The 143434-nt window shown below is 47.8% G+C and overlaps 3 protein-coding genes across 4 annotated transcripts in view; 1 reads left to right on the top strand and 2 right to left on the bottom strand.

Annotated features, from left to right (window-relative positions):
• Slc36a2 (solute carrier family 36 member 2) overlaps nucleotides 1-13689 on the bottom strand; it is a 22863-nt gene extending 9174 nt beyond the window's left edge. For both annotated transcript variants that reach the window (XM_052196936.1, XM_052196937.1), the window contains exons 1-5: nucleotides 13417-13689; nucleotides 10125-10215; nucleotides 9399-9487; nucleotides 8046-8141; nucleotides 2000-2084 (exon numbers count right to left, since the gene is read on the bottom strand). In XM_052196936.1, the coding sequence (XP_052052896.1) occupies nucleotides 2000-2084; nucleotides 8046-8141; nucleotides 9399-9487; nucleotides 10125-10215; nucleotides 13417-13574 (519 nt within the window). In that variant the 5' untranslated portion in view covers nucleotides 13575-13689. The remainder of the gene's footprint in view (nucleotides 1-1999; nucleotides 2085-8045; nucleotides 8142-9398; nucleotides 9488-10124; nucleotides 10216-13416) is intronic.
• A 14950-nt stretch (nucleotides 13690-28639) lies between these two features.
• Nucleotides 28640-61671, top strand: Slc36a1 (solute carrier family 36 member 1). Its single transcript, XM_052195647.1, has 11 exons — nucleotides 28640-28782; nucleotides 37922-38066; nucleotides 42993-43083; nucleotides 43565-43653; nucleotides 44415-44510; nucleotides 46127-46211; nucleotides 47977-48195; nucleotides 49587-49685; nucleotides 50726-50892; nucleotides 53055-53224; nucleotides 57837-61671. The coding sequence occupies exons 2-11, from the start codon at nucleotides 37927-37929 to the stop codon at nucleotides 58106-58108; spliced, it is 1428 nt and encodes a 475-aa protein (XP_052051607.1). The 5' UTR covers nucleotides 28640-28782; nucleotides 37922-37926; the 3' UTR covers nucleotides 58109-61671.
• A 6768-nt stretch (nucleotides 61672-68439) lies between these two features.
• On the bottom strand, nucleotides 68440-130691 carry Fat2 (FAT atypical cadherin 2). Its single transcript, XM_052195732.1, has 23 exons — nucleotides 127433-130691; nucleotides 122161-122475; nucleotides 117101-117159; nucleotides 115046-115357; nucleotides 111991-112201; nucleotides 109665-109804; nucleotides 108102-108383; nucleotides 106364-106574; nucleotides 101558-105616; nucleotides 99492-99688; nucleotides 96577-96730; nucleotides 93604-93837; nucleotides 90352-90735; nucleotides 89511-89725; nucleotides 88428-88565; nucleotides 87828-87971; nucleotides 86138-86335; nucleotides 82937-83747; nucleotides 79685-79830; nucleotides 75892-76333; nucleotides 75501-75654; nucleotides 71244-71701; nucleotides 68440-70258 (listed from the first exon to the last, which is right to left on the bottom strand). Exons 1-23 carry the CDS (start codon nucleotides 130689-130691, stop codon nucleotides 69726-69728), a joined length of 13056 nt encoding a protein of 4351 aa, XP_052051692.1. The 3' UTR covers nucleotides 68440-69725.
• Nucleotides 130692-143434: the final 12743 nt, after the last annotated feature.

Raw genomic sequence — 143434 nt, 5'->3', positions numbered from 1 at the left:
GGATTTTTCTCTGCTTATGTGTGTGTTGCCACGATGGACCTCTGGGGCATGGGCACGCAGAGCTTGAATTTTGCTTTTTTTTTTTTTTTTTTTTTGAGGTAAGGTTTTTTTTTTTTTTGAGGCCAGGTTGGTCTCAGACTTGCTATGTGGCTGAGGATGGCCTTGAATTTATGATCCTCCTGCCTCTACTTTCCCAGTTTGTATAGTGCCAGAAGTTGAACCCAGAGTTTTAGGAATTCCAGTCTACAACTGAGCTGCCTCCCTGCTCTCACACCTTTGCTTTTCTGTTTGTTTGGTTTTAATGATCCCTCCCTGGATAACCAGCCAGGCACTCAGAGACCTGCATAAAAGGTCTCTGTGCTGTGGTCAGGGCTCTTTCTCACTGTGGCCACCACTGTCTTGTATAATTAGTAAAATTGTTGCTCTCTTAGTCCAATCCCGCATGTTCATGCCTGGAAGCTTTTTAACGTGGTCCATTTCCCCGGTTTGGTGACTGCGCTCTGTAAGCTAACTGAGCATGGCCAGCCCACAGGCAACCTTCTATGCCCCTGGGGGCTTCACAATGGTGCCTCTGGACCACGGTGTGCGTTCCTAACGTGTGTGCTGCCTCCCGGACATCTCACAGAGCTTTGCCCACTGTGCTGTAGAACCATCCCAAGCAGTTCATAACCCCCTCAAGACAGCTTGCCTTGATAGACAGCTGATGAAAATGCAGATCATGGGCAACAGACCATAAATAAAGGTTTGCAGAAAACAGCTTGCTTCCTGAAGAGTCTCAGACAGGTGCTCTGAGACTTCCACTTCCACTCTTTGTCTCAGTACACTTACTCAGGAAATAAAGGGATTACACAGAGATGTGTCCTTGCAACTAGTAACAGTGGGAAACAGTAAGAAACAACGAACTTGGCTTGGGGGCACACTGTAACCCCAGCACTTGGGGTTAAAAGCATGGAGATCTGAAGTTCAAGATTGTCTCTGCTACATAGTTTGAGGACAGTTTGGGCTACTTGAGACCCTGCCTAAAACAACAAAACAAACCCAAAATGGTAAAATAAAGATAATGCAAATAATAATATTAATAATAATGATAATAATAATAATAATAATAATAATATCCTTGGCTAGGGATGTGGTTTAGCCAGTAGAGAGCTTGCTTGGCATGTATGAAATTCTGGGTTTGCTTCTATCATTGCATAAAACAGGCATGGTTGGCACATATCTGAAATACCAACATGTGGTGGGAGCAGAGGGGTCAGGAATTCAAGGTCATCTTTAGCTATATAATAAGTTTGAGGCCAGCCAGAGATACAAGAGACTCCATCTGAAGAAGAGAAGGAGGAGGAGGAGGAGAAGGAGGAAGAAAAGAAGAAGAAGAAGAAGAAGAAGAAGAAGAAGAAGAAGAAGAAGAAGAAGAAGAAGAGGAAGAGGAAGAGGAAGAGGAAGAGGAAGAGGAAGAGGAAGAGGAAGAGGAAGAGGAAGAGGAAGAGGAGGAGGAGGAGGAGGAGGAGGAAGAAGAGGAGGAGGAAGAGGGAGAAAAAGCAGAGGAGGAAAAGGAAGAAGAGGAAAAAAGAGGAAAAGGAAGAGGAAGAGGAAGAAGAGAAAGGAGAAGAAGAGGAGGAGGAAGAGGAAGAGGAGGAAGAAGAAGAAGCAGTGGTGAAAATATTTGGAAAATATTTGGCAATAGAATACAGACTATACGCTATGGTCACTCTTAGTGCTGGACTGCTTCAAACTGAATCAATTACAATAGTCAGCCCTCCATTGCTATAATAAAACACCTGAGAGACTAGGATGGCATGCATGCGTGTACACACACACACACACACACACACACACACACAGAGGCTCAGAATTCTGTAGATCCATGGAGGGTGGGGGAGGCCGAGCATGGAAGCACGACTTTCCCTTCCCTGATGACTTTTTTGAGAACTCAGATGAAGTAAGGTGGTAAGCAAACAACGGGTAGAGAAGCTTCCTTCTGTGTACATCATCTGCGTACCTGTTTTAAATTGTCCGCCAGAAACACAATGTACACACAGCAGAAACCCAGCTGGGTGACGATGAGGAAGAAGCTCACGACATACCTGGAGGAAGGAGAAGGGGACAGAAGCTTGCTATAAAGAAGCTGACTTTTCTGATCCATTTCTAGTCATTCTGCCCGCTGTCTCCAAGGGATGGTGGCCCTGCACCAACACCTCCATCCTTCTACTACAACCAAGAGGACGGAGGAGGGTGGTAACAGCAGCTGTTTGGGAACAGCCATCACACACTCACCGCCAACATGTTCCCAGGCATGGAGGCCTGTGCCCCACCTAGCTCAATGGCATTCTTTAACCCCGCCTCTCACTGTGACTGACAGCAAGCACGGATCAATTAGTTGCTGCCTGGAACTCAGAAAACATTTTTCCTAGTGCTTGTCAGACACTTCACTGGGTACTGAAGATACATAGATAACACAGAGCCTCTTGCTATGGTAGGTTATAAGAGAGTGGTTTGTAAGATGGGCTGTCACAGGGGTGAAGAAATGCTGCAACTTCATGCTTGCTCAAAAGCATGGGGACCTGCATTCAGACCCCTAGTACACATGTAAAAAACCAGGCATGGTGGCACGCACTTGTCCTCTCAGAGCTGGGAAAATAGAGACAGAAATATCCCTGGAACTTGTAGCCAAATCAGTGAGTTTTAGGTTCAGCAAGAGTGTTATAATGAAACTTATTGTTTTATATGAGTATGCACTCAATACATTTTCACAGCAAAGGTTGGTTGGTGAGAAAAGCCTTAATAATTTATCCTTAACCTGCCCTCACTCACTTAATATGGTGATCTGTAATCCTAAAGGGGAGAGGATAACAGAGAGAGAGAGAGAGAGAGAGAGAGAGAGAGAGAGAGAGAGAGAGAGAGAGAGAGAATATTAATGAATTGTAGAAACAGAAAGAAAGGAACACTCCTAGACAGACCACTGTGGGCTGGAGAGATGGCTCAGTAGTCAAAGTGCAGTCCAGCTCCCTAGAATCCACACAACTGTCAGGTGTGTAGGCTGTTCTTCCAGGACTCCCAGCCTTGGAAGATGGAGACGGCTAATGAAATTAGCCTTGTTAGGAAGCTCTAGATTCCACTGAGAGACCTTGCCTCACTGAATAAGGTGGAAGGGGGAGGGAGAATGGTTCCAGACATCAACCTCAGGCCTTTGCACAACCACACACACACTCAGATGCGGAAGGAGGCACACCACACATACATATGAAAGTGGGAAAACAATGCAGGAGAAAGGTACCTTTGGAAAAGGAGAAATGAGAGGGGGAGGAGAAGGAGGAAGAAAGAAGAGGAGTCAGAGGCAGAGAGATAAGAGGAGGAAGAAAAGGAAAGATAGGAGAGAGAGGTGGTGGAGGTGGGGAATGGGGAGGCAGTGGTGTAGAGGGAACCGGTTGGTTTCAACGCCTTCCTAGTGCAGGGTTCACCGATGGAGCGAGACTTAGCCAGAGGGAGTGATAGCAGATAATCTCTGTAATGAGTGAGAGGGAAGTCCCCTGCATGAAGCTGTGGCCACAGGGCAGGAGGATGACAGCAAGTCCAAAGTGCTGGGGATCTGGACGCACAGACCCTGACCATGGACCACTGGGGAGGGGCTAGATAATCTTACGTGATGGCCCTGGTTTTGACTTGGACCACAGGACTGCGGTGAAGGGGACAGGACACTTTTATATGATACCCGAAGCTGTCCTTCTGTACAGGACATGACTGTCTCAGCAGCTGGATGCTGAGTTGTGCCAATGTACAAAGCCTTGATGAGGCAGATCAAGTGTGAAGGGGAGAGGGCAGAAGTCCCAACTGGCAGATCCAGAGGAAACTCCAGTTCCTTACACTCCAAAAGAGAGGCTCTATGTCTAGAAATGTGCTCAAGATGGACTATAGAATGCCTGGTGGTTAGAATTCCTGGTGGCCAGCATTCAGGGATTCATGAAACTGATGCCCATCTGCCCAAAGGGGTAATTATCCTTACCTTTGGCAGAAGGGACAGATGGCTCCCCACTGGCTCATATCAGTCATTGCATATCAAAGTGCATGCCAGTTTCTGGCCTCTCTCAGTATCACAAGCACCTGATAAGTTTTCAGAATCCAGGCTCACACCCTAGCCTTTCTCACCTCCTCCCCTACCCTAAATTCCCCAGTCACCACCCAGCTACGCATCCTGTTTATGACCCGATGCTCTCACCATTCTCAGATCTGGCTATTCTCACTGTGCTTGTTCTATCCTCTGTTTGGTCTCACTGTGCTTGTTCTCTGTCTCTGGCTGTTCTCGCTGTGCTCCCTCTACTCCCCATCCCTGGCTGTTCTTGCTGTGCTCTCTCTATTCCCCATCTCTGGCTGTTCTCACTGTGCTCTCTCTATTCTATCGCTGGCTGTTCTCGCTGTACTCCATCTATTCCCCATCTCTGGCTGTTCTCGCTGTGTTCTCTCTATCCCCCATCCCTGACTGTTCTTGCTGTGCTCCCTCTACTCCCCATCCCTGGCTGTTCTTGCTGTGCTCTCTCTATTCCCCATCTCTGGCTGTTCTCACTGTGCTCTCTCTATTCTATCGCTGGCTGTTCTCGCTGTGCTCCGTCTATTCCCCATCTCTGGCTGTTCTCGCTGTGCTCTCTCTATTTCCCATCCCTGGCTGTTCTTGCTGTGCTCCCTCTACTCCCCATCCCTGGCTGTTCTTGCTGTGCTCTCTCTATTCCCCATCTCTGGCTGTTCTCGCTGTGCTCTCTCTATTCCCCATCCCTGGCTGTTCTTGCTGTGCTCCCTCTACTCCCCATCCCTGGCTGTTCTTGCTGTGCTCTCTCTATTCCCCATCCCTGGCTGTTCTCACTGTACTCTCTCTATTCTGTCGCTGGCTGTTCTCGCTGTGCTCTCTCTATTCTATCGCTGGCTGTTCTCGCTGTGCTCTCTCTATTCTATCGCTGGCTCTTCTTCCTTCTCTCGCAGATAGCTCTGGGCCATGTCCAGCCTGCTGGCCATACAGTCTACTGCTTTCTCTCTCTCATATTTACAATAAAAAACCTTGCTCTCAAGCACACCCCGGAGCAGCCATGTTGGCAGTTTCTTTACTGCATCCCTCTCACATACATCCAGTGTCAAAACCCTTGCAAACACTAATCCTGCAGACCACTTCTTGATAGACACAGAGACCGGCAGTGGATCTGACAGAGAATAGGGAGGGAAGCTGGAGGCAGGCCAACAGCCAAGAGAAAAAGAAGAAATAATTGTCCCTGCAGCTGCTGAGATGCAATTAGGGTAGGATAGGGAAGGCTCAACAAGAAGGGTCTTCTAGGACTGTGGTGGACGACAGGGAAAGACAACAGAGACAGGGGTGAATGCAATGCCAGGAAGTAATTAGAGTGACTCTCCTCCCCCCTCTTTCCTTCTCCCCCTTCCCTCTCTTCCTCCTTCTGCTACTCCTCTCTTTTTTGACTTCTGTGTATTTACTGGCATATGCATGTTCACTGTATATGTGCTTGCATGTTCACTGTATATGTGTGCATGTTCACTGTATATGTGCATGCATGTTCATTGTATATGTGCATGTTTACTGCATATGTGTGCATGTTCACTGTATATGTGTGTGAATGCTCACTGTATATGTGTGTGCATGCTCACTGTATGTGTGTGCATGTTCACTGCATTGTGTGCATGTTCACTGTATATGTGTGTGAATGCTCACTGTATACATGTGCATGCTCACTGTGTGTGTGTGCATGTTCACTGCATTGTGTGCATGTTCACTGTATGTGTGTGCATGTTCACTGTATACATGTGCATGTTCACTGTATATGTGTGTGCATGTTCACTGTATATAGGTGCATGTTCACTGTTTGTGCATATTCACTGTATGTGTGTGCATATTTACTGTAAATATATATTTCATGTTCACTGTATGTGTGCATATTTACTGCATATGTGTGTGCATGTTCACTGTATGTGTGTGCATGTTTACTGCATCTGTGTGCATGTTCATAGTGTGTGTGCATGTTTACTGCATATGTACATGCATATATGCATGTTTATTGTGTGTGTATGCATGTTCACTGTGTATGTATGCATGTTCACTATGTGTATATATGTGTTCACTCCATGTATGTTGTCCAAAATAGAAGGAGGCAGAGGTCTGAGTGAATCTTATTCTTCTTTCCTGGTTTTGTTTGTTTGTTTGTTGTTTTTATTGTCCATTTGTGGGTGTGAGTGTTCACATGTGTGCATGTTTTGCACAAGTTCACACATGTGTATGCATGCATATGGAGGCCTGAGGTTGATGTAAGAATCATTCTCCATTGATCGTCCATCTAATTCATTGAGGCAGGGTCTCTCACTCAAACCCAGAGCCTCCCATATGGCTAGCCTAGCTAGCCAGCTTCCTCTTGGGACTCCCATGCCTCTACTTTCTGAGTTGGATTTAGAGATGGACCACCACACTCATCTAATATTTATGTGGGCTCTGGAGATCTGGATTCTGGTTCTCATGCTTGCATAACAAATGCTTTGATCAATTATGAGCCATCTCCCCAGCCCCAACACGTTCCTTTTCTTTCAGCTAATCCCTTACCAGGACAATTTTCTTCATTCCCCTGACAACAGCTCGGTCTTGGTCTCCATCACCATTGGAATGGACATTGTCTACACTAAAGCCTCCTTATCTGTCCAAGTCTGCCCTCTGCTCCTTATAATCTCTTTCCCTCACAGATGCTAAGCAAACCTTTCAAGAACACAAAAGTGCTTATTTCCATGATTAAAAGATCTCTTGGCCTTCTGCTGGTCTTCAGAAAGGGGCTGGAGAGACGATTCAGTGGTTAAAAGTGTGCACTGCTTTTGCAGAGGATCTGAGTTCGGTTCCCAGCCCCTACATCACAACCACCTGTTAACTCTGTCTTCCCGGGATCCAGTGCTTCTGGTATTTGGAGGCACTTGTACTAACATACACACAACTCACCCCAAGCACACATAACTAAAAGTAAGAAAAATAAATATTTTTAAAAAGAAAATAACAAAATCTTAGAGAGGGTCCAAAATATACAATGTGGGCCAGTGAGATGGCTCAGCAAATAATAGTGCTTGTTGCCAAATCTAATGACCTGAATTCCATCCTTGGGACCCATGTGGTAGGAGGAGAGAACAGAGTGTTCTGAGCCCCTCCCAAACAAATAAGTACATATTAAACAATTAAAAAATAAACCGCGCAATGCGACTGAGCACCTAGTTCCTTCCTCACTCTTGCCACCCTGGCTCTGCCTTCGTGCTGTTTGGTCTTTTTTTGGTTTTGTTTTGTTTTGTTTTTTGGATTTGGTTTTTTCGAGACAGGGTTTCTCTGTATAGCCCTGGCTGTCCTGGAACTCACTCTGTAGACCAGGCTGGCCTCGAACTCAGAAATCTGCCTGCCTCTGCCTCCCAGAGTGCTGGGATTACAGGCGTGTGCCACCACCGCCTGGCTCTGTTTGGTCTTTGTGTAGCATGAACCTGTCACATGTCCCCAGCATGGTTTTCACTGATCCTTCAGCTCTGCCCTGTTCCTGAGGGTCCTTCAGGCCTTGCCTTCGACACCGCTAAGTAACTCCTCACCCTTCACAGTTACTTTCTGCAGAATTTATCTCAGTAGGCCCAGCATGGCCACTGAGGCCTGACACGTCCCCCTACCCTTGGCCCCTGACACTCCTCTCTCCAGTTGGTAGTAGCCAGAACCTCTTTCATGTGTATCCCAAAGGGTATTGCATAATCAAGCCGAGCTTTAGGCTGTCTTTCCCAGTGGACCATGGGTAACGCAAGAGCGTTACCCAGGTCTCTTTCCCTGTGGTGTTTGCAGGGTAAGTGTGGTTTCCTAAGAGTGTATGGTAAATGAACATTTGTCACCAGAGATATGTGAGAACTGGATACGTGATACTGGCAGTGACCTGCCTCCCGGGGGCGGGCATGGGGGGGGGGCAGTGAACAGTCTGACCTCTGAGCCACCTTGTCGGGAAGAAGACCTTCCTCACTCACCCTAAGCTGCTATGAACAAAGCAAGAGCAAAGTACCTCCCCCAGTGGGCGTGGTTTTGCAGCCAGGCATTGGGACTGGAAGCCAGTCCGTGCATCACTGTGTCCCCATAGTCCATGAAAGGCTTGTTGAGTCTGTTGGACAAAACACATACGGTATTTTAAGAGACTGATGAACCGAAGATTATGTTTTTAAAGAGCCAAGGAGCCAAGCTGGGGAGATGTCGTGTAAACCTGAGGATCTGAGTTCAAATCTCAGAACCCAAATAAAAAGCCAGACACAGTAGCTGGCTACTTTGACGCACTATTATATTGAGATGGAAGGCAGAAATAGGAGGCTTCCTGCATCCCTGGCATCTTGTTGTATCCCTGGTATACACAGTGAACAAGAGACTTCAAACAAGGTAGACAGCCAGGACAGACAGCTGAGGCTGCCCCCTGACCTCCACGGTATGTTGTGACATGTTGTATCTACATACGTGTACACATGCACACACTTCCTGTCGTGCTCCGCACCCCTCAGGGACTGACCTAACTGGGGTAATGAGGGAATGAAGAAAGGAAAAAGACACATGCTCAGAAAAACTTGGATCCAGCGAGGCCGTGATCGCTCTGACTCAGGGGCATCAACTGCAACAGCCTGGTCCCCATACACCTGACTTGAGGAGGATCCAGGAGGCAGGTCTACCTAATGGGATAGGATGTCTCTGCAGGGAGCAGCCTCAGGCTGCAGCCATCCCAGGGGAGGAAGCTGTGGCTGATAGTTGCTGCACGCACTGTCCTCATTCACCCTAGGGACAGAGAAAACTCCGCCATCTTTCTGAGCCTCACTTTACATAGGGATTTTGTGCTCATGGCAAAAAACAAAACAAAACGACCCACATCGCTCAGGGCCTCCTCCACTCCTAACACGCCCACTTTGGGAACCCCACAACTCATGGTCAAGAGATCCAGACCAAGGCCACACAGATAGAGGGTGGGAAAAGCATGGGGCCAGCACAGCCAGGGTCTAACTGAGGCTGTAATTCCACAGGGCTTTGTTCTCACCTGTGGTTCGAGCAGTTCCCACACAGCATGAGTAATAGCACACGCCTGGTGTGGGCGTAGCAGTGCCTGGACCCATGGCTCTCACTCAACTGGGGCTAACTCTTAGAGGCAGGGCAGGGCTGGGCAAGAGTTATTTACACTGACTCTATAGGCAGGCTGACCAGACAAGCTCGAAGGCCTGATTGAGATCATTGAAGCAGTCGTGTGTCCAGCCCTCCCCTGAGGTCTCCCCAGGCCTGAAGCTCTTTTGCTTGGCAATCATGGGGACCCTGTGGAAGGAAGCTCCTCTAATGTGTAGGATGTTTGGGGGCTGATCTCGAGACCCACACAGGGGACATTCCTCACCTGTGACAGAAGCGTTGGGCACATCTGACTAGGATGTGCATACAGTGGCAGGCGATGAGGCCCATCACCAGCAAACTGAGTGGGCCCATCTGCAGGCAGGACAGACAGGAGTAAGTGGGGGAGAAGACAACAGATACTGTTGAGGACTCACAGACACCTCTCTCTCTCTCTCTCTCTCTCTCTCTCTCTCTCTCTCTCTCTCTGGGAGCAGGAGACAAATCTCCAGCTTGTCAGGCCATTGGACTTGGTGGCCAGTGCTGTTATCTTGTGAGCATTTGCTAACCCTGAAAGAACTTTCTAGAAAACGGAGTTGAAAGAGACTTGCCTATTCTTTCCAAAAGTTATCTCAAGTAATATCCAAAAAGTGCACACAGCAGTCATGGTGATGTTAGTGATGGTGGTAGGAGACTCAGAGTCCTGACCACATGTCCCATTGGTGGTCTCTGAGGTGTCCCCAAGGACACCTAGGCTCTGTAAAGGTGGACTGAGTAACTGGTTCTCTTACAACCCTTACTTTCTACAAAAGGAGGGAGTTGAGACCTGAGAGTGATAAAAAGTGTTGACTCCAGGGTCGGCGGCCGAGCCGAGGCAGAACTCAGACCCATGTTTGGATTCTATGTCTGGGTCAGTTAACCCCGCCCCCTGCCAAGCACTGTCTGCTACAGAGTATTTTAAACCATTATGTCTCCTGCCCCATCCCAAAGCTCTTCATAATGCCCCTCTTACCAAGATGCCTGCATTCTTCACAGCCAGGGGAAGTCCCAGGATCCCTGTGCCCATGTTGCCTTTGACCAGATGAACCAATGTCTGGAACCCTCTACAGGAAAGGAAGGTGGTGTGAAGACATGGAAGTGGAGGAACCTAGCAGCCATTCTCTCATAGCATGCCAGCATGTCAATTAAACCGGGCAGGTAAACTCATGGCCATCTTGATTTTCCTGTAACCTTGCTTTGGCACATGTGGGTCTCCTGGAAGGTGACCACCATCCCAAGATATCCAGAATTGTTCCAGTGTTAGCAGCTTGTGCCCTTTCTATGCCACGAAGCACTAATTGCATGAGACCCTGTGCTGAGTCATTTATATATAACATCTCATTTAATCATCTTGGCAGGACAATAAAGTAGGCAATGATGTGGGGTTTGGTGGACAGATGGGAAATGGAAGCACAAAAGTACTGAGATAATTTGTCCATGAGTGAACTGGGGAGTCGGGGCTGGAAGCCAAGCTGCTTCATAGCTCCGTCCTACTGCAGAACCCTGGGAAGCAGACTCAGGACAAGGGGCAAGAGGGGCAGCCCCAAGTCATCACAGAGGAAACTGAGGCCCAGAGACCAGTTTGTCTCTCCATGAGTTGTGGCAGAGACAAGACTGCACTCCCAGAACACGGGGAAAGGCAGACTGGAGACAAGCCCCGGTGACTTGTCAGCAAAAGGTCAGGTGACGTCGGTCATCTGGGCACTGGTCTCCAGAGAGATTTTTCTTTCTTTTCTTCTTAGCCCAGGACATTAAGTCTGGGGAATGACATGACCCTTATCCCAATAAAACCCAAATTAAAGCAAAGGACTCCCACTCTTTCTGTTACTGTTTACTACCAGCATTCAGGGTCACACCCGGGACCATGCTAGGTAAGAGCTCTGCCACTGAGTGGTACGCTTAACACTCAACGATTTCTTCTCTCTCTTTCTTCTCCATCCTCCCCCACTTTTCTCTTATTGTTCTCAGGGTCTCCTATAGCACAGGCTAGTCTCAAACTCACTATGTAGCCAAGGATTACCTTGAACTTCTGATTGTCCCACCTTCACACCCCAGTGTTGGGACTACAGGTGTGTCACCATGCCCAGTTAATACAGTGCTGGGATCAAATCCAGGGCCTTGTGCCATCTAGACAGGCATTACCAACTGAGCTATATTCCCAGCCTCAGTTTACTGATTTTTTTTGTTTTTGTTTTTGTTTTTTTTTTAAAGACAGATGCTAAGTTGATCCAGAGAACAAGGTCATTAGGGGAGAACAATTCCAAGTTGGGACTTTTTTCTTTCAATGAATCTCAAATCTCCCAGCTTTCTTCTAGATGTTTCAGTATCCCAACCTTGTGAAACACAGCACTAAGCTTTTATCTAAACCCTCAGAAGCCTTAGAAATTCCCCAAAAATCCTTACAGTCAAGAGATCATCTGAAAGCAGGGACAGGAATCTGGCAGGAGCCTGGATTTTAGAATCAGACAAACCCAGGATTACAACCCAAGGGAGCTACTTATCCTGCTCTGTCATTTTGGGGGCGGGGGGGGGGGGCACATGTTTGGCTCTGTAGCGCCTCTGCAAAGTTTGAGAAAAATAATATTTTGAAAGAGCTCGCTCAACTCCCGGTCTCTACATTAACCCCCAAGTCCTCTAGCATCGGAGGACCTGCCCATGGATAGGTGGGAGTTAAAGAACAATTAGAGTTGGGTGGGGGTGGAGAGTCCTGCGTGCCTGGCTCTCTCCCTGTGGGTGTCAACATTGCTGACAGAGAACTGCACCCCCAGCCCCCAGCAATGGGCTTGTTTTGCAACTGGGAAGGGGTCAACGGGTCACTTAGGAAATTTCTAACTAAAGGACTTAGGAAATCAGAATTAGCCTGTAGCCGTTCAGCCAGCTTGCAATGTGTCAAACCACCATGCAAAAATTTGGACCAGGAGCCAGGAGGCCTGGGTCCTTTGGTGACCCAGAGCCACCATCACAGGTATTTTTTAAGCAGTTAAGAGTACACAAGTGCTCAGTTCGGGGCTTCACGTTCACAAAGAAGGTGCAGCCATCTTGGGAGGAGCAAGCCATCATTTCTCGACTCTGTCACTTTCTCCAGCTGGTGAGTAGGAACTGAACCCAGACGGCCAGACTCCATTTGCTGCTGCCTGCTTTCCCAGCCTGGGTGCCCTGTCTCCAAGCCCCACGAGGTCCTCTCTGGCTCCTGCTTGATTTTTTAAGTAGTTAAAATTGCCACCTCAACCATCCAGGACACAGGACACAGCTGGTTCTCTCAAAGTTGAAGAATACTCTGCTCTGCTGTGGGTGGTCCAGGGGCCTCTGCAGCTCATTCTAGTGACCTCAGGACCAGACCCAGGGACAAAGGAGCCATTCTGCCAGCAGCCATTGAGCCCATCCCTGCAGAGTCTTATATGTAGTGTAGAAGAGACCGTGCCCATTCCTTCAGCACTTTCCTCTCTGCCACACATCCCCACCTCTGTCTTTTTCTGTCTCTGTCTCTGCCTCTGTCTGTCTCTGTCTCTGTCTGTCTCTATACTGGGCCATATCTGTTCCTCCCTGCTTTACAAATGAGGAAACTTCCTTCAGAGGAGAGAAGGACAGGGCTTCCACCTGAACCCAGACCTTCTGGTCCTCTGTTAAGGACACTCCCTACTACCCTGAAGATGTCAAACTTGCTCCTTAAAGCACAAGCCTGAGCTGGCTGGACTGCTATATTGGTGAAGTCAAATAAGAAGGAGGAGGAGGAGGAGAAGGAGGAAGATGTTGGAGCTCTGTAGCTTGTCATGTTCTGAAAACCTTTGTGAATGTCCCCTTCTCCAGAATCCATCTTCCAGGAAATGGAAGACTCTAGAATCTTGCACATGTTGTTCTTTGAGTAGTGCCATTGCAGTCCCAAGACTTGCTACAGGGAGAGGCTTACTTGTTGGCTGCTGAGGCCACTGTGGTTTACATTCTGATCCCAGCTTCCCTCCAAGTTCTGCCTCTCTCCTAGACACTGACAGCCCCAAACTGACTTTAACAAAAGTCCCATAATCTAGCCCCTTTCCTGCCAATACATCTTAGCATGTGGCTTAATGCTGTTGGGTCTCAGTTTCCCTCTTAGGGCTTTTCAGATTCTAATCGCACCCTTAGCTAGAATGTCCTATTTGATACAAATCCTGACTGCACTTTTTCCTCTTTGGTGTTCCTGGCTGTACAGTGGGTTGAGGGTCAGACCCCTGAGATCCAGACTGGAAGCTGATGGAGGCAAACAAGGGATGGAAGGGAACTGCACTCACGTTATGCCCTTGGTCTTCTTTGATGACTCTGAAGAGCTCCCATTCACTGGACTGGGGTCCTGGCTCTGCACCTTCTTGGCACTCTCAGAAAACGACACAAGGTCCAGCTTGACCGTGGTGGCTACCTGCGGACTCCCAGCACTCTTGGTCACAGACATGATGGCTTCAGAAAGGGCAAGCTCAAGGTAGGGAGGGGGCAATCAAGGAGGTGTGTGTGCAGGTGCAAGTTGGGCCCAGTAGATCTAGCCGGAGAGCTTGCTCTGGCCGGGCTGGAATGAGACCACGCCCACTGCATGAATGCCCCGCCTCCTCTTGCTTAAAGAAACCCAGGGGGAGGAGGAGAGGAAGGAGGAGGGATTTGGGGAGAGCCATAAGCTTTATTGGTATTACCCAATCACAGTAAAGAAGACAACACCCACAATGAAGTTAACTTGTGTGTGTGTGTGTGTGTGTGTGTGTGTGTGTGTGTGTGATAGGATCTCCTGTAGCCCAAAGTGACCTGTAATTCATTAGGCGGCTAAGGATCACGTGGAATTTTTGAGCCACCTGCCTCTACCTCCTGAGTGTTGGATGTATACCACCGCATCTTTTTATACAGAGCTGGGGACAGGACCCAGGCCTTCAGGAACACCAGGCAAGCAGTCCACATCTGAGCCATATTTCCAATCTATTCTGATAATTATAATGACGAGAGCTGAACTATTTGTCACACACTCTGCTAAGGGGTACCCATTTCTGCCTCTGAAAAAAATGCCTTCCTGTCTCCATCTCAGTGCAGGCTTCCCAGGTTCCTCCCGCCAGCCTGTAGTCTGCTCTAAGAAGATGTAGAAGCGGCGGTGTTGAGTGGGGCTCTTTCTAAGGTCCCACATGCAATTCTGAACTCGTGGCATGTCTGTGTGTTTGTATGTATGCAGGACAGCTGATATGTGGCACCCCCCCCCCAGGGGTCGAGACCCACAGCTTGAGAACTGCTGAAGAGGCTTTTTTGCTTTCTGAAGGTTCCGTGCAGGGAGAAGGAAAGGAACAGATTCTGTGATTCCCAGCAGCATTTTCCTGGGCAGGCCAAGGCTCAGGGGCGATGAGGACAGGGGGTGTGATTTGCTTAAGGTTCCTGTGGATTCCAGATTAGAGCTCTGGAGCAGTGGGAGGCTGGTTTCAGGAGCTCCTTGGGATTCTGCTCTGTCATTATCTCTACTCAGTGCAGAGAAGCAGCCAACCGCTCCTCTTCTACAAATTATAGCATTTTTCTCAAGTTGTCCCAATCTTCCCACCGTTGTCTCCTCGGGAAGCAACATTTACTGAGGCTGTACCATGTGCCAACAGTGTAACTTAAAACACCTCCATGGTAACAGGGGCACCGAAGACAGACTCTGAAAGACCTGCTCCTTACCAGGGCTCTTTCTAGGGTCCCTCGTGCAGTTCTGAACTTGTGGTGTGTCAGTGTGTCGGTATGTCGTATGCATGCATGTGGTTTGCTAAATGTCCTTTCTTCCCTTGTCTGGCACCATCACACAGTGCTATTCCTGGTCTGTGGAGCAGCGGGCTGCTTTTTGGAACCTGCAATTGGGATTCCACAGTTTGGTCCTAATTTTAGATTTCATCTTGCCGATAGAGCTTCGCTCCCTTCAGACAATAAGATGTGTACACACAGATTATAAATCAGAGGATGGGGATGAAATCAATTTTGCTTTCCTCTCCAAACTGATTAAGAATCTGGGGTTAATCTTCAGACCTTTTGAATAGGAGTGGCTGGAATCCTGGTGTTTGACCAGGGGCCTTCATGTATATCATAGCCAAAAGAAACCTCATTGGGTGAGACAAAGGTATATACTCCTAATGTGTGGTACTACTGGTCAGACAAGAGGGTGAGGATTTAGGAGGAGCCAAGCATCTGGAAAGCTGGATTACAGCATGGCACCACCACAAAGCCGTTGGAACCCTGGAAGGGACACAGTTACACTCTGAGCCTCATCACCTCATATATGAAGTAGATACCAGAGTGCATGTGACTTCTAAGGGCATGAGGACCAGAGCCGCATGGGTGGGTTCTCTGCAAAGCTGAGAGCTGGGTAGAAGATCAGAGGAGTGAATGTAACTCAGTTACACTTTAGAAAGGTGCGTGTGTGTGTGTGTGTGTGTGTGTGCATGTACGCACGTGCGTGTGCATGCCTGCGCTACTACTTAAGTGTGGAGGTTGGAGGATAATTTGTAGGAATTGGTTCTCTCTTTCCACAGGTGGATTCTGGGCTTCTGCTCTTGTCTTCTGGCTTGCTGGCAGTGCCTTTACCCTCTGAAGTATCTTACTGACCCCAAGTACAATTCATCACCCCATCCATATTTCCTCAGAAACTTCCTCTGGCCTGTGACCCCTTGCACCAGAATAACAATCTCATGTACTGACTTCATCCTATACCCCAAGCACTAAACCAAGGGTGTTACTCGAGGTGGGCGTATGTATCATCAGCTCCTGTGACAGCAAACTGAGTCTCACGGGAGTTATTTTGCGCTTAAAGTGGCCAAGTTCGGACTCCACTTGGAGCTGTGGTACAAATGTAGAGCTTGAGATGAGTCTCTGAAGCAGCTGCTTTATCGTCTATGTGTGCCTGGTGCCTTAGAGAAACTCATCAACGCATACAACAAAACCCTTCCTGCAAGCACATTCTTGGGCCGCATAGGTAGAGGTTCGCTTGTTCGTTTACTTATTTTTCCCATGTGTGTGTGTGTGTGTGTGTGTGAGATGTGAACATGTGTATATGTGTTTACATGTGTGTATTCACATGGAAGTCTAAGATTGATGCTGGGAATCAGTTTTGACCACTTTTCCAACTTATTCATTGAGGCAGGGTCTCTCAATCAAACCTAGAGCTGGCCGATATGGCTACTTTCCACAGTCAGCTTCCTCTGGGGATCTCCCCCATCTCTGCTTTTTTTCCCCAGATCCCATCTCCAGCCCTCATGCTTGAGTGACAAAGGCTTAACCATTGAGCTACATCCTTAGCCAGCAATAAGATATGAAATCACTCACAGCTGGAGAGAACGTGGGCTCATTTTGTTGAGTTGTACTGTGTTAGGGAAACTGAGGCTCAGAGACAGGAGGGGGACATAGTGGCTGGAGTGGTCCTATGGTGTGTCCGCAGTGACCGGGGTAGAGACACAGTCTACATGGGTGATCGCTTACTGTGTCTTTTCAGAGATCACCTCACCTCCGATGAGAAGGGCTCCAAGGCTAGCCAAACACAGCAGAGTTAGGTTTTGTCTGAGAAAAGAGAGAAAGTGGCTCAGAAAAAAAAATAGAGTTCCTGGGATCGTGGGTGTCATGGGTGTGGGCTCTCCAGGGAGAGTCACAATGAGGTCATTTTAAAAATCACTTTTTAATCATTTATTTTTGTTTTATGTGCTTTGGTGTTTTGCCTGCATGTATGTCTGTGTGAACATGCTGGATCCCCTGGAACTGAAACACACAGTTGTGAGCTGGGAATCAAATCCATGTCCTCTAGAAGAGCAGCCAGCGCTCTCAACCAATGATCCACATCTCCTGGCCCTAGGATGTCTTTTTATAATGGGGTTTTGGCAGCTTTGACAGGTGACAAAGGACACCCTCTCCTCCTCTCTTTTAAACATCAAAAGCTCTCTGTCTCTCTGTCTCTGTCTCTGTCTCCTTCTCTGTCTATCTCTCTCTTTCTTTCTAATTGAAAATAGATTCTTTTTCCACACACTATGTCCCGGACCACAGTCCCCCCTCCTCCCATTCCTTCCAGCTCCTCACCTCCCCTCTCCCCTGATTCTGCTCGCCCCTCCATTTCCTCCAAAAAAAAAGAGCGGCTTCCAAGAGACAACAACCAAACAAGGCAAAACAAACTACAGCAAGACAAGGCAAAAACTATCTTATTGAGGCTGAACAAGAACCCAATAAGAGGAAAAGAATCCCAGAAGCAGGCAAAAGAGTCAGTGACGCATCAGCTCCCACAAAAGGAGTTAGGAGTCCTGCAAAACACCAAGCTAACAGTCACAGGACCTGGGGCAGACCTTGGCCATTCCTATGTTTGCCGCTTCAGTCTCTGGGAGCCCGCGTGAGCCCTGCTTAGACGGTTTGGTGAGCAGTGGTCTCCTGGTGTCTACCATCTCCTCTGACTCCTGTAATCCTTCCTCCCCCTCCACTAGGGGGTTCCCTGAGCACTGAGGGGAGGGTCCTGACAGAGACCTCCGATTTAGACTCTCTCCACATAATGTCTGCCTATGGGTCTCTGCACCCACTCTCATCTGGAAGCATTCTCTTTTGTAGACAATGCCATAAGGTGAATTTATGGGGGATAACGTTTAAGTTTAGAGAATGGCTAGACACTCGGGGTTCTACATTATTTGTGCTCCACGTGAGTTTGGTTTATTAATTGTCTCAGACGAAATGTCTTCCTAAGGCACACACAGTCTCTTTGGTTAGTTAGGACATAACCAATGACATCCGAAGCTTCCTGCCTTTCTCAGCAAAAACGTCCCACAGGGATGAAGGGCTCTTCTATTTCCCATGATTTCTGACCCATGGCCACATGGTCTTCCTGTCTTTTTTTTCCCTGCTTCACCAGGGCTGGAACTCTGTAGAAGAGGGCTGCCTTCTTGCTTGCTGCAGGGATGGGAGGATCTACTCATTCATCAGCCGGTACAGACCGACTCCCTCCCAGCTTGGAGTTGGGGAAGGAGTCATGTGGACTTCTTTTCTCACTTTCTTCAGTTTAGCTTTTGATATTTCTTACACTGGAAACCAGGCAGCTGATATCACCTGGCTTCCTTAGGTCTGGTGGTGGCAGTTTGGGGTAGGAATAGGGTTCTGTGTGGAGAGATGGCTGGAGGAGGGGTTTGCACTGTGGCCATCTTTCTCTGCTTCTCTTCCGTGGGTGTGTATTCTCTGCTGGGTAGACGCCGATGGTATTGTGTTGTTAGTTCAGGGTTCCAGAATAACCTCTTCCCTGTGGTCTCAAACCCAGGTCTAAGGCTCATCCCAAGGAAAAGTCAGTGTTGGGGTCAAACATGGGCTTTATTCAGTAACCAAAGAAAAGAGAAGCTCGGGAGTTAGCCTCTAAGCCAGCAGGTTGAAGAGCTATAGATGGGGTAAGAGGAAGCATGGGCTAGGCTAGTAAAGGAGAGGGCGTGTATGCTCCTTCTGGGAAGAGGTGGAGGCCTTCTGAGAAGTAGGCATTACTTCTTGCTCCTTTGCTGGTGGCCCACAAGTGGTTTGAGCCTAGAATGGAGAGAGTTAAGATGTTAGACAGGCCTAGGTAGAGATAACCCTGCATTATATACTTCAAGACAAAATATCTCTCAAATGCCCAACATGTCTACATGAAGGGCCAAAGAGGCTCTGATGTGAAGCTTAAGGCCCGTGAGACAGCTATTAGATGATATATGTGCTTTGTCTTGTTCTGTTTCCTCCTTGGGCTTCTACACACCAGAATGCCATTATTTGGGGGGGGGGGCGGGGAAGGCCTTTGAAACTCTGAAGAGCAAGCTAGATAATTGTTGTACCATAAACTACATGGCAGGGTTAGCTACATGGCTCAGGCGATAAAGGCACTCTAACAAGCCCAAAGACTTGTGCTTTTCAAGATGGCTCTGCAGACAAAGAGGCTGTCCATGCCAGCCTGACAACCTGAGTGTAATCTCCAGAGACCATGTGAAGGTGGACAGAAGACAAGCAATCCCATAAATCTGTCCTCTGACATCCACATGTGCTCTGCAGCACCGCACCCCCCACATGCACACATTCATATGCATATGCTCACACACATGCACGCACTAATTCATATGCATATGCACATGCACACACACACCTTTCCCCACAAGCATGCAACACACATATGAAAATTCGAAAAGAAAAAAATCATACCATGAACAATCACCAGCTCAATACAAATACACTGCACGTCGATTACACAATACATCTATACACTTGAGAAGCAGACCTTGTAGAAAGCTGGGCTGAAATCTCACGTTCACTTTGACACTCTTGACTTTTGAAGCCACATAGAGTTTTCTGTTACACAACCAAGAAGCTTTAAAGGGCAGATCAAGAACACAGGGAGGCCCAACAAACACTGTGAGAAAAGGAGAGAGGCTGGAAGGACTTCTGTGCTCAGTCCCCCTCCCTGGCCCCCCTGGGGTGGGGAGCCATCAGTACTTGCAGGCAATGACATATGTTTTGATCACCTCTGCTTGCTTCAACTCCATCCTCCTCCTCTCCAGGCCCCTCTTCTTTCCCATTCTTTCCGTCTTGAAACAGGGTCTTAGGAAGCCCAGGCCTCCTTGAACTGCCTTGCAGGGGAGGATGTTTCTGGTCCTCCTATCTTTACCTCCTCGGTGGGGGATTTTTAGATGCTGTGGCTATAACCCTGGCCTTGTACACCGGGCAAGCTCTCTACTGACTGAGCTGTGTCCCAGCCCTCTTTTTCTTTCTCAGGGTTGTGTCTGGCACACAGTAGGTTCCCTTTTACTGCTGAGTTTCTCTGCTCAACAGTGCAGACCAGTAAGGGAGGGGAAAAGGGGTGCTGTTTGGGATGTAGGGCAGACAGAGTGTGCCCATGGGTGCAGGGCTACTCCAGTGTCCAGGCATGCAGCTCACCCAGAAGGCCTAGGAGGAAGACAGGTAGCAAGTATAGTATCCCCGATACAGATGAGAACCGCGAAGCCAGAGAGGTGTGACAGCATGCCCGAGAGAGGAGGGGAATACCCGGGAAGTGGCTGTGCTTAATGCTGGTCCCTCTGACTCAGGATGCTACTCGGCTGACAGTGATGACATCTTCAGCGAAGGTACCTACACTACCCTCCGGAAGCTCACGGGACTGGAGGTTGGAACCATCAGCCCCACCAACCAGGGCCAGGCCTGTCTCCTGCTGAGAAGTCTCTGAGACAGGGAGAGCAGAGGTGGTAGAACACACACACACACACACACACACACACACTGTCACACACACAATCAGGCACACATACACAAACACACAGGCACCCTCACACACACAAACATATACACATATGTGCATACACAAACAAATAAATGTAAAAAATAATGATAAAGAGAAAAGACAGGTGTAGTCCTGCAAGTCTCCTTCAGGGGCTGCACTTTGTGCTTGGCCCAGCAGGGGGAGCACCACCAGGGTTAAGGAGAAAGGTGACTTGTAAGCATAGGGTGGAGAGGAGACACCTTATCCCCTGGACAGCATCTCCCTATCAAAGCATGGCGCTGACCTGGCTCCAAGACTGCAGAAAGCCCCAGAGCCCTTACTTGTGGTGTTGGCTGTCTAGAAAACGCACCATGCCCCTCTTTCTTCTGGGTGGCTGCAGTCTGGGCACGTGTTCCTGAGAAGTGACACGGGTCACAACTCTGCTGCCAATGGAGGACTGATAGGAAGCTGTTTAAAAAGAACACTGCAGAGTACTCGCCACACATAGATGCTAGGCCCTGCGTTCACAGCCTGGCCCGGCCTTAGATGGACACGTGAGGCCTAGCCAGGGCCAGAGAGTGGGACTGTAAGTCTTGGTTTGGGAACTGAACGGCCTCGTTGTCTTAAGACAGTGCACTGCTCAAAGTTATTTATGTGTGGGTGGGGTGGCCTCCTAGCTGGGGACCACATTCTGTGCTGGATTCCACATTCCCTCTATCAGTTCTCAATAGTTTCTGTGTGTATATATTTTAATGTACATTTATATTACATTTATATTACATATTTCCAAATGTAAAAATATATTAGCATATTTTCATAATATTTGCTATTTCTAGTACTTTTTGAGTCATGTAAGAATACCTCTGACTTATTTTAATATTTATTTATTATTTTAAAATTTTATTTGTGTGTGTGTGTGTGTGTGTGTGTGTGTGTTATACACGAGGGTAGGTGCCTGTGGAGGCCAGAAGAGGGTGTCAGATTCCTCTGGATCTGGAGTTACAGGCATCTGTGGACATCTGACTGGGTGCCGGGAATGGAACTCAGGTCCTCTGGAAGATCAGACTCTCAACCTTGGGGCCAGCTCTCCAGTCTCCTGTTTGTTATTTTTAATCTATTTATTCTTTGACAATTTCACCTATGTATACAATATAATCATAATCATATCCATCCCTAACTCCTTTCCTACACCCCACGACACCTCCCAACATAATACCTTAACTTCATGTTCTCTCCCTTTTTCCATTTTTTTTTTTTGTAATTAGTGCTGTCTCTTAGAATACTTACTGACCTTGTTGGCTTGGCCTCAGGCAGGGAAGCACAGATGCAGTGCGTTCATGGGTACCAATGGCCTGCCATGTTCAGAAGAAGCTTTCACAGCACACTCCACACCCCACTAATCCAGTTCTTATAGCTTCCACTGATGACTTTTCAATTAGCATTCTCATGGCAACGTCCACATAAGCCAGTTGAAGATATTCCAAAGTCTATAGAAACTGAATTTGAACATCACAGTGCTGGGTTTGTTACACAGGGCCTTTCCATTCTCTTGAGGCACAGATGGATAAAATGAGGACCACCAAGAAAAGATTTTCTGAGCATCCCATAGCTTTCTCTTACTTTATAATTTTAATTATCAATGCCCATTAGTCATGCAAGTTATTGGGATTTTTCTGTCTACAGACAGACACAGACACACACACACAGACACACACACACATAGACACACACAGACACACACACACACACAGACACAGACACACAGACACACACAGACACAGACACACACACAGACATAGACACAGACACAGACACACAGACACACAGAGACACAGACACACACACAGACATAGACACAGACACAGACACACAGACATACACACAGACACAGACACACACACACACAGAGACACACACACACAGACACACACACACACAGCATTGTGGATCCTGTCCATCTGTTTTTCTACATTCAACCCCTCTTTCCCTCCTCCCCTCCCTGCCAACAATCTTCCTAGTCTCTAGAAGTCTGTATTTGTTCCCTTTTGCTGTTGTGATAAAACACCACGGCATGTCCAAATGCAAGAGGCGGAGGGAGAGGAAAGTCTCACAGATGTGTCATGCTGTCCCCTCCTGATTACACAGTCAGTGAGGAAAGAGCGGAAGCTGTGTTAGAGCTACAGAAACTGCTCTCTGTGATAAATCAGCACCTGTCATTCTGGCCTGACACCTGGCTTTGCAAAGACGTAAAATAAACTTGCTCCGTGGCTCTGTCTCTGTCTCTAGCTGTTATGGAGTCGATGTCTTTGTTTCTCCTCCCCGTCATTCTGGAAACACTCAGGCTCAATGTCATGTTTTAGACTTCTGTCACCTTAGGCTGTCCCATGCCACCAAGAACTTTGCACTGGTGAGATGGTTTCTAGTGCTCCTTGTACTCTTACTGGAAAAGCATACGAAGGGCAGTCAGAATCAGAGTTGAGATACAGCCCCCCACCCCCACCCCACACTTTGTCCCTTCATGTAGCAGTTATGAGCATGGACAGCTCCAGGCTAAGGTAGGAGACATGTGTCCTCACCTGACCACATGATATATTGTGATCAGAGAACCCTGAGGTTGAAGCAAGAGCTCACAGAAAGACCCTGGGTTCTGATACTTATCAGGAAGCATGACTATGCATGCCAGACTGAAGGTCTGGCTTCCTATGGGTGAATTGAATGTGCTTCCGCAGGCTGTCTGGAAGCCATGTTGTAGCATGATAGTGAGTGGTTTGGTGGTTGACCTCTGGCCCACCCCACCATCTCCAGAATGAGTGCATTCTTGAAGCGGGGGAAGAAAGGCCCAGAGAAAGGAAGCCTGGGCGAGACAAGCTTCCTTCTACTCATTTCATGAGACAGGAGTTGGAGCTCAGGGAGAAGGGCACCTCTAGCAAGTGGCAGAGTGATGCCCAGCCTTTCCCTGTGGCCCCTATGTAAGCGTGTTGATGAGGCATGGGAAGAATTGCCCTCAGCTAAGTGGCCAGGACCCTTTGTCACCATTGTGAGGTAATGCCAGGTGTGCCAACACCACAGCTGGGAATTTAGGGCTTGCTCTACATTTCATAATTTGCCTGGACCCGACCCCTGGGATAGTCCTCTTCAGCAGTGTCTTTTTCTGCTAGTTGGCCCTGAAGACTAAGAATCAGGAAGCTGTGGGCTGAGAAAGAGGTGAGGGAAGTGGAGGGACAAAGGGAGGGACAAAGACTAAACAGTTTCACCTATGGCATTGTCGAGAGTACCTAATGTGTTCTTGGAGATGTCCCCCAGTGCAACCTTACTTTAAAGATACAGTTTGTTATTTCTCTCTCTGTGTGTGTTTGTATGTGTGTATTCACACACGGCCCTTGGAAGCCAGAGGAGCAAGCTGGGTCCCCTAGAGCTGAGGCAGAGATGATTGTGAGCCACCTCACATGGGTGCTGGGAACTGGTCTTAGTCTCTCTACAAAAATGTCAAATCTTATAATCATCAATTATGAGAACATTGCTTTGGATAAATACATAGTAAAAAAATGGCAGAAGCACACATAAGGTCATTTAAGAAATTATTGGAAATTTGTACTACCTCAAGTTAAGACCTTTAATTTTTAAAAAATGACACTTAAGTCAGAAACTAAATCGCAATTTGAAAAGAATTATACGTAGGTATATATGTGTGCCTGCGTGCCTATATGTACACCACATACGTGTGCAGGAGCTACAGAGGACAGAAAATAGTGTGGGGTACCCTAGAGCTGGAATTACTGATGGCTCTGAGCTGCTGTGTGGGTGCTGGGAACTGAGCCTAGGGAGCTTCAAGAGCAGCAAGAACATTTAGTTTCAGAGAGATACCTCCAATTCCAAAACCCCAATTTTAAGAATTAAACTTCCTAATAAAATCCAACCCAAAGATGGATTGATTTGACACACACTGAGGAATGATTCCAGGAAAGCATTTAAAATCATTTATTAATCATAACAGCTTTATGCTTCTATAAGAGTAGAAACTAAATATACACTAGAGACATTGCAGTTTATAGCATACAATGCAAGAGTTTGGAATCTAGTCAAGGTGTTTCAGGCTGTGTTTGCTGGCGCCATGCACAAGACCGTGTGCATAGTAGGTGTGCTATGTGCTCAGAGCCAATTCATTCAATGCAGCTATGGAGAGGACTTGAAGAAACGCCCAGGTTCCATATAAATTTGATTTTGAAGTAACTATTTTTGCCACTGCACATCCAGAAACCTTTGACCAGGACTAAATTTTCTCAACCCTGCACAGTTACTTGACGTCATCTGGAGCCACGGTCCACAGTTTGGGTAGCTGTGTTTTACCCCATACATCCTTGACTACCTAGAACAATTCCATTACAGTCCTGATGATCACACAGCGGCCTCTTTTATTCTCAAGTGTCTTAGCAGGCAGAGAATGATAACACTTTGAATACTCTTGATATAAAAGAAGAAGGCTTATGTTGGCTAGCCATAATTGTCTCAGGAGCTCCAGCTGCCTTAGGATCTGCCTGGTTGTGCCAACCTCAGTTTGGGACCACGGACAGGAGTGTGCCTTACCTGGGTCCATGAGCTGTGACCGCCCTGTGGCTTGATCTTGCCCACAGGTCAGTGCATGTTGTAAACTGATATATCCCTAGGTATCTTGGCATTACATCTCCACCTCCAGGCCTGCTGAGTTCCTGCGGGCTTCTCCATTTCTTCTTCATGTGAGCAGGGTGTTGCTGGTGAGACAGTCCCATTTAACCCCAGAATGCATGGAATTTCTAATCGTTTGCAAACACTGCCCCTGGGACCTCAAATGCTGTGTCTATACCTTTAGTAGCTTTAATAGTTTCTTTTTGGTCCTGGAGATGGAACCTAGGGGCATCTTGTGGCATTCACATGTATTGCATCACATGGCATGATTACACACACACACACACACACACACACACACACACACCTGGGACAGGCTCAGTCTCTAAGCTGCAGGCCCAGCTCTAGCTGTATATACTTCTTCACACTGTATCTTTAAATACTTTGCCACAAAAATATTATTTGCAATATTTTTTTAAAAAAAATTGTATCGCTTCTCGGCCTTTTGGCTACGATCAAGTGTAAAAAAAAATTGTTCTTGTCTCCTTTCACATCATCAAAAACCATAAGAAAAGAGTCAAAGCAGGCTGGGGAGATGGCTCTGTTGAGAAAGTGCTTGTTGCACAAGTGTGAAGACTCAAGTTTGATTCCTAGAACCTATGTAAAAATAAAAACCCAGATGTAGTAGCACAGGTTTGTAATCCCAGGGCTGGGGAGGTGGAGGCAATCAGCTCTCGGGGCTCACTAGACGTCCAGAGTCTACTTTTCTTGGCAAGTTCCAGGCCACTAAGAGTCCCTTAAAAAACTAGGTGAGCTGGCAGAATGGCTGAGCCTGTAATGGGGGCAGACACCTCCTGGTGGTGCCGCTGAATGGCCCCATCCCTTTCCTGACTTTTGCTCCCTTGAGCATCATTCTTGATTCCAAGACCATTTTTCATTTCCTCAGTATTGTTGGTCACTTGCTTTGCAGAACATTCCCTCCTCTGTCCCCAGCTCATGGTGTCCTCACAGACCCTGCAGGCCTTCTTCATAACAATTTTTCTTGTTTTGACTGTTGTTCTAAGATGAAAATACTCCATTCACTCCACTTAATGAGTTCTGGAATCACATTGCTGTGGCTTCCAAATATTTTAAACTCTAACCATGCCGAACACTTTGCTCTAGCAAAGGCCTATGATTGTGAACAGTAACATTGTTCTTGGGATACTGACAAAAGGGCGTCGCCTGGCTTTCTGTGTCCCAGCCACAGTGGTTACTGTCTTGCAATAGCAGCAGAGCATTCACTGCATCCAGGGCCTGGAAGCTTGCTCTGGGGAAGGGGGTGCTGGAGGGGCCACCACTAGTGTCTGGAAGATCACCGCGACTGAATCAGTTAATGTACGAGGAAACTTTGCATGGGCTCAGGCACATGCAAGACCTTCAGCAGAGGACATGAGGCTGAGTGTACTGGAGATGGACCTGAGAACAATGCATCTGCAAAGGAGACCAGTTACTGAGCATCTGGTGGCTTAGGACCCATTATGTTCAAGGACAGGGGTGTGGGTGTAGCTTAGGGGAAAGCGGAAGTGACCCCCTTCTGTTAGGTGCAGAAGGAGTTATCCAAAACCTCTCTATAGCATGACTCCTTTAGATGCCAGCTCTTATGTGACTTGCAAAGGGCCAGGAAAGGGGGATAATTGCGCAGGGCTTCCAACTGAACTTTCTTTAGTGGGGAACTTAAAGGGAGCTCAGAAGACCACCCAGCGGGAAGTGATGGAGAAAGACCTGGGGTAGGGGTGGAAAGGTGGAGAGGTGGGGAGGTGGGGAGATGGGGAGGTAGGGAGGTGGGGAGGTGGGGAGGTGGGGAGGTGGGGAGATGGGGAGGTGGGGAGGTGGGGAGGTGGGGAGGTGGGGAGGTGGAGACATGGGGAGGTGGGAAGGTGGGGAGGTGGGGAGTTGGGGAGGTGGGGAGGTGGAGACATGGGGAGGTGGGAAGGTGGGGAGGTGGGGAGGTGGGGAGTTGGGGAGGTGGGGAGATGGGGAGGTGAGGAGGTGGGGAGGTGGGGACATGGGGAGGTGGGGAGGTGGGGAGGTGGGGAAATGGGGACATGGGGAGGTGGGGAGGATGCTACTCTCTGTCACACTGCAGGACTTGCTCAACTAAAACGCAGCACACCAAGCCAGTCCTCTGTAGTAGGCTCTCAGCAGGAGGAGAATCCAAATCTCCCTAGGTCTTGCTGGATGCCACTCATGGATGGAGATCTTGACCCATCAAGTGTAGAGAGGGACTCTAAAAGTTGTGCTGCTTTATCATTTCCTGTTCATGTGTGTATATGTATGTGTATGCATCTGTCTATGTGTGGTGTATGGAGTATATGTATGTGTATGTGGTATATGGAGTATCTGTATGTATGTGTGTGTTGTATATGAAGTATATGTTTGTATGTGCATGTGTGTGTGTGTGTGGTGTATGAAGTATATGTTTGTGTGTGTGTATGTGGTGTACGGAACATATGTGCATGTATGTATGTGTGTGTAGTGTATAGAGTATAAGTTTGTATGTGTGGTGTGTGTATGGTATGTAGAACATATGTGTATGTATGTGTGTGATATATGAAGTATATGTGTGTATGGCATATATGTATGTGTGTGATGTATGGAGTATATGTATGTGTGTGTGGTATATGGAGTATATTGTATGGTGTATGGAGCATATGTATGTGTGTGTGATATATGTGATATATGGAGTATATGTATGTGTGTGCTATATGGAGCATGTGTGTGTACGTATGGGTGTGGCTAATGTAGTTTATGTGTGTGTGGTGTATGGAGTATATGTATGTGTGTGGGATATGGAGCATGTGTGTATATGTGGTGTATGGAGTACATTTATATGTATGTGTGTGGTGTATGGAGCATGTGTGTGTGTATGTGTGTGTGGTGTATGGAGCATGTGTGTGTGTGTGTGTGTGTGTGTGTGTGTGTGTGGCATATGGAGTTTATGTGTGTGTGGAGTTGGGCATTGGGGAGTCAGATGGTAGCATTGTCTCCTTGAGTTGCTCCCCATCTTATTTTTCCACAGGGTCTCTCACTGAACCCGGGCTCACTGTTTTGGCTATATCAGCTAGCCTGCTGAAGAGACCCGGGATCCTTCTGCTCTGTCCCCAAGCTCTGGTGTTCTGGCACACATTGTCACACTTGGCTTTTTTATGTACTGCGAATCTTAACTCAGGCCCTTATTATATCCAATAAATTATTTTCCCAGTAGCCTCCTTTAAATTTTTTGAAGCAAGATATCTTTAAGTCACCCAGGCTATCCTTGAATTCACTCTGTAGCCCAAACAGGCCTTGAACTATTTTTCTTCCCAGCACTGGGATTGCAATCTTGTACCATCAGGACTGGTTGCATGATTTCTTTTTCGAAAGATGCATATTTGTGATTATAAACCAGTATGTGCACGTTAATATATGCTGCAAAAATAAAATTTGCCAAGGGTAAAAGTTAGGGATATTTTGCGTGCCGACTTCTTTGGGGACTGCCTCAAAATGTGGTTCGCCTGCCTTAGCTGGTGGTGGAATCAGCAGCACGGGGTATCAACCGCCCTTTCTGCAGCGGCGGCTGGAGGCCGCCAGGTGACGCTGCAGAACAAGGGTCCGGGAGGAGGAGCGCCGAGTGGAGTGGCACGTGACCTGGGCTAGGGAGCCAGCATCACGTGACGGCGCCCGGAAGCGGCTGTCCAGGCGGCTAAAAAACCATGGCTAGGGGTCGGCGCTGAGGCTGCGCAAGGTGGGCTGAACTAGAGCAGGAGCGGGAGCCGGAGCTGGAGCCGAAGCCCGGGCCGGGCAGGGCCGACCGGTGAGTAGTGCATGCTCTGCGCTGCAGTCCGGAGTCACCTCCTGCTGTAGCGCCTCCCGCCAAACAGATGCTGCTGCTCAGGGATAGGTCACCCGTGGGGTGGGGAGCTCCTAAGCAGCTTTGACAGGTGTTCAGTCATGGTTCCTAGGTGGAGACGGCAGTCACCGAAGGCTAGCTCGGACCAACCCTTCGTTTGCAGATGTAACTGTACGAGCCATGCCCTTGCCTTGGGTCACAGGGAACCACACCGCAACTCCTGTCCTCTGATAGTAGGGGAAACTGAGGTCCAGGGCAGTGTGTGGGCTTCCGAGGTTTCCCCGCAGCAGGATGTCAGCTCCTGCAGCTGTTTGCTTTCTGCCACGTTGCCATCTGCGGGGAAACTCGCCCTGCGAAAAGCCACTGTCCCTTCTGCCGTGGTTGCCCGTCCTTGTTTAGCTCCGCTGTTTCTGGGCTCTCCACGCCGGACTTGAGCTCTGGGTGTGGTTCTGTTCACTGATGGCTTTTTCTTTTCTTTTCTTTTCTTTTTTCCTTTCCTTTCCTTTTCCTTTTCCTTTTCCTTTTTTCCTTTCCTTTTCTTTTCTTTCTTTTCTTTTTTTCTTTTTTTCGTTTTTTGCAAACTCATCACTCAGTAGGCTTCGTTTCTAACCATTCTGCAGTTTTGTGGAAGTCACAGGGAAACATGAAATAGGACCTGGGATGGACTGGAGGGGGCAGGGGGCTCCAGGCCACGATAAACCCTGATGTTAACTTGAAGACCGTTTGCTTTGTTTTGTTTTCTGAAATTTGACAGATTTAGGTAGTGGCTGCTTATGTGGGTGGAATTGGGGGTTGGGGGCTTGTTGAAACAGCATAGCAACATAGTGACCTGGAAGGAATTTGAGAGTGTTTTAGTTTTTGCCTCTTGCTGAATGCCTTAGGTGACTCTGAATCCTCCCTCACCTGGGTTTACGTTTTTCAGTGTGTGGTGGTAGGGTTGATTGGATCCTTGAGGTCCTTTTGTTCTGATATTCATATTGTTTGTTTGATTTTATTGGGAGAGATTCCCCCCTCCTTGTATTCTGTAGGCACTAGCCTACAACAAGAGTAGATCTTGTTCTAAAATAATTTTACCTGTACCCGTTCCTAATTGTCTTGAACCCACCCCCCTTTCCCCCCATTTATGACTAAACTAAACATTGGCAACTTTAAAAATAATTTTAATTGTCTTTCGCATGACCGTGATATCTTTTGCCTCAATTTTGCATCCTGATTTATAGCAACTAACAGGTACATTTAGTGCATAGAGTTTTTGTTGGGATGGAACCCAGGGGTTCCAAACACTCTCTAATTACACTGCATCTATGGCCAGGCTCTCTAAAGCTGAGGTTAAAGGAGGCTCTGTTCTCAGCACTTGGCTTTGACCTGAGGCTGTGTCTGCTCTGGTGTGATGTGTGCTGCTGCTGCAGCCTCTTTATTTTTATGTCTCTGTTTTCTCCTTAAACCCTGTGGCTGTTTGTACAGCCTCATGCCTGTGTAGCTGTCTTTGTCTAGCCAAGAGCCTATAAAGGAGAGAGGGATTTGTATATTTTGTTATTTAGGAGGCTACAGTTAAGATCAGCGCGGTCAGGAAGTGGTTTTGAGCGTGAAAACTTTCAAGGAACCAGTTCTCTTTTGCTTCGGACACAGCGAGGAGCTCCTTCCCACAGGGAGTAGTCGTTGGGCATCTAATTGATTACCTTGGGGAACGATGCAGGTGAAATTGCTGTGCTGGGCAGAGAGCTGACCTAAATACGGTCCGTTGTGTTTTCCTTCTTTGTCTCTGTCTCTCCCTCTTCATCTCTCTTGCCCCCTCTACCCCCCGTATCTCCCCCTCTCTGTCTCTCCCTGTCCTCTTGTCTCCCTCCGTAAGTCAGAGCACAGCCTCAGGCACTGTCTACCTTTGCTGACAGTCTTCCTGCCCTTCAGCTTGCTGATTGGTTCGGTTGGTGGCTATGAGCCCCATGGATTCCCTTCTCTACCTCACTAGTCCCAGGATTCGGAGGACATTGTTGTCCTAGCCTTTTCACTTGCATTCTGGGAATTGATCTCAGGTCCTTATGTTTGCAAGACAAGATCTTACTGACAGCTGCCTTACCAGCACCCTCTTGTCTTCCTTTTTGCCCCGACTCCCACCTCTTAAAGGTTTCAGCTCTTACATTTCTCAGCTTCTTGTTGCTTCTTACCCCCCCCCACCCCTACCCTCTCCCCTCCAACCCCCCCAACTCCCCCACCCCGCACCTGACTGGAAGCTAGACCTTGTGCTGGGCTGGTGAATGGTTTTGTTTCTGTTTCCACTGGCCAGGCAGCTGCTGCTAACCTGAAGTGACTTTTCTTTTTCCTAAGTCACATTTAGTCTGTTGACCTGAACTCAAGCCTTGGGGTTCTAAGGCCTCTCTCCTTTGGTCAGATGCAAAAAGGGGACCTCTGCTTCACAGATTGGCACGTAAGTAAGGTATACAATATGAAAACCACAAGATGCTGAATCTGGGGCTACTCCCAACCTATTGCTCTTGGAAACCTGGACACTCAGTCAAGACTCAATGAGCTGCTTTTGTGTGTCCGTGTGTCTCCGTCTGGATTGCTTGACCTGCTTTCTGACACCACCCAGGACCACCTGCTCACGGGTGACGGCACCCAATCAAGAAAATGCCCTACAGACTGACCTGTAGGGAAGTCTGATGTAGGAGGCATTTTCTCAATTGAGATTCCCTTCTCCCAGGTGACTGATGGCTGTTCTTGATTGTCAACTTGGCTACATCTGAAATTAATCAAAACCCAAGTGGCTGGGTACACCTATGAGGGTTTTTTTCTTAATTAAATCAATTGAGGTGGGAAGACCCACTTTTAATCCAGGTTTTTTGAGGTGGGAAGACTCACCTTTAATCTGGGCCACACCTTCCGGTGGCAGGCTATTTAAAGGAAACGGAAGAAGGAGGTTCTAGTGGGTTTTTTTTTTTTTTTTTTGGCTTGCCCTCACAGTTGCCAACAAGTCCATTCTTTCACTGGCATTAGAGCTAGTCTTCAGGATTGTGGCATACACCAAAGACCATCCAAAATATCCGCCCTTGTGGATGATATATATATATATATATAATTAGTTTTTGTTCCTCTAAAGACTCCTGACCCTGGCTTGAAGTGTCAAGTTGACAGAAATCTGGACAGTCTTATACAATGTTGACTGGAAAAAACACTGTAAAGTTTCTGTAGAGACTCTTTCTCTGGTCCAGGCTGTCTCCATGGTAATAATCAATGAGGAGCCACTGTGTGCCAGGCAACACATCTGACCTTTATCTTATTTCCCTAACAGTATTACAGCTTGATGCACTGGGGATACTCTCAAATGAAGGAGTCCAGACAAAACAGAGTGACTTAGCTGGGGTTGCCTTCCTGATGCTAGCCATGCAGAATACCTCCAGCTGACCTAGCTGCGGGTCTAGTTTTGGGCTAGGCCATTTTAGGGCATGTACCATCTATCTGGGGGTAGAAGGACATTGGTCCGAGACACTGATTTGCTGCTTGCTTGGAATCTCGGGAGATCTTTCTGCATCTGTGGCCTGGGTGGGACCACCATCTCTGTGCCTTGGTTTGCCTGTGGCTGAGATGCTGGACTAGGCTCTTCTGAAGTCATGCCTGGCCCTAGCACTTAGTGTATGTAAAAACTGAGCATGCTTGCCTGTTCCTTAGTCACTGCAATGCTGACCGCAGCTGTCCTGTGGCTGCCCCAGCATGGGACTCCTTGGGCATGAGGCTGAATTGCGGAATATTACTCTGGTGGCTTTGGTGGAGTGTTTGCTGCCTGGTGCTGTTTCTAACTGTTCTTGTAGATATAAGCCGTTTTCACTTCCCTCCCTATAGACCATGTTAGGCAACCCGGTCTGTGCTGTCTTTAGAATCCGCTGTTTGCTCTGGGTTCCAAAGTCCAACTCATGACTGCAAACTAATGGACTGTACTTTCAGTTTACAAATAATCCCCACGGTGGGCTGGAGAGATGGCTCAGAGGTTCATCGAATTTGCCCTTGAACTCTTGAGAGCTTCTGGCTTTGGTTTCCTAGGATTACAGGCCTGTACCCCTAGGCTGGGCCAGGGTCCCCAGTACCCACATGGGAAGGACACAGCTGCTTGTAAGCCAGCTTCAGGGGCTCTGCCTTTTCTGACACAAAATGCACACACATGCACATAAGTATAATACATCTTAAAAACTGTTTAAAATAATTACCACCAGTGCCTGACTGGTGTGTGTGTGTGTGTGTGTGTGTCAGAGAGAGAGAGAGAGAGAGAGAGAGAGAGAGAGAGGCCTGAAGTGTAGACATCAAATAAGATGATATATTTTGAAGCACTTGATGTAAATTGCTGTGATCAGGGTCACTGAGGAAGCTCAGTAAAACTAAAACTGCAGAGTGTTGGAGTGCACACCTGTAACCCAGTACTTGAGAGGTTGAGACAGGATAGTAGAGTCTGAGGCCAATCTGGGTTGCAGAAAGAAAGACAAAATACAGATTCCTTGCAGTGACTGACTGGAGCCAATAGATAAGCACGCACATTCAGTCTCATTTCTAAGTTTAACGAAATAGCATTAAGATATAGCAAAAAAAAAAAAAAATCTTTGTTTCTTTGCATTTTTTACACTGGATCTTAGCCAAAAGCTAAGACCTTTGTTTTTGTTTCTCTTAATATTTAACTGAATATCTTTCAAGGTAGTATGAGTGTAACAGACAATACAAAATTACAAATTCATGAGGCATCGTATCTTTTTTATTTTGGTGGGTATAGGGTTCAGTTCCCATCACTGAGTTTGTATTGTCCTCACAATCCTGCCTTAGTCTCCCCCTGGGAGCCCCTGCTGAGTGGAAATTTTGCCTTGTGTTGATGGACCACACACACGGTCTATAAACCATGGCTATACTGGAGAACCTGAAAGACGAGCTTGCTTCAACTTTCTCGTATTACACAACCCCACAACCCTCATTTCAACATTAACAGGCCCCCATTAAAATCTCCTGAGGGGGAAGGGGTTGGCAGTAGTTGCAGTAGTTAGTGTGGATGCTTAGCTTCCTCAAGGGAGCTCAGTGGGAGGCTGGCACAGCAGGAGAACAGGAGGAAGAGGAAGTCCTGTGTAGAAGGAGGCTGTTGCCTAGCCTTGCCAGAGGTGGAACCTCTGTCCCCTCCCCATTCTTCTCCCGTTTGCCATCTCTGAAACTGGGTCTCCTACAGCTCAGGCCTTGGATGACCTCGAACTAATGATCCTCCTCATGACCCCATCTTCCGAGTGCTAAGTTACAGGCCCACACTCCCGTGCCTGGTTTATGAGGTACTGGAGATAGAGCCAGGGCCTCATGCATGCTAGGGAAGCCATCCACCAGCTGAGCCCCATCCCCATCCCTGAGAAACATGTCTTCTCCCAGGCTGGCCTTGTCTGTTTGGACAACTGTGCAAACATAGTAGTAAGCTCTTCCTGTAATAAGCAAAATATTTCCTTTTTTCCCACCTGCCTGTCTCAGCGTGTTGGATCTTTGAAGTCCCATATAACAAGTCTAATCTGTGTGGTAGTCTTTAAAGACAGATTCTGTGGTCTGGCCTAGAGGAGAGATCCACTTGCCTTTGCCTCCAAAGTGCTGGGATTAAAGATGTGCACCACCACATCTGCCTTAATTAGGTTTTTGAGACAGGGTCTCACTCTATATTGCCCAGACTTGCTTTGAATTCGTAATCCTATAGCCTCAGTGTCCTGACTGCTGGGATTACAGGTGTGTGCCAGTGTTCCTAGTCATCGTGGTTTTGTGGTGGGTGGGCAGAGGTTGGAGGATTCTCCATCATCTGCCTTCAGTAACATTACAGTTCACATCCAAGGTTCCAGATGCATCCCGTGTGTTGGAAGAGACTAAAAATAACCTGATGCACACGTCAGTTATTACATCCTTTGATTGGAACATCAGAGCTCCAGGAGCTCCAGTCCACACTTCCCACTCTGCTTTTTACATTCTTGAACTAAGATCATAGGAGAGAAAACTGGTCAGTGACCAAGCAAACTGGTGGCAGAGGCCAACCTCACAGCCAGGCACCTTGGTACACATATCGATATGTAAGCTGTTTCAACAGTAGAGTTGTTCAGCTCTCTCCCTCCGTGTGCTTGGCAGATTTTCTTTTCCTGGTCCACTTTGTGAGTTTACTCTCCCTAGGTGTGGTTGAATCTCTGCATCCAACCCCGAGACTCTCACTGCGGGCTGTGGGGTAGGGAGGCTGGTACTGTGTGTATTGAATGTGCTTTATCTACACCACAAGTCATGTTGAGGCTCATGTTGGATCATGAATCGTGTTGAGAAATGGTGGGGTCTTTTAAGAGTCCCGTGGGACTCCACTTTCATGGAGGGATTAATGTAGTTGCCCGGCAAGTGTGTTAGTAATTGTGGGAACAGACCATTAGGAAGTGAGTGTGGCTCCTCCCCTAGGTCTCTTCTCACCTTGTGACCTCTCTGTCCCCTTTCACTCTTGTGACCTCACTTGCCCACTGTTTACCTGTTCTTCTGCCATACCTAAAGCAGTGTGAGACCCTTGAGGGAAGCCTTGCAGATATTGAACCCTCATTCCTTAATATTTTTTTTTTAGTCTATGATAGTTTATTACAGCAACAGGAAGTGGACTAAGACAGGCCCTGTACTGACTTTGCACTGTGCATTTTCCCTTGGGAGGCTGCACGGATTCCTTTCCTATGCACGCACACTTGGTAGGAGATTGTGTGACCTTCCCTGGATTGCTCTTGGGCTAGAGGCAGTGTCGGTTTTCAAGCATCCGCAGAGGGGAGCCCTGGGCAGAGCCATCCCCTGGCACCTGATGTTGAGGTAGTAATTGGAAAGCTGGTCTCTCCCCCTGAGGTAGCGTCTGAGAGTCAGGCTGGTGTCTGCGTGCTGGGGAGAGCCTGATGGAGGAGGACAGGTTTTATTGATCATTTTTATTGCTAATGTGCTTTCCCACCCTTATTTGACTGCAGATTCTTGAAGGATAGGAAGGTGACTCTTTTCCATTTGGTTCCCACAGCACCTGGCACTGACATTTCCAGATCAACAGGCTTCCGGGAGGGAGAGATACTTCCTTGCTACTCACTGTTTAGCAGGACAGGTCCTCCATCTTTTGGGGGGAGATCCTTCGTCCATGCAGTGAGGGGCTTGAGGAGACCTGTGAAGCGGTCTTAGCAATAGGCTAGGATTCTGGGGGCTTCCACAACTTTCACCTGAAAGAAGCTCCGCCCTTTTCTCTTCCCCAGCACCATGCAGAGAGGACACACCCTCACCATCCCTCAGCAGTACACAGCAGTAACCCACTAAGGAGGGTTAGTTCTTTGACCATCTTTTAAACTTGAGCAAATCTATAAAAATTTAAGAGAAAGCATAGGGCTGAGAAGGTGTGCCACTGTCCGTCCTCTCTGTCATGAAGGTCACAGCCAACACTCCTGCGCTAAGATGGGCTAATAAGGGTGCAAGTGTTTATTTAGTCAACGTTTTATGTGACACACGGGAGCTTTCAGAGGAGCATTTGGAAGGACCCAGGGGAACAGTCCATCTGGGAGGTCACATTTCCATTTCTATAACTCCAGTTTGCTGAAGTGCGGGCAGCTGTATGGAAAGGCCCATCAGTGTGTGGTGATAGAAGCTGACTGAGCTACACCCCACAGTCCAGCCACTCAGATGCTTTCTGACAGTGTGGAACTGTCTTTTCTTCTAGGTCAGGACTAAGAAGGCAAAAAGGACAGAATGGCCATTTCGGGTTTTTGTGGCAGATTAGGGAAGAAATCTGTTTTCCGAGACTCACTTCAGGGACAAAGGTTGGGAGGGAGGCATGGGACAGGAGAGAGTCAACAGATTTTGCTGCTGGGGCAGTTTCTGCGGTCTTCAGCCGTCCTTTAGTACAAAGTGCTTGACATGCCAAAGCTGTACTTTGTGCTATCTATTCTGTACTTTGAGATATCATTTTCTGAGCCCCAATGCAACATCATGGAGAGGAGCTGCTGAGACAAATCGAGGATATCTCATGGTTTCTCCTCCTCCTCCTCTTCCTTTTTCTCCGAGCTGTGTGGTCAGCCACCATTTTCCAGCAGTGAGGTTGGCGGCAAGAGCCCAGGGGGTGAAGGCGAGCTTTCCTGAAAACTCTGCCCTAGTTTCATCTCTTTTGTTGTGATGACAGAAAGGCCCTGATGCAATCAAGCTTACAGGAGAAAGGCTTTAGCTCCGCTAACAATTTTAGGTTATAATCCATTTGTTGCAAGGAAGTCAAGGTGGCAGAAACTTGAAATAGTTGATCACATCCACAGTCAAGATCAGAAAGAAATGAGTGTGAGCATGCTCACTTGAGTGTTTGTGCTCTGCCTGATAATTTTCTAGGGAATGGTGTTGCCCACAGTGGGCAGTGCCTTCCCACATCAGTTGTCTTAAGACAGTTCTCTAGACATGCCCACAGGCAAGCCTGATCTAGGCAATCCTCCATTGAGATTTTTTTCCAGGTGATTGAAGGTTGGGCTGAGCTCATGGTGGGAAAGAAGGTGGTTTGGTTTGGTTTGGTTTATGGTTTGGGACCCTGTGAAGTTGAAGCAGAGTTGGGTGACCCAGAGGGGATTTCATGAGTATAACTGTGTCCTTCTGCTGAAGGCAGAGGATAAAAAAGACACTTCAAGGATCATGGGTTCATGCCTCCTGATAGCTCACTGATAGGTGTGTGATTTAACTACTGTTTGAGGTCCAAGAGATAAGCTGAGAGGAGGGCGAGGGTGAACTCAACCAGAAGACTAGGGAAGGCTTCCTGGAAGTGCACACTTGCATTACCCTGCCCTGCCCAGCATTACTTCACATATGTGTTGCTCTGGTGCCCTGGGATGAATTTAGAAATTTATGAGCAGGGCACCCTGTGGGAAGGCGGGGAGGCAGAGGGCAGGCAGGCCCAGCCTGCTTGTGGACTTCGTGCCTCTTGCATCCTCCTGGACTGGTACTGGGCACTCTAGTCCGACTCACTCCATAGTACATCTGTCACCGGGAGCAGCTGTGACAATGTCTGCCTCTGTTTCTGAGCCCGCTCCAGACCTGGAGCTGAAGGCCCCACCTACCGGAGATCTTAGCACTGCCTCTGTCCCCGCAGCTACCATGTCCACACAGAGGCTTCGGAATGAAGACTATCATGACTACAGTTCCACAGACGTGAGCCCCGAGGAGAGCCCATCTGAAGGCCTTGGGAGCTTCTCCTCCGGCTCCTACCAGCGCTTAGGAGAGAACAGTAGCATGACGTGAGTACTTGTGACCTTTCGCCATGGAGTGGGCTTTCCTGTCCCCAAGTGTCCCTTGGAGCAACTGGTGTCCCCACCTTCCCATTCTACACACTCCCTGCTTGACAAAGGAAAGGTTATTCCCAGCAGTACTAGCAAGGGATGCTGCCCCTCCCTAGTCATTGCTTATTTCTTGTTAATTCCAGAAAGCTGGTGGTCAGGAAGAGCTTGGACTTAAAAGCTTCATGAGGGATAATGTCTTGGGCTAGAACGAAGTGCCAGATGTCTCCAAATCCCATTAGTGCCTCCTTGGCAGAGCCTCCTGGGACTCCCATCCCAGCACTTGGTTGAAGAAATGGTAGAGGGGAGTGGCAGCTTTATTTAAGAACCCTCGAGTTGGTAGAAGAGAGATCCACTTTCCTTAAGGGGGTTGCAGTCTTGTACCTGTCAGCTGAAACCCCGGTCTTGTCTGGGCCACATTCAACCCTCTGGTTCGCAGTTTCTCCGGAGTAAGGACCAGTTGAGAAGCCTACTGGGAAACTGGGCTGGCTGTGTGAGGTTCATTCATTGGGCTGAAAACTTCAGAGGGAGAGGTTCTGTTCTGAGTTTTCCCAGCATACCCCTGGCTTTGTCAAGGTCTCAGGTCCCCGTCTTTGGAGGTCCTATCATTTACCCCAATCTCAGCTGTCACCCTTCTAGTGTCCCTTGTGGGCTGGGAGTGACTTACTGAGGACTGCTCTGTGTCTTAGTGCCTCATGCCTCCACTCTCCAGGACTGCTGAAAGGGACTGTGGAAGCTCAAGGGGATTTGTGGGCATGCACCCCCTGCATTTTCTCCCAGGAGGGATGTTTTCCCCTGTGAACTGAGATGGGCATAGAAAATGGCGTGTGCACGTAACTGGCCTCTTGCTACCATTAGCATAAAGATTAGCTTATGCCCCATACAGCCTATTGTTATAGATCCCAGACGTACTTGCAAATTCAGCTGTCAGCAGCCAGGACACCCTTCCTGTCTTCCCTCTGACTTCGTCTGTCCCATCAGTGTGGAGGAGGAGGTCTCTTGAGGGCTTGTGAAAGACTTCTTCCAATCATAAGCTTGTTTGCACAGTGCTTTATTGTACACAGTCTAAATTTTCACTTTTGTAGAGGCTTCTCTGAAAGCCAAGACCAGCTAGCCAGTCAAGAGCAGAATGGCTGCTCTTGGTCAGCCATCCAAGGACATGCGCCTGGGCTGTCCTCAAGGCCACCTTTATCACTTCCCCTGGCTTCTTGGAAGTCAAGCCAAGCAGATGATCCCCTTTTTGGCGTGTATTAGGACATTTCCCAAGATAATAGGGCTAAGTATTCATTTAGGTCTTAGAGCATTTGTCACTCGGGCCCTGGGACAGGATCCACCCAGGCATTTATTCCAGAAACATGCTGGGTGGACCAAGGTTGACTGGGGACCCTCGTTAATCTTTTAGGTAGTGTGAGAGACATGATTTGAAGCCTTTATACTTCTTTTTATCTACCTTATTAAGGAGCAAAATACCTGGGAAGAACTGTTTAACCACACCCGACTCTTCTAGAAGTTAAAGGCTCAGTTAAGAGCCCAAAATAGTGAGTGCAAATAGGAACTATAGACATTTCTGTGACAGAGTAATAGTGATTTTTCAGCTAATGGTTGGTGCTGTGGAGTCATTGACAGCATTGACGGCATCCTCCATTAACACTGGAAGGCAGTTTACACATAGTAGAGCAGTTTATACTGCAGGGCATATTATCTTTCTTGTTGAGTTGTCCTGTTGAGTAGTTAGGAACAGCTCTCCCTCCCATCTCAGCAGCACTTCCAAAGGTCGGCAGGCTGGGATGTCAGTTACCCGCTGGTGTTGTTGCCTTGGGGCAGCTGAATGCGGTCTGCAGAGCTTCTGGAGGTTCTAAGAGCAGGCCCCTTTCTCAAAGTGCCGAGATGCTACTTGCCTTTTCTTCATGTGTGCATGAGGATGCAGGGCAGAGTGCACTGCATCTGCAGCTTCCTCCCTTCACACTCCACTCCCCCACCCCCACCCCTGCATTGTCCTAGACACTGTGAGCAGAAGGAAAAGGCCAGGATCTTTTGAGTTGCTTTGACAAGGGCAGGGGCTGCAGCTTGGGCAGGAGAGTGCTTGCTTAGCATGCACTATGCCCAGGTGTCGTTCCCAGAAACACATAAACTCAATCAGGTGGCGCACAGGAGGTGGAGGTAGGAGGACCAGAAGTCTCAAGGTCATCCTGAACTGTATCGGGAGTTCAAGAACAGCCCGGGGTACATAAGACGCCGCCTCCAATGACCAAAATGTCCTTGATAAGAGAGAGAGATTATTAATTCTTATTAAGCTGCAGCCTTTAGCAATGGGGCTCTTAGTAGTCTACATAAAAAATACCAGATACCAGTTGTCAACTGAACTAATTATGGTTTTTGTTCTTCCCACCCCCCCCCCTAGAAATGTTTTGTTTTACTAGAGAGACCAGCTAACTAGTTTTTCTAGACCCAAGTATTTAGCATTTCCTTTGATAATGAAATGAACCCATTAACTAAAGAAAAAGCAAAACCAAACAAAAAAACCCCACCAGCAATGTTTCTGTGGCTCCCACTAACTGAGAGCTATCAAGCAAAATAAGAAAAATACAAACAAGCAGAGCATGCAAATCACCCTTGTATCCAGCCAGCATCTTGTGCTCATTCCCTATGAGGTCTAGGGGAACCTTCCAAAGCCAGGTTTTGAGCTTATATAAGGAGCTAGGCGAGTGCAGGCCTCAGGATCCAGGAAACTCCGCATATGTTAGGGAATCGCATATGTTAGGGAATCGTGCATGATGGAAAGGTCCCTGCAGACAGCAGCAGCAACAGCAGGATAACGAACCAGACCATGGGACGTTCAGCCTCCACACTGCAGCTGATGAAGAACCCATGCATCTCATCTTGGAGCAATGTCAGAAGAACTGTCATAGTTGAAGAGGCGTTAAAATGTCCCTTCCTTTTCCGGCTGCACGTCTAGGGAGAGCACAGTCTCTCCTAGACTTTCTCCAAAGCAAAACGACATATAGAGATTGAACAGATGCACAGCTAGCTGTCTTCTGTCGGGTGAAAAGTTTAGGGTATATTTTAAACAGCCGTGGGGGACGTGACACCGGAACTCTGGCTCAGTGGTTAAGAGCATTTGCTGCTCTTGCAGAAGGCCTGAGTTCTGGTCTCAGCACCCACAGTGGGCTGTTCACAGCTACCTGTAACTCCAGCTTTTCTGGTATTTGAGGGCACCCTCACTCATGCACATGCGCATTTTTTTTTAAACAAGGGGCCAGAGGACCCAGGTTTGATACTCGGCATCCACATGACAGCTCAACCGTCCATAACTCCAGTCAGTCCCAGGGAATCTGACGCTCTTCTGACCTCCGAGAGCACTCCACAGTTCCTTCCCAGTACAGAGGAGCTGACAGGTCCTCGAATGGAAGGGATGGCCATGCAGAGTGACAGCAGTCAGGGCCAGAAAGCCTGGCACAGAGGTGTTCTGGGGACACTTCAGATAAGCGGGAGGGTGCGGCACAGATTTACCTTTGCACTTAAGTGGATTAAACATTTGACAAGATAGAGATTTAACAGGCCCGTTATCTCCGGGCCACTGGCTACCTATAATTTCTTTGGACTGTGTGGCCTCAGAGTAGCACAAGCAAGCACATCGTTCCTGGGAGTCAAAGGCCTTTTCCTGATGGTAGGTACCAGGACGGCAGGTAGATAGCAGGATGGCAGGTAGATCGATCGGATCTCCGTCCTGGTGGACCTGAGGGAAGGGCCTTTGTGGGCAGCAAGTGCTGCTGGCTTTTGACTTCTGCCAAATGCAGATTTGCATGCAAGTGCTTGCCACTCCCGAGGGATCTCTGTGCCCAGGGCCAAACCCTGAGTGATCAAAGGCTGACCGTCAAGCCTCTTCCTACTCTGTCATGGGCGAGCAGAATGCAAGACAGGCCACAGCTGGCACCCTCCTGTGTGATGGGATGAGTCTGCCTTCCCTAGAGAAGTGGAGGGACTCGTGACTCACCCCTGCTGTCACAACAACCCATGTGCCACTAAGGCACAGCGTTCTTCATGCGCTTATTTCTCAGCAGGACCTGTGGCTTCTCCTCACCTGTGGTGCTTACCTGCCTCCACTTCACTGCTGACCTCAGGTCTCTGCCTTCCATTCACCTGCCCCAGCTCTCCCTGGATCTGTCCCTCCGCCCCTCAGTCTTTTGTTTTCCTTGAGATAGTACATATCTTTAGAAGCGGGCATCCATAGCAGACTCACCCATACCCACTCTATATAGCTGCATATGGTGTTTGTTGAGTGAAAAAATAAATGAAGGAGGACCCAGGAGAGGGTTTAGGTAAGTCACAGCCCAGAGGGGCAGGCTATACAAAGTCAGAGGGACACCCACCCATAAGGCACAGGGGTAACCCAGGGACCCACTGAAGAGGCCTTCTCTAGCCTGGGTCCACAGTAGCAGTTGGCTTCTGTTTTTTCAAAGTCTAATAGGAACTTTTTGTTGTTGTTTTGAGATGGGGGTTGTAGGGTCTCTAGTTTCGGTTGTCCTTGAGCTCACTCTGTAGACTTTGAATTCACAGAGATCCTCCTGCCTCTGCCTCCCAAGTGCTGGGATTAAAGGTGAGCATCACCATGCCTGGCCCAGTAGGAATGTTGAGTCTCTTGTATTGTGTGACTGTTAGAGGGCTATCTAGCGAGTCTGTCTGAAAACAAACAAAACCCCTACTAAGTAAATGAGTGAATAAGTAAATAAAAGTGCTCCTTGAACAGGTTGGTCCCTCATCTGTGAAATGAAACTGCACGAAGTTGGGAGATGAGATAAGATAACGTGCCTAGGCTCTTTGTGTCGGCCGTGCGTGCGGCATGGGCCGGCATTGTGGTTAACGAGTCTCACTTGCCTTCATACTCAGATGGTTCCAGACCTTGATCCACCTGCTAAAGGGCAACATTGGCACCGGACTGCTGGGGCTGCCTCTGGCGGTGAAGAATGCAGGCCTCTTGGTAAGGGTTTCAGATGTTCATTCTTCGAAAGCTGTGCATCAGACTTTCTGTGTGCCAGGCACATCGTAGGCCCTGAGCCTAGGTCAGTGATGTCGGCTGACAGTCCTGCCCTCCCTTTGACTCACCCACACAACCTGCTTGCCCAATGTCACCGTGGTTTCAGAGACATTGACCGCCCAAGTGCTGACCTCCCTGATCGCCCTCAAGATTACTTCCCTTCCTGATTCATCCCAGAGCCTGCCAGGAACTTCTGCCCTGTGGATCCAAGACAATCCCAGAAGAAGCTTATTTTAGGTCATTGTTCTCTACAAGATGAACTGTCTGGACCAGGGCTGAGGTCCCATGCAGATCCAGTCTCCTGGATCCCTGCTCTCTCCCACTGGCCAGAGCTCAGTTCCTAGTAGTGTCTTAATAACATTTATCATCTGTACATCCAGTCTCCTAATTCTGCCTTCTTCTCTCCCTTTTGTCTGCAACCCAGTTGGGTCCTCTCAGCCTGCTGGTGATTGGCATTGTGGCCGTACACTGCATGGGTATCCTGGTGAAGTGTGCTCATCACTTATGTCGTAGGTGAGAGCCCCAAACAAGCCACCTCATGAGGGGTGGAGCTTGCCAGGGTGGGCCCTTCCTTCATCAGTCCGAAAGTGGGTTGGACAGCTTGTCTGGGCTTGTCCCCAGCTGGGCATGGCGGCTGCCATGACAGTGTTGCCTCCCCTCGTTATCACTGATATTTTGACCTTCTGGGGGGGTTCCTTGCTCTCTGTTAAGCTTACAGCTATCCAGGGGGCAGAGCCACATTCTATGCTTGTGGACTTTGATGGCGATTCCATGCTGTAAGACTCCTGGCCTGGGGGTTGGAAGAAGGCTCATTTGGTAAAATGCTTAGTGGGCAGGCTTCAGAGCTGAGTTCAGATTCCCCCGGTAACCATGGTAACAAAAGAAGCTGGTGCAGAGGCGAGCTCCTGCAGGCCCTGCCCCGGAGAGGCAGAGGCAGGAAGTCCCTGAGGCTTCCTCAACATTCCTTCTAGCACAGTAGGCAAGCTGTGGCTCAGGAAGAGGTCCTATCCCAAAAAGTAAAGTCGTAGAGAGCGATTGGGGAAGACACCCAGCGTCCACTCTGGCCTCCATGTATGTGAACCTGTACACCTATGGGCGTGTATACATGTGCATACACGTACATATGTGCACCCCACTTATGGTCCTCGTGGGGTTCAGAGGTCCCCTAGGGTGACAGGTAGAGAACTGGTCCATGTCTTAGTAGCTCCATTTGTCTTTTTACTGTCGTGGTCTAACCCAGACATTCTGCTTCTCCTGTTATCTCCCCCTCCCAGACTGAACAAACCCTTTTTGGACTATGGGGACACGGTGATGTACGGACTAGAATGCAGCTCCAGCTCCTGGGTCCGGAGCCACTCCCACTGGGGAAGGTAACTGACTTCCTTGTTTCTCTTGGCCACAGCTCCCATCCGGGGGACCAGAGACAGGGAGGCGTGAGATGCAGGGTGGTGTGAGGAGCCGAGGGTGTTGTTGGGGTTAGCTTGACAAAACGAGCCCAACCACCTTTGGCCTCAGCTTCCCCATCTTTAATATATTGGGCCTGACCTGAGGACCCCTGAGGGCCGTCCCAGCCCTCAGAGCCTGCGGCTGCTCTGATGCGTTCAGCATACATGTTTCATGTATGCTCTCGTAAGTGGCCCAAAATGACTCCAACTTAGAAAAGGCCTTCCCCTGATGTAACTTACTTTGTCCCCACCATGCAGGGGCTTGTGGCCTTTTTAGAGTGACAGATGCATGGGAAGAGAAGCCAGGAACAAGACGAGAGACCCGCAGTGGAGTTAAGAGGTTAAGAGGCCGAAGGGTGGAGTCTCAATGCCTGGGCATGGAGGCCGGGGCAGTGTGCAGAGCAGGTGGGGAGCTTTGGGAATTTCGCCTGACTTTTCAGGTGACTGGAGGGAGACAGTCCACCTTTTGTTCCTGTCTAGATGGGGGGAATTCCTACTGTTAAGGGCCTGAATCCTTAGTTCTGTCGTTTTGATGAAGAGGGTGTTTGCTGTCATTTGTAGCTCCAGCCAATAACGTGGTGGTATGTCCCTTTTTTCTCCTTCCCTCTTCTCTGCCTCCCTCCCTCCCTCCTCCCCTCCCTTCCTCCTCCCCTCTCTCCTCCCCTCCCTCCTTTTTCTTTCCTCTTGGCAAAACTACCTGTCGAGGAGCAGCCACGGTGCAGAGTGCCCACCACAGTTTGGCTGTTCAGTCTGTTCTTCCTGCTCTGTTCCTTCCTCCCCCTTTCCTCTGTTCTCCCCCCCCCCTTTCTCATTTTCATAGGAAGAGCATTGTTTGCACGTGGTACGAGAACACAGTTTGAAAAACAATATTAAATTCTAGCTGTAGTGCAGTGGCATGGAGTATCCTTCTGCTTCTTCTGGAACTTTCTGTACACATATGAACAATACCCATGCTCTTAAATCAATCTCTCTCTCTCTCTCTCTCTCTCTCTCTCTCTCTCTCTCTCTCTCTCTCTCTTTCGGCAAGTAGCTCTCCCTATGTGTGCTATTTAGAAACTTGGTTTCTCTCCTTTGATACCATGGAGATCTTCCTCCAGAAGTGGTTCCAGCTCTAACCCATCCTTTCTAACCAGTGTGCCATGTTCCATTTAAGACAGGTCTGGAGCCCCATTGCTCTCACGGGGCTTCAGATCGTCACCAGCTGTTGTCACGGTGCTTCCGCCAGTTGATCTGCAACTAGGTTCTTTCATGCCAAGGCTCTCTGTGGCTTTAGCAAAGAATTGAGTTTGGTGGGTGGGCAGTAGAAGGCAGGGCCAGGTTATGCCCTGAGCTCATGCAGAGAGGCCAGAACCAGGGACGGGACGTGGAGGGCACGGGTATTCCTGTGTACCGGTGGCACTGGCACTGGCACACCTTGCCCTCTTGCCACAGCTTGTTCTTGTCACCCCGAGAAGGGACAGCGAGGACAGCTGCATAGACGATCATCCCCGGGGAAGCCCCCAGACCTGACGGGCTTTGCCCCTGTCTCACCCTCTCTGCAGGCGCATCGTGGACCTCTTCCTCATCATCACTCAGCTGGGGTTCTGCTGCGTCTACTTTGTGTTTCTGGCGGACAACTTTAAACAGGTAGAGTTCTTCTGAAACAGGGGGAAGGCTGAGAGTGGAATGGAGAGTTTTGCCCAAGGCTCCTTCCAAGCCAGCTTTGGGTCGAACCTTGGTGTTTGATTCTCATCTCAGCACCTGTGGTGTCAAAAGATCTTGCCTTGCCTGTGTAACCACTAGCTAGTCTGAGGTCCTTTTTGTAGTAAAAATATTAAAAATCCTAGCCTGGGGCTTCTTCCCCACGGTAGACCATTTATGTTCCCAAATGAAAGACACGGACTTTACATTTTTATATGCCTTAGGCAGCACAATAGCTGGGCAGCTGCCACCCCCCACGCTGTTAGAATCTACCTTTGATAAGCCATTATCATCTACTGTTTACCATGCGCCGTCTGGACTGCTCTTAACCCAACTGGCAGCTCTCCTCCGTCTGCTCACGCTTCCTCTATTCCTTGGCTGCGTCTTTTTACCTTCTCCCTCCTCAGGTACACACACACACACACACACACACACACACACACACACACAAGCCTGTAAAACCTCAACCCCACCCGTGTCTCACCTGCCCAGCTATTGGCTGTCGGCATCTTTATTCACCAATCACAATTAATCTGGGGGCCAGGTCACAGGGGCAGACTCCAGGTCTTGGGACCCCACACCTAGCTTTATAGTAGACAGTAAAAGACAAAACTTCAACTCCTCTTGCTTTACCTGGCTGAAGTCACCCCTATACAAGGAGAAGAAGCTCTTCCTTCCTGGGCAGCTTGCCGGGGGAAGCTGCAGCAGGAGGAGCTGTCTAGCGTTACTCCTGTGGAATCCTTTGTTCCGTAATGGGACCTTTACCTATAGAAGTGCATGGCTCGGTGGAGGCCTCAGAGTCACCTGTCATTTTCTGCGGCTACTGGGCAGCCTTGAGTGTCAGGCTGCCTCAGCCCTTCACAGAAGCCAGAGGTATATCTCCTAGACATGGAATGTCTGAAATCCTTGTCTTGTCCCAAAAGGCTATGGAGTTAGGGCCAGAGCCTATGCCCTAGATCCCTAATAAACCAGGTGCAGCCACCTGTCCTTGGTTTGTAAGGATTGATAATGAAGAGCAGAAAAACTTATTCAGTATACCTCACTGGGGGGAAGGAAGGATGCATGGACCCACCGCGTGCATCTTCAGGGGCCTGACAGGAGGTGAAGATTTAAATAGAAGGAGAGAGATAGGTGGTCACAGTGTGGTCCTGCCCATCACTGTCTCCACTCCAGTCTCTCCTGCAAGGTGGTTTGACAGGTTGGCTTGTTGGCACTGTATATAGTCCAATCCCCTTTCCAGGAGACTAGTTCTGGTGCCAGGGCTGTCTCCTTTCTCAGCATGGTCTTCCTAGAAGGAATCCCAAGTGTCTAGGGCGCCAGAGTCCAGATAGCTGGAAGGAGGGACTCCAGTGTTTCTTTAGAGTGCCCCCCCCCCTTCATTGGAGGCATCCCAGTTGTAGCTGGGTCAGGGCCTGCAGGCTTTTCTCTGCTTCCTGAACATAAGAAGGAATGCTTAACATAAGGGTGGGAAGAACTTATCATTAAATTCCCCCTATCTTCTGTCTCCCACATCTTTCTGTCTTATGAAATATCATCAAACCCAACTCAGACAGTTTGCAATATGAAGACGCCAAGGAAGGTTCCTCAGCCTTCCAGAGGTGCCCACAGATAATGCCAGTTTCAGACACCTGATCCTTTCTCAGGACCTCTCCAGCAAGATAAACCACTGGCTCCGTCACTCAGGGCTTCTCCTCCTTCCTTCTGGCTCCAGGTGATAGAGGCGGCCAACGGGACCACCACCAACTGCAACAACAATGTGACCGTGATCCCGACATACACCATGGACTCTCGACTCTACATGCTCGCCTTCCTGCCCTTCCTGGTGGTGCTGTCTTTCATCAGGAACCTGCGTGTCCTGTCCATCTTCTCCCTGCTGGCCAACCTTAGCATGTTTGTCAGCCTGATCATGATATACCAGTTTATCGTCCAGGTACAAGCCCAGGCCCTGCTCCACCCTGTGGAATAGGAGAAATCAAATGGAAGGATCATAGCACTGCCTACATGTGGCATATTTAGATTAGATGTTGCAATCGATGAAGACATTAGATGTCTTCTTCTTTTTTTAAGAGTAAAATTTTAAAAAATTAATCATGCATATATGTGTGGGTATGTGTGTATGAGAACAGGAATCATGGAGACCACAAGAGGGTGTCTGATCCCCCTGCAGTCACGTAACAGTAGTGAGGTACTCAATGTAGGTGCTAGGAATTTGGTCTTCTGCAAGAGCATTATGTGTTCCTGTGTTGCATTAGATAGTCCTGAGGAGATAGGAACAATGTTTACTCCAGCCATAGACCAAAGGGAATTATTCCACCTAGGTCTTTCGGTTTATGTATTTTATAACATTTTTTCTTGAGCTTTTAATTCACTGGTCTTGTAGAGTTGAGCTGGGTTGATAATTTGCAAGCTTCTTTGTACAGGGAACTCTGTCTGCTTTGTTGGTTGAGTTGTAGGCCAGCATGGTCAGCGTCACTTTCTTGATGGATGGGACCATGGCTAAGCTGCTCACGTGTCTCAGTCACATGGCAGCCACATCTGTGAGCTGTGAAATTCCCCACTCACAGCTCCATCCGACTGATTGACAAACCTGGTAGCTGTCAGTCACTAACCCACGGGTAGCATCATCCATGACTCAGGCATAGTTACTACGTGAACTTGTGCTCAGCCCTCACTTTAGAGCAGAGACGCCTATTTGTCTACAGCCCACATACTAACATGCTGCTTCTTTTCTTTAAGAGTAAAAATTTTAAAAATTAATCATGCATATATGTGTATATGAGGCCAGGAGCCATGGAGACCACAAGAGGGTGTCTGATCCCCCTGCAGTCCTGTAACAGTAGTGAGGTACTCAATGTAGGTGCTGGGGATTTGGTCTTCTGCAAGAGCAGTATGTGTTCCTAACAACTGAGCCACCCCACCCCACCCAAGCTTTGACTTTCATGTTTAAAATATATTCATTCTGCTACCTTTCCCCAGCGTTTCTCGGCATTCTTCTCATGCGCCTCTTGATATCTTTAAAGTGCTCAGTTTCTTTCATCTCTTGAGTTTCTTTTATATTAAATGTCTGGGGCTGATATCACCAAGGGAAAGAGCGTGAAGCTTTATGCAGGCATCAGCCTGTGAGAGGTTTATGGTGTATGGGCAGATCTTTATCCAAAGCAAGTAGGGACTTCCCAACCTGAGGAGAGAAAAAGACCGACTGTCTCCATCTTATCTGTCAGCGTCTCCCTTTTTTTTGAAAGCTTGGCTTTAGGAGAAGGTATGCTCTGACTGGAAAGCCCAAATCTCTGAATAGCCCCTGGCTTTGTTCATCTTTTCCAGAGGATCCCAGACCCCAGACCCCTCCCCTTGGTGGCTCCATGGAAGACCTACCCTCTGTTCTTTGGCACAGCGATCTTTGCTTTTGAAGGCATTGGAGTGGTAAGAAGGGTACTGTGGCTTGGGCCTGAGTGCTCCCTGTGGCCCTGAGTGCTCCCTGCCACCACCACCCCAACCCAGTGTCCTCACTGACTCTACTTCAGTCAGTGCTCAGGAAAACCCATCAGAAATTATCTCTTGAGCTGGATGTGGTGGCACTGGCCCGTGGTCACAGCACTCAGGAGGTGGGTGAGAGAGTATCAGGTCTTTAGGCTGTCACTAACTATAGCTAGTTTGAGGTCAGCCAGGTACATAAGACCCTCCCCACCCCCCACATACATACAAAATCAAAGAAGGGAAGTTCACACTTAGGAAAATTGACTGGAGGCTTCGATCTCAGGTCAGGTGTCAAGAGACCTGCTGGAGGCCATATTATTTCGAGTGTGAAGGGCACTTCCAGTCCCTGACAAGCTGACAGAGGACAGAGGGGATTTCAGTCTTACCTCTCCTCATTCCTGATTAAATGGCGGGTTCTGACGCCCCTTGTATGTATGAGAGTGCAGCTGTTGATAGAATTACTTATTTCAGTGTGCATTAAAGGAAAGTATACTTGGAGGTCTGGCAATAAAGAGTATTTTCTTTTAATATGTGTGGGTGTATGTTCACATGTGGATGCATGTGTTCATATGTACATGCATGTATGTGCTTTTGTGTGTGCGTATGCATGTGTATGCTTTTGTGCATGCATGTATGGGCACATTCATGGCTATGTGCTTGTGTGTTAGGAGGCCAGGAGTCAACATCAGCTGTCAGCAGGTACCCTCCGTTTTTGGAGATGATGTCTCTCACTGAACCTAGACTTCTCAGCTTCAGCTAGACTGTTGTCTGGTCAGTGGGTTCCACTGGTAGTCAGTCCTCCCAACCCACTTCTGTTAGGGGCTGGGGGTTACAGATGCATGCCACCACACCTGGCATTTTGTGGGTTCTGGGCATCTCATATGTGCATAGTAAGTACCCCCTCCCCAGGCCCCTGATGGTACGATTTTTGTCCTGTGTTCACGTCTTTTTCACATGTTCTCCTTCCCTTACTACGTTTTTTGTAGGTTCTACCCCTTGAGAACAAAATGAAGGACTCACAGAAATTTCCATTGATCCTGTATTTGGGGATGGCTCTCATCACTGTACTCTACATCAGCCTGGGGAGCCTGGGGTACCTGCAATTCGGAGCTGATATCAAGGGCAGCATCACCCTCAACCTGCCCAACTGCTGGTATGTGGGGGGACTGGGAACTTCCGAAGGCGATAGGTCAGAATGTGGCCCTTTCTCGTCACTTGGCTACCCTGAGTTTGTGATCCTACAGCAACTTGTACTGAATTCATGTGTGAATCTCCCACCTGTTAAGACATTTCTCCTGGGAAATACTGAGCCCATAGGCTGAGTGTTCACTGTGTGTGCTTAAACATATTCCAGACTCTTGTGACTGGAGGGTGGTCTGCCTGGTCAGTCACAGGTGTGTCATGCAAGCAGGAGCGTCTCACCGTGGACTGTGGGGAGCCCTTCACCGAGTGTCTTTCCCAATGGACATGCTATGGGGAATCCCTTGAGGCCTGCAGAAGTGCCTGGATGTTAGAGAATATGTGCTGAGCAGTCTCTGTGTGGAAAACCAAAACCTCATTGTAAAGATCATCTGTTTGCCCACACTGAGAAACTGGTTGATGTCCAGGAACCTAGAGCAGCCTTCCCATCCAGTTATTTTATTGCACTCTGAGTGGTGAGACTTTGGGGAGGACCAATTGAGAAAAATGTTGGCTCGGTCGGGTCAGTGTGTAGCATGGATCCCTAGTCAGCAGGTGTCTGCAGATAGAGCTCATCGCATCTCCCACCGAGTGGGCTGTTGTTCAGACCGATTTCACTTTTCCCTCTGGGACTGCTTCTGAATTACTGAATGTGCCTTCAAATTCTGGCTGGGGCTGTGTTCTCGTTCCTTAAGGGGTTCCTAGCTCAGGAACACCCGACACAGCCAGCCCACACCATCTGATCCCAGTGAAGAGCTGTCTTCCCTCAGATACCAATCCAGCTGAGCTCAAGTCACCCTTATGCACCCGTGCAAACTGTGCTTACCTGGGTGTCCCTGCAGGGGGCTCCTGACTCCAGATTTAGCAGCTCTCTAGAGGGCTCAGGGGCTTAATTCAGCACCAGCAGCAGAGGGGGTTTTTGTTGTTTTGTTTTTCCCTCAAAGAGTTTTAATTGTCTGTACTTAGCAAGAGAGACAGGAAAAGACTCCTCCACCCCCACCCCAACCCCAGTGTTCTTACAGCTTAAGAACCTCATTTGGGTGTTTAGCTCAACTACAGAGACGACCTGTTCTCATTACACACATAAGACATTTAAACCAATTCCAAGAGTGGCCAGTGGCTCTCACTGTCATATGCACAGGTCTTGATGAAGGTGGAGTTCTGCTGAAGAGAGTGGCCTTTCCTGTGTATATGGAGTCAGGTCAGAAAGCTCTAGGGATCTGTGCTCTAGGGGCAAGTTTAGTACCCATGGCATGTTAGTGGCCTCCTAAGGGAGTCTCAGAGGTCTGTGGTAAGAGACAGCCCCTTTGGGATTGAGGGACCCATGCTGCTTCCAAGGGGCCTTTCTTGGCCACTAGCTGACTGACTCAAGGATACCTGACTTGCATGGGAAGGGTATTTGCTCCTGTACACAGGGGCAAAGAGTCCAGATACAGAAGGTATATAGAGAACGTTTTACCACACCCTGGCCACAGTCTCCAAATTCGGAGTGTGACACTCTTAAGTGTGTAAGAATGTATGTGTGGTAGGGGACAGAGAGCTTTTTTTCCTTTCCTCTTTCCCTTCTTCCCTCCCTTTTTCCCTCCCTCCCCTTCTCTCTCTTTCTTTCCTTTGTTCGTTTTTTGAAAAAAGTTTTCCTGTAGCTGGTCTGAAATTCAGTATGTAGCAGAGGCTGACCTTGACCCCTCAGTCCACTCCCTCTCCCGAGTTCTAGTGGCATGCTGTGCCTGGCTCATGCCCTCCTTTTGAAGAGCCACACAGGGGCACTGTGACTTATTATTCAGTTTTCTATGGATTAACGTTTCATTTTTGTAGCCTTCCCTTGCATAAAGCTATGGAGGACTTTTTTTTAAAAATTAATTTGCATTTTATGTGTGTATGTGTGTGAGTGAGAGAGAGAGAGAGAGAGAGAGAGAGAGAGAGAGAGAGAGAGAGAGAGAGAGAGGAGAAGGAGAAGGAGAAGGGAGGAAGAAGGGGAGGGGGAGGAGAGAGAGACAGGCATAAAATTTCTCAGTCTGAGGACTGTGTGGGTTGGTAACCTTCCCAGTTGTCTCCGGGGGCAGGGCGGCTTGGGCTCTGTCCGGGGCCGTCGGAGCACACCCGTCTCCTGTCCTGAGAGCGCCCACTCTCCCGCAGGTTGTACCAGTCTGTGAAGCTGCTGTACTCCATAGGCATCTTCTTCACGTATGCTCTCCAGTTCTACGTTGCGGCTGAGATCATCACCCCGGCCATTGTGTCCCGAGTGCCTGAGCGTTTCAAGCTGGTGGTGGACCTTTGTGTGCGCACTGCCATGGTCTCTGTGACATGTGAGTAGAGGAGATGATTTCTGCATTTCCTTAAAGGCTAGAGGACATCTGAATTGTGGCACACAGACACACTGCTGGAGTGGAGGCATAAACTGGGGCATGAAGAACTGGTTCTCAGCGACTGCAAAGAACTCAGGAGTTGAGGACAGGAGTTTACAGATGATGTCTAAAGCCCAGTAGAGAACAAAGACACTGTTATTATCCCATCTGAAATGGACAACAATCTAAAAGCCACTCCAGAGGGTGGGGCATGTGGCTCAGTTTGTAGTGTGCTGATTGAGCATTCATAAAGCCCTGGGGTTCCATCTTCAGCACCACATCAACTGGGTGTGGTATGGCCACATGGCTGCAATCCCAGTAAGGAGGAGGTAGAGGCAGAAGGACCAGGGGTTTGAGGTCAGTCTGGGAAATAGAAGACTCTGGTTTGATAGGTAGAGAGATAACGGATAGATGGCTGGCTAGCTAGCTGGATAGGTAGATGAAGGATGGGTGGGTGGATGGATGGATGGATAGATAGATGGATGGATAGATGGATGGATGGAGTGGGTGGATGGATGAATAGATAGATGGATGGATGGATAGATGGGTGGGTGGGCGGATGGATGGATGGATGGATGGATGGATGGATGGATGGATGGATGGATGGATGGATGGGTGGATGGATGGATGGATGGATGGATGGATGGATGGATGGATGGATGGATGGATGGATGGATGGATGGATGGATGGATGGATGGGTGGGTGGGTGGATGGATGGATAGATGGGTGGGTGGATGGATGGATAGATGGATGGGTGGATAGATGGATGGATGGAGTGGGTGGGTAGATGGATGGGTGGATGGGTAGGTGGATGGATAGGTCAATAATTAGATAAGAAGATGGATTGGATATATGGATGAATTGGTGGTTATAGATGTAGAGTCACTTCAACCACATCCTTAGTGAGAACTTTAATAGAAGGTACTGTTACTATCTATCTAAAATAGATAAAGTATTTAAAAGATACTGCAGGATCAGGGTGCTCACCTAGCATGCATTCCCAGCACCCAATAAACTGAGAATAATGATACATGGCAAAATCCCCTCACTGGGATGTAGAGACAGGAAGGTCAAGAGTTCAAGGCTAGCCTGGAATACACAAGACCTCTTCTCTCTCAATCAATAGCTAGCTACTGATTGTCTGTAACAAGGACACATTAGTTTCATAGAAGGTATATGTTTGTTTTAAATAGCTGTCCATTGTGAGCTGGGTGGATGATCCCGGGTAATTTTTGTATATTCATTTTAAACATCTATTAACCTGGTTGTTTACCACCCTGAGCTAAGGGGTGTTATTTTAACATTAAAATCAGAATATCACTAGAACTTTATTTTCTATTTGTTGAAAGTAAGGTCAATTTTTAAAAATTATGTTTCCCTCATTGCTTCTGTGAGTTCAACCAGGGAATCCATGACCAACTGGTCCCTAACTTATGATTTGGATTTCCAGGAGATTTGCAGTTTTTCAAATTAGGCTTTTATGCTAGTTTTATTGTTTAGGGGCAAGCATCTCATTGCTAATTACATAAAGACTTTCCTGGAAATGTCCTTAAATTATTACTAGCCTCCACCTTTGGAATAATTATGGTCTATATAATTTTTCCTTCTATTTCTGACATATCCATATAAATACATAAATACACATAAGCACACACACACATATATGCATACATATATTTGTAAATTGAAATGGAATTGAATTATTTTTTTTGTTTTATTTACTGTTACATGCATGCATGATGGTGGGGTACATATAGAGGTCGGAGGTTAACTTTGTGGTGTTAGGTGACCTATAACCTCTGATCTTAGTCCCTCTACCTCCCGGGTGCTGAGATTAGAGGCGTGACCCACTGTACTTGGCTCGTCATTGTTTTTCTGCAAGGGCAGCAGGTGGAAGGCCAGCCTTCTCTGAGTCTATGTAGAAAGAACTCTCTAGAAGTAAGGAAATGACCTTGATCCTCTCGCTTAACCTTGGGCAGATCGCCTAGGGATTCCTTGCAGACTGAATCTGGTCATTCTGGACTCCCCAGCCCTGTGGAGAGCTCATAGCACCCAGAAGTCTGGCTTCTGCTTCTGTTCTGCTCTCTGGCAGACTCCTGTCCCTGTCCTGGTGCTAAGCTGGTCATCTGGAGCTATCACACAGGCTGCACTGTGCTCCTGTCCACTGCATCAGCTCCAGGTGCACACTTACTGGGTCTCCTCTAAGGTTAGGATTAGCTCCAGTTCTGAGGAGACAGCTTCTGTGTGCACAGTGGCTTCTCTCTGAGAACTCTGAGAGCCTGGTTCTTGAATTTAAAGGGCTTTGCAAGACAGAATGTTGAACATTCAAATTACTTGCCTTTCCCCAATGTGGCTCCTCCAGAAAAAGTAGGTCTGTCTCTGTAAAATGTCCCAGAGCATAGGACCTGCTTGTTCCTACCCTGCCCTGCAGGAGGTGGTAGCCCCCGGCTCTGGACATCATCCTGTCCTTAGATCCTCTTGGTTTCTCTGCTTTTTTTCTCCTGGCTCAGGGCCTCACTCCCCCTCTGTACTGAAGGACACTCACAGGGCCGGGCTGTGTTTGATCTCTGAGAGTATGTTCCACTCTCCCATCTCCTGTGATCTGCTGTGTGCATTGTCCTGGGAAAGGAGGCAGCCCCTTCATCTGCCCTCTCCGTAGCTTTTATCGGCTTCCCAGGAGACTTTGAAGTAATTGTGGGAGGCAGAGGAGGCCTTTCAGGGCAGCACCAGCTCAAGTGTACACTTGTGTGGGTTTGTTTTGTTCTTGTTCCTCTGCTTTTTCAATTCTTGTGGCGAAGCTGATTGGTGAATCACTTTCCATCTTTATGTGACTATTTTCAATGATACCCGTACATTTTATTGGCAGTCTGTTTTTATTGCTGTCTCTGTTTTCCTTACTTTTTCTCCTCTTCCTCAACATATATATCCAACAAAAATATGGATATACATACCAATACATACATACATACATACATACATACATACATACATAAGGTCCAGCCTCTGAGTTTTTTTGTTTTGTTTTTTTGTTTTTTCTGAGACAGGGTTTCTCTGTGTAGCCCTGGCTGTCCTAGAACTCACTATGTAGACCAGGCTGACCTCAAACTCAGAAATCCACCTGCCTCTGCCTCCCAAGTGCTAAGATTAAAGGCATGTGCCACTACTGCCCGACCAGCCTCTTGTTTTAATGTTATGTGTATGGGTGTTTTACCACATATGTCTCTGGGCGCCAGATCTCCTGGAACCACATGTGTGCTGGAAATAAAGCCCACATCCTCCAGAATAGCAGCCAAAGCTCCCAATCACTGATCACTGTCTCCTGCCCCCAACCTCATTTTTTAAAAAACATCTTATTTTCAATTGTATGTGTGTGTGCACACATGAGTGTCCACAGAGGCCAGGAGAGGATGTCAAGTTTCCTAGACCAGGAGTTACAGGCAGTTATAAGCTTCCTGATATGAGTTATGGGAACTGAACTTGGATTCTCTGCAAGAGCAGTAAGTACTCTTAACTGTTAAGCCATCTCTCCAGCCTCTGTAGCCTCATTTTAAATACCACTTGGAGTTCATCTTTCTCCCCACTCTCCCCAACTGCATTTGAACTGCAGCTGAGGGAGAAGTGATCAGTTACTTAAGCTTTCCTATGCTCATAAATGCAGATGCCCAAACCCCAGTAGAATGAGTTTGTTCAAGACCACTCTGAATTCTGAATTCTGAAGATGAATTTCTAAACATTGGAAAGCCTACACTGTGCACCGTCCCAAGACCGACGTGGCTGGTTGATACAGTGGGCTTTTTCTACAGGGCAGCCTCCAGGCACAACTACCCCGGTTCCTCCACTGTGGAAGTGTTTGATGGAATTATCATAGGTTTTATCATGGCGTCTTCTGAAGAGGAAGTGATGGGAACGTGTGGTCCTTTGTTTTTGGTGCTTGAAAACTGATGTGTTTATGAGGAAGTGTGTGGTCCCTCAGAAAGGCCCACCCACTTTTCTTTACTCCGACCTTCACCCAGTTGTCCCTTTGGGAGAGACTGGTTGTCCAGCTGAGAGAATAATAACCAACTGTGGTCCCAGTGTTTGGGAGGCTGAGGCAAAAGGATCTCCGGCTCAGTGACAGCCTAAGATACACATTTGAGACATAGTGAGGTACAACTTATGACAGCGCTGTCAAAAAATAAATATATAAATTATATATGCATATGCATACAGGCAGTCAGACAGACTACAGACAGACAGACAGGCATATGTGAGATTATCCAACAAAAATATGGATATACATACCAATACATACATACATACATACATACATACATACATACATACATACATACATATATACATACATAAGGTCCAGCCTCTGAGTTTTTTTGTTGTGTTTGTTTTTTGTGAGATTAGAGCCAAAGTAATTCTGTAAATCCGATCACATATTGCCCAGAGATTGAACTAGATAGCATCTTCACTTCCTTCGAGTTCTCAGTTCTAAACGTTGACCCAGGCCAAATCTTCTGGGCAGTGAGCATATCTCCTACGGCCCCAGGCATTCTTGAACAAAGATGTCCCCTCTCTCTGCAGGTGTTCTGGCCATCCTCATCCCCCGCCTGGACCTGGTCATCTCCCTGGTGGGCTCCGTGAGCAGCAGCGCCCTGGCCCTCATCATCCCGCCCCTGCTGGAGGTGACCACCTACTACGGAGAGGGCATGAGCCCCCTCACTATCATCAAGGACGCCCTCATCAGCGTCCTGGGCTTCGTGGGCTTCGTGGTGGGGACCTACGAGTCTCTGCGTGAGCTGATCCAGCCAAGCCATAGCGGCTCCTCTACCAATTCCACCAGTGCCTTCATATAAGGATCTGGGCATGCACCCTCCACCTGCCCAGCCCCACCCTGTGTGTCTCCCAGTAGTATCCCCACATCCTCAGGAATGGTTTAGCCTCTGGAAAAAGGCAGGGTTTCTGCCTGGGCACTCCTCTATCTGGCATTGGACCCTTGGGTAACCTGGGCTAGTTGAGACTGAGACTGGGAGGAGGGCGGGGAGCAGACCCTCCGCTTGCGATGGTGCCACCACTGCTCTCCTTTATCATGCCTCCTCCCTCAGCACTGCCCCCACCCCGGTCTAACCTGCCACACCTAAATTATTCCCATTGCACAGCTCACTTTATTTAAAAGGTAGTCTCCTGCTCCCGACATTTTCTCCCTCCCAGGGACAGGCCTAGATTAAATAAGGGGGGGGGGGGGCGCTCATGTTTTACAAAGTCAGGCCTCTCTCTCATAGGGCTCCCAAATGCAGTACCTCACTATGTTATCCAGCTGAGTCCTGAGAGGGTTCTGGATGCCCCCATCCCCCATAGTTTACAGCCAGCCCTGAATGCTGAAGGTTTCCATCTACTGTCTGGCTTGGGGAACGAACCCGCAGGCCACATCACCTCTTTTCTCGTTTCCTCTGTAGGTCACAGTTCTGCCCCTTGATTCTTTTAGCTCTTAAAGATAACTAGATGCTGCCCAGACTGGAGGTATTTATAGTGTATTTAAACTTAGGTTCCGGACTCTTACTTCAGACCTGGCATCACGGTGGGCCACTTCTCCTTCAGCAACTTGCTTGAAGTGGCCTCTCCTGCCACTAAGAAACGTGCTCCAGGGGACCGTGGATGTGCCCTCTGCCCTCTTGGCTCTGTGGCCCAGAGGCCATTTTGTTGTTTGTTTTGTTTTGCTTTGCTTTGCTTTGCTTTGCTTTGTTTCAAGACAGGGTCTCATGCCACCATAGTTGGCTTTGAACTTGCTTGCTATGTAGTCAAGGATGATGATGGACTCTCTCTCCTTCTGCCTTTGCCCCAAGTACTGAGATTGCTAGCATGAGCTGCCACACCTAGCTGTCTCAGAGACCTCAAGCAGATCATGTGAGCAAGTACCACCTCTGGAAGACCATGCACATGTGGACTTCCGTTCACGAGATTGACTCCATGTGGGCACTCGGAAGTACTTGTGGTACACAAGGCCAAGGACGGGGTGCGGTTCCTCTTCATAGACACTACGCACAAGGGTCATTGTTTACAGTTCCTGGGGAGAGAGCAGAAACTCTGCCTTGCCCCAAGCTGCCTCTGTATCCTGGTCTTCCAAGGAACCACTAAACACTAACTGCGGCCCATACTTGTCCTTATTATGCCTTTCACAGAGTCACCTGGCTTCTAGGTCAGTCACCTTAGGGTGTGCCTTTAGAGGCCACTGAGGGAGTCTGTGGTTTGCCGCTGCCCCCCTGTTGATGTCAGGACCGTTGTTAGCTCCCCATCTCTGAGTTATGTGTGTGTGATTGTGCATACGTATGCACATGACAAAGCGGTTTGTGTCTCCTCCTCTCTGGTTAGCAGGCTCTTACCTAGAGATAGGATTTGCCTTGAACCTTGAGTTAGACAAAGAAGCAAGAATTTATCAGGGTCTTGCTTCTGTGTTTGACAGAAGCTAGTGGCCCAACCTTGCAGCCAAACCCTTTCCTGCTGTTCTGTGCAGAGCCTGCTGAGTGACTTCCAGGTCATGGGATGGGAAGGATGGTCTCTGGCTACAGCAGCAGCTGGCCTTAGCAGTGTTGCTAGGAGGAGGCATTGCTATCTTGGCCCCCAAGGAGAGCAATGCTTTTTTCTCTTTTTGGCATCAGTGTCCCCACAGGTGCTTATGTGGCCTGGTGCCAGCTGGGATTCACAGATGCCTTGCTTTCTGGAGTCTCAGGCTAGAAAAATGACCAAAGTGGGTTCAGACGCTGGCCAGCCACCAAACCGTGGGCCAGGCTCGCTCCTAGAGGGACCCAAACTTGGCCTCCAGGATGGGAGGACTGTATTCAGAACTGTTAGAGGCACTTGTACCCAAGTTGAGACCCAAGGCCAGCTATCTCTTCAGGGCCCCTGGTGACACCATGTGGAATGCCTTCTATAGCATTTGGCTGATGGCAGCTTCCTTGGTGCCTTGGTATGGATGATATCTTTCGATCTCTTTCTGTGCTCCTAAGGCGTTGCCAGTTTGGTGACTTGACTCTTTGAGCAAGATCAGGGCCTTTCTGGGTAGACACCAGGAAGCTGCTAAGCACATAGCACCAGGCGCCACACACAGCCCAAGCGCCCACAGGAGCCCTGAGTCAGAACCCTCCGGACCCCTCCCACTGTCAGTTTGGAGCCAGATGGCCCCCGGTGAGAAAACACAGATAAATGGGAACTTGGGCAGAACAATAGAGACAAGACTTGTAGAGACTAAACCTGAATCCAGATGTCCCAGGGGCAGTCATGCCCTGTCCTTGCCAGCCCAGTCCTTGTCTGAACCCAAAGTTTATCTTCAGAGTCCTGTTATCCCAGCCTTGAATGCAAGCACTTGCTGGGAAGAGTGAGAACCAGCCCGAGCCACCCACCGTGCCCTTAGCTGTGGCATCACTTGTGCTGCTGTCTGGGTCAGGAGAGGTAGAGGTTAGCGTAGGCCCCGCCCTGTCTCACCTCTCTAGCCACACCTACGGGCAGGTGCTGCCCGTCAGCTCTCTTCCCTTGAAAGCCTTGGGTAAGTGTGATGAGTGGTCTGAAGGTAGATCCCAGAGCCTGTCCTTAGACCCTCTCCTCCTCAGACTTCTCCCTCCCTCCAGTGTCTGCTCTTCGGACGCCATTGTTTCACCCGATCCTTCCAGGAAATGCAGAGCTCAGATCATGTTTACAGCATTCACTGTCCCCTTCGCAGCCGAGGGCTCTGGACACAGGTTTGCTTTCCCTACTGGGTAGCCCCAGCCACCACTTCCATTGGGACACCGAGGCTTTCTGGAGCCTGGTGCAGGAACCAGACAGAGTGGTAGGACGTGGCAATCAGGAGGGTGGCGCCAAGTTGGCTTGAGAATTTAATTTTCCAAAGTACATTACAAATCAGATACCATTAGGGGAGAGCAGGCCATGTGGCTCGTCTTTGAAACCATGGTCAATACTTGAAGGCACTTTAGTCCTGCTGGCCGTGCCAGCTTCTGTCTGGCCAGTATCTTCTTTTTCTGTATCTCCTGAGTCATTCCCTGGTCAGAGACATTAAACCGCGCTCATGGGCAGTTATCAGAAAAAAGAAGCAGAAAATGAGGCTAGAAGGAACCTGGTGTTTGCCCTGTTCTTTGGTTTAAATCAAGCTGATGTTGAAGAAGCTGGATTTTTTTTTTTTTAATGAATAATAGAATCCCATGTGTGTATTGTAAAACCATCAGTGGATGTTCGCATCCAGGAAGGCGAGAACTGCCACACAGGGAGTCTTGGCAGCCAGGCAGCACCATGTGCTCTGCGCCTCCTCGGATGTGCATTGCCTACACACGTGGGTCATGTCAGAGCTTCTAGGTCTCATTTGGGTTGCACATATGGATCTTTTGTTAAATTTCCACTTCAATAAATGAATCTTATTTTTTATTTTTGAGAGGTTGCAAACTGTCTCTTTGTTTTCACACTTCAGAAAAAAAAATACACTCAGGTTAAGACCATCTGAGGAAGGGACAGGGGTCTGAGAAAGGGAAGGCAATCCTGCCACCCTAAACCGCTTTGATATTCTCCTGAAATCCCAGGTAGCCTTCCGCACATACCAGTGGGTAGTTCTGGGAGTCGGCTTGGTTTTTCAGTCAAATATGAGCCTGGGTGTTTTCAAATGTTAGCATCTGTAGCAGTCGACAAAGTCGAAAAAGTCAAAAAAGACTTGCTAGTGTGGGTGGCTTCATCACAACCAAAAGTCCTTAAACTGTGGCCTCCCTGAGGAGGAGTCCTAGCTCCAGACCATGGCACCAGGGTCTCAGCTTCCACACTTGACCGGAGTCCAGCCCTAGGAACTGTAAACCTGCCAGCCATAGCTAAGCCAGTCCTCTGAAATGTTTCTATTCTCTCTCTCCCCCGCCCCACCTCTCTCTCTCTCTCTCTCTCTCTCTCTCTCTCTCTCTCACACACACACACACACACACACACACACACACACAGAGAGAGAGAGAGAAAGAGAGAGAGTGTGTGTGTTAGTTTACCTACACTAACTGAGGTGGCTACTAATTCACCAGGCAGAATAAATAATTAGGTCACATTTTATATGTGGCCATCCACTCATTTGCTTGGCTGGGGCATGACTGTGTGTGCACTGAGTCAACCCAAGGTCCCAAAGAAAGACTCAGTCAGTCTTTACAGGCCACCCGCTGGCACAAGGAACTACAACACAGCAAGGGCTGGTACCAGAATTCCAGTGCTTCTGGGGGTACCTGCCTCTTCTCTTTGCTCAGAGCCTCAGCGGGAAGTCGTGGAGGGTGAAGGGAGTGTCAGAAGGATGCAGGGCTTAGAAAAAAACTGAAGGAAGTCAAAGCACTTATTTACATGATCATCCGCATCAAGGCTTCACTGGTGTGTAATGGCTGTAATTCACACCCCAGATCTCCAGGGCCCTCAATGTAAGCCCTGCTCTACTGGAGACATGTGTGTGATCTTGATCGACAGTGAGCTGACCCGGGCTTCCTACGTAGCCAGCCAGCTTCTTCATTTCATTTCTGCCTTTGCAGATGTGCTTAGAGACTGAATCTTGAATGGTACATTTGCCCTAGACCAGTGCTCCTCAATCTGTGCGTTCCTACTCCTTTGGGGTGGGGGGAGAGGTTGTGACCTCACAAGAGTCCCTTGAGACCAATGGAAAACACACATTTACATTGTGATTCATAATAGTACCAAAAATACAGTTATGAAATAGCATCAAAAATAATGTTATGGCTGGGGATCACCACAAGATGAAGAACTTGTGATGATTAGAATGTTTGATATCCTGCTTACTCCCTGGAGACAAGACTGAACAGGTTCTCATTGAACCTGGAGCTAGGCTGGCTGCCAGTCAAACTCAGAGATCCTCCTGTTTCTGCCCCTATGATATGGGTTAGAAGCATGTATGTTGATACTTTAGGTTTGTATGTGGGTTCTGGAGATCTGAGCTTAGGTCTTCATACTTATGCAGAGAGCATTCTTTCCCATCGGGCCATCTCCCCAGGTCCTCCCTAAAGCCTTTGGTAATCTCCCTCCTCCTCCATTCCGCGCCGCCCTTGGCCCTGGAGTAAAGGCGTGTGGATGGATGTGTGAACTACCAGAGGCTGCCTTGCCAATGGTAATGGTAGAATCAATCATGTGTTGAGACTTTAGGTCAATGACAATCAACATTTTTCTATATAGCATCTTATTTAATACTCAGAGCCAGGGAAAGAAACTTCTGGCAGTATCTACTTTGCAAACAGACACTAGAGGGTTTTAAGAAACGTATCTGAGATTCACATTTTCTAACTAGCCAGGATTCACCTCCTGCCTTCGCCCCTGAGACCCATGGCTCCTGCCTTCCACCACTCTTACCACATCTCATCTGCTTTCTCTTCTCCAGTGAGCACAGAGAAGCCCCCCACCTACCCCCCAAGACCTGCTGGGTACCTAGGCCACCTACACTGCTCTGATCCCAACCTTCATTAGTCCTCAACTGCCATCTGTGAGAGCGACCCCATGCTCTGCATTCTCAGTCCTGGTGACCCGAGTCTTCACATCCTTACTTGTGCCTGACCTAGCTGGCTGCCCTTGTCCGTGCTCAACACAAGTCTCAACTTTGTTGTTGTTATTGTTTTATTTTTTTGAGAAGGGGTTTCTTTGTGTAGCAATGGCTGTCCTGGAACTCACTTTGTAGATCATGCTGGCCTCAAACTCAGAGAGATTCACCTGCTTCTGCTTCCCAAATGGGGATTCAACTTATCTCTGGAATCTTCCCTGGCTAATTTGGTGGCCATTTATGGTTCCTGCATCAGCTATGTGTTGTTATCTGATTAGCCTGATGCCTCGCCGTGCTAGGGAGATGTGGCTCCATCAACTCTCCATGGCCTTACGGGTGCCTCAGCTGCAGACTCAACTAACTGAATATAGGAAACGTTGCCTTTAATATTGAGTATGGATGGGCTTTGCAATCCCCTCACCTCTCATCTGCATGATCTCAGGTATGAGAAATAATCTAGGGAGGACAGACAGTATGTAGAAGACCTGTTTAGGTCACAGGCAAATAGCACACTTTTATACAAGGGGCTGAAGCTTCCACAGAGCTTGGTAACCTTGGCAGGCCCATGACCCAATGGTGTGGATGATGAGAGTCTCTTCCTCAGCCCCTTGCCTAGCTACTAAACTGCTGAGGGCAGTTGGTGAAGTGAGTGTCTCTCCTCTCAGCGTCTGCCCTAGGGGTGAGCCCGTCCCTAAGGACTCAGTGTAACCTATAGTGAGTGGTATCCTGCACAGGCAAATCGACTTCCAAACGTTTTTCACTTTCATATTAATCTCACCAGGCAATTTCCTTGGCTGGACCTTGGAGGCTTATCAGAGAAGCTGAGAAAATTCTAGACTGTCTTTGACAAGTCAGGTCCCAGAGATGCTCATGCATTTCAAGAGGCAGCCAAGGTTGCCAATCAGCATGGGGTTGATGCCCTAACACAGCAGCAGCTATCTACAGTGTCACCATATCCTACAGTGACAGTGGCTCTCCCTTTTCACTAAAGCAGCTGTGGGCCCTGGGCAAGTCACCCCCCCATCCTAGAACTCCATGTCTGATCTTCTTTTCCAGTCAGATCTTTGAGACTCTCCTTTATAATCAGCTCAAAAGGGCATAGACTTCTCTGGCTGAGTCCCTCTATCATAATTCCAGAAACTTCTGAAGGCTTCTGGTCATGGCATCCAACTCCTTCCAAGATCTCATGGGTCATTATATTTCCAGTGAATGCATTCACTCTTTCCAGAAAGCCTTGATAGCCCTGGGACTGACTCTACGGGAGTGCCCCCACCCCAGGAGTCTTCTGCTGCTTGCACCTTGTTGAGCAGTGTCTCCATCTTCCCCTTAGCAGGAGTCGCCCCCTGCCTGCCTCCTGCAGCCCCTCAGGCATGCTGGGGGTCCTTGCTGTGTTCCCTTTCTTCACTCCCTCCTTACTCTGTTCCAGGTTGCTGATCATTCTTAATGTCCTCAAGACCAGATGTAGGGATACAGGAGAGGCCTGGACTAGAGCCTCATGATTGAGCAGATCTCTTCCTCTCAAGATTATGACCCTCTGGCTCCTGGTACCACTTAGCATTAGAGTTCTGGGCTGGCCTAGTTCGGAACCATGACCCATGGGTCACATACTTGCTGGATTGTCTGGGGTCCTGTATTTGAGAGAACTTCACAAACTAACATGCAGGGCAGACCTGGGTTCAAACCTTCATCGCTCCTGATGAAGTGACCTCGTGCATTTAAATGACTGACATAATACAAGCTATTTTAGTTTCTCTGTGCCTCCATCCCTCCCCATAAATGGAGATGACAGAGCCTATATCAGAGGGTTTCAGGAAGGTTAGGTAGCTTGAGACAATAGCCATGCCAGGTGCCTGACTTCCAGCAAGTGGCTGTAGGATGGTGGTTACTGGCAGTAAGCTCTATTGTGTGACTGTTACTGCAGGGCCAGACTCAGACTGTTTGGATCTGGAGCCTACATGGCATGAGAAGAGGATTGGTTCTTAAGCTCAGAGAGCCCTCTGGTGGTCAATCTGGGAAAGTACACAAAGGAAGAGGGTTGGGTCTTTGGTCTGGGAGGTGCCCTCTGAGAGTGAGCGCTTCTCTGAGGACAATGGAATAACAACTTGACTAACGCAGTGTTTCCCAAACTCAGTTGTTTGCTATCTATCTATCTATCTATCTATCTATCTATCTATCTATCTATCTATCTATCTATCTATCTATCTATCTATCTGAATAGGGATTTTGCTTGTGTTAAAAGAGAGTGACCGGCCCTGGGCGTGGCTCAGCTGATGGTCAGTCCCAGCACGGCATACATGTAATGTGACAGTAAGGTAGGGTGAGCAGTCCAAGCTTACTTTCAGCTCTGTAGTAAGCTCGAGGGCAGCCTAGGCTATATGAGGCCCTGTCTAAAGAAAATTAACTCACAATGTCTTCATTGTTAGGAGCTGGCTGTCACTGCTGTTTACAGTGCGTAGCCTTCACTGTCATCCTGACTAGATTTGGAAGCCATTCCGGGTATGGCTTGGAACTCTCCAAAGAAGCTTAACTGAATCAGTCTTTGAATTGATTGCAGGTCCCACTGAGTTGACAATATTATCCATCACAGTAACCACTGTGATATTATTTACTATATTTTTTACTGGTAGAAAAAAAATAAAGAATTCCAGAAGGACTTTGGTAAAGAAGCAAAAGGAATCATTGGCGGGAAGACAGTCTTTTCAACAAGTGGTGCCAAAGACTGAGTCTCCTCATCTAAAAAGCTGAGTGAGACCCAGGTCCATTAGTGAAACATACAACTGTAAAAGATATCCTGGGGCTGGAGAGATGGCTCAGCAGTTAAGAGCACTAACTGCTCTTCCAGAGGTTCTGAGTTTAATTCTCAGCAACCACATGGTGGCTCACAACCATCTGTAATGGGATCTGATGCCCTCTTCTGGTGTGTCTGAAGATAGCAACAGTGTACTCATATAAATAAAAAATAAATAACTCTTTAAAAAAAAAAAAGATATCCCAAAACCCCAGAAGCTATCATATAAGAAAATACAGACTGTCTTTGGTATAACAGTGACTTTTAAAAAGAATCACCCAGGAGACACCTGGCTATGTCTTCCAGGAAGTTTCTAAAGAGGTTTAAGTGACAGGGGAAGACTGGCCCTGAATGTGGGATGGAGCCTCAGACTGGATGAAACGGGACCAGTAGAAGTCCAGCTAGGCAGCAGCATGTACCGCACATGGAGGGGAGAATTGCTAAGGTAGACTGCCTGAAAACGTCTGCCGTGTTTTGTAATGTATAGTGTAATTCCTGTATTTGAGAGGCTGAGGTAGGTGGAGCTAAATTGTTCCAAATGACATGATGTGGTGGATGTCCTGCTACAACACCAGGAATAAGCTCTGTTGTGTACTATGGACTTTGCTTCACAGCGTGCCTACGTAGGTTCACCGATGTAAGAAATGTGCCATTCTTTTGAGGGATGCCCATGCATGTGTAAGGGCCTTGGGTGATAGCTCTGTGTCTTCCACTCAAGACTTATTGAGAGCCTCTGTGACAAGAGCTGGGGACGTGGCTCCAGTTGGTAGAGTCTTGCCTAGCATGCCTGAAGTTCTGAGTTCTATTCCCAGTGCTGCATAAACCCCATATGATGACGCACACCCAACACTCAGGAGATAGAGGTGGGGGGATGGGACGTTTGAGGTCATCCTTGGCTGCATACTGAGTTGGGATGTATCCAGCTGGGCAGGAATCAGGTCAAAGCTGATCGAGGATATATTAGTGCGCAGTGGAGCTGGGCAAGGCAGCCTACCTGCCTGACTCCAGAGCGTGAGTTCATATGAATGTGTCTCACTGCCATCTGTGACTGACTGGACTGTCCAGGCTTAGGTGCCAACTGCTGCCAGGGGAAGTCCCACTGAGCAGCAGAACGGCAGTTGCTGGGTCCCCAAGACTTGTTGCACCCATCCCATGTGGTGCTGGGAAATGAAGTCTTGAGCCTTGGACTTCTGACATGCTTGTGCTCTAGAACCTTTGTTTCCCCATCTTTATATTGAGGAGCTTGGGGCTGGTAAGATGGTTTGGCTGGTGGGAGTGTGCCACCAAGCCTGTTGACTTAAGTTTGGTCCCTGGGAGCTACGTGATGGAAGGAGAGAACTCCCACAAGTTGTCCTCTGACCTCCAAACATATTATTATTATTATTAATTATTGAGACAGGGTTTCTCTGTGTAATCCTGGCTGTCCTGGAACTCACTGTGTACACCAGGCTGGCCTCGAACTCACAGAGGTCTTCCTGCCTCCGTCTCCCAAGAGATTAAAGGCATGCACCATCAGGCATAGCTCAAAGATCATTTTTAAAAAATTGAACTTGAGAAGGGGTATTGAAATCAGAGGCATTTCCCCAAAATAGTGTTCTGGCCCCACTCAGACCTCTGACTTCATGTCTGGTTAAGGTCTAGAGTCTAGCTTAGCAGGTATCAGGGTGATAGACCCCTCCAGCTCCTGAACTCTTTAAGAACCTGGACTTTATGAACCTGTCTCTTGACATAGCCCTGACCTAGCCTGAAGTGCTCTAAGTGACACAGAAAATAACAGTAAAAAAAAGATATTTATTGTTAAAAAAAAAAAAATCAAATGGCCACCAAAGCCAGTTGTGCAATCAGTCACACCCACAGTCACACACGGCCAACAAATGCACCCTTCCCACACAGCGGTCTCTCTGAACAGCTCTGTGGGTGGGAGTTTCTGTGGCTCTAACTCCAAAACAACACATGTGAAAAGGCAGTGGACCAGAGAGGGACAGGCAGAAGACAGAGTACTCAGGCCACTACAGACCTCCCTGGCTTCTAGTCTCTGCCATTCCCAGCTACATAACTCTCTACACATGTGCACAGACACACGATCCACGGGTGCCCACATGTGCAGACATGTGCCCACACTGACACCCCATGCATGGGGCTGAGTCAGTGTGGGTAACACTTGATTGGCAGGCGTCTGTGATGAAGGGGAGGGAGAAGGCAGGTTGTCTGGCCTGGATCCGCTGGCTGGCTCTCTGCCTCCACATGGTCCTGGATGGCAGTTGAATTCCTTGTGTCTAAACAAGAAGAAACCCTCTTGGGAAGACACATCCAGACAACAAAGTTGAAAAGTGCCTAAGAATTTTTCAAATGAAAGACTTCCTTCTTGCTCTTGGCCAAAAGTGCCTTAGGAAGCTTGGGACAGTTAACTCAGCATTCCACAAGATCTGGATTCTTCAATGCAGAAGGTTCCAGGCGGGATCCCACCAGCAGAGGTGGAACAAGTCCTGAAGCTTCAAGGACAAGACTTCCAGAAGATGGAAGTCCAGGTGACTCAACTTCTAAGAATGTTCTTGCTGCCAGTGCCCAGAATGGCGCGGACATGAGACACTTGGCATAGATGTCCCAAAGGTACACAGAAAACAGATACTCGGTTGACTGTGGTACCTGCTTGCAGGCTGCTTACCCCTCAGCCTCTTAGGAGACCACTGCATGGATCTCAGAAGGCCCTGGTCTCTTCTCCACAGTAGCTGCATGCATAGTGACCTATCGGGCACAAACCTGCCTGCCCCATTATTGGCCCATGAGAAGCTGTAAGAATGTGGCCCAGACACACGAGCTGATGGTTGGCGCTCTTTCATGCTGGGGCTAGGAGCTGGTGGATCTGAGGGATTACCCTCCTAGTTCTCACCCCAGTGTGCACCTGTCTGGGCTCCTCCTCTTTCCTGGGGCCATACCGCCATTTTTACAGCTCTACCTTCAGCTTCTCGCCATCCTCAAGGACAAGCTGGGGACCCGAAGGGCACATTTTAAGAGATGGACACCTGGACTGGGGATGTGATGGCTTCCCTATTTCTCCCAGCCACACCCAACTCACTACCCATGACACTGGAAGACAGTGTGGGTCCCTGGATTCCCCGTGCTTTCCTCTGAGTGCAGGAAGCTAGAACATGACTTCCTCGCAACTTCCGTAGTCACTCTCTACCATATCTGAGCCCTCATAGTTGGGAGGAGCTCGAGGTTGGCTCCGCCCTGTGGCAGGTCCACCATTCACCTCACAGTCAGCATAGGAAGGCCCAGCTCTGCTGAGGCGCATGCTCACCCCCTTATATCCCCCCTCTGCCAGGCGGGGCCCACTCCCTCCCTGGCGGAACTGTGAATGGTAGTAGCTGATGGCTGTGTACTCGTTGAGACAGGGGGCAAGCAGATGTTCCCGGGGGCTGGGAGGCCTTGGGGGCATCAGGTCTTCCAGGTTCTGGTTGCTGTAACGGGGTGGGAGGGGTGCCCGCTTGTTTTCTAGTTCCAGGGGGAAAGGGAAACCCCCATAGAGCCCAGTGGGATCTGGCATCACGGCTGGACCGACATGGTGTCGAGGAGAGGGTGGCAGAGGTCCCTGCATTGCTTCAGGATGTGGATATTCCCAATGCTCCTTCCGGGAGTAAGTTGGAGGCCAGACTGCAGCTCCACTTGGGTATACTGAAAGAGAACAGTAAGACTTGGTGAGGTCTGTGCTTCCGTGGTACATTCTCGCAAACTGTACAGGGGTTATCAATGACCTGACATTTGGTAGGGATGGCTTAGGGAGCTGGTGGGCATGGGACCTATCTGTACATGTTGTCTCTGGAAGCTGGCATGGATCTATACTCTAGTGAAGGCAAATTGAAGCCTGGGGTTAAACTCAACGCCAGCCCATCTTATGAATCTCTACTGCCAACCTGTGTTAGTGAGAAGGGAGGTCTAGGGAAAACCATGTACAATTCTCTCCCATCCGTACTTCCATTAGACAGCTGCAGCTGAGAGTATAATCTCAGAACTGAAGGAAACAGATGCACACTGTGGATTTGGTGATGTCATAGGGGGGTGATGAGATGAGAGGAGGCTTGGAAGGAGTCCCCTTATCCCACACCTGCCTCTGCCAATGACAAGTTGAGATTTAGAGCAACTCATTTCATCTTTATGGCCTCAGTGGCCTACCATGACAATACCTGTTGTAACTACTGGAGAACATACTAGAAAAAATAGAAAGCACTTTACAAATCTACCTCTTTCTGAGCCAAAGATGAAAGGGACTATAGTTCCCTATTCTAGGCCAACCAAGTCTCACTTCAAGATTGGACTGCCAGAACCTTTTCCATTTCCAGAACAGCACAAAGGTGCAGACCTCCCCTCTTCATTCCCAAGTCCATCCAAGACTATCAAGTCTACATTTCATCAACTGACAGTCCTCTGGTGTGACTTAGGAGTTTAGAGGACTATGTCATGGAACAGATGATAAGCTGCAAACTCTGGGTCAAGTGACTTAGCACCTGCTCCAGTCATCTATGTACTGTGACCTAGAATGTGGCCCTTCATGTCCCATACCTAAAGATTGGTTTAATCAATGACTTCCATTTTAGAGTAGTTTGAGCTCCCACCCCCATTCCATCCATCCCTGAGCCACAGGACTTCTAGTTATACTGACCCAGCTCCTCGCCCGACCAGGTTCTCTTGATGATGGGCTCGTGGCCAGGGTGGGAGGAGACTGCAGCTGGTGGGAGCCTGGGAGGCACACTGCACACCATCGGCCGCTGTTTAGAGCTAGGTCCGAAGGTGACGAGTTCATTTGGAACCGAGGTCTTGCTGGGCTCCAGTTGGTTTAAGTTGTTGCAGGAACTGGTGTTAAGGGGGTCAAGCTCAATGGCGGGTGAAGCTTGGGTGTCTACACCAATGCTCCTGGCTAGAAGGTCTGGGTCCTCCATGGCCACTGGCTTGTGAGACTTGCAGCGACGACAGTAGAGGAGGAGTCCCACGGTGGCAATGATGATGAGAGGTAAGGCTACTATGATTACCAGAAACTCCTGCTGTCCCCAGTCCCCTCTCTTAATCTCAGGAGTGATGAGGCAGTGTCCTCCAGAGCAACCCCTTGCTTCCATCTCACACCTGCAGAGATTGAGAAGTACTTAGCAGACTTACAAAGGTCCCTTTTAAAACAAAAACTATTTATTTAACCTATGAATATTTTGTATGCATGCATGTTTATGCACCACTTGTGTGTCTGATGCCCTCTGAGGCCAGAAGAGGGATAAGATTCTACAGACCATTCATGAGCTACCACGTAGGGCCTGGGAATCAAACCCAGGTCCTCTGAAAGAGGAACAAGCACTCTTAACCACTGAGCTATTTTTCCAGCCCCATGGGATAGAGGACTCACCCCCCAATCCTGTGACTTAGCAACCCCTACTTGTGTGTGTGTGTGTGTGTGTGTGTGTGTGTGTATGTGCGCGCGTGTGCAGTCTGAGGCTGGGAACATAGTTCAGTGAATAAGGGCACTTACTGTCCAAGTGTGAGGTACTGAGTTTGTATCACTAGTATCCACACAAAAGCTACCTATGTTGGCCCCAAAATGTGAGGAGTAGAGACAGGAGGCCTTGTTGGCCCCCAGTGCTGTGAGATCCTATCTCACAAGAATAAGACAGAAGGCAATAGAGCAGAACACTAGGCATCCTCCTCTGGACACCTCATGTTATTGGGTATGTGTAACCCTACATATACAAATATGCATACAAGTATATATGTGTGTATGGGCACGTGTGCATATGAATGCACATGTGGGTGAAGACAGATGCCATCTTGGATGTCATTCCATAGGCACCACCCACCTTGTTTTTGAAACAGGGCCTCTCAGTTGATGAGAGACCAACTAAGTGAGGCTGGTTGGCCAGGAAACTCCAGGAACTTGGCCTACCTCTGCCTCTTGAGAGCAGGGGTCACAAGTGTATACTACCAAACCCATCGTTTTTTGGTGGGTTCTACTGATTGAACTCAGATTCTCAAGCTTGCAAGGAAGGAAAGCCGGTTACCAACTGAGCCATCTTCCCATGGTCAAGCACAGGATTCAGAAGCATTTGTGACCATACAACCTGCTAATATCCATTTCGACCAATGACATCCAGGACTAGGATATTCTCTCCACTAATGAAGTAAGATGCTACTGCTATGGAGACATCTGGTCTACCAGGTTATCCCCTAGGAAGAGTGTCTATTTATCAGATACAAGTCAGCTGAGGCACAGGAATAGAAATCAGATAGAATGCTGCATGCTGCTCTTCACTGAGCCCTAAGAAACCAGAATGGCCCCGCACAGCCTAGCTGCTTCACATGCTACTACTGCTTGGAGGAAGTACTAATTGTCAACTGACAGAATCTTGAAACATCCAGGAGATGGATGACTGTGTGAGTGTGCCTGTGTGGAATTACTATGATTACATTATCTTAGGGAAGCGGGAAGACATGCCCACTGGGGGGGGGGGGGCACCATTCCCTGGCTAGGATACTGAGCAGTACCACTAGAGAAAGGGAACTGAGCAGCAGTGTGCATTCATCTCTCTCTGCTTCCTGACTGTGGATGTGGCCAACTGCTTCAAGCTCCTGTCCCCTTGGCATCCATGATGGACTGTGCCTGTGAACTATGAGTCAGAATAAACCCTTCCTTTCGTAAGTTGCTTTAGTCAGAGTATTTGATCACAGTAACAGGAAGAGAACCTAGTATGTGACTTCCCAGGCCATCTTCAACTTGGCATTGCCTGGTAGAAGGCCCTTAGTAAACATCTATTGCCAGCTTTTTTTTTTTTTTTTTTTTGGAGGGATTGGAAGAAAAAGTTCCTCCCTCCCACCCCAATTGAGCCACAGATATCTCTCAGTGCTTAGAATTTCACCACAAGCACCTTGTTCTGCACTGTAAAATGCTATGTTCCCCAGGTTCCTCTTTTAAAACACAAGCACCAGCTGGGCGGTGGTGGCACACACCTATAATCCCAGCACTCTGGGAGGCAGAGCCAGGCAGATTTCTGAGTTCAAAGCCAGCCTGGTCTACAGAGTGAGTTCCAGGACAGCCAGGGCTATACAGAGAAACTCTGTCTTGAAAAAACCAAATCCAAAAAACAAAAACAAAAACAAAATAAAACAAAAACCCACAAGCACCACTTTTCTGGCGTTGCTTTCCAATGACCCTGATGCATATCATTTTACATCAGAACAGGCAGGGAACAGGATAGCAATGATGTCTGCTAAGTGTGCCCTTCCCCTAGCCTTGAGTAGGTGAAATAGACATTAAGTGGGGGCACCATTCCCTGTTGGACCTTAACGACCCAGGTAGAGTCTCGCTGCACCTGCAGTTTCCTACAGTAGACTGCCTGCTGAGCTTGCTTTGCAACACAATCCAGCTGAAACAAAGGATGGGGTCTATGGGTTTTCCCTATATAAATGCTGTGCTGAATATTAAACTTTGAGCCTTGATCAGAACCTTTGTCTTGGCTTCATCCTTCTCTCACACCCTGTTATTTTTCATTTCCAGCCCCCCTTTCAGGTAACCCAGTTTGTCCGTGGCCACTGGATGGCTACAGCTGAGGACTTGAGTCATTGAAACCCTGGGTAATCTTGGGAAACCCTTTCTCTCTCTGGGTCTCAGTTTCCCCATCTCCAAAACAGTGGGAGAAGTCAACTATGCCGTTGACTTTTCTTTTCTTCTTTTTTCTTTTCTTTTTAAAGATGGTATGTCTTAGTCCAGGTTGACTTTGAACTCACTATATCTGCATAGATGATTATGCGTGGGGTTGTTAGGGAAGGAGACACATTCTAGAAATCACCAGGTCATGTTGGTCCCCAGTACAGTGTTAATTGTGTTTATGTATGTGTGTGTGTGTTTGTGAGTATATGGGCCCATGTATGTGCATATGCCTACCCCTGTGCACACATGGGAAAGCTAGAAGAGGGCAGTGGATGTCTTCATTTATCACTCTCTATCTATTCCTTTGAGACAGGCTCTCTCCCTGAACCTGGGGCTTTCATTTTTCTTGGCTGGGCTAGAAGCCAGAAAGTCATACAATCCCCTTGAAGTTGAGGTCACAGACATTCCTGGAGTCCATGGCCAGTTATGTGAGTGCTGGAATCCTAACTCTCATACTTACGATTGAGCAGCAAGCACCCTTAACCACTAAGCTTTCCCTCCAGCCTGGACTTCCACCTTCTGACTCTCTTGCTTCACCTCCTAACTGCTGGAACTGCAGTCGTAAGCCACCATGCCTGGTGGTCAATGGTTATTATATCCAGGCTGACTACACGGGAATCTCCTGGGAGCTTGTTAAAATAAAATCAAGGCCCATTCAGGGTGATCCTGAATTCATAATTCATAATTATGATCATCGATTCATAATTCCCTCCTATGACTGCTTAAAGGTTCCTAAGCTTGGGGGATCCAACACTAGATCCCTGTCCAAGTGCATTGTTTATAGGTTTCTAGAATGTGTCTCCTTCCCTAACAACCCTCATGCCCTATCCTAACTGGGGGTAGAGTATGGAGTTTTGCAGTAGCGTCTAAGACAAAATTATTCCTGGGCCCAGGGGAATCAGTGTCCCTGAGTGTGTCTGGGACACATAGTACAAGGCAAGTATGGCCATTCTCTGCAGATGTCAGCCAGGGTTGATATAATCTAAAGAGTTGGTGAACTGTGTGGCTTCCTGGTCCTTTGTTATGGTCTGGTTCATAACTGGGCTTGGGAAACCACCTTTTCCCACAAGCCTTCCCTCCCACAATATCCTGATGTAAGAAAGTCATAGGAGGAAAAGGTCCAGAGGCTGGGCTTCTGGACTCGCATTGGCCTCCCTAGAGGTAAGAGGTGCAAAGATCATTCCCTAATGTTCCAGTGTAAGGAGCTAGGGCATGTGGCTTCCTTGGGCTTACCTGTCACCTGTGTAAGGGTGAGGGCAGTTACAGGAAGTGCCTTCAGGAGAGGAGACACACGTGCCACCTTCTTGGCAGGACACAGAAGTACAATTCTCCCTTCCAAGTTCACAGTTCCTGCCAGAGAATGGAGGGGGGCACCTGCACAGGTAGCCTAGGAGAAAGAGGAAGGTGGGTAAGCAATTGGCTAGTAGCTGGGGGCCCCAGTAAGACCTGTGTCGTTGTGTGGTATTTCAAGAATCATTTATCTGCTAGAGACTAGTGGCTTGCCCAAGTTCACCCTGGGCTATGGTGAGAGACCTTCCCTGTCAACTCTACAGTAAGATACAAGGGATAGATCACTGTCAGGGCCCTTTAGGGTAAACCTTGGGGTCATCTTCCCAGTCCATACCTGATCCGAGGGCAGGTGAGCAGCTCCCACCATTAAGGCATGGGTTCTGGCTGCAGGCGGTGCCGGGCCAGCAGCACTGGCTGAGGGCCCATGTCTCTAGCCGGCCCACCATCTTCTTTCCATGGCCAGGAAGCTCTAACCTCTCACCATTAACCACAACAGCATCCAGACAACCTTCAAAGCCCAGGGAGACATTTGAGGAAGGACTCGAGGGGGCAAGGCCACCCAGCAGTAGGTGTCTCTCAGTCCTCAGACCCTGGCATTCCTCTGGGATGACAAGGGAAGCGTTGTCTGTGATGTCAATCAATAGATGAACAGAAGTGTCCCTCTCCTCCAACAGCATGGAGTGCCACTGTCCATTATTCACAGGATGACGGGAGGAAAAGTTTCCATAGAAACCACCAGGACAGCGGTATTCCAGGTGGGGGAAGCCATTGACCAGCTGCAAAGAGAGCATAGATACCCATCAGCAAAACAAGAAGTTCTGTAATCCTGTGACAAGGTTTCAGTTCTCCCCCACCACCCTTTGCCAGGTAGCCAAGAAGGACCTTGAACTCCCGAGCCTCCTGCCTCTACCTCCTAATTAGCTACTCACCATCAATCCAAATGTCCTCAAAATCCCATCCAGTCCTCACCATATTTCATGGAATGATCAAGATCCCATTTGACAGATGAGGATATTGAGGCCAAAAGTTACCTTACTGATGGGACCCTGTGCTTTAGATCATTGGTGATTTGCATGGAGCAGCTAACTTAGCCTAAGTGTTCAGCTCCAGACTAGCGAGAAACTAAACACCAAGGTGGAGGACACCTGAGGAGCAACACCTGAAGCTGCCCTGTGGCCTCCGCACATTTGCATGCACACACATCATAAGTCTCTGAAGTTAAGGTGTTAGAAAACCTCTGGCTTAGAACATTCTAGTTTTCTTTACTCTCAGCAGATAGTTGTGCTTATAGAGCACCAGGCCAACCTGGGGTACACAGCGAGACCCTGCTGCAAAACAGAAGCACAGCTGGGGTGTGTAGCTCAGTGGGAGTGTGCTTGGCTCACCAGCCTCTGATTCAGGTTCAGTTGCCTGTGCTGGCAAGCATCAGGTTGATGTTGTGTTGATAAACAAAAACATAAACAAGGCAATAGAAACTAGGCGTGCCCTGGGCCAAATATTTTCCTGTTTATTATGGGCAAGGTAGTTTCTTTAGAAAACTTTGAACGTTGTTGGAGGCAAAGATGCCTTCCCATGTCCTCATCCACTGCCCAGCCTTCATCCCATGACCCCAATGGCAGATGATCCTCCACTGCTGCCTAGCATCAGACCAACCAGTTGTGACTGAACACGACTTTTCTCTCCTCAGACACAAAGCTCTCAGCTGATGGTCTTGCTTCCTGCTGAAGGCACCGAGGGCGCTTGCAGGCGCTCAGACATCATGACCGTCCTCCTCAGCTAAAGCTGGTCCCTCTGTTGACCCATGTCCCCTTCACCTCCTCCAGCACCAGGTTCTCTGGCCTCCTCTCTCCTGCATCTGCCTTATAGGATTATTTCAGCCACCAGCCCACAAACTCAGTCAGGCCTCCAATCTTAAAAAAAAAGAAAAGTTGTCTTGAACTTGGAATCGTTTTTCTATCTTTGTCCCCAAATGGACCTATCTGTCCTGTGAGAAAGAACACTGGTGTCAGTCAGTGTTCAGGGTTCTCTGTGTTGCTGAGTCAAATGACAAAATCTTCCCAGCTGCTCCACTCTCAGCAGCCGATCACTCAGCTAATCAAGGCTGTCTCCCCCTCCTTCTGCGCACTCTCCCTCCCCCTCTTCCTTTGTCTCCTCTTCCTCCTCTTTCCTTCTGCGTCCTTCTCATTTCTTTCCATCGTCTTCCTTTTTCTTCTCCTTTTCTTACCTTCTTTTCTTCTTCCTCCTCATATGCATCCAGCACTTTCTCCTCTCTTTCCTCTCCTTCCTCCTCTTCCCCTTCCGGCTTCTTCTTAGGATGATCCCGGAGCCTTGCACACACTAGGCTCTCTCCCTCATTAAGCCCACCCCCCAGCTCCTTTCTGATCCAAGTGCACTTGGATATCTGGATGTCCTCCTGGATGTCCTACTCCAAGTATTTTTTTTCCTAATCCCATTTGAAGGCTCATGCTTCATGCCCTTTGTTGGGTCTCCGTCTTCTTCCGTCTTCTCTCTTCATTGAACTGGACTCTAGGGATCTTAGCCTGTTTTCTGAGCTACGCTTCCTGGTGTTCTCCGGCAGCCTTAGGGCTTTCAGTAACATAGATGTGCTGCTGACCCTATGTCTCTCCAGCCCTATCCCAGACCTCTCTCACAACACTAGACGGGTTATGCTACCTCCTTCGGGAAGCCCACATGTCTAACCTGAGCCCCTAACCCCCCCTCTTCACCTCTGCTACCCAGGTCTTCAGCAGCTCCATCCTTCCAGTGCCTCAGGCCAAACTCCACACTTTCTCTACCCCCTCTTCCATGCACCAGGGAAGGCTGTTGGCTCCTAATTCCTTCCCGAAGCTGACACTTTCTTCACAGTGAACTCATTGGCCTGATGTCCGCAAGCTACCCTCACTTACCTAGGTTACTGGTGCCTCTGCCTCCTGTTTGGGTCTCTCTGCTTCTGTCTCTGTTCCTCTAAACTCTGTTCTCAAGCCAGGCACCATGACAACAACAAGGCAGGTTGTTGTGTTTGCTACAGGTCTTCAGAAACCCTCTGTTTTGCTCAGATGGAAGCAAAGTCTTTTCAAGGGTCTCTGAGACATTCACTAATACACACACCCCCAACCCCAATTCCATCACACTTTGACCCCAGCTGTGAGGCCTGTCCACCTTGCTTGCGTCACTGGAGCCCTATAGACGCTGGGCTATTGTTTAATGCCAAAAGTAGAGCGTGGGAGAGCCAATAAAAAGTTAAAAACAAAAAGAATGCCAACAGTCTCCTGTTGTTAGCATCTAACTGGCCATTATTCCCAACATGCCCGTGCAGCTCCCTCCCTGTGATGTGTTTTTTCCATCAGCAACTAATGACCATGCAAACACACATCCGGGTGTGTCTGTGAGGGGGATTCTAGAAAGGCTTAACTGTGGAGGGAAGACCATCCTGAATGTGGGCGTGGGGTCCTGGACTGGATAGAAGGGGGAAGAGAGCTGAGCACCAGCATCTCTCTCTCTCTGCTTCCTGACTGTCGGTACGACGTGAACAGGTAGCAGATGAGAATTCCATAGGACATAATACAAAGCCTTGAGAGACTGAGCATGCCCCCTCCCACGCCCGGGGAGACCCCTCCTCTCTGTTCCAGCATGCCCTCCCTTCTCCCTACCTTACCCCCACCCCCCACGTCATAGTCGTCCTTTCTTTCCCCTCTGTGGGGATGTGTAGAGGAGCAAGCAGCTGCAAGGAGGGTGTGGCCCAGGGATGGTGGGTGCAACATTTACATGGGCCGGAGTGGGAGGATCCCATGGACCCCTGGTGTGTGGGGTGGCTGGACACTGGGGATGGGGGTGTGTCTTACACACACACACACACCGTACTTACAGTGCCAGGGTTGTGTGGGCTCACATCCTTCTCACTATCTTCCAGGAATTTCTCATCCCACAGAGCAAGCAACCCCACCCCTGAATGACCTAGGTTATGAATCTTGAGGTAGAAGTCCTGTGTCTGTGTGTTCTGACAGTCAGCATCCTTGAAAACCACGAGAGGATTCTTTGCCAGGAATTGGCTCAGACATCCTCCCTGCACCCCCCATCTCCCCAATTTGGTGTGCCCATGGAAGCCACTCAGATGGGAGTCACCTTACCTTCAAGGAAATAGAGGCTGTTTCATTGGTGAACATTAGAAGGGCCCATGGCTGGAGTGTTTTCAGGTAGAAATGGATCTGCCAGTTCTGAGCCTCTAGGGGCCTATACCGCAGGTAGCTCTGACCACTGAACCTCAAGGTGGTACCTGCAAATGAACCCCAGGAGTCACTACCCTTGAGATGTCACAGGTCCCTTAGACTGACTTTGTCTCATTCAACCTTTGGGTGGCAAACAGGTCACTTCCCACATTTGATATGTGAAGAGCCCAGGCTGGGATCAAGTGGATCACATTTCCAGAGCCACAAAGGGAGCTGGGCTGTCACCCTGCGTGCTTCCCCCTGGATATAGGTTCCACAGAATCACTCCAGCCTGAGAGTCAGGAACAGTGAGCTTCCACCATGAAGAAAGAGAAGTCAACTAATCAGGTGAAGGAAGCCAAGTTTTTAAATCCAGTATTACCCGTATATTTTGGCTATCACCAGGAGACAGGAGGTAAAGCTGAAAAGGATTCTGCAGCTGTTTGAGATTCAGCAACTCAGGGTTCTGCCTTCTCCTTTGGATAAGCAGGGAACTTCACAAGCCATGACACCCTTGAGGGGTCAAGTTCTACTCTGTGATAAAGAAAGGGAGCTAGCGACAGATGGAGGGGTCAAGACCGGCGTCCCCGGCCCCATTACTGATTTCTAATACACAGTTTTGTAAACAAGAGTCTACGGTTTTGCCTGAGCAGTGGGATTGGGTATGCATCTTTAGCTTGGCTCATTTGGCCACCATGTGCTCTTAGGTGGTGACCTTTAGAAGTAGTGTGCTTTGAAAACTGTGGTGTTAAAATAAGCACTGCCTTCTCTAGACATAGAATCAGCTCTGATAGCCCTAGTTCCCCAGCATGAAGAACCTGCCTATTCATCCTCAGGACAAAGAATGAATGAATGGCATAGGCTCCTGATACCTGGGCAAGAGAGTACAGGAAAGGACACGAAAGGAAAACAGGGAGTGGGGGAGGCAGCTTGGGTACAAGGAATCCCAACATACAGAAATTCCTCAGCCTGGTCTTTCCATTGTAGCAGACGCTAATGGATGGGAGACAGAAATTGATTCCAAATAGGAATTCCCAAATGTGGCTGCATATCAGGATTTGGCTGAGGTTTCATTTAAAACCTAGCATCTCGGATACCCCAGTTGGACAGTCTGATTCGAATGCTCTGGCGCTGTGGCTCAGTTGGTAGAGTGCCTGAAGGTCTGTCCCTGCACTGCATAAACTGGGCAGGGCAGGGCAGCACAGCACATCCTTGTCATCCCAGCACTTAGGAGGCAGGGGCAGGAGGCTCAGGGTCCTGCTTGGCTATTCAGCCAGCTGGCGGTCAGGAAGAATTTTAAAACATCTTTCCATGGTGGGTACTGAGGAAGGGAGCCTAAAGGCAGGCCTTAAGACACTGGTCACATTCTGAGGTTTGTCAGAGCTTCCTGATACACTAATATATTGAGTTTTGGAAAACACATTGATGTGTTGACATCTTGAGATCCGTTGGACCTAAGCTGCCTCCCTCGTTTTCCTTTCTTGTCCTTTCCTGCAGTCTCAGGAGCCTATGACACATGAATCCATTTTCTGGAAATCCTATTTTTCTAAATTGTTAACAAGACAACCAAGCTCACCTCCACCAAATGTTCCCAGCAGTCAGCAATACCAGCTAGGGTTTCCCAAAGTGCAGTCCTGGGGCCACATGCTTCCAGTCGAATGACAAAGGAAGGGCTTGCCCATGGCTTTGCAATGAGAACTTTTAGCAGCACACCCAAAACAGTCTCTTTGTGCACACCTTCCTTGGTGCTATGTGTTAGAATTGCTACTGTCCGCTGCCAGACGGTCCAGAGAGAGGCTTCCGCTTTTATGGCTTTCCTTGAGGCAGGTTTTTGGGGCAAAATACAGAGAGGGAACTCTCTTACCCCCTAGCTTTGGCCCACTGTTCTCTGTCACTTTCTAAATCTGAGCCACAGTCTTCCTAATGCAAGCTTGGTGGGTCCCTAAAAGGTAAGCCAGCCCCCCATGTCCTCTGTGTTGGTGAGTGTACAATGCATGCCTGTGCACATGAGGGCCACAGGTCACTATTAGCTGCCTTCCTCAATTGCTGTCCGTTTTCCTTTTTAACACAGCGTCTCTCACTGAACCTAGAGCTGGCTGATCTAGCTAGGACGGCTGGCTAGCATACCTCAGAGATCCTCCTGTCTCCACCTCCTTAGCACTGGGGAGAAGAGAGGTACCTTAACTCAGGTTTTCTTATGTGAATGGTGAGCATTCCCCCAGCTTATGTTAGTTTTCTTTTAACAGTGCTGAGCTGGTTCAGGGACAGGTCTTCATGCTAGGTGTACCAGGTGAGTCTTTCCAGAAGACTGAGTTCCTGGGGTTTGCATAATGAGAGGCTCTGAATAGGACACACTGGTGCATGACTAGCCTGGCCTCCATTGGAGGATTATAGTTTCAGGCAAAGCCATGCCTGTCTTTAACACAGAAGGGACTGCTGATCCACATGGAGCCTGGTACACTGCAGGCTCTTTACAGCACCGACTGCTCCCATGTAGGTGACAGTCAGCATCATCCTGGGCTTACTGTGGCCAACCATGGGTTACATGATATTATATCTATATGGAATTACTCCCCAAACCAATCGTGTGTGTGTGTGGGGGGGTGCTGTTATTATTCTAGTGTATAGATGGGCAACAGTAATTTAGTAAACTTTACAGAACTCACCCAAGGACACGCCCAGAACCCACCCACTAGGAGATGATGGAGCTGAGAGGTCTAAACCTGAGTTGGGTCTACTTCTTGAGCTGATATCAGCAGGCTGTGGAGCTAACAGCAGGACCATCAGGAACTGACATGTCTAGAGGCTTCCGTCAGGCTCTTTCCCAAGGGCACCTGAAATGTCAATCTCAATCCTTAGAGGAGCAAAGCCCATGGGTGTAGAGAGGTCAAAGAATTCCCTCCAGTCATCTGGCTGGAATGCGGCCCGGTAAAGAAGTGAACCCCAGGAGCCTGATGCCCTGTCTATGTTTTTAGGTGCTATTGCTATTGTCATCGACCGTTATTTTCAGAACTCTAGGAAGCAGAGAGACTGCGAGTAGACTCTGTGAAGTCACTCCCAGTGTGTTTGTTGGTCTGTGGCATTTAGTTTGATTATAACAATGTACATGAACCTTGGTGGGAGTTTTCGTGGAGGCAGGCAGCCAGGACCCAGCAATCTATCCCCAGTTCTTACCATTGCAGGAACAGTTCCTCCCCAGGTGGTGTCGTGGTGTCAGGATGCTGAGCCTGGCTGTGCTGTAAGAGGGCCCCACCCTGGGCTCCAGGGATACTGTCTCTTGGCAGGTTTGATCCTGGCAGCTTGGCCCTTGGCACGGTACCACAGGCAGAGCTGACCTCATCTGAATTCCTACCGAGTGTTCCATCTCTTTGGCTGAATGAGCTATGGCAGATGCCAGATCCTGGAGATCATAGGAAGTTCCAGAATGGCCCTCAAAGACCAGGAGCACATCCACCCCAGCTGTGGTCTCTGCAGGCTGCAGGCTGGCCAAGTGGATGTTGGCTCGTTTGATGTCCAAGCTATTGCTGAAGAATCTCTGCAGGTTGCGCCAGTGGTCACTCACGAGCTCCTCGGGGGTGAGCTGGTGGAAGGCCATCCACACGGCTTGCTGCTGAGCCTCCTGCCCCATGTGCCACACGTGAACATGGACCCCAGTGGAGGTAGTGAAGGTCCCATCACTGACTGTGACATTAAACAGGTATCGGCCACGAGGCAGCCCTTGAGATGCAATAATCTTGCCATCGGATGCACCCACTGTGAAGTACCTGCCCGGGCTTCCTTCCTGCTCCAGGCTGTAGGTCAGTGTATCCTGGGGGTCTCGGTCTGTGGCATGGATTTTACCTATGATGCCACCCTGAAATTCCTCCTCCCCCTTTGTGATGAAGATTTCCAGTGGGAGTGTGGAGGGCGGAAAGCGGCTCTGCTCTGTGACGTGTACTTTGACCGACGTGGAAGATGACAACGGGGGGAGGCCACTGTCTGACGCCTGTGGGTAAGACAAACAGCACTGGTACCCAACAGTACCTTTACGCCCCTATCAGCCTAGACTCCCTTCTCCACACCTGCTGAGACAGTGTTGCGTGTTTGGAAAAAGATAAACCCCAACACACAGGGATGTGCTGGAGATTTTCTTAAGGTTTTGTAGGAAATATGGAAACAGAAAGACAGCAATTTCCCCAAACTTCCTGAACCTCGAGCCTCTTCCTAAATCCCTCCAAATAAACTTCCACATGTGTGCACGCACATGTATGCATTTACTTGTGTGCACATGCATAGGCTGACTGAGTCAGCTCTCCAGCACAAGCCAATCTTTTCGACTTCTTTCCTTCTGAGCCCTGTACCCCAACTCTCTGCCCTAGACTCTGGCAAGTTGGCAGGTACCTCTGGGCAGGCTTCATACCCCTCCATGGCTGCAACCCCACTGAGAAAAAGCCCCTCTGGGACTTCCTTTCCTACATGTTCACAACGGGAGTGTGAACTCCTTCTCTGGACCAGTTGAGAGCTTTCTGTGGCTGGGCCCTCTGTGGTGGTCAGGGACAGGCAGAATGAGTTACCAAACATGCAAACAGGCTATCAGTTTGGACAAAGCAAAGAAGATAGACAGGAAAACAAGTGAGGGACTGACTTAGGTCAGGTGGAGGTGAAGGCCTCTGTGAAGAAGGAAGAGCAGGTCAGGGATCCTGGGGTGCGGAAGAAGTAACATGCTCAGTTAAACCGGAAGGCCGTGGAGCAAAGGCAGGGAAGGCTGGGCTGGCCTTCACAGTGGACTGAGGAGCACAAGGCTGTGCCACAATTGTGAGAAACTGATGAAGGCTTTAAGTAAGGATGGAATGGCCTCCTTAGATAGGAGAATCAGGGCTGGAGGATGAGCCGGTGCTTACGAGTGCTAGGGCAAGCTTTGCTCTGAACACCCACAATGGGAGGCTCACAACTGCAGGCTCACAACCGCTTATAACTCCAGCTCCAGGGACCGAAACAAGTATATAAACAGGCATAAAAAATTAGGGTGATTGTTCAACCTGGCTTGTCAAGGCTAGCTTAGAGTGTTCTGCTGTGGATCAGTGATGCTTAGCTTTTCCGTCCATACAAAATTCAAATATTAAAATATGACCCCCATTGTTTGTAAGTGGAGTCTTTTAGGAAATAAGATCACAGTGATGGAGTCTTTGTGATGATAATTAGTACCTTAAGGGGAAAAAAACTTATGAGACAAGATCTAGCTATATAGATAACTCAGGCTAGCCTCAAACTTACAATCCTCCTTTATAACTCCTTTGTTTTGTTTTAAAACATGGTCTCAACATGTAGCCCAGTCTGTCCTGAAGGTTGCTGTCTAGCCTAGATTGACCTCATTCTTGTAATCCTCCTGCCTCAGCCTTCTAGTATTAGGATTGCAAGACTGTACCGCTATTTCTGGCTGAAAGGACACCAGTGCCCTTGTAAGCAGAGTCAGTGCTGCTTGCTGTTTTTATGCCGGGTAAGAAGAGGGCGCTCACCAGGGTCTGCTCACAGTTTAGTCTGATCTCAGCTTCAGCCCCCAGAACTGTGGGAAGTCTGACTGTAGCCTGCCCTACTTGTCCTTTCCGCTTATACTAGCCAGTTGAAATGGAGAGTACCGTGCAGTAAGCAATCCTCCTGCCCCACGACGATTGGCCAACTTTATCCATACTTCAATTTCCTTCCTTACATTACTTTCTATTTTTCAATCACAGGTCACTCTACACTCTTACCCACTCTTATCAGACACTTATTCGTGTCTGTCTTATTCTTCCTGTCTGGAGTGCTCTCCAGACCTTCATAGGTCTCCACTCGGATAGCACCTGTGTGACAAACACGAGTGTTCCCTGCCTTGAGTCTTTAGTTACTTTACTTACCTGTGTCAAGGCATAAGGTGTGACCCCCTCTTTATTTACTCATTGTTTACCTCCATACTCAGACTGGAAGGACACAAGAAAAGGAGCCATCCCCTTCACATCCCCTGCAAAGGTTGTCCTCTGGCCTCGACAAGCATGTACACATACATGAATAGTTAAGTACATGTACACACATACAGAAACACAGAGAGACACAGACGTGCAGACACATGCACACAGAGAGAGACACATACATGTACACACATACATACAGACACATATACAAATAGACACAGACACATGCACACACAAAGAGACACAGACACATGCACACAAAGACATACAGATAAATACATACACACATGCACACAGACAGACACACACACATATATACGTCCACTACCAGGCACATACACATGCCACATACTTCTTCCCCACAGCACCGCCATTGTGTCTGCCAGCAGGCATCCTGCCCCTTAGCTGTCACCTCACACACACCGCCTTGGATCCACCCAGCACTCACTTCAATGTGAAGCTGATACCACTCCTGGTCCCTCCTGCTCAGGCTCCCAGCTGTCACCAGCCAGCCATCTGGAGTCACCCGGAACACAGACCCAGTGTTCCCCTCAGTGATTCGGAAGAAGTAGGGGGGCCCATTCTGTGGGGAGTCAGGATCATCCAGGATCAACTGCAGGACTTTGATGCCAATGGGGGAGTTCTCCTGTGACCGAGAACAACAGTAAGCCAGAGAGTGGTGTAAGCCCCAGCCTGGCCAGTCCCCCTTTGTGGTCCCGTCTTTGTGGTGTTTATTCCTCTGCCTATAGCCAGCGCTTAGGCTGAAAGCTGGCCTGGTAGTCTTTCCTCCGTGTCCCTGAGTGCAGTACTGGGTCTTAGAAGGGATCTTACACCAAAGGGCAAAACCCTTGTCCCTTAGGAGAAGCCATTGCTGACCCCCTCACAGCTGACAGGTTGCTAGTACTTAGAATCCTCAGATGTGTGGCCCTTTCATGTTTTAATCATTACTTTTTCAGGTAGAAGACAAAATAATGGGTTTCATTATGGCATTTTATATATGTGTGTATGTATACACATGTGTGTATGTGTGTGTTTATATGTGTATATGTGTGTATACATGCATGCACACACACATATACAAGTTGATCTTATTTTTATATACCTCCTCACTACCCTTCTAGTCCTTCCCGGAGCTTGTCTTAGCTACCTTGTGGGTCTTCTTCTTACCACCCTTTATCTCTTACCCTGTTTTCACCCTCTATTACTAGATAGGAGAGAAGAATTGGGGTGGGGGGCTGAATCTAATTTCTTTCTTCTTCTTTTCTTGTTTCTGGTCTTTGCTACTTTGTGGGTTATTCTTTCTCCCACCATTTATCCTTCATCACTAGATAGGAGAGACAGGATAGAGGAGATAGGTAGGTAGGTAGGTAGATTGATAGAACTGAATCTAATTTCTTCTTGTTTCTTCTTTGCTCATGCCTACTAACAACCACAACTCCCCACCCCCAATGACCAACAAACAACCATCCATCTATTGGGGCACTAACATTTATATACCCTCTGAAAAATTCCCAGAATTCCAAATGTCACACAGTTGCAAACACTATCTGCAGATGGCGAGATCATGCCTCTGCTAGAGCATGACCCAAATTACCCCCAGCTGCTGCAAAGCGGCCCCTATCAACACACCTGGGATTAAAACAGAAACATAGTCTTATATTTCTGTTTTTCTTTAAAGAAACCAAAATTCTAGAATTCTTACTACACCTTCCTTCCCCATCTCTTTGGTCCTCCTCCCCACCAAATAGTCTCCTTTCTGCCTTCATAATTGTGTGTAAATATATATGTACATAGATATACTTGTACGTTCATATTTAAAACTAGACTGCGTGTGAGAGTTAACATGTTACCTTTCTTCCTCCATGTACCTTCATGTCTGAAATCTCTGAGGTGGACCCTACCTACTTCAGTGGCAGGGGCGAATCCCAAATAGGACAGAATGGTGGTCCTATAAATGCCTATCAAGAACTCTTTTCAATTCCATAATCCACAGTTCTCCCTCCTCCCTTCTTTGGTTCCCTCTGTTGCCTTTAGGGACAGCAGAGGAATGATCACAGCTGGTAGGGTAGGCTGACACCCCTGGGAAGCTCCTCCCATTGAGAGGGACACAGAGGAGGGCGAGTTCAGGGTGTCCTTACCTGGACAGTGGTGCTATAGTTGAGCTGGAAGAACCTGGGTGGGTTGTCATTGACATCAACCACTTCAACAGCCACTTCTGTGTCCTCATGCAATGGGGGTTGCCCACTGTCTGTGGCTCGGATCCTCAAGGAGTAACTGGGGGTCTGTGACAAGATGCACGCTGGAGAATTAGCGATAAGGCCCCTGGTGTCTGCCCCTGGTGTCTGCTCTACTCCCATGGCTCCCTCATAGCACTGGCACTCAGGCACCAGAATCAGGCAGAAAGAGAGGATTTGTAACCCAGCTTCTCCTTACTATGAAGCCTTGGAAAGCAGACTGAACTGGGGGAAGGTAAAACCAGGTCGTACTTCAAACAGTCATAGGATGACTGTGCCCATTTAATGATGAGATGGAACTAAGGCAACTAGCTAAGGGCCTGATGCCTGTACCAGTCCATAGTAGCTGTCACTGTGTTGATCCCTTGTCAGCCTGTCTCTCATTTCAGAATTCACAGAGGAATCATCCCAGGACCCTCTGGACATCAAGATACGGTGTATTTGCCCTTTACCCTCTAGACCTGTAAAAGGACCACACTTCTGCTTAGCCTGGACATGACTCACCTGTTCCCAGTCCAGTGTCTTGGCCACCTGAAGCTTCCCTTTCTTAGGGTCGATGGTGAAGTGGCCAAGCTGGTTCCCTCCTAGGAGGCTATAGGTAATGACACTATTTACAGGTCCATCGTCATCAGATGCTGACACCTGCAGGAGAAAGGTGACCATGACTGCAGGCATGAGAGTGGCCAGAAAGGAGGGGCAGCCCTGAGAGTGACGGCTATGTTCATATCCCAATGGCCGCCACTGAGTCAGCAGTCCCTACCCCAAGAGAACCTCTTGTGGCCTTGATATACCATAAATAGACTTGTTCACCTGTTTTCTCACAGTGACAAGGTACAGCAGAGTTGGTCTCGAGAGGCCAGGGTGTGAGGAACACGTAAAATGATACACCCTTAGAAAGCGTTGTGTCTGATGTTACCTGATGATGACAGGTAATTCCAGTTATTGTGGGTACTATCATGGGAATCTACTCACTGGAGTAGAGTGGAGTGACCCTCTAGGAAGGGTAAGAGAGGACTCGGGGAGCCTTGAAGGATGAGAAAGAGTTTGGGCACAGAGAGAATACTCCAGGCAGAGGAAATGGTCTGAGCAAGGAAGTGTGAGGCCATGGGCATGTTCAGGAAGGAATGTCTTGATGTGCATTTGGGGCACAGGATGCATATGGAGGCAGAAGGAGAGAACAGAAGGGAGAGAGAGAGGAATACTGAAGAACTAAATGTGAGCGTGAGTCATGGAAGGAGGGAGCAAGTGTGCATTTACATGCAAAGAAGTAAAGCATGACATGCCCTTTGTCCCTGTTTCCCACCCATTGGCACTTCACGCCACTCTCAGGCGTTGGGCCAACGTCTAGAGTCAATCTCTTTTTTGCTCTGCTATTGCATATTGCCAGTGCCTTGCCCTCACCAAATCACTCTGATAGTAACACGTGGCACAGTTTTGTTGAGAAGCTGCAAGTCATGGTCGAGTTTATAGAACACTGGTTTGATAAAGCCAAGCTATGCTTTTGATGACCGGGAACCCATGAGGGGAGTGAGGCAAGAGCCACCCCCAGAGCCCACAGCCCATGAAAGGTGAGGCTGGGGTCCTTACCGTCAGGATGACATCACCCACAACAGCGTTCTCTAAGACCCTCACAGTGTACAGGTCATGGGTGAATCGGGGGTGGTGTTCATTAACATCAGTGACATTAATCACGATGGTGGTCGCATCGCTGAGGGAGGAAGAGCTCTTCCGGCTGCATTCAATGGACAAGAAGTACTTGGGATTTGTCTCAAAGTCCAGACTCCCATTGACATACAGGATTCCTGAGGAGAGAAGAGGTGATGGGGGTGAGGCAGCTGTAACTGTAAGGCAGAGGTTTGAGGGGTTGGGGGAGAGCCCTTGTTCATTAGGGTGGTGGGAGGACTCTGCATGAGATGGAGCACTGAGATCCTTCCATGAGCCCCTGCGGATTTGACTCAGGCTCTATAGTTAGGAAGATTGTTCTGCCTTTCCTCGTGATCATTATGGAAAATTCAGGGGTGCTAGGAATTTGGCTCGGAGTAGTTTTAGATAGGCAGTGAGCCCTATGCTACCTGAACACTGGATTTCAGCAAGTGGTTGGTACAGGGAAGAAGAGAGGCATGCTAAGCCTCCTGGGGTTTGGTCTGTGCTGAGACCAGGAAGCCACCAAGTGGGATAAATGGATGGATTCCTGATGTTCTGGATGAAGTTCTAGGTGAAAATATGGAGGAATCACAGCCCTCTCAGATATGCTAAGTGCACATGGATAAAGGGAACACCTTATGGGTCTCCTAAGAACTGAGGAAGGTGTATATATAATCAAAGGATGTGGGGGTGGGGAGGGGGCTGTGTGGATAGATGCTCCCTGTGTGTGAAAAACTAGGATGCCCCACAAATGAAGCCCTGAGCTGCCCCCTACCCATCTCACCTGTGTGAGCATCCAGTCGGAACTTCCCCTGCTCATTCCCTCCTGTGATGTGGTAACCAGTCTTCTCCGAGCCCGGACGTGTGAGGGTAGCCAGGTGTAGCACCTCCGTAGCTATTAGAGCATCCTCAGGCACCTGTGTGCTGTGCTCCGCATTCAGGAAGATAGGAAGGTAGTCCTCCAGGCCCACTATGGAGACTGTAACAGTGCCCAATGTGGACAAAGGTATTGGGGTACCTAGGTCTGAGGCACGGACCGTGAGCTCCACAGCTGAGCTTGACCCGACGTGCAGAGGCTTCTCCAGGCGAATCACTCCTGAGGTGGCATCAATGGAGAACTGGCCATCAGCAGAGTCCGTCAGGGAGTACACCACCTGAGCATTGGCACCTGTAGAGTCCAGGGATGAGAGTCACACTGAGGACATCCACCAGCAGGGCCTGGGAAGGGCTCATAAAAGCTGGCGTGCCCAGGCGGGGTATGTCAATGGAAGACTATCTCGGGAAGCCGCTCTTAAGCCCTCACAAAAAGTCCTTGGGGGGATGATGGGCTCACTCACAAACTAGTTGGCAACTTCCTATGTACCTATAATTAATGTCAAAGTAAAAGGTTATGAAAACAGCGCTGAGAAGGGGACTTGTTTGACAATGTCCTTGTCACCCCAGCCTGGGGACCTGAGTTTGATCCCAGAATGCACAAGAAAGTCAAGGCATGGTGGTGCATGTTCTTACTCTTAGCTCAGGGAGGGGGAGACTGGCAGAGCTCTGTGGCTTGTTGACAAACCACCCTAGATCAACTGACCAACTCTATGCCAATGAGGAGACGCTGTCTCAAAAAGCAAAATGGATGGCACCCAAGGAATGATGCCTGTACTGGCTGGTTTTGGGTGTCAACTTGACACAGGCTGGAGTTATCACAGAGAAAGGCATTTCAGTTGGGGAAGTGCCCCCATGAGATCCATCTGTGGGGCATTTTCTCAATTAGTGATCAAGGGGGGAGGGCCCCTTGTGATTGGTGCCATCTCTGGGCTGGTAGTCTTGGGTTCTATAAGAGAGCAGGCTGAGCAAGCCAGTAAGGAACATCACTCCATGGCCTCTGCATCAGCTCCTGCTTCCAACCCCGCTTGAGTTCCAGCCCTGACTTCCTTTTGTGATGAACAGCAATGCAGAAGTATAAGCCAAATAAACCCTTTTCTCCCCCAACTTGCTTCTTGGTCATGATGTTTGTGCAGGAATAGAAACCCTGACAAAGACAATGCCCAAGGTTGACTTCTTATCTCTACACATGCATGTGCACCCACATCATGAATATACATGATTGTGACAGGCTTCCCAGGTCCAGCTTCTCTGCCTTTAGATCAATTGTTCACCCTCCCTAGAGCACTATGTTTCTTCAAAAATCTCACCTCCTATAATCTCAAGCTAAGATCTAGGAGATAGTCCATTTACATCGCTTATAGAGTATGATTCCACTTTCTAATCATCATCATTATCATCATCATCTAAGGTTATCTGGCTACTTTGACCTCCAAAACATGTTTTAGCCTACCCAGATGATCGAGGATAAAGTTCCACTTAGGAAAATGGCCCATATTAGTATGTTTCAGGATGGCAGATGCTGTAATTGGTACAACACTTTACAAACACACCACGATGGATCTAATTCGCTCTGTGCTATGGTTTCAATATGACCCTCATAGTTCATGTTTTGAAAACTCAGCCCCCAGTTCCTGTATGGCTGATGTCTGGAGGTCACTGACACTAACTAGATGAGGTCATGAAGGCGGAGCTACAGAGATGGCATTGGTGGTTTCATAGGAAGCAGAAGACAGACCCAAGATACTGTAGGTGTTCTTGGTCTCCCCACAATGCCTTCTGTTATATTGTTATACAACCGGAAGCCCTTCCCAGGTGCTGGTACCACATTCATTAACTTCCTGACTTCTGCAACTGCAAGCCAGATAAATCTACCTTTATTTTCGGTGTGTGCACATTTCTGTGTGTGCAGGTGTGCACGCAAATATGTGCATGGGCATCTGGAGGCTTGAGGTCAATTTTAGGTATGTTTTTCAGGAGCCATTTGTATTGTTTTTCTGAGACACGGTTTCTCATTGATCTGGGGCTCACTGAGGCAGCTAGGCCAGCTGGCCAGCAAGCCCCAAAGATGTTCTGTCCCCTCCCTTGTCTAGCATTTGGATTATAAGCATACATCACTGTGCCCAGCTTTCATACATCGGTGCTGGGGATGGAACTCAGGTCTTGGCTGCAAGCCCTGTATCAATTAAGCACCTCTCTAGCCCTGAACCTCACCAACTCCTGACTAGTCACCTAGTCCATGGCATTCAATTGCACCAACAGAAACCAGACTAAAAGACTTTGCAAATATCACACAGAAGGGAAACAATGAAAACAGTTATCAATGGAATAAAAATGTAGGCTATCTCGGCTCAGGATATAGCTCAGGGGTTGTGGTTTGAATGTGAAAAGAGCTTCCGTAGGTTTGTGTGTCTGAACACTTGAGACCCAGCTTATCAAGCTGCTTTGAAAGGTTGTATAATGTTTAAAAGGTAGAGTTCCCTAGAGGAAGCAGGTCACTAGAGGTGGACCTTTAAAGCTTTATAACCTGGTCCCCCTTCCTAAGTGTGGACACAATGTGACAAGCCACAGGGTATGTCCTACTGCCATGGTGGATCTATCCCTTCTTAACCCATCAGACAAAATGAACTGTTCCTTCCATTAGCTGTTATTGTCACAGTAACAAGGAACCGCTACAGTAGCAGACAGCTTGCTTAGTACCAGTACCTACAAAAACAAAAGTAAAATATTGAAACTGTTTCAACTTTACTGTCTTAGATTTGCTGAAAGGATTTTAATAAGCATAATGGACTCAGGGCCAAAAATTTCTTTCTTATATAAATTAATGAATTGAATGACATATTTGTAGATTTCTGATTAACTGTATTCAAAATGGCTTTGAGAAAAAAATGTGAGCTTCAGTGGCAACATAAAGGTTCTTCAGGTCTAAGTGACAGAGGAGAAATGGTCTGTGTTTGTGCCTGCCTCAGATGCCACTAAAAACACTTGTCACAGCCTCGGGTGTATAGCTCTCCACAGATCTTTTCCTCGCTGGAGTATCCGCAGACTCAAGTTTTAGTCCGAGCGCATCCCAGAGGACACAGAGACAACGCCTCATCCTAGCTGGACCTAATGCTGAGATGGCTTACCAGGATAGGTGGCCACCTGTCCTTCCCATACTCACCCTGGTCAGGGTCCCGGGCAAAGACCACAGCCACAGGGGTCTTAACTGTGGTGTTGTCAAAGACAGCCACAGCACAGTGACTTGGGAAGAACCTCGGTGCGTTGTCATTTACATCCTCAATGTGGAGAGTCACCTCTGCCTGGCATGATTGGCCTCCTCCATCTGTCGCCTTAGCAACAAGGTTGTATACATCCTTCCTTTCCCGGTCCAGGGCTGTGAGTGTGGTCAGCTCCCCTGCCAGGAGAAATGACAAAGGTTGAGCTTCCTTGATAGGGCATGTGTGCCCTCTAGAGAGCTACAGTGACAGTGACAGTGACAGTCCTAACCTCAGGTTCTATCGCAGCAGAGAGACTGGTCTGTGTACATGCTGTCAGGGAAGAAATCCAGTTGTATCCCCTAGCACCCTCCTACCTATCTAATTCTCCCACAATACTCCATGACTATCATCGCCAATCTAAAGTCACCATTAATAAGGTACAAATAGACTGAATTTTAAAGGACAATTAGGAAACTTTTAAAAATCGGGTGACATACATACACACACACACACACACACATATCCATGCACAGAGAATATGTAGTCTGAGCATTGGTGTCTCATATATATGTATATCTCAATTCATCTCAAGATGTATTGAGAAGTATGTATATATATATACACTATGATATATATATCATAGCATGTATTATATAAAAATATAAAAACATAAATTACATCTATATACCACAAAATAATTAACCCAATGATAAAAATATGTGATGTATGTATATGTGGATGTGGTCACACATGCCTTTAATCCCAGTAACTAGGGAGGGAGAGACAGGTAATATCTCTATTAGTTAGAGGTTAGCCTAGTCTAAATGATAAAGATGTCTCAAAAAAAATAAAAACCAAAACAAAACACAAATACATGCCTAAAGATATTCTCCGAGGTATTGTTTACAATAATGACATACTTAAATCACTCTATATGTTTTTCAAATAGAAATTGATTAATATGTTTTAGCCATAAGGTAAAGTAATATGCGATGGCTAGTTTTAGTTTTCAGTTGGACACAAACTGGAATCACTTGAGAAGAGAGTCTCAATTAGGGGTTGTCCACACAGGGTTTGCCTAGGGTCATGTCTGTGGGGGATTTTTGTAAGTTAACTGTGGGGAGACACAGCCTACTGTGGGAGGCACCATTCCCTAGGCAGGGGTCCTGAGCTGTGTAAGAGAGTGGAAGAGGCCAGCTGGGCACAAGTGAGCGTGTGTGCATTCATCTCTCTCTCTCTCTGCCCTTGACTAGAGATGTGCTATGATGGCTATTTGAAGTTCCTGCCTTGACGTCCCACAGTGATGGACTGTATATTATGGAATCATGAGCTGAAATAATAAACCCTTCCTTCCCTCATTTTCTTTGTGTTGGGGTGCTTTATCACAGCCAGAGAAATGAAACTAAGAAAGTATAATCAGGAATCACTAAAAACAACTTTACCTTCTTCCTTGCAAACACCTGCAAGCAATCACTAAGGGAGAACAGCAAATTATGCATCAGAGAAACAATTACAGAGAGATTTTGGAGGTGCATGGGAAGGCGAGCTGTTTGAATACACCCTGAGTAGGCTTTGGTGAAGGATTATTGTGTCGGCTTTCTGACTCCAGCTGGATACATATCTGGGGTGTTTTTTAATTTGTATACCGAGTATGCATCATTTTCAAATTCTGGGAAAAAATGCCCAGTTTGTTTTTCTTTTAAGTCCTCATGGGAAGCCTGCAGCTGAGTAAACTACAACAGAAAGAAGACAAGCTTCCCAAATCACTCAACATGCTGGACCGGGGTCAGGAAGGACAATAGAGTCTCTGATCCACCCAGACGGCTTCCTGGGACACTGCCACCCCCACCTCCCCTCCTACCCCTCCCTGCTCAGGAATCTCTGAGTCATCTTTGGAGTTATGGATTCTAGCCAAGGGTTGGCAGCTGGTCCCTGTGCCTGGCTGCCTCCGGCCACCTGCTTCCCACAGCAAGCAGCAGGACAGGGTCTTACCTGGGGTGGGTATTGCCCGCACCTACTTCTCTGTCCAACAGTTCTTCACAGCTCAGCCATGGTAATGCTATTTGAGGTTCACCCTGCGGGGGCTTCAACTGTCTATCTCTGTTTGGTCCCTTGCTGATCCTATGACAATTTGTCCCATCTACTGAGTTCTTTCTTAGGTCAGGCTTCCAGGACCTTTATTGCTTTGTGGTATTTACTAATGTCTTGGGCACCAGTAACCCAGTTTGCACTGTGCAAAACATGAGATTTCACCAGCTTTGGTCCTTAGTAGTCTAAACCTTCCATTGGCTCAAAAGGGCATCATCAGCCCATCTGTCTTCAGGGCATCATCTTCTGTCCTCTCTCTCTCTTTCTGTTCTGTGCACTCAGTCATGTGTCCTCCTCCCCAAATACGACCCACGAGGACACGCTCTCTCTCTACCTTTTGTCCTTCTCAGCCTCCCCTGTATGCTTGCGTAACTCCTGTGTGAGCTCAAGCCCACACAAAAGCCCGCATTTCCTCACAGAGGCTTTATTTCACCTGGCTCCTATGCCTAAGTCAACTTCTGTCAACATTGCTGTCTCCCCTCTACCCTCCTCTTCCTCTTCTCCTATATTTGTTTGTTTGGGGACAGATCTCTTATAGCCCAGGCTAGTCTCAAACTCATTATGTAACTCAGGCTGGCCCTAAACTCTCGAAACTCCTTACTGAGAGTAAAGGTGTGAACCTTTCATTGCCCCTAACTTAGCACACTGCCAGCCACTGGCCCAGAAATCACCTTTCTTCTTGGACTATAAAGAACCAGGTCTGAACTCACCCATCCTTTTCTTATGTCCCCAGCTGCTGGTATCTGTTAATGGGTGGACAGGTGGATGAGTGAATTCCTGTTTTAAGAGAGAGCCAACCATGGCATGGAGACAGGTTCTTGGCGCCATCCCACATCTCAGAGATTTACCTGTGTGAGGGTCCAGCTTGAATTCCTGGGCCCCGGGTCCATGCAGAGAGTATGTGATCTGAGCATTGGTGTCCATGTCCACATCTATGGCGGAAACTTTCAAGATGAAGTGTCCAGGGGTGACATCTTCACGGACCTTGCCAGTGTAGAGAAGCTGAAGACAGAGAGGTGGACAGAGGGGTCTGAGGCAGAGTGCTTAGATTCAGACATGGGGGAGGGGAGAAGGAGGGAGGGCAAGAAGTGACTCAAGCGAAAACACACAGGGAGGGCGAAAACGGAGCAAAGAGGAAGAAGGAGATGGGGTAAGATGAGACACCACCCGGGGTGGCTCACTGGGTAATCCCTGTATTTAGTATTCGGGGAAGTAGACGCAGAAGGATCCAGAGCTCAAGTTCCTTTTGGCTTCATAGTAAATTTAAGGCCAGCCTGGGTTGCATCACTTTCTGGTTTGTTTGTCTGTTTGTTTTAAAGAGACATGTAAGGAAAATGGAAATTAAAAGCCAGAGGCCTGATGAGATAGCTCAGAGGGGGAAATATGCTTGCCATATAATCCTGAAACCTGAGTTTTATACCTGGAACCCATATAAAGGTGAAAGGAAAAATCCGGCTTCGCCATGTTGTCTTATGACCCCTGTGTGAACACCCTCCCAACTCCCATCACACAACACAATAATGTGAATAAGATAATTATTTTTAAAGCTTGAGGAGAGAGCTGAGGAGATGGCCTGTCTCAAAAGCCTGAGGATCTGAGTTTGTATCCCCAGAACCTACATCAAATGTAGGGAGGGGTGCTCCTGTAACCTTAGCACTGGGGAGGGGTGTTGGAGGTCCAGGGATTCATCAAGGTCACTGAGGTCAGTGGTCTGTCCTGGGAATATGAATAGGGAGGTGATCAATAAGCTTCCGGTTTACTGAGCGACCCTGTCTCTAAAAATAAAGGTGGAGAGCTGAAGAGATGGCTCAGGGCTTAAGAGTATTGACTGCTCTTCCAGAGGTCCTGAGTTCAATTCCCAGCAACGACAAGGTAGCTCACAACCATCTATAATGGTTTGCAATGCCTTCTTCTGGTGTCTGAAGACAGTTCAATGTATTCATATTCATAAAATAAGTAAATAAATCTTAAAAAAATAATCATTGGCAGGCCCATATGGGTGAATCATAAAAGAGACTTTAAAAAAATAAAAATAAAAAGGTGGAAAGTGATTGAGGAAAGACACCAGACACTATTGATCCCTCACCCTTACACACACACACACACACACACACACACACACACACACACATACACATACACACACACACACACACCAAGTCAGAAGAAGAATGACAGAGAATAAGTCAGAATATGGCCTACAAGCAGCCACCATTGAGAAATTAATGTCCAGGACTGGAAGGACTCACCATAGCCCACTTGGAGGGGGTCATTGGAAGGGAGCAGAAACTGAGGCAAATTCTGGCAGTGGAGAATGCAGAGACTCAGGCCAAGCCCTGCCAAGCCCTATCCCTGCCTCTGTTGTAAGGCCAGGCTGCCAAGGTCACCTCCCTGCTCATATTTCCAGGACAGACCACTGGCCTTTAAGGCAGAGCCAGACCTTAGAGGCTCTTCCGCCTGCTTTGCCCTTCCCTCCCTCCCCTGCAGGGCAGCCTGAGGCTGGGTACTGGGAAACAGCTGGAGCCTCTGAGAACTTGGTGTCCCTTTGATATCCTAGTTTGCACCAATGTAGTACAGGCAAGCGTGGACTGTGGGCATTCTCTGGGTAGACACATCATGCCCAACTGGACTGTGTGATGGTACCAGAACTCAGATCTCTCTTCCCTGGCTTTGATGATGTTATGGGTCATCTTGAGAGAGGCTAGACTGACCTTATCCTGGGCCTCTCCTATGTAAGAGAAGAGGGAGGTGAGGGAGGTGGTAAACATGATCAAATGGGAAAGACAAAAGAGATGGCCACCTTTCTCCCCAAGAAAAAAATCCACTAAGAAGTGTACCCATCTGGACTCCATGTTTACAAATGTCCCAGGCTCTCTTCTGCTGTGTTTTATGTGACAGAAGAGAGGAATAAAAGAAAAGTGGCAGGGTGTATACCTTCATGTGTGCTGCATGGTGCCATATGTGCACTTGTGTGTGCAAGTAAACTAACACGTGCACATATGCAAGAACATACATGGGGACAGTTGCATGAAATACATATGTGCACCTTGGTGGATGTAGAGAGCAGATGTGGTAAGCAGATGTGGCAGCTGTGTAGGTATGTGCTTATGTGTACATGCACATATTTTTTGCAGGTATTTGTGTCTATTTGGAGGGGTTGTCGCTGACCCTCTGGACAGATGTGTATGTATCTGTATGTATAAGTATGCACTGATGTATCTACCATGATCATTTTCAGTAGACATGAATTGTTCTAAGTTGAAATATTATAAATTAAAATGTTTGCAGTTTAAGTTTCTTTGATATATATATTTGTTGTTGTTGTTGTTATGAGGCAAATTCTCTCTGTGCCCTGGCTGTTCTGGAACTCACTTTGTAGACAAAGCTGGTGTCAAGCTCACAGAGATCTGCCTGCCTCTGCCTCCTGAGTGCTGGGATTAAAGGCATGTGCAATCACATATGGCCAGTTAAAGCTTTTTTTTTTTTAAAGCAAAATTTGGAATAATGGAAATTCCTCTAAATGTTAAAAGTCAGTAATTGTTTTTAAAAATACATTTAAAGGAAAAACTCTCTATTTTATTGCATTTATTTGCATATGTGTGTATGGTTCCCTTGTATGGGCACCAGTCTAAGGTCTGTTCAGAAGATACCAAGAGAGGTGTACAGTAATGGCCAATGAGGGTTTATCTCTATTCAGGAGAATAAAGACCTTCTCCCAACCTCCCTTGCCTCCACTTCCCGAGACAATACTCTGAAGGCTCACCTGTGAGCATTGCGGGCTGTTATCATTGATGTCTAGGACGAAGACCTCCACGGGGACTGAAGCCTGGAACTTGCCATCTGATGCTGTGATTCTGAGTAGATACTTGGCAATGTGCTCTCGGTCCAGAGTCTTCCTTGAGGAGATCCTCCATTCATCCCCAACTTGACTGATGCTAAACTGACCCAGGGGGTCTCCCTCTAGAAAGGAGGGATGCAGCTATCAGGAACCAAGAACAGGAATGAACTGGGCCCTGTGTCCTAGGTGGCTGTACCCCCGATTTATCCTTCAGGATTATTGGGGAAGGCAGAATTTTTATCCCTGAATTAGGCACCCACAATTCTATATTGAGTCTATTTTTGCAAAGTTAGGAAGCCTCTCCTGAATTTCAAGTGAAAGAAGTACACTATAAGAAGTACACTATAAGAAGTACAAGTGTGGCTGATAGAAGAAAGGAGGCTCCTATATCTTGTGATCGGAAAGGCCTTGAGGGAAGTCAGGAGGAACAAATTCCAGATATGTATGAGAAATGTCTAGGCTCTGCTGTGACACTTCAGCAGAGTGGGAGAAGAGTCCAACAACATTAACTTCAGAGTTTAATACACAACTAAAGGCACACACTAAGTGAAGGGTGTGTGATCCTCTCCCAACAAGGGTGTGGAAAGGTGAAGTCTCCCTCAGATGCTAAGATTTTCCCATGATTCTGTTCTTATAAGAACTGACTGTCACTTTTCAGTATTCTCAGGATTTTAAGACTGGTGTTGTCAAGTGTCCAACAGCACAAGATAATAACCATCATTTTTCTGACTATTTCAAGTGGTTCTGGCCCTGTCTGTCTCAGAGAGTCTGAGGTTCTCGATTGGAACTTCAGGCTCATCAACAGCTGTACTGGAACAGGGCAGGGAACACAATGCTGGGAATGAGAAGAAAGAGTCATTCTGTGTAAAGGTTATTCTTCATTTTCATCTTGGCTGAATCTAGAGTCACCAAGGGAACGCCCCTCTGTGTGTGTTTGTGAGAGCATTTCCAGAGAGGTTTAAGTGGGGATGGGAAACTGAACCTGAATTTGGGCAGCACCAGTTCGTGGGCTATGGACCTGGATTGAGTAAAAAGAATGTAAGTGGAGAGCCAACATTTGTCTCTTTGGATACAGTGTGATCAGATGCCTCACATTCTGCTGTCATGTCTTCCTGCCACAGTGGATTACATTCCTTTGTAAGCCAGGAGCCAAGATAAGCCTGTCCTTACTCCTGTTGCTTTGATCAGGTATTTTTGCCATAGTAATGAGGGATGTGACTAATATTCTCTGGGTGAAGAACCCTCCCTCAAACTTGCCCTGGGCATGACACAAAGACAGGCATAAAGACAGACAGCTGCCAGAATTTTTATGAGTCACAATTGCTGGGTACCTCAGCACCCCTAGAAGACAGCCAACAGTAGTGTGGTGGTTTGAATGAGAATAGCTTCATAGGCTCATACTTGGATGTTTAGTCAGGGAGTGGAACAGTTTGGGAAGGATTAGGAGATGTGGCCTTATTGGATGTGGTGTGTTGGGGAGGGGGCAGCGCGCTTTGAGACTCTATGCCTGCTACCTGCATATCAGATGTAAAGCTCTCAGTTACTGCTGCAGTGCTGTGCTGTCTGTTTTACACCATAATGCTCATAGACTAACCCTCAGAAACATGAGGGCAGTGTAAGCAAGCCCCTAGTCAAATGTTTTCTTTTATAGGAGTTGCCTTAGTCATTGTGTCTGCACAGCAATAGAATAGTGACCAAGGCAAGTAGGTATAGAGTGCTCCTTAGATTCCATCTCCTCACCTAAAGGAATTATGATTACCTCTTTGCAAAGCACATCCTAATTTATAGGCAACTTTAGGAGTTTTTCCCCCAGTTGGGTTTTCTTAATAACCCTATAAGATGGGTGAGAACAGACATGTCAAGTATCTGAATGGAACCACTGAGATCCTAGGGGAACAAGTGACTAAACGTTTCACCTTCATCTCAGAGAGCCTCCTGCTAGACTTTCTCAATGTCTCCCAATGCCTCTAATCCATGATAAGCATCCTTACCTGTGATATAGCAGGTGACCTGCCTATTCTGCTCAGAGATGTCAGCATCCAATGTCTTCAGAGTAGCCACAAGTTCACCAGGCTCATTGTTCTCTACCACAGAGCCTCTGTAGTCTTCAGAAGCAAACCGAGGGGGGTTGTCATTCTCGTCTGTGATAGATACCTCAACCAGGGCCTGAGAAGACAGCTGGATGGTCTGTCCATGGTCAAAGGCCACCACATAGAAACGATAAGTCTGCTGAGTCTCACAGTCGAGTTCTTGGAGTGTGGTGATCCAGCCACTCTCACTATCAACAGCAAAGAGTTCGTGGATGTTGCTACCAGACTCTAATGACAACCTGTAGCTCACTTGTCCATCACTTCCAGTATCCTGGTCATTGGCAGTCACCTGAATGACTGTGGTCCCTCCTGGCATATTCTCAGTGAGGAAAGCCTTATATGGATCAGCCTCGAATACAGGCCTATTGTCATTGACATCTTCCACTTGAATGTTAACAGAGACTAATGACACCAAGTCAGTATCCTCATGAGGACAATGTGCCATCAGGTCAATCTGGTACCATTTAGTGGACTCATGGTCCATGGCTTTCCTCACCTTTAGAACTCCTGTGTCTTGGTCCAAGGAGAAGACATCATCACTGTTGCTCTCTGGAGTGGTACCCTGAACCAGACTGTAGATAATTGGATCTTGAGCAGCTACTGCTTTCACAGACCCAATTTCAGAACCTTCTGGAAGGTCTTCAGATGCAGAGAAAGTATACAGAGGCTCAGAAAACTTAGGCAAAGGGATTTCATTAGGAACCACCTGCAGTCGTACTGGTACCAGAGAGTCCCAGTGAGGAGGACCACCATCCTGGGCTTTGATATTGAAGTCAACAGCCCTGTTTTCCAGTCCCACCAGGCTCTCCTTCACCTTGACCACACCGGTGGTTGGGTTGACTTCAATGATCTCTTCTGCAAGGTCTTCAGTCGAATCTACTGAATAGGTAACGTCCGCATTCCGACCTTCGTCTGCATCATAAGCCAGTACCTGGATGATCGGGGAGTCTCTGCTGACATTGGATGGAATTGACACAGTATACCCAGATGCTTTGAATTTCGGGGCATTGTCATTTTCATCGGTGAGAATGATCTTCACAGTGCAGAAGGCCACTTTCCCTCCACCATCCCTTGCCATGACCTTAATAGCAATCACCCTTTCCGTTGAATTTTCCCGGTCCAGTTTCTGCAGGGTGGTGATCTGACCACTGGGATTTATAAAAAATCTTTCCCCAGCTAGTTTATTGATGATGGTGTAGTCCACTGTACCATAGGGACCACTGTCTTTGTCTATGGCTATCAATTCAATCACCTTTGTCCCCACTTTTGCGTTCTCTGCTAATTCGGCTTCATAGACATTTTGCTGGAACTCCGGGCTGTACTTGTTGACATTGGTAGTATTGATATATACTGGCACAGTTGCTTGGAAGACCCCATCAGAAGCACCTACTCTCAAGTTGTAAGATGAGTCCAGCTGCTTTTTGCAAAGGTTGAACATAGAAATGATTCCTGATGTGCTATTGATGGAGAAATGTCGGTCTTGGTTGCCAGAAAGAATCAGGTACTCCAGGCGGGAAGTGTCCCCGATATCAGGGTCAAGAGCTTGAACTTTTAGAACTAGGTGGCCACAGGTTGCTAGCTCACTGACATTGGCTTCGTACTGAGGTTCTCTGAACTCTGGGGGGTTGTCATTGATGTCTGACACATTGACAACCACAAGCGTTTCACCAGTGAGCGGGGGATCTCCTCTATCCGTGGCCCTGACCTTCACGTGAAAGTGTTGTTGAGCCTCATAGTCCAGCTCTTGGATGGTGAACATCTCCCCTGTGCTCCCATTGATCCGGAAGAACTTAGAAACATCTGAACCATCCTCTACAATCTGATAGGAGACATCTTGGTTCTGTCCTGAGTCTTGGTCAGAAGCCAACAGTTGAATTACAGGAGTCTGAGCAGGTGAGCCCTCGGAAACTGAAGCAGTATATACCAACTGGGAAAAAGTGGGAGGGTTATCATTGATATCCTCAACTAAGACTTCCACTGTGGCTTCAGAAAAGGACCCCAGAGCCGTGTCTGTGGCTCTCACTGTAAACACATGTTTGTTTTTAGACTCATAGTCCAGAGGTCCTGTCACTGTAAGGACACCAGTTTTAAAGTCTGTGGTAAACAACATCAAAGGCTCTTCCTCTACAATGTTATAGATGAGCCTCAGGCCCTCTGGACTCCGGGCCTGTGTGTGGAGAATTGGGGTATAGAGTGTGATATTTTCAGGGACCTTCACTTTGTAGTATGGACTCTGAAACAATGGATTGGATTTATTTCTGACAGTAACGTGTACCTCTACCTCAGTTTGGAGGGGCGGAGTACCTGCATCCCGAGCAATGACTCTGAGGTGATACTTATTCAAAGCTTGATAATCAAAAGGTTTCTTGAGTGATATGTCCCCAACATAAGGGTCAATCCGGAAATATGCATAATCTTCTGCAAACCCATATGTGACAGTCCCATTGGCTCCCAAATCCTTATCAGTGGCAGATACCTGGAAGAGGACATCCCCAGGTTCAGTGCCATCTTGGATGACTGTATAATAGGGCAGATGCTGAAACTCAGGGATGTTGTCATTGACATCTTCAACAGAGACTCTGACAAGAGCCTGAGCCACCCGCTGAGGGACCCGGTTATCCCTCACTTCCACTGCCACTTTGTGAGTGTCCTGCTGCTCCCGATCAAATGTCACTCCTCTTGTTTGCAGCACACCTGCTGACTTGACCATGTGAAATAAGTCTGTACCATTCAAGAGGAAGTAGGAAAGGGTGTCATTAAAATGATTTCCATGGACACCAAGAATTACCAGCACTTTTCTGTGTGGTGAATTCTCTGTCACTCTTGCCTTGTAGATATCCTGATCAAACCGTAAGCTTTTATCAAGGACTTGGGTCAAAGATATTTTTACCACTGCAGTATCTTGATACAGACCATCAGAAGCCCTAATATTGAACTTCTGAAAAAGCCTCAGAGTAGCAGGATTAACCACAGAGATTTGGCCTGTGGTAGGATGAATAGTAACAGCTTCATCAGTGTTGCTAGTTTTGATGCTATAGGTGACTTTTGAGTCATTATCCTCGGCCTGCACTGTGAGGAGCTCCATGCCAGGATGGATGGGTTCTACCACCGCCACTTCGTATATCTGCTCTGAGAACCTGGGGGGAGAGTCATTCACATCTCGGACGTGGATGATGACCTTGGCAGATCTGGGTGCAAATAAGATGGGTGTCCCTTGGTCATGGACATAGATGTTGAACTGGAACAAGGGTGTGCTCTCATAATCCAGCTCTGATGTGATAGATAAGGTTCCCATGCTGGGGTCAATTTTGAAAAACTTTAAGGCTTCTGGTTCCAAGATTTTATAGACCAACAAGGAATTAGCTTCCTGGTCACTGTCTGAGGCACGGATCACTAAGGGGCTGTTGTCTTCATCCAGGATCAGGCTGTGCAGAGGAGCTGCCTCACTGATGTACCCCACGAAAGCTGACTTTAGGAATGCAGGAGCGTTATCATTCTCATCGATGATGTAGACAAGGGCCACCACCTCCGTGAACGCGCCAGCCATGTTGCTACCTCGGATTCTCAGTTGGTATGATGAGACTTTCTCATGGTCTAAGCGTTTCTGAGTGCAGATGAGGCCAGAATAGGAGTTCATGGAGAATACACTGTTCTTGTTCCCCTCTCTTAACTCATAGGTGACTTCGGAGGAGCTGACAGCAGAGATGAGGAGGATTGGGGAGCCAATGGGGACCGATTCTGGGATCTCTATGAAATAATCATCTTTTGAAAATATGGGAGCACTGCTGTCAGAGGGGTGGACGTGAATGACCACCATAGTCAGGCCATGCCGCCGTGGGGAGCCGTGGTCTTCTGCCTTCACGGTTAGTGCATGCCTATTGAGATGGACATGATCAAGTCTCTGCGCTACTGTGATGATGCCCAGGAGGGAGTCAATGTTGAAGAAACCTTCACTGTTCCCTGAAACAGAGAACAGGACACGCTGAAGTTTGCCACACCCTCAAGAGACACCAGCCAGGCTTCTTAGGTCAGTCAAGAGGCCATGGCACCAAACAGGGACAGGATATCATCTGCATCACAGTCACCCTGGATTTAGTATATCATGTGTAGAGCAAATTCATGCTACATAGTTCTGAATGTCACCCTACATAGTTTCTGTCTAAAAAGAAGAGTCAGGCACTTGAAAGTCTCTAGGATACAACTTGAACTACAAACCAAAGCCATCATCCACGTAAGCCTTTGAAGCACCCTGAAGTTCATTCACTGGCATCTTTGGTAGGAAGAACTTCAGCTGCAGAGTAGAGCATTCAGAGGCATCCCTTGACTTGCATTTGACAGCTCTGCTTACATACTTATAAGGTATGTAACATGGAGTTGGGCTGCCAACACTGACAGGCACTTTAAAAGCCCTTCTCACACGTGTACATGAAGTCATTACATTCTAACACATTTACAGGCTCTATAAACACTTTCCACATGCTCAGGGTAGTTTGTATCATATTATTCATAAATTTCCCCATACTTTGAGAACACCTTTGCTATTGGTACTATCATTTTTTAATAACATTGACACATGGAATGATCTAGAACGGTCATCTGTCACTGCTTAGAGAGCTGGTACTTGAGTAATCTGTAAAGTCATGCCTTTATGGCTGATCCTCATCCCAGCCCTTGGGTAATTCCTCAAACTCACAGCCAAGTCCTTACCTTTTAGGAAGGAATAGTGGACTTCAGCATTGACTCCCCGGTCAGCATCCACAGCTCGGACTTGCAGTAGCTCTGTGCCAGGGACAGTGGTGTCAGGAACATTGGCCTCATAACGAGGTTGAGTAAAGTGAGGTGAGTGGAGATTTCCATCCTCTACATGAATGGTCACCCAAACGAAGTTCCTCTTGATGGGCATCTCTTGGTCTCGTACCTATCACAGGGTTCAGCAGAGTACAGAATTGAAGGAGGTAGTGTCAGAGTTAGGTGAAAGAGATGTGATGCAAATGAATAGTCTACATGATTTCTGTGGACTCCTTTACGTCTTTCTCCAGCCTATGCCTTTAATAAATACTTCATTATCAATTACTTAGCCTAGCCATTCCTATAGATGATTCTACTTTAGGAGAAAGGCATAAAAAGAATATAGCAGGCCTCAGTCTATGAGTTCTACAAGGTACCTACCTGTTCAAGTGTTCTATGTAGATTTAGGAAAGACTGAACTAAATGAAGTCAAAGGGCTGCATTGGTGGCAGGACATCTCAAATCCTTCAAGGTACATTAATATTCCCCAAGAATGATAAATCAGCGTGTAATAATCCTGACTCCAGTGGGCTGGAGAAATAGGTCAGCAGTTAAGAGCACCAGCTATTCTTCCAGAGGTCCTAAGTTCAATTCCCAGCTTCTGCATGGTGGCTCACAACCATCTGTAATGGAATCTGATGCCCTTTTCTGGTGTTTCTGAAGACAACTACAATGTATTAATATAAACAAAATAAATAAATATAAAAAAAAAGAAAGAAAAGAAAAAAGAATCCTGACCCTAAAACAGACAATCAAATCCTGACTTCAGCTTTCTCATAAATAATTGTATGGAAGCTAACAATTTTTTTCTTCTTCTGAGGGCCTCAGGTCTAGATAAGAGGAATGGGCAGGCTCAGAGCTGAGGTAGTGCATGGTATAAAATTCAGCGTGGCTCTCACTCTCAGCGTCAAGAGAAGCACAGGACCCAGATAGAAAGTCCTCCTTAAATGTTAGATCCCACAGGCTTGCTTGCTTGCTTCTTGTCCTTGCCTTGGGCTGGATGGTCTCTGGGTCCCTCCCAGGTCTGGCAATATATGACTTTATAGGGAAACCTTAATACCACAGAGTCGGGAAAGATCTGTTGTAGATATTTGAGGTGAGTCCAGAGAAACCTGGCAATCAACTACTCTACCTGAATCATCACTTCAGGTATCCCTTAGAGGAGGTGCCTCTGGCCTTATATGAAATATTGCTCCTCTGTCCCAGGGTTTATGTTGTGTTGTGACTGTCTACATACCTGCCTCCTCAGGGACCAGTGTGTTCACTCTATCTACCTGCATGCAAGCAAGGTAAATCATGCACTGTGATTTAAATCATGCACTGTGATTTAAATATGAAATGACCTCATAGACGCATGTGTTTGAATATTTGGCAACTTGATTGGGAAGTCTATGGGAGCTTTAAGAGGGGAAGACTGATTGGAAAAAGTAGGTCATTGGGAGACGTTATAGCTTGTCCTCACTTCCTGTTCACCTGTTTCCTGAGTGTGGATGGCTGTGAGCAGCCAGCCTTCTGCTGCTGATGCCATGTCTTCTCTGCCATGATGGACTGAAGCCTTCTGGAACTTTCTCTCTGATGTTGCTTTTGTCAGGGTATTTCAATACAGCAACGAGAAAGTAACTAAGATTCCATCCTTTGTGTTCCTTTGTTTACTCACCATAACTGTCAGAATGTGCTGAGAAGGCCCTGAGTGCAGGTCCAATGTCCCCACTGTCACCAACACTCCACTGCTCGGATCCAGCTGGAAGAGATTGGCACTTCCAGGGTCCTGGCTGCTGTGGATGGTATAGATGAGGCCCTTGCCGTGGTCTTGATCTGTGGCCTGGACTCGGAGGAGTTCAACCCCAGGTAGTGTGTCCTGGGGGACCCTGATGTCATAGTGATCCTGCAGGAACTGAGGCCGGTGGTGGTTGATGTTGGCAATCATAAAGATGTGTACCTGAACAGGGGAGACAAGCAAAGAGGCAGATTGTGACCTACAATGGCGCAGGAATGGTGTTTGCTGGGACTTCACAGTTCCATCCATGTTGGCAGTGTCTGGAAAGCAGCTGCCTTTCTAGCGAGTAAATACCTTCCGAGGTGTGGAAATATTTCAAACTAGCAAGCTTTCAGATACCTGCTTGCCCAGTAGATTTTTTTTTTTTTGAGACAGTGTCTATATGTCCCTGGCTGTCATGGAATTTGCTCTGTAGACCAGCTAGCCTCAAACTCAGAGATCCACCTGCCTCTGCTTCCTGAATGCCTGGATTAAAGGCACATACCACTATGTCCAGCTTGCCACTGATCGTGTGTGTGTGTGTGTGTGTACGTTGGACATGGTGTTGTTCATCTGTATTCTCAGTGCATGGATTCTAAGGCAGAATCACCTTGCAGTCTTGGGCTACATGGTGAGTTCCAGGCCAACCTGGTCTACAGAGTTAAGTCCCTGTATTGGTTAGTGTTAATTGTCAACTTGACACAAACAAGAATCACCTGGGAAGGGACTCTTGAGGTGTTGTCTAGATTAGTTGGCTTCTAGACATATCTGTGAGGGATTTCCTTGATTATATTAAGATAGAAAGACCCATCCAATGCTGCACCACACCCTAGGTAAGGGATCCTGGATTATATAATAGTAGAGAAAGCACGCAAACTCTAGCATGCATGGGTTAATCCATTGCTTTTTACTCTTGACTTGGATATAATGTGAGCAGCTGCTTCAAGTTCCTGCATCCTGAGTTCCCTGGCCTGAAGAACTATAACCTGAAACTTCAAGCCAAATTGACCCCTTCTTTCTTAGGTTGCTTTTGTCAGGGTATCTTATCACAGCAATAGCCAGAGACCCTGTCTCAAAAAACAAACAGAACAATTTCATTGGGCCATTTCTTCAAGCAAAATGTGTAAAATCCCAGTATCTGAAGCAGCTTTACTTTATAACAGTCAGAGCAGAAGTTGAGAGTCTCATGACATGTCATTCCTCATACCCACTGTAGCCCTTAAGGCAGAACATCTTTAATTAAATTGTTTGCATCAATTCTATCACTGTATGGAGACATAGAACAGGGAGGGGGATTCTCCCACAACTACAGAAATGGAATTAGACTGGTACCCAGAAGGTACCAGTATTCCGACCTCAGTATTCTTTAAGGAATCTCACATCAATAGAAAGCCTTTGATAGCTTTACTCCAAGTTCACCTCTGATCTCCTCCCAAGCAAGGGGCTCTTGCTAAAGCTTCTCACCTGGGTGGCAATGGTGTGGAACCCATCTGTCACCTCCACAGTCAAGTTATAGCTTGACTTTCTCCTCGTATCAAGAGGTCTGGCTATTACGATGCTCCCTGTGGTCTTCTCAATGTCAAAGTCCATGTCCTTGTCCCCATCTGGAGGAGGGAAAGAGCAGATATGATGTCAGAGACTTAGGCAGCTATAGACCAACCTGGACTTGGCCACAGACCTAGAACACTTGATAAGTGGCAACCTTGACTGACTTTGGCTGACATGCCTATGGGTATCCAAAAAAGAGGCTGGATCAGAGAGTCTAAGAATGTTCGGGAATGGTAGCTATCTGGTGGCAGACTAGAGTATATTTCCTTGGGAGATCAAAAAGATATTATATTATTTGCCCAATTATCAATCAATCAATCAATCAATCAATCTCGAGAAATACAGGTCTGTGAGGGCTGAAGAGTCCCATGGGAAAAACAAAAGCTGAAGTAGAATGTATTCTGCTTCTGAGGTTTTTATGGCTTGAACATGTAATGTGTCCACCCGTAGGCTCATGATTTGAATGCCTGGTCCTCAGATGGTTGCACTCTTTTGGGAGGGTGTGGAAACTTAGGAGCTGGGTCCTTGGGATGAATCCCTGGGTATTTCTTGTCTCACTCTCTGTTTCTTGGTCAACCATAAAGTGAAGAGCCACTCTGTACCACACATTCCTGCTGCCACGATGCTCTGCATGGACTCATGATGCTTGGCCTGAATGCACGCACCTAAGCCATCGTGGGCTGAAAACTCAGAAACCAAGAGCCAAAATGACTCATTCAGAGATTTTTGTCACAACCGGAAAGTGACTGACACAGGGATTAAGATACACAGGGAAGACTGAGCCAAACTCGTAGCTTCATCGTAGACTGTGCAAACTGCCTGACCCAAGAACAAGGGAAAATGAGTCTGTGCAACAAGAGGAAGTTGATTTTTTAAAAGAATTCAGATGGAAAGGTTTAAAGGGTGGAGCAGGAAGATAGGGGTCAGGGTTAGACCAAACGTGTGAAGTGCCAGGAGGACTGGAGAGATAACTCAGTGATTAAGAGTGCTTGCTGCTCTTCCGGAGGACCCAAGTTCAGTTCCAGGCACTTATGCTGAGTGCCTCATAATTGTCTATAATTCCAGTCTCAGGGGTTGGGGACCAAATGGCTTCTGCAGGCATCCATACCCACATGGCACATCCGCAAATAGGTACACACATGTCCACATAATTCAAAACTAAAAGAGTCTTTAAAAAGAAAAAGCCAAAATTAAATGTTTTAAAAAGAAGATATGAAGTTGGGAGGGAGCTATGTTGGGGAGCTGGAAGGGAGATGATATGGATATGATCACAGTACTGTAGATACATGTACAAGCTCTGCAAAGAATAAATTTTAAAATATTAACGATAGCATAAATAAATACATAAGCTATAGAATAGCATGAAGCTCTTTAAATATCCACTAAACAGAATTCTGTTTAGTTATGCAAAAGTATGTTCATGATATATTACATATAAAATATAAAATAATATTTTAATAAAGCCCATGTGTACTTGTGTGTGTTCATAAAGAAACACATCAATATTACAACAGTGAATCATATGTGAACAGGTAGGACTTTCAGTGACATTTGTTTCTTCTCTACACACATTTCTGGTTCCTAAATGTTATTTTGGCTTGTGCGTTAATTACACATTAAAGAAAAACCCAAACAATTAAAAAGAGCTGAAAATAAGAACCAGAAGTCTAAGAAGATGTCAAGGACCTTGGGCCAAGTGGGTACCCTACTCTGCCTCCAACCCAGACTGTAATCTGCTGCAGTAGGACTCCATGGTCCAGCTGAAGTGGATATAACTAAAATTTAAAATCTCTGGATAGATAGCAGAGAATCTAAAAAACAACAACAATAAAATCTTACATTTATACATAGGTTTGCATTTGTGAGTGATCACGTGGTTATACAAATTACTGAAAAGGAGACCTAAGCATTCCTCAATTTCCCAGAGGGTTCTCTAACCCTCAGATGTTTTGTTTTAAATACATGAACAGCAAAACCTTGACAGAAAGAAATGCTACAGCAGAGCCGCCCACCATAGCCTGGATCCAAGAGTCACTCAGAATGGCAAGGAGCATGGGTGGGGTCAGAATATGTTGTTCCAGATGTGCAGGTGGGCATTCCTACTCAATGTCCAAGAAAAGCAGAGAAGAGACGATCAGAGAAGAAAAAGAGGGTTTGTAGTAGAAAATGTCCCTAACAGGGATACGGCATTGCATCAGGCAGGGATATAAAAATAGAGGGATTTGTTCTCTTAGGTCCTCACCTGAGATGTAGAACCAGAAGAGACCAGGTCGTCCTTCTACACTGATGACCCCCACCATGTGGTTCACGGGGTCTGTCTCCATGACCGTAAAGCTGTAGTGGGTCTCATCAAAGGACAGCGGGATGGAGGAGGGCCGAGGCTGGGGAATCCATTCGATGTGTAGCCGGACACTGGTGGAGTGTGCTGGCTGCCCACTGTCTGTTGCCTTGATCTAAGAAAATATCAAAAGCCCAGTGAGTCATCATGGGAGTGGTCGTCCACTCACTCACCTACTGGACACACACGAAGGATGATGATAAGACAGGAGCTCTGTTGGTCATTAGGCGAACACTTGTTGCCTACATTCTAGAATCTCTTGTTAGGTGGAAAAACATAACGATGAAACACTGGACAGTTAATATTGCTTGCCAAGTTGACTGGTGGGGTCGTTTGAATGAGAAATGAGTGCTTTTGGTTCAGATATTCGAATGCTTGATCCTCGGTAGACAGCACCAGTTGAGGAGGTTGTGGAACTTTTAGGAGAAGCAGCCTGGCTGGAGAAAGTATGTCACTGGGGGTGGGCTTTGAGGGTTTATCATTTTGTGCCAATTTTTGTTCTGTCTCTCTTTGCTTCCCATGTGTGGATGACATGTGATTTCTCTGCTTCCTGCTCCTGCTACCTTCCTGTCATTATGAACGCTCTCCCTCTGGAACTATAAGCTAAAATGAACCCTTTCTTCCTAAAGTTGCTGTTGGTTATGGTATTTTATCACAGCAATATAAGTAACTAATGCAATTCCATTGAGGAATGTCTAGATTAGTAAACCATGCCTTTGGGTGTATCTGTGATAGCATTTCCAGAAAAGATTAGATTGCAAGGGTTATGACTTAATTAATGGGTCAGTCCCTTAATGTGTTCTTGGTATGAAACAAGTATGATGGGAGCCGGTGAGAAGTAGTAGGTGTGTACTGAGACAGAGGTCACTAGGACACATCTTTGGGGACTATGTCATGCCTTAATTACTACCTGAATCTCTTTTTCTCAGCTCCCTGGTCAGCCATGAAGTGAATGTTTCTTTTCCACCACATGTTCCTACTGCCACGATGTTTACCCAAATGGGCATGGCCAAGTAATCACAGACAAGACCCTCTAGAAATGTGAGCCCGAATAAATCTTCTCCCTGGTAAGCTGATCCTGTCAGGGATGTGATCACAGCTATAAGAAGGACTCCCAAAGAAAGCCACTATATCTCACTGCACAGTAATTCTTAAGTTGGACTTTATACTCATAGATGGCGTGTCACTGTGAACAAACTCTGTTATGATCAGTCCTCACCCTAAGAGCTCTGTGTGCAAACTTTAATCCTCACTGTAGCCCTGGGAGACATACTACAGTCACTTATCTCCCCTTTGTAGGCAGAAGCAGGGACTCCATGTTCATCCCATGAGTTCATACCCTGGGTCATGTGATCCACCAGCAACAAGGCTGGGCTTCAGTTTAGTGGTGTGGTGTGAGAACTCACGACCTGTCTTTTGACACACTGGCATCTTAGCCTCAGGTCACAGAGATTCAAAAGACTTAAATGGCTTGTCTGAAGAAGGGAAGTCCAGGTCAGTGTCTCCAGACTGAGCTGTTGTCCATCACTCAGGAAAGCCCATGGTCTATTTCTCAGAGATAATTCATTTATTTTTGCTCATGATCCTCAGAATCCTTTGTCTCCACTCTCCTCAAGCTTCTCAAGGTTATTGGGTGCTTATGCAGGAATGGCTGGAAACATCTGGGTTAGACATGCAGCTTGATGCACAAAATAAAATCCAGGGTGCTGGAAATGCGCCAAGACACACATTCAGAATGAGGAGGTACTCTGAGAAGGGGGCAGTGACAGGCTACAGACCCGAGGGTGTGGTATCAGACAGGCCATTTTCGCCTGAAATGGTTCAGGGTTTTTAAATGGATTTTAGGGCTTGGGGATGTGGCCCAGTGGTAGAAAACTTGCCTAACAGATGCCATATGGCTGTAGGTGGGTGAAAACCCAGGCACTTGGTGATAGAGAGATGGATCAGCAGTTAAGAGTACCTGCTGTTCTTTCAGAGGACCTGAGTTCAGTTCTCAGCATCTATGTCAAATAGTTCACAGCCTCCTATAACAGCAGCTCTAGAGATATCAACTGCTTCTAGCCTCCACAAGGGTGTACACTCCTGCACATGTACACATGCTTTCTGGAAAAAAAATTAGAGGTGGCACATGCCTTTAATCCCAGCACTGAATCCCTAGAAGCTATTGAAAACATCTGGGTGGGGCTGGAGAGATGGCTCAGTGGTTAAGAGCACTAGGTGCTCTTCCTGATGTTCTGAGTTCAATTCCCAGCAACCACATGGTGGCTCACAACCATCTATAATGAGATCTGGTGTCCTCTTCTGGCCTGCAGGCATACATGCAGGCAGGATGCTATTTGTAATAAATAAATCTTTAAAAAAAAACATCTGGGTGTGCAGATGAACATTTGTAATCCCAGTGCTGGGGTAACAAACACAAACACAGGTGAATCACAGTCCCAGTGACTACCAGCCTAGCCTACCTGAGGAGGTCCGGGTCAATGAGAGAGCATGTTTGGGTGTGTGTGTGTGTGTGTGTGTGTGTGTGTGTGTGTGTGTGTAAATTGCCTGAAGATTGATAGTGCATGCATACCACATAAGTGAGTGCTACGACACAAGAGTACACATGTATACACATCCACACACACAAGAAATGGAGTTTAGTGATGGTCTTTTTAGGTGCAACTCTCAGGAACCGATTAATGATGTTTCAGCAGAGCAGGCTGTGAGTGTCTCTCAGGAGTGAGCCTGCTCCTCTTCCACCTCCTTATAAGGTAAAACACATAGACAGATACACACACACACCACACACACACACACACACACACACACGCACACGCACACGCACATGCACACGCACACGCACACACACACACGCACATGCACGCACAAGAAAGAAAGAAAAGAGAAAAAGAGGAAGAAAGGAAAATCACCAGCCACTTGTGCCCCACTGCGGGCAGGCAGCCCTCTGACCACTCACTGTTAGGATGTTGTACTCTCCAGCGGCAAAGGTGCTGCTAGAAGACACAACCCCTGTGCCAGGGTCGATTCTGAAGCTCTCCTCATCGCTCTCCTCAATGCTGTAGGTGATGCTGCCGTTGAGTCCTTCATCTGGATCTGAAGCCACCAGCCTGTACACAGGCTCCGGGGAGAGGGGGCTTAGTCTTTCCGAAAGGCGGACATTAAAGAGCTTGTGGGAGAATGCGGGTGCGTTGTCATTGACATCCAAGACGCACACCACCACCCTGGAGGTGGACCTTAGTAGGGGGTCCCCGTTGTCCTGCACAGTCACCTGTAGACAAAATAGTGTGTGAACTCCGGTGCTGCCGAGGTGAAGCCACAGTCCTACCGTGGCTCACACGCCATGTTTGAGCTGGTTGCTGTTACTGCCGTAATCTGACCTTGGAACAGCAAGAACAGAAGGGAAGCACAGAGAACCAGAAGTCACTGCCATGAAAACCTGGCCATCACATGGAAGATGCTGGGCTTCTTCCTGTGATTGCCAGAAGCCATGTTCTCCTCTTGGGTTAGAAGCATTGGTCCAGGAACAGGTGAAACCTGGCTCAGACCTGCTGCCCTATACCAGAAATAAACTCCAACTTCAGAATCATACGCTGCTGGCGCCATCTGACACAGCCACAGTGCTGAGGAAACGATATGAGAGGAGGCATTTCCACTCACAGTGCCTCAGAGGCTGAAGTGTGGCTCAGTGGCACAGCACTTGCCTAGCATGCATGAGGCCCTGGGTTTGAACCTCACTCTGCACATGAAAGTGGCCATTTAGAACTTCTAGAGCAGTGATTCTCAACCTTCCTAACGCTGTGACCCTTTAATACAGTTTCTCACGTTTTAAGGACCCCAACCATAAAATTATTTTGTTGCTACTTCTTAACTGTAACTTTCCAATTATTATGAATGTTGATGTAAATATCTGTGTTTTCCAATGGTCTTAGGTGACCCGTGAGGGGGTTGTAACCCACAGGTTGAGAACCAGTGTCCTAGACTTTAAAGATTACTGAACTGGGAACTTGGTTTTTAGTGACAAATACTTTTTCTTCCATCCATCCTTCCTTCCTTCCTTCCTTCCTTCCTTCCTTCCTTCCTTCCTTCCTTCCTTCCTTCCTCCCTCCCTCCCTCCCTCCCTCCCTCCTTCCATTTCTCTCTCTCTCTCTCTCTCTCTCTCTCTCTCTCTCTCTCTCTCTCTCTAAGCATGTCAACCCAGGAGCCTCACACCTGCTGTTCTGTGCTCTACAAGTGAGCCGCACCCTCATTTTTCTCTATTTTTTTAATCTTGAGACAAAGGTCTCTCACTAAGTTTGTAGACTGCCCCAAATTCCCTCTGTAGCCCAGACTGGTTTTGAACTTGTGATTCTCCTCCTAAATAATTGGGATCAGAGGTGTGGCACCCAAATATTTCAAAGGGAAGGAGAATTTCAGAGCCTGTAGCATCGTAAAGCAGAATGACCTCCAATCTCCTAAGGAATATGTATCCTACCCTCTGGGTGCCCTTAAGGCCAGAAGAGATGTCTGGTGGGGTATGGGCTGCTCAGGAGAGAAACAGCTAGGTTTGTAACCTCTACTAATTTACTCCCCTCTAGAGCACCGTGGGACCCTAGTAATAGGGTAGTCTTGGGAAACACCTTAGGAAGAACACAGATCTAGAAGACAAAGAAATTTTATTCTGACCCTGCATCAAATCGTATAAAGGAACATTAAGTCACACACACACACACACACACACACACACACACACACACACACTACCAGCATTTCCTTGAGGCATTACTAGTTAATCCAGGCTTCTTGCCCTGTCTGGATAAGGTTTCAGAATCCTTTCCCCCTCAGTAAGAAGAGCTAGTGAAGACCCACAGATTTTTACCACCAACCACAGAAACCAAATGAAATAGGTTTTCCTGTCCCGCCACAGCCTCCCACCCTAACCCCATCCACAGCACTGGAGCCATACAGCTGACTGCCTAGAGTCCAGCTTCCTTCGGGGTTTTTCAAAGGCAGTGCCCCCCTCCCCACCACTCACCTCCAGGACATACTCATCTTTGTTCTCTCGGTCCAGCTGCTTGGCAGTGGACAGGAGACCTGGAAAGGGATGGAGAGAGAGAGGTGAACAAGAGGCTCCCAGGGCCTTGTTACTGGGGCAGGTTCAGAATTACACGTGACAAAACAGGCCTGTCTTTTGACTTTTAGAGCTCTGGAGAAAGGGAAGGGACACTGAGGAGGTGGGAGACATGGACAGAAAATGGACCAACTGAAGTCCCCAAGTAAGTTCACTTTCACCATGAGGCGTGAGTGATGGCCCCAAACCTCTGCATCCCACACGGCATCAGCAGCGTGCCCAGCCAGGTGCCAGCTTCAGCCTTGTGAGGCTGAGATTCCAGGGATCCAACCACCATGCTCAGCATTATTTTGTCTCTGTCTTTGGACTCATTCTCCCCACCTCCTCCCTGACCCCTTCAGGGTCCATGCTCCTGAAACTGCTGCTCTGTGACCTCCTGAGTTGCTACTCCCTTGACTACCCTCAAGTCTCTCATTGACTTTGGTGTCTGGATTCCCAAGGAATGAGTGTGAAGGTGAGATATGGCTGAGTTCCTGCAAAGGGCCGGCGAACCCCCGCATAAGGATGGGAAGCATCCACTGAGCTTGTGTGGTAGAAGACCCTTCCTCTCCCAGCCCAAGGTGACACTCTGCTGATTTAACTATTATCCCTTTTCTCCTCTGAACTAAGTTTTCCCATCGCCTCACTTCAGGGACACTCTTTCCTCCCCTCTGCCCCCAGATAGGTTATCAACAGCTGTTAAGTCACCTTTGAGGAATGTCTGCTCCTTCACTCCTTGATCCACCAAAGTCTAGGGCTCTCCCCCAATGTCTCCTCCATCCATCAGAATCACAGAGCCAATGTTGCTGACCCCTTATGTGCCAGGCTTTCTTCTAAGTCCTTTCTATAGCAAGAGCACTCCATACTAATTTATTCAGGACCCATAGCTATCTAGGAAGCAGTTTGGATGGTTGTATTTTACTCGTGGAAACTTAAGTACAAACCAGTGCTTAGTGTGGATATTCCTTTCAAAAGTTCGTATATTGCAACTGTTATCTCCAGATTATTGTCCATTTACTTAGGCTTTTGGAGACAAGACTCTCTACATATGTAACCCAAGCTGCCCTGGTACTAACTCACTCCCTCTGTAGCTGAATCTGCCCTTGCACACTGATCTTCCTGCCTGAGATTATAGGCATGTGACACCATACCCAGGTCTATCCATATCTGAATAGGATTTGTAAATGGGCTCTCAGGAGGTAATTAGGGATGGGAAGTCATGAGAGTAGAGTCCCCATGAGTGTATTAATGGCTTTATAGCAAGAGAAGACCTAACACACTTTCTCTACTTTGCTATAATATCCTGCAGCAAGGTGCCCCCACAAGATGCCAGCACCATGCTCTTGGATGTCTCAGCCCCCAGAACCACACACCAAATAATCCTGGGTTCCCTATCAATTACCCAGCCTAAGGTACTCAATTAGAGCAACATGCAACGGACTAAAAGAGGGGCCCAGAAACTTTCCCAAGGCTCTACCAGTTAAAAATGGTGGAAATGGGCTATCTCCAGACCATGGTTTCTATCCACAATGAGAGCCTCATCTTCCTCCCACTTGAAGGTTCTCAGGCCACCCTCCCTGTCCTTGTCCCCTCCTAGGCTGCTGCTTATCACCTCCCCTGCCTCCTTGGTCCTCTGCAGCCTGGCCACACCCAGCAGCTTTTCCCTCTCCTCAGCAGCCACAGCACCTACCTACTGCTTGTACCTTGCTCTTTTCTGCTGTTCCTCCAGTATCTATCCCCAAACACTCATGCTCCTGAGAGCAGGAACCAGATCTTCTTTCTCTTTACATCGCTCGACAGCACAAGGTTTTAAGGCCTCTCGGGGGAGACCTCTTTAAGCATTTGCTGGGTACATGAATGGATCATCCACAAGGACCCATTCATCCAATTTAACAATCGCTTAGTGAACTTGTACTGCACTCTGCGGCACTGCCAGATACTGAAGATGCTCTGGCAGGCAAAAGCAGTTAGCTTTCCTTTTTTAGGGACCTATGGAAGGCCAGTGGAGATGTAATAGTGGATCAATTACTTAAAGGAGTCCAGTGGGCTGAGTGGTACGGTAGCGGTACGGTAGTGATACCAGCACGTATTTTATGGTATTAGGAACTCTCTGGCTGGTCTCTATGGGAGACCAGATGCCACACAGACAAAAAGAGAGTGGAAGTCTGATATGGAACCAGCCAAGCTTTTAATTACAGAACTAGGGAGGCAGAGGCAAGCAGTTCCCTATGAGTTCAAGGTCAGCCTGTTCTACTTAGCAAGTTCTAGGCCAGCCAGGACTGCATAGTAAGAGAACAGGGAGAGACTCCTGTAGTGTGTGGCAAAACCCATGTTAATAGCTTCTGTGGTCTGAAGCAGCTGTGAACAAAAATTCCTGAAGAAACAATATCTAGATGCAAATAACAACAACAACAACAACAACATCTCCTGGAAGGAATGTGTGTCTGCAGAGACTGGCTCACTAGTTGGAATTTCAGTTCTGTGAAGAGACTAATTTTGTAGGTTCAGAGGCTAATCACTTTATCCTGGGCTAATTTAGCCTTCTGGACCAGCCATTCCCTGGCCCACTCTGTATCTGAACTAATACCTCATGGTAATAAATAAAAACGCCTTAGAAGCTGTTAACTTAGCAGAACACTTGCTTCTGCCAATCCAAGAGCTAAGAATGTCATCAGATAGCATCTTGGGTCTATAAAAAAGCTTCCCCATTTTAATGGATCTGCCTCTCTGGTGTCCCCGCCAATATATTTTAAAGCTGCCCAGATTTATGGCTTTCTTTGTTCTGTAAAACTATAAAACCCTGTGAAACTGCACCCACATTTGAACCTGGAATTTGATCGGGGTAACCTAAATCTGTGTTCCCGGGCTACAGTCACACACAATGTCTACAGAGTAAACTATCTCTTATTCCCTTTAAGATGAGAACTGTGGTTTTGATGTTGACACAGTCCTGTGGCTGGAGCCAAAAGAGGTCTGGTGAGAGGGATACAGCAAAGCCAGAGAGGTCAGGGGGCCCATTTAGGCACCAGCTTGTGGGATACAGGGGACTCTGGCTTTACCTGGAGGACACAGAGAAACCTGCTAGGCTTCTGTAGTGGGGATGTGGAATGGTAAGATGGCTTCTGTGAGGAAGGTGGGTTGGGGGCTGGTGGTGGATGCGATTCTCATGTTAAAAGTAAGACTTGTTAAAAGTAAGCTAGTCATGATTTCTTCTGCCTGGCTGCAGGAAAGCTGGAAGGAGCTTGCCTGCAAGGGCATCGGGACAGGCCTGCTGCCAGAGGACTGTTGACAGTAAATAGAAGAGGGATTGGGAGAAGCTGAGGCGTTAATGCCTTAGGTGAGGGATCCATCTTCTCACTCTTCTGGAAAGAGGAGTGGGGCACCGGGATGTGGGTATGGTACCTTAGGGACCTGGGGTGAGCCTGGGGAGAGAACCTGCTTGGACCTGTTTTCTAAAAGAAAATCTCCCTCAGCTCAGAGAGAAGAGGATGTGTCTATGGCCTGAGGTCAAAGGTTGACAGAAAAGGTTCTCACCAAAGTCTTCAGTGTCAAAGACACTTGCACTTCTTACCTACCCTTTGCCCAACTTCTCCCCAGGGGCTCCTGGGAAAGCCCACAAGCACCCTCTCTTCCCCCTCTACAGTCTGTCCTTCTACAGCAAGAGTGAATTGTGGGATACAGAGAAGATTGAGTCACATGGAAATGTCAACCTTCCTGACAGGAGTCCTGTAGCCTCTCTCAGACTCCAGTTGGAACAAGAGTGACATGTGCCACAGCCGGATGAGGCAGGCTGGGACAACAGGGGCGGGGGAGAGGACATTTTGGGACCAAAAAAATGTACATGGGATCTGCCCAGTGAGCTGCTGTCAGTCTCCAGTATACTGTGGCCCTCAGAGAATGTGGAGGAAGTGTGGTCAGAGCATGCTGTTTCTGAAGAACCTCTGGAGATCTGGAATGTTCTGTGGAATTTGTCAGTGTGGACTATAAGTTTTCAAATTTGTGCTTAAAGATTCTGAGTGGAATCAGATATCTTTGGGGGGGGGGGTTCTCTGTGCTCACTGCTCCAATAGGGTGACACCCCCATTCCTCTGAACCTTCTCACCACCCTTGGCCTGTGAGAAGACTGATATGATGTGGGGAGGGGGGACCACAACCATTACTGTTTCATGGGGAGGTTTCAGACTTGTCTGCAACAGGACTGTCCTGGTTAGCTTTGCTTGTTGACTTGACATAGCCTAGAGTCATCTGAAAGAAAAGCCTCATTGAGGAATTGCCTAGATCAAATTGGACTGTAGCCATGTCTGCAAAGGACTGGCTTGACAGTTAATGGACGCAGGGTGGCTCAGCTCACTGTGGGCAGCACCATTTTCTGGGCAGGTGGTCCCAGGCTGCATAAGAAAGCTAGGTAAGCATGAGCCCATGAGCAAGCCAGAGAGCCAGTCTGTAGGTGGTGTTCCTCCATGGTTCCTGCCTTGAGTTTCTACCCTGATTTCCCTCAGTGATGGAATGTGACCTGGAAGTCTATGGCAATACAGTATATTTACTGACTAAACCTTTTTCTCCCCTAAGTTGCTCCTGATCAGACTGCTTTACCAGAGCAACAGAGATAAAATAGAACAAAGGCCAATGATGGTTCTGGCCATGGCTGTGACTAGGGAGAAGGGTCAGTTTGAGAACATCCAAAGGCCTGAACTAATTTCAGCTTGACCCCTAGGACAAGATTTTAACAGATTCTCCTTCTGTGGACATGGGCATGGGTGAAATGAATCTCATCTTTAGCACCCATCAGATTGATATGCTCGTGTTGTTAAAACATACATTTCTGGAGTCTGCCCTCTGAATATGGATTGGGCAGATCTAGTGAGGGGCCTGAGAATTGGAATTCCCAACCTGTCTGTAGGTGGCCCTAATGCCACCTCAGAGACACTCCAAGAACCGGCTTATAGATCTATATATCCCTGTCCCTCTAACTTTCCAGGCCTCACCTGTAAATGGATGAATGATGAAATGTCCCATGTGGTTCCCACCGGTGAGGTTGAAGGTCAGCTTCCCTTGAGAGCTGGAGTCTGGGTCCCAGGCCTCCAGCTGAAGCACAGAGGTACCCAAGGGGGCATCTTCCTGGACAGAGGGGTAGAACACAGGTCTAGACATGGAGGGAATGTTGTCATTGATGTCTGTAACCTCAATGTAGACTTCAGTGAAAGCAGAGAGGGGGACGGAGCCTCTGTCCACCGCTAACACAGTCAACCAGTAGTAGGGTGCGAATTCTCGGTCCAGAGGTGCCAGAGTCTCGAGCATTCCTGGGGACAGCAAGTGACCAAACTCAATATACTGAGATCTCAGAGAGGCTTTAGAAACCACCCTACCCGGGGCTAGGGAGATGGCTCAGGGAAGTGTCTGCTGTACAAGGACCTGAGTTCAGATCTCCAGCCCCTACATAAAAACCGGGTATGGTGCCATGTACCCATGATTCTCAGTACTAGGGAGGAGGGGTGGCAGAGACAGAAGAGACTGCGGGGCCTGTTGGCTGCCACTCTAGCTGCAGCAGTGAGCTCTGGGCTCTGTAATGACTGTCTCAAACAATAAAGTGGAGATCTATAGAGGATGAAGCCTAATTTATCAACCTCTGGCCTTGATGTGCCTGCCCACATGTCTGTGGATACACTCAGACAAGAATGTCCAGCACGCACACACATGAATGCACATATAGATATACAGACAGACAGATGCACACACACACACACACACACACACACACACACACACACGAATAAAAAGAAAAATCTCATCCAACGTCTACTGATCTGTATGTGGAAAGAATGTTGAGAGTAAGTTCAGGGAAAGAGGGTAGAACTGTCAGTATGAGATGGAAGATGCTAAGGTGGATGTCCATTTAGTAGAACCTCTCAGTCTTTCTCTGCTAAAACTGGCCCTCACTTCTGACATACAGACATATGCAAGGCTTCCAGAAGATAGTAGCAATTGATCAGATTCCACCAACTCCTTAAAGCCAAGTTCCAGCTAGTCACTTCACGTTCTGTGAGATGTCCTGTAGCTGGCCTTGACCTGATTCCATCAGTCCTTAACTCCTGATAGATTTTCAAATTACTGCTTAGGGGTTTGAGGAATACATTTCTGCTCCCTACTTTGTCACTTCATGGTCCTAGGGGCTTAGCTCCATTTTTTGGTCCATTTACTTTACACACTGCCTATAAGGCCAGCTATGGTCTAGATCATGAGGCTCTAACAGTGCCACAAGAAGCCCATCCATGACTTAAGTTCTCACTGGTCACTCTCAGCTGATGGGCTCTGCATGAGGGGGCAGGGTCTAGATTCACAATCAGAGCACAACAGGCCAGAAGTAACAAATGGGGAAACTGAGGCCCAGAGAGGAAGCATAAATTTGGTCAAGATTATATGGGAAGAGGAAGACCTGGGGCTAAGCGTGGTGCATGCCTTTCATCTCAGCACACAGGAGGCAAAGGCAGGGGAATCTCTGTGAGACTGAGGCCAAGTTGGTCTGCAGAGTGAGTTCCAGGCCAGCCAGGGCTACACAGAGAAACCTTGAAGAGAGTAGAAGGAGAAGGGTGAGGGGAGGAGGAGAAGCAGGAGGAGCAGGAGGAGCAGGAGGAGCAGGAAGAAATAGAGATTAAGAGAGCTGGGTCTAGAGTCTACTAAACAGAACACTCTACCCACCACACTACTCTGCCCTTCACCCTGGAAACAAACTACAACTTCAGATCTTAAGATATTATTGCAGAGACACAGCGATAAAACAATATGGTATTGGCACAAAAACAGACATATAGAGCAAAGAAACAAAAACCAGAGACCCAAACATGAGTACATGTAACCACTTATTTAATATTTCACGAAAATGCAAATAACATATGCTAGAGAAAAGAAACCATCCTCAACAAATGGCCCTGGGAAAACTGGGTGTCCACATGCATTAGAATGAAATCATTCTACTACATTGCCCAAAAACTAATTCCAAACTAACCAAGGACTTAAATTGAAAGCTGAAACACAGAAACTATCAGAAGAAAGTGCAGGCAGTGCCTGTGTGATAAAGTAGAAGAAAGGATTTCTTGCATCGAACTTCACTTCCTATGAATTATGGCCAACAACTGACAAATGGGACTTCATAAAACTGCAAAGCTTTTGCACAGCCACAGAACCTACCAACCGGCTCGTGAGAATGAGAGGGAATCTTTACCAGCTATACATCTGAAAGAGGATTAATATCCAGGCTATCTAAAGAACTCAAAACAACCCTTTCAAAAATAGGCCTGGAATCTGAGCAGGGAGTTTTCAAAAGAAGAGAAAAAATTACTAAGAAACATCTCAAAATTTTTTTTCATCATCTCCAGAAATTAGGGATATGCACAACACAACTTTTGTGTTTTCATCTAACACCAGACAGAATGGCAAAGATCAGCGAAGAGCTGACAGCGACTGTTGGAGGGGATGTGGGAAAAGAGAGCCGCCGTTCACTGTTAGCAGGAGTGTAAACTGGTGCAGCCACTATGGAAATCAGTGGAGAGAATTCTCAAAAAGCTCAAGTCAATCCACCCTTTGATTCTGGTGGATGACACGGCATATGCCCAAAGGACACCACATCCTACTCAGATGCTTGCTCCGCCATGCTCATTGCTGCTCTATGCACAATAGCCAGGAAATAGAAACAACCTAAATGTCCTACAACTGATGAGGGTATGGCGAAAACGTACTTCATATATGCAATGGAATACTATTCATCTCTAAAGAAAAATGAAATCATGAGCTTTGCAGGTAAATGGATGGAACTAGGAAAAACCATATTGATTGACGGAACCGAGACCCAGAAAGACAAATGTTGCACAGTCTCTCTTTTTGAAGGCTATGAGCTCCAAACCTTCATTGGTGAGTACATAGCCCATAGTAACCACAGAGACCAGGAAAGTGAAACTGCATCGTTGCCAGGAGGTGGGGCTTGGGGAGCAATAGAGTATGGAAGAGCAGTGTACACAGGATCTGATACCAGAAATGGGAGAGGAGAGCTTCTTTGAGGGTGGAGAGACTAAGTATAGAAGAAGGTGGGAGGAAAGCAATGAGGAAGAGCAGGGTACAGATATCTACTGAAATGGAAAAGAGGAGGGCCTGTCAGGGAAAGAGGATGGAGATTAAACCAGAATGAAGGGAAGTGGGGAAAATAACAAATAAGTATGTCTGAAAAAGCTACAAGAAATTACACCATTAACTGTTTACCGAAAAACAAAAATCCCAAACACCTATAATACATATAGTTTGATGTATAAATATCCATGTATAGTTTTAATGAACCTTTATCATCTGGACTGACTGGGCTTCCTCCAAGAGCCAAAGACCAACTAAACCAAAACCCCAACACCAGACATGAGAAGCCTTCTTTTGAATTGCTGGCCAGGGCTGTTCAAGAGACTCTCAAAACATAGAGTCTATTCCTTGTGCTTGTGCACAATCGGTGAAAGTTAAGTCCTTATTCCTGAAGACACCATGTTCTTCTAAAACAGGGCCCAGAGAGTCCTTTGTTGAAACTGACCTGAGAGCCTCCTCCTTGAGGGCTAGTTTTCATGGTACCAGAAAGTACCCTGCAAGCTTCCAAAGGAAGGAGGCACCCAACAGTCCTACCCAGCTGTGATGCTGTGAACCACATCAACAAACATCATGGCACAATAGCCCTGGTCATGGCAAGTATACATCGATGGTAACTAAAAGCTCACTAATTGGACTTAAGACCTGCTCAGCAAGAGGAAGGCCATGATTGATACTGGAAACCTCACTAACTACTCAGTGCTAATGATGAAATCATAGATACTGGAGAAGAATCTACAACTACTAATTTACTAAACCAGCATAATCCCCAACAACAATCTATGCATTTGTCCTTTTTCCCACGGATATGTCTTCTTCCCTCATCAAAGAAGTGTCCTTTTGCAACAGACAGAGACCATTACAGAAAACCACAACCAATCAAGATGCAGAGTTGTGGAGCCCAGTCACAGCGGCTCCATCTACAAGACACTCCTGTGCCTAAGGCTCATGGAACTTTGTAGAAGATTGAGTGGAAAGACTGCAAGAGGCAGAAAGACAGGGAGTTTGCTCTGAGATCGTGTTTCTTAGTAATACCAGAAGCTACACCCATAGAGTCTCACCAACATGTCTGCCCAAATGTAAGCTGGACAAGGATACCAAAGAACATATATACCAAACTGGATGGAGAGAAGCCACAAGACGTCTACACATAGAACTATAGGCAACTAAGGAGGCCTGGGAGTGGGACAGGTGGCCTTCCCCAGGGAAAAGCAGACCAACTGATTGTCCAGTGCCAAATGGTTATCCCTTAAAACATACACATACATACAAGTAGCATTATATAGGTAGAAAGGTTATATTTAGGAATATACATGTATGTACATATATATGTATATATACATATATACATATACATATATTGCATATATATATGTGCAATAGCAATTAGTAAAGAAACAAAAAGAGGCCACAATTTTAAGGAGAGCAAGGAGGCATATGTGAGAGAGTTTTGAGGGAAGAGAGGAAAGGAGAAATGTAATTAAATTATAGTCTCAAAGATAAAAAGGGGAAGCTAGAGAGAGGGCCCTGCAGTTAAGAGCACAGGCTGCTCTTCCAGAGGGCCTGAGTACAATTCCCAGAAACCACATGGTGGCTCACAACCATCTGTAATGAGATCCAATACCCTCTTTGGGTGTATCTGAAGACAGCTACAGTGCATTCACATAAATGAAATAAATAAATCTTAAAAAAAAAAAAAAAAAAAAAAGGCTGGGCAGTAGTGGCGCACGCCTGTAATCCCAGCACTCTTGAAGGCAGAGGCAGGTGGATTTCTGAGTTCGAGGCCAGCCTGGTCTACAGAGTGAGTTCCAGGACAGCCAGGGCTATACAGAGAAACCCTGTCTCAAAAAAAAAAAAAAAAAAAAAAAACCCCTCCCCCGCAAAAAATATTTTAAAACAAAGAAAAAGTATATAGATATCATGCATCATTTTCATAAATGGGATATATATGTTTATTATACACATATAGTATGCATTTTACACATGCATGAATATATGTGTGAAACTGTACAAAAACCTGCCAATAAAAATCCTCATAAAAACAAATTTAAAATACAAGGAGCAGAATCTCTATTTGTCCCTGTGTTCCTTCCATCCCACTGTTCTCCAGGCCCTGGCTCTCCATGTACCTCACCCCAGTACCTGTGTCTTGGTTGATGCTGAAGGCTTCCAGGCCAGTGCCAGCACGTAGGAAGTACTGTAGCTCTCCATCCAAGCCACTGTCGTCATCCTGAGCTGTGACTACCATCACCTGGGTCCCCGCAGGGCTGTTTTCCTGCACCTGGCCCTGGTATACAAAGGACGAAAAGTGGGGAGAGTGGAGATTCTCATTTACATCCATGACTAACACTTCTGCATGGCAGAGGGTCCTGCGGGCGAGAGGCCTCCCACTGTCACTGGCCCAAAAGCTTAGGTTGAAACCAGCCCGCCTCTCAAAGTCCAACTCTTTTTCTAGACTCAAAGCACCAGTCATCGGATCCACCCGGAAGGTTCCATGGACATCATCCACCAGGATATATTTCACTTCACCTGCAGGGCCCAGGTCAGGGTCAGAGGCATCTAGGAATGTCAAGACTGTCCCAAGGGGCATGTCCTCTGGCACCTTCAGGCTACTGTGCTCTATGATGCATTGGGGAGGGTTGTCATTGATATCCTTTAGTGTGATTATCAAGTCAGTGACAGAGAAGAGCTGGTGGCCCTTCATGGGCTGGTCCCTGGCCTCTGCCTTGAGTATGTACTGAGGCTCTGATTCCCTGTCAAGGTGTCCTGTTACAACCAACTCTCCAGTGAGTGGGTGGAGAGAGAACTTCTCTGTGGGGGTTAGTAGGGTGTAGCGAACCCTCCCGTTGTCCTCTGAGTCGGCATCCCTTGTCTTCAGCTCTGCAATTGTGGTTCCAACTTCTGTGTCCTCAGAAATGGTGAGTTGGTATCCACCTGGAGGAAACCTGGGTGGGTTATCATTCCAGTCTTTCACAGTCACTGTCAACAACTTCCAGGAGGACTTTGGAGGAGTGCCCAGGTCATGCACGGTCACATTGAGGACATAGAAGCTGGTGGTCTCATAGTCCAAGGCTGCTGCCACTGTGAGCAGCCCTGTCTCTAGCTCAATGTCAAAACAACCTTCCTCATTGCCATCTGCAATCACATAAACCAGTCTGCCGTGAAAGCCAGGGTCTGGATCAGTGGCTGCCAGGCGGGCCAAGGGGGTGTTGATGGGAACCTGCTCCAGAATGTCAATGGATTGGGGGAAGTGATCCTCAAACTGGGGTGCATGATGGTTGATCTGATAGTTGCCAAGGGAGGTGAATTCCTCTTCACCCAACTCTTGACTTTGAAGCCCAGCAGATTGGAGGATGGTCTTTGTGATTTGAGTCAGCACTCCTGTTTTATCACACTGTACAGGGACCTCAGAGTGAGGGTCCTTCACCACAGTGACCTTCAGAGTTGTGGGGGAGGCATAGTTCTTGCCATCAGAGGCTGTAATCTTCAGAGAATAGACGGTGGGCCGAACAGCCGTGAGATTCATAAAAGAGCGTTTGAGAGATATCACTCCCGAGAAATGGTTGAGATGGAAATAGTCTTGCTCGTTGCCAGACACAATTTCGTATTTTAGGTTCTGAAGTTCGTCCATGTCTATTGCAGACACAGCCATTATCGATTTCCCGACCGGCGCGTCTTGACGGAGGGACACGGTACAGTTGACCTCTTCAAACATAGGCTGGTTGTCATTCAAGTTCTTGAGCCTCAGAGAAACAGACACCTCCTTCTCCTGGCGAAAAGGGGACCCCCAGTCTGATGCTCGGACCCGAAAGGTATAAATTCTTTTCATGAGTTCATAGTCCATGGGTTTGGTGGTGAAGATGACCCCCAGGTATGGCTCAATAGAGAATGGCACAGCTTTGGGGCCAGCGATGGAATAGGTGATGTGTCCATTGTCCCCATGATCCTGGTCTGTGGCTGTCACAGTCAAAACACTGGTGCCAGGAGGGATGTTCTCATCCAAGGTACCTTCGTAGGAAGATCTGTTAAAGACTGGGGCATGGTTGTTACAGTCCACGATATCAATGATCACGGTGGTGGTGGCCTGGCCCAGGGAAGTTTTGACGTGGAGCTGGTACTGGTTTCGCTCGTGGAAGTCCAGAAGCTTCACGGTGGTGATCAGGCCTGTGCGAGCATTCAACTTGAACACTGCACTCCCGGAGGATGGCTTTAGAGCATAACGCAAAGTGGGGAGGGGCGTGGTGACCTTCACTAATGCCACACGACTTCCAGGAGGAGAGAATTCACTGAGCTTTACTCTGTAAACAGCTTTCTCGAATCTGAGGTTGGCCAGCTTGTATGGTGGGAGGTGGAAAGCCCTGATGATGGGGTGGGATGGATATCTGCTCCGACTGTGGGTCTGGAGGCTGATGTTAAAGCCATGAAGGTGTTCTGCCCAGTTAATGTCCCTGACTGCCACCAAATTGAACTCATTGCCTCGGGCATAGGACTTGAGAACTTTGAAGTACTTTCCAGGGTCACCACCTACCACCTCCAGAGAATCTACTTCAGCTCCTGGGCCATCTGTATCCACTGTGACAATGGCATAGATGTCACCTTCGTCACCCTCTGGTGGATTCAGGACCACCAAGGTGATAGCTGGGGGTTTCCTGTGCACAGGCTCCACATGAATTACCAAGGAAGCCAAGTTGCCAAACCCATTGCCCTCTGAGATTTTCCTCATGCGGTCCACAGCCAGCACCTGGAGCTCATACTTTCCTCGCCACGTGACATTCAGCTTCCCAGCGACAGTGACCACCCCACTGGTGGGGTGGATGGCAAACACCTCTGACCTGGCATTAAAGGCATAATAGAACTCAGCATTCTGGCCCAGATCAGCATCTGTGGCAGTCACTTTGCAGATGGGGCTCTTGAGGGGCCTGTCCTCGGAGATGGTAAATCTGTAGGAAGGTGGGGAAAAGAGGGGCTTCAGGTCGTTCTGGTCCAGGATGTGGACCACCACTTGGGTCAGTGCTTCAAACTCCAGAGTCTTGTCTGAGGCTTGCACAATGAGCGTGTAGCTGTCTCGTACCTCCCTGTTGAGAAGCGCCGTGTTGCTGCTCTTGGTCCTTATTCTCAGAAAGCAGAAGTTGCCCACCACATGTTCCTCCGTCTTAAATACTCCAGCTGCATCTCCAGAGATGATCCGGTACTTCACCACCCAATGGGGCTCCGCCAGATACATGCCCATCTTCACTGGGCTCTCCACATAGGTCTTGGGAGCAGAGTTTTCATAAATGGTGGCATTATACAAGGAGTGCGTGAAGCGCCAGGTCAAGGGGGTGGTGGTTTCTTCTAGGGACTTCTCACAGGCTGCACGGTGGAGCAATACCATGGCTAGACCCAGCAGGACAAGCGTCATGGTGAAAGGCTCCTGAATAAGAAGAAGGAAAGGACTCAAGTCAGAGAGGAGACAGCTCCCACCCCCACGGTTCTTTCTCTTTTGAAAGCATATATTAGTTGTACTTAATAACTGGTTTACGACATTTTCATACATGAATATAATGTGTGTGATCATCTTTACCCTTGTTACCCTCTTTTATTCTTCCTGGCATTCTTCCAGATCCAGATCCCTCTTCCTCAATAGCGCAAGGGAGGATGCAGAGTAAAAACCTTAACTGTGCTCCCCATCCATTGCTGCGGACAGGGGCTCCGTCTGACTTATGCCGTCAGACTCCGTCAGAACACAGACAGCTGGAAATAGTCTCTCAGCGGCATCCTTGGATATATCCTAGTTTTGATTGGCTCCTCCCACCCACCCCCACAAACATTTGTGAATACCTTGAGTAGGTAAAATTGTTCCACCTCTTAGCCAAGGACCCAAGCTTAGCAGTTTCTCCATGTAAGACCCCTCCACTGGTGCTGAGCTGGGGCCCGGAATGAACTGCATCTGTTCACATGGGGACTCCAGACAAGCACTGCCATCAGGATCCCAGATCTGGCACCAGGCTACCTGGATCTCAGCCCCCCTCCCCCCCACTTCCTCACCCCCACTCCCTATGTGGTAAGTGGTTAGCTCTCCAGCAAGTCCCTGACCTCTGTGAACCTTGATTCCTTATTCCACAACATGGGGATAAAAATAGTGTCTAAGTGGTACTGGTGAAAATGTCTCAGTGGTTAAGAGTACATACTGCTCTTCCAGAGGACCAGAGTTTGGCTCCCAGTGCCCACATCAGGCAGTTCACAATTATATCTAACTCCAGCTCCAGGGAACCTGACACTTTTTGGCCTCTGCAGGCACCCACACTCACACAAACCCACATATACATACACATATAATTTAAAATAATATGATAAATATGTTTGTGTGTTATTTAGGGTTGAAGATATGGTTAAAGCAACAGAGTGCTTGCATAACATGCATGAAACTCTGGATTTCATACTAACACTTTGGTATGGTGGTGCATGCCTGTAATCTAAGCATCCAGGAGATAGAGGAAGGGGGATCAGAAGTTCAAGGTCATTCTTGTTTACATAGCAAGTTTAAGCCAGGCCAGGCAGATATATATGAGACACTATCTTTTAAAAAAAAATGTGAGTGACTCTATAACAGTGTTGTGTAAATTAAAAGGAAAATGAAGGTAAGGTAAGGGATCTGGCAGAGATCTGGTTTGAGGTAAGTCTTAACAAGAGGAGCCATTATTAAGAATGGGAAGGGTGAGCTCAGGGTCTTGCACCTACCAGAAGGCAACCAGGGAGCTGGATGGAGCTTCTGTAGTCCCTGGCTGGGCTGCTTCCCCTGCCTCAGGCTTAGGGACACCTAACTCATCCCTACCCTCTGTGGACAGAACTTAACTCCAGATCGGCAACTCCTAGACTCGGAATGTCACAGCCAAAAATGGACCTCAACAGGGCTCTGTATTCAGGTACAAAAGGGCAAAGGGTCCCATTCTGGAGATAGGGCTTTCCCCAGCTCGTGTGGTGGGTGGCCAGGTCTGAACTGGTCCAAGGAGCTGGTTCTTCTTGAACTAACCTTCTGATTCCTCTGTCCTCTCTGCTCGATTGCTGTGTCCCATAGAGCTGAGGCTGCTCCAGAGAACCAGGGGTAGAAGCCGACTTGGGAGCCCCGTGAGAGGACTGAAGCCCAGTCTGCCCCTGGGAACCCCATTCCCAGGAACACCCTGGCTGTGGGCCATGCGTGGAGCATTCCTGGGTAAGACTGGACAGACTCGTTTTTCTGGTTATTTTGCTCTTCAAAGACACCGAAGAGTTAAATTTCCAGGGCAAGGGGGAAAAGGAGAAGGGCGCCACCTCTTCTCAGAGTCCCAGTGAACAGGGCACAGGGTTCCCTCACAGCCTGCAGGAAATGTTTCAAGATGGGAGGCGGGAACGGAAAAGCCCACCTGACCCGGATTCTGGAAGCCTGGGACAGAAGAGGGGCAGGGTCTGGCCCACAGGGTCTAGCCCACCCTTCTAACTTCAACACCACCTTAAGACCATGTTGGGGCGCCTGGAGTTAACCTCAGCAAAAGGATACAGGACAGAGGCAGACACCACACTTGGAGGGCCCCAAATCAGTGTTTCTCGCCCTCGTGACCACCCCGTCATCCCGGGCTCCTGGCCGTCCTTCCGGTTCTTACCTTATTCTGTCCTGCAGCACGTGCAGAAGCCATCCAGGGACCCCGCCCCCAGACCCTCAAGCAGGAGGGGATTCTGAATCACACAGGCCCCGGCCTCACAGCACTGTGTGCTCGCTGACTTTGAAATCCCGGGAGGAAAGAGCCCTTACCTCAGTAAAGGATCCTCAGCCCCGAGGAGCCAGGAGCTTGCAGCCCGCCCTAGCTGCTCTGCTTGCCCCGCTGTGCAGGGCGCTTCCTGTTCCCCTGGGTCAGCACCAGCAATGGGCAGGTCTCAACAAGAGCAGGCTCAGCAGGCATAGGCGCCAAGCAGACCCGTTAAGATGCACTGTAGGGATGAGGTGGCCACAGGGTCTCCCTCCTTGGGGGGATGAGAGAAAGAGAGATGCACCCTGGGGTGGTAGCTTGATGCATGTACCCACATGCAAAGTATAGGACTGACAGACAGCCACAGTGGGCAGGCAGCCTATGGAGGGAGGACACTGTGCCTACACATGGCTGTTTCCTGGCACCTAGTTCCAACAGGTGAGCATACTCTCAGGGTGCAGAGGCACCCAGACCTCCCTGCCTTACCCTCTGAACTTCCCATACCCAGGAGCACTACATGAGACTTCTCGTTAAAAAAAAAAAAAAATGCACAGCAGTTCATATCTTCTTATCATTTACTGGTTAAAATTTTTCTAAGTTTCCCATAATTCTTAGATTACGATCTTATCACCTTAGGATGGTGTAAAAGGTCCCGGAACCACCTGGTGATGCCAGGTCACACCATTCCCCAAGCTACTGATGTACTGGAGCTACCTTTTCCCTCTGCAAACACAATGGGGAGCTGCCCTAAGACAGGTGATTTTGTGCCCCTCTCCACATAAGTCTCTATCACAAGACTCCACTTTTCTTCTCGCGGTGCCTCCTGACCCCCACTTGAAGCAAGCCCGCCCTCCCCTGTACCACCTGTGTCACTTCAGGGTCTTTAGCATCACCCTGTTTATCCAGTGACAGTCCTCCCCACTAAACATTGGGCTCCACAAAGAGCTCCTTACTCAGAGTGGGACCCCCACTGGGTGCGGGCATCAATACTGGGTGCACACTCAGCTCATTGATAACCAGCTGAAAATGGGAGGCTCTGGACTTAGGGCAAGTCATGAGAGAAGAACATGGAATCTTTGGAAATGGTCCCCTCTGTTCAGAGCAGGGGAGAAATATGGGGCTGGATAGATGGCTCAGAAGTTGAAAGCACTTTGCCTAAATTCCCAAGGACCAGTTTGGTTCCCAGCACCCATATCTGGTGGCTCACAACCACTTGTAACTCTGACTACAGGTGACCCGACCCCTTCTCCTGGCCTCCATCAGCACTTGGACTTGTGGACACATACCCACAATTAAAAATAAGATATATCTTTTTTTAATAAGAAAATTTGGTTTCTTGTATGTGTATATTTGCATTTACATTTTAGTATCTTTTTTTAAAAGATACTTTCTTTATTTACATTTCCCCTACTAAAACCCCCTATCCCATCTCCCTCCCCCTGCTCACTACCTACCCCTGTTTCCCTGTCCTGCCATCCCCCTACACTGGGGCATTGAGCCTTCACAGGGTCCCCAATGGAGGAACTAGAGATAGGACCCAAGGAGCTGAAGGGGTTTGCAGCCCCATAGGAGGAACAACAATATGAACCAACCAGTACCCCAGAGCTCCCAGAGACTAAACCACCAACCAAAGAGTACACATGGAAGGACCCATGGCTCCAGCTGCATATGTAGCAGAGGATGGCCTTGTTGGACATCAGTGAGAAGATATATCTTTTTTTTTAAGGGGAAGGAAAATAAAGTCCCAAAGGAAGAAGGGGATTTGCCCAGAGTTTCAGAGTGAGGATGACAGCCAGGGATTTTCCCCCAACTGTGCCGCCAGAAAATGATACTATTTTCTTAGGGCCCTAGTCTCAGCTCCGTCCCTCAGCCAACTGTATTGCTGCGTCCTCTGGGAACCTTGTTCTCCTTGTCTGGAGGATGGGCTGTTGATAGCCTCTTACCCACCAGGTTTTAGGAAAATGAAGAAGAGTTGTGAGTTGTGAGTGCAGCTGCTGAGAGTCTTATATTCTTAGTTCTCAATGAATCAGAGCCCGGGATGGGGTGAGGTTGCGGCCCACTGACATCTCTGGAGAGAGTCCAGCCTGGGCCCCAGTGGAACAGGAAGCAGGTCTCTGCTTGCTGGCCCTACTCCACGCTCTTCTGGGAAGCTGCTAGCGGGTACTTGTCTGGGGTGGGGCCTGGCGCTCCCCAGCTCCCCAGGCCCGAACAGACAGGAAGGGGACACAGGCAAAGGGGCTGACTTCGGATTGTCATGTGGAGATATCATACACATGTATTTGTGACTAAAACCCCGTGAGGATCTAGGTACGACTCTAGCTGCCTCTGTGTGAGACCTAGCCCCACTTCACAGAAGAGGGACCAGCTGTGTGGCCTCAGGGAACTGCTTGCCTTCGCTGATCATTAGTTTTCCAATGTATGGAAACGAAGTCGGTGAGAGTAGAGATGTGAGACCTGGTTTCCTGGCTTTCTTTCTTTTTTTCAGATTTATTTTTTATTTTACGTGCATTGGTATTTTGCCTACATGCATGTCTATGTGTGGATGTCAGATTCCCAGGAACTGGAGTTACAGTTGCGAAGCTGCCATGTGGGTGCTGGGGATTGAACCCAGGTCCTCTCGAAGAGCAGCCACTGCTCTTAACCCCTGAGCCATCATCTCTTTAGCCCCGGAGACCTGGTTTTCAATACCATTCAGTGCCAGCATGTCTCAGGGACAGGCTCATCCTACTAAAGGTGGGTTTGTGGATAAGGAAGACTTCCGGTATTAGGTGTTCTGCCCTTCTCTAACTAATCCTGCATCTGCTCATCTGCAATGCAAAAGTGACCCTTGACTTTGAACTTCTGATCCTCCTGCTACTACCTCCCAAATCCTGGGATCATGGGAGTATACTATCACACCCGGTTTATGCAGTGTTGGGAATGGAACCCAGGGCTTTGTGCACGATAGGCGGGCACTCTACCAAGTGAGCCATGTCTCCAGCCTTTACTGCTATAGGATTTTAAGAGGCTGTGATTCTGGGTATCCTGTGATTCAGCTCCCAGTTCCTAGGAACACCGCTTCTGATGTTCAAGAACTTCGTGGCACTAAATTTGGTACCACTGGTCCAGAGTGTCCCAGAAGAGGCACAATCCCCATCCCTGGGGACGGCAATCAGTCGGAGCTGCACTTGTGGAGGGCATTCTACACCAAGAGCGGCAGAGCTGTAATGTGTCTCTGGCTCATCAGACATGGCTCTCTGAACTGTATACACAAAGGCAGCTCCAGCAGATATTAAAGGAGCCTCCTAGAGACCTTGAAAGATATCCTCAGCCTTGGACCCATCTGTACACCCACCAGTACTACACAAATCCTAGGTCAGAGCCTTGAGAAGGTTCCCTAGCAACCCAGAATCTGAAGTCGCCCATTCACTGTGTGTTCTCAGCTCCACCCCACAAATCTCTTTGTAAGTGTTGTGTATATTAGGGCCATTGAAGTGGGGATGGCTCCGTGGTTCCAGGGCTGTTTCTTACTTTGAAGGTGGAGCTTTCTCTTCCTAACAGAATTAGGCTGATGTCTGAACAACCTGAAGATCACTGTGTTGTTAAAAGCAGGGATGGGGCCTGTGCCCTGCCCCCACTTGTCCCTCACCTCGATAGGGAGCTCAGGGCTGAGCCTCATGCTGGCCTTAGCAGCATGCTCAAGGACCCCTAAAAGTCCTTTCCACTCTGGCAAGCTGGCCCTGCTCACCCAGCATCCCGAGTCCTGTCAGAAGAGGTCTGGGGACATCTGGTCTGGTGTGCTGTGATCTTCACGCCTGTCACAGCACATGCAGTGGCCCATGTGTGGTGTGTCACTTTAAACTCCAGGAGTCTGTGACTCTGACTGATGTCTGTTCTACGAAGAGATGGATGACTCAAAGCCAGACCGAGACTCAACTGAAGGAGCACCAGAAAAAACGCTCCTGTCTTTCCCGGAAGTACCGGAGCGTAGAGCATAGGGACATCCGTCCTCTGTCTGGCACCTCCCCTTTTGAACTTTAATTGTTAAGTTTCCACATGTGTATATCTTACATGTTGAGCACACGGCTCCCACCTTGCCATCTCCTTATGCTTTTCTTACCCTTCTCATTTGCCTGCTTTGACCTCTAGACAGTTTTATTCCTACCTCTACTTTATATAAACATGCACAGTTTTATACAATACATTAACATCTGAAAACCACAAATGAGAGCAAACCCATATTTGACTTTTTGGAGTGGACCTAATTTTTAATATGATTATCTCCAGCTTCATCTATTTTCCTACAAATGATATAACTTTGTTCTTGTTTATGACTGAAAAAAAAACTTTTTTTGTATACACATTTTCCGTATCCATTCTCTGTTGATGGATCCCTGAGATGGTTCTATGTCTTAATTATTGTCAATATTGCTGTAGTGAACGTGGTACGTGTCTGTGACACATTGTCTACATCCTCTGGTTAAATCTCAGGAGTGGTATAGGTGGGTCATGTGGAAAAGAAAACTAGATATCCACATGCAGAAGAATGAAACCAGATTCTTGGTCATCTAGCTGCATGAAAAATAGTCTCTAAATAGATCAAAGACCTTAGCTTAAGACCTGAAACTCTGAAACCCTTATAGGGAAGGAAAAGAGGAAGGGAGGGAGGGAGAGAGAGGGGGACGAAGGGAGGAAAATGTGTTATTACCTAGGCAAAAGCAGAGACTTTCTGAGTAGCTCTTCAAGGGTCAACAATCTCCCTTTTCTCAGCACCAGGCTGATGTTAATGAGCAGTGTTCCAAAGCTCTTAAGAACCCATATGTTGGAAGGATAAAACTGACTCCCACAAATTGACCTCTGACATTCACACACCTGCTGTGGTACACACACACACACACACACACACACACACACACACGAACAAATACAAATATGAATAAATGTTAAGTAATGGAAGTAGGGAAGAAAGGAAGGTAGGTGGACACTTGCCTCTTACTCCAGCTCTCTAGGAAAGGAAATAGGAAACAGGCTTGGATGGCTGCCCAGGACACCCTCTCCCCAGTTGCAACAGGAGCTGACCCCTAAACAGACTCCCCACTTCTGGAATTTGGTGCATCTATGTACCCAAACTGCAGGAGTTCTGGTTGATAGCTCAGGTGCTGTTTAAACTTGGAAGGCCTTTCAAGAAAGAAGAAGTCTCTGGATTCATTCACTGTGAGTCCCTCAGCACAAGTAAGTCCCTTAGCACCACTGGAAGATACCTTCCCTCTTCCCAAGCCCAGTGCAACATCAGTGAACTCAGAGCTGCAGAGTTCTTACTTAGTTCCTCCTCCTCCTGCCTCTTTTGGTCTGGAGATTCGGTGCTAGGGATGGTTCTAGTGGTGTTCAAGAAGGAATCTGAAATGTGTTGTTTGCTATAGTGGGGTGGGGCTGTATGCCTTCAAAGCAGACTGTAAGCTCTGCAGAGTTGTCAGCCATGAAGGCTAATCTCTCTCTGATTCTATCTTTCTCTCTCTCTTTCCCTCCCTCGCTCCATCTTTCCTTTCTTTCCTTGGTAGAAGAGAGCCTTCCAGGGTGTTTGAGGAGAAGCAGGACTGTTTTGAGAAAACTAATCCAACATCAGATCAAGACTCTCCTACCTCTGCTGGGCAAGAGCTCCCCACACTGCCACCTAAGACAAAGGGCATTCTCATCTACGAAACCCAGAGGAGCACTCAATCTATCTGTCAGTTTGTAGGCAGCCACTACTGAGTGTTTGACTAAAAACACCAAAGGCCCTCGCTGCACGAATGCAGAAGACAGACAGTGGCTTGAACCACATAGATGACCTTGAGAATCACATGACCTTGAGAAAGCCACCTGACCTGTTGTGGGCCTTCGTTTACTGGTAATGATAAGAACTGTTCTGGCCCACTTCCCAGAGATATAGGAGGACAGATGTAATGACAAAAGGATGCACAGAGAGAGGGGGCAGGTGGCATCCTTTAGGACCTGCGGTGTATGGAGATTACAGCAGGCCCAGAGGCTTTCTTAGGAGAGGGTCAGGAAGTATCAGCTCCACCCCATCCCTGAGCCCAGAACGATAAACAGTCACTCAAAAGGAAGCTGGCAGAGTAGGTAGCATGCTTGCCTAGCTTGTAAGAAGCCCTGGGTGCCACCCTCAGAACTACATAAACCAACCTGGCTGCAGAGTATGGCACAGAAAAGAGTGGAATTGGGGAGGGACCACTCAGGGCCCACTTATCTACCACACACCATGGGCTCTCCCAGGGCCCAGGAAGACAGACGTCTGAGCTTCTTTATCATTTGAAGGGAAAAAAATCAACATTTAGATTGAAGACAATGGGTTTCTGTTTTGTTTAGGGGGAAGGGGAGTCGTTTATTTATTTTGAGATAATCTCATGTATTCCAGGCTGGTTTTAAATTCACTATATAGCTGAGAATAGCTTTCAACTTCTTATCCTCCTACCTCCATCTCCTGAGTGCCTGGAGTACAAAGACGCACCCTTACCCCTGATTAAATGATGACATAGGTTGAACCAGGGCTTCATAAATCCTAGGCAAGCACTCTGCCGTCTGTGTCCCATTCCCGGCCCCAAAGACAGTGCTACATAGACAATGAAATGCCCACCCTCAAATCAATGCTGTGCTAAAATACAACTGTAACTGTAGTTAGTTGTAACCATATGGTTATTTTAAATGTTTTTCACAGAGGAAGGGTCCCCCCAAAGGCTTTATACCTGGGGTCCTCTAGGGTTGAAATGCAATTGTGTAGGTGGAGCACAGGAAGGATGCTAAGTGCTCCCAGGCATGAGTTTGGAAGAAGAAAGACGATATATGGGGGATGGGTCAATTGTGGTTTCTGTTCAGGGTCCCCTGCCAGATCCATTGACTGCTTCATTCAGAGGTCATGAAGTAGAACCTTCTATCTGGAGTTCTAGAACAAAGGATAAGAGCCGGTGAACTTTTTGATCGTGGGGGACTACATTCTTGTGGAGGGAAATGCATTCTTGTGGGAAGAGTGCAGAGAAATTACATGCACTGTGTCCTTCCAGGAAGGTGAGATACAGGGAAACCATGTAGGGCCAGGGAAGAAATGTTGTCCTGGAAAGGGAATTCCAGGACAGGTGACCCTAGGGTCAGGTGACCTAAGAGCAGGATGCTGTCAGAGTGAGGAAGATAGCCATGTGATTATCTACATGGAAGAGAGTTCCTGGCCAAAGACACAGGTGATACAAATCCCTGAGGCAGGAGCAAAGGGGATTGTGGGGCAAAGGAGGGAAGAAGGAATGAGGATGTCTGTGTGAGCAGAGAGAAGGCCAGAAGACCTGAGTCCAAAGAGACTTGCAGAGAGGAGGATGCCACTGTGGGGTCTGAGTGACAGTTACACAGAGAAGAGTGTCCATGATGGTGGACCAGTGCCTCAGCACTGTGCAGGGCCTGAGGAGATGGCTCAGGCGGGAAAGTGCTTGCTATCTAATCATGAGTTCAGTCCTGAGAACCCACATAAAAAAATCTGGCTGTGCTGGGCAGTGGTGGCACACGCCTGTAATCCCAGCACTTTGGGAGGCAGAGGCAGGCGGATTTCTGAGTTCGAGGCCAGCCTGGTCTACAGAGTGAGTTCCAGGACAGCCAGGGCTATACAGAGAAACCCTGTCTCGAAAAAACCAAATCCAAAAAACCAAAAAAAAAAAGAAAAGGAAAAAGAAAAAAGAAAAATCTGGCTGTGATGGAACACACCTTGAATTCCAGAGGCAGAGGCAGGGGAATCTGAGACTCCCTAACCAGCCAGCCTGGTCTTAATAGTGAGTTACTGGCCAGTAAGAGACCATGTCGCTAATGCTGTAGATTATGTTCTAGGGAATGACACCTGAGGTCGTCCTCTGGCCTCCATATGAACATGTGTGCACACATGTAGTACATTCACACACACACACTCACACACACACACACACACACACACACACACACACACAAACACTGATTAAAATAAACAACCATCACATGGGTGGTGGCAGGGCATGCTTTTAGTTCTAGCACTTGTGAGGCAGAGGCAGGATCTCTGTGAGTTTGAGGCCAGCATGGTCCACTGAATGAGTTCCAGGACAGCCAGGGCTACACAGAGAAACCCTGTCTCAAAAAAACAAAACAAGGGCTGGAGAGATGGCTCAGCGGTTAAGAGCACTGACTGCTCTTCCAAAGGTCCTGAGTTCAATTCCCAGCAATCACATGATGGATCACAACCATTTGTAATTAGATCTGACGCCCTCTTCTGGTGTACCTGAAGACAGCTACAGTGTACTTAATATAATAAATAAATAAATCTTTAAAAATAAATAAATAAATTAATTAATTAATTAAATTAACAACCTTCAAGGGTGTCTCATGAAGTCAACTGGTGGGATCCAGTTCTGTTTATGGCCTGTGTCTGATCATCCTGTTATTTTTTGCTATTTTTTATTTTTTTGTAAATCCACCATTTGGTTCTTTTATGACTCTAAAGAAACTTTCCCCCAATCCTGGATTTCAGCTCCTCTTTCCAAAACTGGAAGATGTGGCCTGGGTTCTTGTGTGGCACCAGCTGACTGGTGCTGAGTGGTAAATGCTTCTGGTGGATGCTTACTGATGCCCCTCCTCAAAGCCAGTTTACATGTAGACGAGAAGCAAATTATTTTCGTATCTCTCTCTCCAACCTGAGCAGAGAGGACAGACCTCAGCTAGAGCCCCACCACCGTGAATAAGCTCAGTTTCATCTGATAATGGAAGTTAAGCAGGGTCAGATCTGGGCAGAACTTGGGTGGGAGAAAGGCAAGCCCAGGAGGATCACCCGCTTTCCTTGTGGTGGCTGGACACCCAGAAGACGGACGGAGACTACTGCCTCTTGAGGACGAGTATTTGTGTGTGAGCTAAAACTGTCTGAGCCAGGGAGAAGCCTTGCCCAGCTGTTCTGCAGAGACAGAGGAAGGGCTCTGGAGACCCACCCACCCCCACCTACTGGCCACCAACTCTCCCACTGCTCTGGGTCCCTCTGACCACCCTGCCCCTCCAGGTTCGTGCAGAGCTTCACTGACAGTGATTTTTGAGGTCAGACCTTGAAAAGCCCTGCTTGGCATGTACTAACCAAGAGTCTATGGACAGAGCCCCTCCCCTGGGTCTGAATTTAGACTCAAAGATTCATCTGCATCTTCATCAGTAGAGCATCTGGCCAAATAATAACTCGAGGGCCCAGGATGCATTGAGGTCTGTCTCATAATTTCATGGGAACTATGAGATAGACCAGCTCTGTGGGAGTGGGAGAGCTTTTTTCCTGGGGGGAGGTCTCACTATGTAACCACAGCTGGCCTGGAAGTCACTACATAGACTAGGCTGGCCTCCAGCTCTCAGAGATCTGCCTGCCTCTGCCTCTGCCTCCACAGTGCTGGGATTAACAGCATTCATTGAGAGCTTTGTTAGAAAGAGCACAGAGGCCAGGTTTGATAGCATACACAAAATTCAGTTAGGTAATCTGTTACACAGCACAGTGGCACCCCAGCACTTGGAAAAAAGCTGGAGAGTCAAGAGTTCAAGGTCATCTTGGACTACATAGAAGTAAGCTCAAAGCAAACTTGAGCTACATCAGACCCTGTCTCAAAACAAAACAGAGAGAGGAGAGTAAGAAAAGAAGGAAGGAAAAATGGAGGGAAGGAGAAAGGATGGAAGGCAGGAAGGAAGGAAGGAAGGAAGGAAGGAAGGAAGGAAGGAAGGAAGGAAGGAAAGAAGGAAAAAAGGAAAGAAGGAAAGAAAGCATGTAGGCAGACAGAAAGCATGTAGGCAGACAGAAAGCAAGGCAGGCAGATAGGAAAGAAGGATAGATAGATGGCCAAAAGGAAGAAAGGATGGGTGGAAGAAAGGAAGAAAGAAAGAAGGAAGGATGGATGCGAGGAAGGGAAGGAGGAAGAAAGGAAGGAAGAAAGGATGGATAGAAAGGAAGGAGGGAGGGAAGAATGAAGGAAGAAAGGAAGGAAGGAAGAATGGATGGAAGGAAGAAAGGAAGAAATAAAGGAAGAAAGGAAGGAAAGAAGGAAGGAAAGAAGGAGGGAAGGAAAGAAGGAAGGAAGGCAAGAACATGAAAGAACAGAGTAAAATGCAGAGGCCAGCAGACCTGCTGAACAGGACTCTTGCCCCTTGCCTCTTCGATTCAGCAGAACCCTTTGCAGAAGTGTTGAGTCTCCAGACACATAGACCTTAGGTTCCGACCTGGGTGGCCTTGGATAACTTAATCACTAGGCCTGTCTTTCTTCGTCTGTTATGATGGCTGTCATCAAAAAGACTAAAGACAACAAGTGCTGGTGAGGGTGTGGAGGGAGAAGTCTAGTGTGTGTTGTTGGTGATGTAAACAGCCGTGATGGAAAACAGCAGGGAGGTTCCTCAAAGAACTACAAATAGAACTACCATATGGTCCAGCAATCCCACCTCTGGGCGA

The sequence above is a fragment of the Apodemus sylvaticus genome, chromosome 10 (assembly GCF_947179515.1).
Source record: "Apodemus sylvaticus chromosome 10, mApoSyl1.1, whole genome shotgun sequence".
NCBI lineage: Eukaryota > Metazoa > Chordata > Mammalia > Rodentia > Muridae > Apodemus > Apodemus sylvaticus.
Note: the sequence above shows the minus strand (reverse complement) of the source record. Positions and strands in the feature narration are given on the sequence as shown.

Bases quoted from the DNA above. Each gene is read 5' to 3' on its own strand.
- Slc36a1 (XM_052195647.1), top strand. From the start codon at position 37,927: ATGTCCACACAGAGGCTTCGGAATGAAGACTATCATGACTACAGTTCC. The intron at 43,084-43,564 runs GTAAGGGTTTCA...TCTGCAACCCAG, and splicing joins TGAAGAATGCAGGCCTCTTG to TTGGGTCCTCTCAGCCTGCT. The intron at 50,893-53,054 runs GTATGTGGGGGG...ACTCTCCCGCAG, and splicing joins CTCAACCTGCCCAACTGCTG to GTTGTACCAGTCTGTGAAGC.
- Fat2 (XM_052195732.1), bottom strand. From the start codon at position 130,691: ATGACGCTTGTCCTGCTGGGTCTAGCCATGGTATTGCTCCACCGTGCA. The intron at 115,358-117,100 runs GTGAGTGGTGGG...TTTTGTCTACAG, and splicing joins AAGATGAGTATGTCCTGGAG to GTGACTGTGCAGGACAACGG. The intron at 106,575-108,101 runs GTGAGTAAACAA...ACCCTGTGATAG, and splicing joins AGCACATTCTGACAGTTATG to GTACGAGACCAAGAGATGCC.